The following is a 144,179-nucleotide window of genomic DNA, read 5'->3' as shown; positions in this document are numbered from 1 at the left end:
AGGAGTGGCAGAGACAATGTGTGTGATGCACTGGTGGCAGTACAGTGCAAATATTAACCAACGTTCCACAAAACAGGATCGGAACAATTTCCTGCTTCTGATCACAACTTGCGTAACTGCTGCATTTGTATGTGCTAACGCAGGTGTCGGGCTAGAAACTCTTACTGCAGATATAAGTTGTTATTTAAAGTGCTGTCTTCAGTGTGCTGATACCAGACAAACATGCACAAATCACTGTAACCAGACTTAAGCAACTTGCATACCATTATTATTTCAACGGCTGCCTTAAATCAGAGCATGCTGTTTACAGCTGTTCTTGAAGCCCACAACTGCACAGAGACAAAAAAATACTAAAAAACCACATATTTTATTTTAGCATTAAAGATGCATCTCTAAACCATCAATACAAAACCAAGTAAAAAAGTAAACACCTGCATTTTGTGAAATCACATTGAACTAATACGAGACTTAATATTAAGTTTTCATATACCACTCAAATGCAGTTTAAAAACAAACAAAACCAAACAAGTAGCCTGGTCTCCAAGACACCTTCTACCAGAAATAAACTGTTGAGTATCCACAGATTTTACCTACAAACCAAGGATACCTTCCTCTTCTTCCATGTATGAAGTCAAGTCACACACTTCAATCACCTGCAAGTGACATCTGCATAGTCTCATTTACAGAACTGAAGAGAACGCATACAATGTCATGATTGAAGAAGTCCTTCCACTTTCAGTATAGGCTCTTGTATCAAGTCAATGCTTGTCACATATCCTTAGACTGATCATCTTCTTCAAGTTTTCTGATCTCACTCTTTAAACAGTTGATGGTTTCACGACTTGCTTTTAGTCTCTCTTTAAGGTCAGCAATTTCAAAACTAGTTTTCTTTTTGGCAGCTTCCAGCTTTTCCCTGGTTTTCACTTCAAGATCTGCAACTGTGGTGGCAACAAAGAAAAATGAACACTGTGAGTACCATGAAAAGTTGTGATCATGTTTTTTTAAATTTGCAACAGATACAATTTGGATGGGGTGTCCTGGAAAAAATGTATTTTAATGTATTTTATAAATAAATTATATTGCTGGGCCTCATTCAGCCAATCAGTTGTGTGGATGGAGTTATATAATTCACTATATCATAAATAATTTTCCAGAGCTTTTTAAAGATTAAGTGGGAAAAATACCAAAAATCCTGACATGGTAACAGCAAATAAATAGGAGATTACAGAGAGTTACAAATAATTTGTATGTGGTGCCCAGTGCCAGGACACGAGGCCATGGACACAAACTGAAACACAGGAGGCTCCATCTGAACACCAGGAAACTCTTTTTTGACCAAGCATTGATGTAGGCTGCTTTAGGTAGGTTGTGGAGTCTCCATCCATGGAGATATTTAAGAGCCATGTGGACACAGTCCTGGGCAACCTGCTGTAGGTGGCCCTGCTTGGGCAGGGTGGAGGGAGCAGATGACCTCCAGAGGTCCCTTCTCCAGCCATCCTGTGACTCCTTTTCCATGTACTGTAACCACTTTCTCTCTCTGCCTTACTGGAGTTTATGTATCTAAAAGACTTAGTTGTGCTGCCACTGCTGTTATGAATATCTGACATTAGAACGTCTCAATCTGCTTTGCTGAGATATTTTTAATTTGCTCATGCACAAGTTTTTGGACAAAGCTGGCAAAGCCAATATACCAGGGAGGCCATGGATATCCCTTCCTATTCCAGACATTACATAATCCTGGATCACGGCAAAAAAACCCAAACAACTTAATTTTTACCTGCTTCAGTAGCACATTTTAAGGGAATATATACCACCAAAAACCAGTAAAATTTCTATCTGCTCTCAGGAGAAACATCCAGAAATTTTAGTGAGAAAAGTTTAAATTTGGACAATACTTTCTTATTAAAGATCTTCTACACATAAACCGTAACAACATGCAACATAAGGAAAATCCACCTCAAGACAGGCTAAACAGATGCAGAAAATACAAGTAGCTCACAAGTCCACACACCCAAACAGACATAAGGCAGATGGGAACCCAAACTTTGTAGAGCTCCAAAATGATGGCTGTTCTTGGCTCCAGACACTGACTGCCCAAAACCACCCAGTAACATGTGCTGTCAGGGGCACATGCAGATGAGCCAAAGGCCTGGTGAGCTGGCCTATGTTGGCATTAGAATTTGTAATAACAAGGTAGGGTTTGGGCTCAATAAGTATTACATTTGCTTTCTGAGTACTAAAGAGATGAAATCCAAATATTGAGAACAGAAACCTTCACTAAGTACATCCTAGTTTATGAATTACTGTATTTTAATTTCCTTTCTTCAATTCCCTTAGTATTCTGATTTAGTTTTAAAGACAGATTAAAGGACTCAAAGAACATTAAGCTATACTTAAGAAGCATGTTATGAAATTACCTACACTTAAAGAATTAGAAGGGAAAAAGGTAGAGCTTTCAAGACACTACTCTATCCCCAAAGGGTTGCTGCTTTGACTCAAACAGTACCAAATGTTCTGTATTTCAGTGCTTAAAGTGTGATCTTTGCATGCAGTTAATATCTAGATGAGCTAAACACAACTGTACCATGCACGGTGACCTTGATTTATTATCTGGTTTTACTAATTTCAAAGATGTTAAACTGGATGTAGATCATGTCAACATCTTCATAGTGAGTAATCCTTAAGTTGTGTTCTTCCAGCAGGTACACAGACCAGGAAATCTTAGAAGTTTTTAAATAAGCATTAATATCTTTGCAAAAGTCAAAGATAATTTAATGCAAAACCACCATTTTTTAGCAGCATCCAAGACCACTGTACTGTTACAGCCCAGAAAAAAAAAACACTAAAAGCAAAACCAACCATTGTTCGTTTCTAAGATTAAAGTATTTTCATTTTCAACTTACACTCTGTTTCATGCTTATAAGCACCTAACGTTAGTTGACGAGACGTTGTTAACAGCTGCTGCATCATTGCAGTAGGATCTTGAAATATCTAATGAAGGAGAGAAATACATGGTATCACTAACGCTCTTCAAAACAAAGTGAGGATTATGTTGAAAACTTCCATACCATTTCATCATAGAATTCAGAAACTACAGTTTTCTTTCCCAGAATGGCATTGGTATCGGACTGAAAAAGCTTCAGCAAGTGATACAAGGTTACCTGTACAAAGACAGCAGCTTATTAGATTGACAACTGTAGAGAAATACAAGTCATCTTCTGGATATCAACAAACAGTATTTGTTCTTACTGAACAATTGTATAGGATTTAAAAATCTTTCAGGAACACAACAATAAATGTCATTTAACTTTAGAATAATTACTAAAGTTTAATATGAATCTTTAAAACACACCAACTACCCAGAGTTACTTTAAAGTACTTTAATATGATAATTTTAAAATATTTTAATGATACTTTAAAAATGCCTGGGCAAGTATTTTAGGATCAGTGTAGAAAAACTACCAAGAACACCTTCTCTTAAACATTTCCGAACAAATGGTTTCCTTCAAACCAACTCTCCCAATTAGAGAGTGCTTTCTGTGACTGTGTCAACCCTTCTTGTGAAAGAAAAACACCAGGAGGGGACTGTGAAGAGCTTCTCACTGAAGTTTCGCTTTGCAGCATTACTCTTCCATTACACCACTGCAAATGGCAGAAGCCAGTGAGGAATGGAAACCCTCTGCCCATCCCTGAGGAACCACTGACCACTTGAACCACGACCTGGGAAGGGGACACAGAGTTCTCCCCTTCCATGAACACACTTGTGAATGGCTGGGGAAGAGAGTGACACCTGACTGGTACCTCCTGGAAAGGAAGAACCTGACAGGCACTGAAACAGCCTTCCACCAACAGCAGCAAATTAAAAACACACCCAACCAACTTTAGGACAGCTTGGTGAAGCTGTGAAGGGAATTAATACCACAAGTCAGGATGCTGCCGAGCACAATGGCACAAGAAACCCTTTCTAGTCTACTACCAATTATCACGTATTTAAGAAAAACTTAACAGTTTGCCCCTCATCTGGCAAAAAATGGCTAAAGCAAAAGGATCACAGCAGAATGAACTTAGTCCTTCCAGAAATAAACAACCCCTTCCCCTAAAATATGGCAACTGAGTTTCCTACCTAAGCCTAAAACAAACAAACCTGCAAGATACACCGAAAACGCGGAATGGGAAGAATGGGAAGAAAGAAATTCATTCCAATGATTTATGCAACTAGAGATGTGCCTTATCCTGGTTTTGTTAGGAAAGAGACTACTGCTAGCATAGTAGCTTGGCTGTCTTCTGACTGGTTTTGACCCAGTGTGATAAGACCAAGAACAAAAAAAAGAAGACAAAATAATTCAAGTACCCTAGAACTAGGAACCTACATGGAAGAAAAATCCTTAGTATGTGCTCAACCCAGGTAAGGTGCAACACGTGGTCACGTATTAGCAAATGTCAAGAGAAGCCAAGCACAGGCAGAGCAGATACCACAAACGCAACAGTAAATAAAGCACAGAAACAGGAAAGCATGGCCAGTTTTTCAATACATCTCCTACGGGCACAGGCTCTATTCATTCCGTGGCTGATGGGGCTTATTTTGACCAGCAATATCCATCCCACAGCTCAGCTTCACACCACCGCAGCAAATTAAGCACTGATAGAAGTTCATTGTACTTACAGGCCTTTCATTTGGATCAATGAAAAATATCTTAATGATGATCTCAAATTCACCCCAGCCTGTTTCGGTGATTTCATACGGTGGTTTGGTAACAACTGCAGAAGGAATCACAGAAGTGTTAATATGGGTGAAAGCTCCCCAGTGGAACTAGTCAAAATCCCAATTGTAGGAGCAAGCCAGGTGCAAGACCCACCTCTCAAGGGGTTCCCATAGCTCTCATGCAACTTGAACTGGATTTTTTTCACATAGGCTGACATATCCTAAAACAGAAACGCTGTTATTCCTGGTGGTTTACACAGCACACCAAACTACTGGTCATCATCCACAGAATCAGCCAGGCTGGACAAGACCCTTCAGGTTATTAAGTCCAACCTTTATCCCAGCACTGTCAAAGACCACCACTGAATCAAGGCACTGGGGGCCTCACCTCTATTTCCAGGGATGGTGATTCCACACTGCCCTGGGCAGCCTGTTCCAATGCCTGAGCACCCTCACTGTGAATAATTTTTTCCTAATATCCACTCTAAATCTCCCCTGGTGCGGCTTGAGGACATTACCTCTTAGCACTTAGGAGAAAAGACCAACCTCGCATCACTCCATCCTCCTTTCAGATACTTTGCAGAGAGTGATAAGGTACCCCTGAGCCCTCTCCAGACTGAACCCCCCCAGGTTCCTCAGCCGTTCCTCATCAGACTTGCGCTCCAGGCCCTACACCATCTCTACTGCCCCTTTCTGGACCTGCTCCAGCACCTCGCTCACTCCCTCCACCCATCCATCCTCCAGGCCCGTAGCTTCTTCTGACAAGCACAGAACTTCTTCTGACTTCAAGCACGAAAGTCAGGCAGTAAATCCACATGCTACTGCCTGCTGGCGGGTCTGTCACCCCTTTGTCCCGTCCTCACAGCCCTGCTTTTTAAACCCCCAATTCCCAACGCGGGGCTCGGCTTAGGCGGCGGGGTAGGAGCTGCCCCCCGGTCGCGCCTCACCTCGTTTCGGTAAGGCTTCACGTACACGGTCCACTGGTGAGTGTGCCCATCCTCTTCCCTCTTCTTCCCGAAGTACCGCGCCACGTTTCCGTACACGATCGGCTTCACGATGGTGACGCCCTTAAGCAGAGCAAAACCAGGAATAACCCACAAGTGACACGTTCCGACACGCGCCCGCAGCCCGACTCAGGCCGCATCCGCACGGAGCCGCTCCCGTCCCGTCCCGTCCCGCCCCGCCCCTCGGCTCCTCCCGCCCGCGGAGCTCCCCGCAGGCTCGGGGTCCGGGCCGGGTCCGCACCTTCACGCGTCCCCCGGAGTCAGGCCCGAACTCGGCCATTCTCTTGAACATATTGCCCCGGGGGGGCGCCGCCCGCAGCCGCCGCCCGCGCGCCGCTCCCGCCAGGCCCCGCCAGCTCCGCCCGGCACCGCCGCCCCCGCCGCTTCCGGCGGCGCGCTGCCGTCATGGCGCCGCGGCGGGCGGGGCGCGGCGCGGCGCTGAGGGAAACATGGCGGTGGCCGAGGGGCCGCTCTCGGATGCGGCCTTGGTGCCGTGGCTGTCGTGGCGTTACCTCACAAGTGCTCACGCAGCCTTGGCCATGGGTGTATCGCGGCGCGGTCCCAAGGGCCGGCACGGCGCCGGGTGGAAGGAGCGCTGCAGGGCGGGTGCAGCGGGAGGGAAAGGCCCGCCTAACACACAGGAAAGGGGTAAAAGGAAGGTGGCATCCGCACCGAGCTCCGGGACAGCGGGCTGAGTGCTCCAGAAATCTGTGTACATCTCTGGAATATACAGAATATCTCCTTCGGCAAGACACGAACCTGTTGTCTTCCAGACAACCGAAAGCTGTGTACTTCTCTTTCCATTGTCCGAGGGAAAGCGAAGAACTGCCCTTCAGCAACTCTGTTACCTGAATGAGCAGAGTAAGTCCAGTGAAGGAAGTCCACACATGATGGAAAGCAAACTGGGCTGCAAGAGGATGCTGCATCTCATGCATTTATCTTCACAAGATAAAATACAAAATGAGGTCAATGGTGGGACAACAAACTGGTTTCTGCCACTCTTTATGGCAACATATCTGCAACATATCTGCAACAGAGCTCCTTTGCTCATGGGTAAAGAACTGTGTCATCGCTGGTCTTCTCGGTAGACACGAGTTTTGCAGCAAGAGGGTTATCCCACCACAAGTTAGCAAGTTACGCTTCTGGTTCAGAATTGGACCAGGTTCAAAGTTGAAGGTTCTTTGGCTGAACAAGGTATTAAAAATTAACTGATGCTTAGGTGGGAGCGGCTTGTGCTGGTGGTCCTTGTCTTTGTCAAGACAAATCGGTTTATCAGGAGTGAATGCCTTTAAATCACAGCCTGCGGGAGGACTGGGGAAAACACCTTTCCCATTACAAAGGTGAGTAAGCACAGCCCTGTTTGAAGCAATGAACAGATTCCAATGAAGTCTGTTGAAACAGCAATGTGTCGCGGGACTTTTTGCAAGGTGCACAAGGGGTTCTTGAGGAATAGCAATAAAGGATTACACTTGTAGAGTTGCTTTAGAGTTGGCACATCTGTATAGATTAGAACAGCCCTCTTACTGCAAAAATGAACTCGGTATTAAGTAATTTCTACTTTTATAACCATTTTTAATTCAGTTAGCTGTGCTACTGGAATTTTCTAGGTCTTCTGTATGTTGTTTCCCTTCACCATTTGAACTGGGAAACAACCTAAGCACATCCCAAAGGAAGTAAAACTTGAAAGTTATTTTCAGTTCCAGATGATTCTATAAACGTGAAACGTGTAACTCAGAACATGCTGCAGTCACAGCTAAGTGGCTCTATTCACTACCCACATGTGCTCCAAGGCCCACCTCTGGCTGGAGCCAAAGAGTATTTTCCAACCTTAGTCTTCATGATGGATAGAAGGTGCCACTCTCTCCATTTTTGTGGGGTGCAGGGAGGAAAGCAGAAGTGAAGAAACTGCCTCCATTCATTGTCACTCACGCAGTCAGTCTAACACTCTCCTGCTGTAATACTAACTAGTAATAGCTCAGCCAGAAGCACTTTTTCAAAAGCTGTATTTAAAGATGCCAAATAAACAGCTTCTGACCATCTTTCAGATCCCAAAGCTATATGACACTTTGGGACTTCATCCTTTACTTTGTAGGTGTGACAACTCCCCTTGTGCTGAAAAGCGCCCCTCTTTTTCTTGGGTATTGAAAACATTCCCTTATTCCACATTGACACACAGCTAAAAGCTCACAAGCATCATCATTAAAAAGGAAGATCTTGCCTTGGAGCTAGCAAATTCCTGACTACATGTTCCCATCTAATCTGGCAGTTCTGACTAAACTGCAGAGAAGCAAAGATGTAATGAACTGCACGTAAGCATCTACCTGGGAGGCATCAGTCAGAGCAGTAGTAAAGGCCTGAAAAAGGCTGTACAGAAGTAAGCAGCTTGGCTTCAGCTTGGCCATGTTCTTTGGATGGGCTGATTTAAGAGTTTTATTTCTAAATTAATTCTGAGTAAAAGCCATAAAATTATAACTAAATGGAACAGGCAGGGGATAACTTAAAATTAGGAGGGCACAGTAGGGATCCCACCTGACACACACCCCAGCCCATTATTTTTCTGAAGTATCATACTGTTACCACTGTGAAGGAAACACCAAGGAAATGTTCCCGGGCCCCAGCTGAGATGGAGGCCAGCCAACAGATTGCTTTCATCATGATGGAGCATTTACACTAACGCAGAGAAACTCAAAATACAGCTTTTTATAGCTGCCAATAAAACACTGGCCTTCCCTGACCCTTTTCATTCAAAATAATTTATGTGTTAAAAAAGAAGCCATTGCACAGTTTCAATATTATTTCCTGCAGTTCCTCCTGCAGGGCTCTGTTGGCCATTCTGCACTATTCACAGTTTCCGTTACCTTTACACTATGGGTCTTTAAGAAAAGAGGAGGTGCGGACCTACATCTTGCAAAGATTCCAGGCTAAATGGCCGAGGAAAGCGAATGTAGTTTTAATTATGCACAGGCTCCAAATGACTTTCTGAGGTGGGAGCCCAAGTCCCTTACAGCTTGAGCCATGAATAGGATTCTGTTTGGGATGAATGGCCTCTGTTTTCATCCCTTCCCACCAGTGTGGAGCTGTAACACATCCTGGCAGAGACACATTTTTAAGTGAAGCACAGTCTGAGGATTGTAAGTGATGGTGAGGGCGGCTGCCCGTCAGTCAAAAAGTAGATGGCTAAACAGGGAAAGGGGATACCAGCACGCTTCAGAAATTACTTTTAAGCATCAGTTTAACCATTCTGAAGTACAATAGCTTTGTAGAGCTTGCTGCTCCTTCAGAGGTGAATGCTGCGTGTTCCACACAGGAACCCACTCATGGTCTTGTTCAGCCTGGAGAAGGCTCCGGGGAGACCTTAGAGCAGCCTTCCAGTGCCTAAAGGGGGCCCACAAGAAATCTGGGGAGGGACATTTTACAAGGGTTTGTAGTGACAGGGCAAGGGAGAATGATTTTAAACTGACAGAGGGAAGGTAAGATTAGATACTGGGAATAAGTTCATGCCTGTGAGGGTGGTGAGACACTGGCACAGCTTGCCCAGAGAAGCTGTGGCTGCCCCATCCCTGGCAGTGTTCAAGGCCAGGCTGGACACAGGGGCTTGGAGCAACCTGCTCTAGTGGAAGGTGTCCCTGCCCGTGGCAGGGGGGGTGGAACTGGAGGAGCTTTAAGGTCTCTTCCAACCCAAACTGTTCTATGATCTGCCAGGTTTGGAGGTGTCTTCAACTACAGCCAACATGTTCTCTGCCTGTGTGAATAGTATCTTCCAGTGTCAAGGAAAAGCTTCTTAGCATATTATACAAAAAAACACAGCAATTTAAGAGCAGCACACTTGAAAGGCATTCAAAATAATAAGTAGAAAGTAAGGCAAGAAACAAGGACTTTTTCATAAGGTGTCACAGCAAGGACAAAAAAAAATACTTATGCCTCTTTACTTTGTGGGAAAAAAAGGGAAGAAGCAACTGCCATCTTAAATTTAGGGCAGGTGGGGATTATCATATCTGGTTCTGCTGATAAAGCTCAGAATGGATCTGGTTATGTGGGATAAATGGCCAAGGTGTGGATAGCACAGTAATTAGATAAAAGAGGATCGCAGACAATTAATGAGATTGTGAATTAAGCAAAAAGGAGTGGCTTTATGCCACTAGATGGCAGGAGAATACCCTTTCACATCAATTCTGCACATTGCACCATACCCTTCCTTGTGTGACAGAACGCGGGGGGGGGGGGGCGCTGGCTTCAGCATTAGCAATATACGGGCTAAAATCTACTCAGTGAGTGCCAGTGTAAAGTATATCCATGTGCTCTGGAACAAGTGTTCAGACATATATATATTTTAAAACACCCCCATATTGGGTTATCAAATTGGGAAATCCGGTTTGAGAAGAAATTAATTTCCTCTATTTCTCACACAAAGGGCACAAAGTTTACAAGACTTGCAGTTACTGCGATCTGATGGGCAGCAGAGCACAAACAATTTTCTCCTCATCATTCAGAAGAGATGCTAAACAGGTTCAGATAATTAAAAAGGATGGCAACCTTCTACCTGCAGCAAAAAGACCTGCTTCTACAAATAAAAGTGGTCTGCAATTGTTTTTCACACCATCTCTCTGGAAGTAGAAAACAGCAGAGTAAGAAAGGTAGAAAAACTTAATGATCAGTTCCTTGACTACCATATACTTTGTGTCTCAGCATTAAAAGCATGGGCTGAACAGCATCTCGCTGTTTTCTATGTTATTACACGTATAAAAGATTTTCTCTCTGACTGCCAGCTCACACTTAACCAGCAAAATCTGTTCAGCAAAGCAAGAAACCCCAACATGTTCCATTTAGCTCCAGTCCTTCTCCCTGCCTCAGCCACAGGACAGCACTGAACCTCACAGTCTGTGACATCCTTGAAAATAAACCTGCTCTCTTCCCTGGCTGCCACTTCCATCAAAGAGCTTCTGTACCTTCCACAAACCCCTTCCATCATCTCCTGTTCAGTAAAGGGAATCCATTCTCACCCAATTTTCACTTCAGCCTCTTTGTTGCCTCTTCTATGCATCTCCCAACGAGTTACTTTTCCTGCATATGGAGCAGGCTTGTCGCCTCCCCACTTCCAGCCATTTACTTATATTTTTCAGAAGTCATCACTTGCTTTTGTATCTTCTAAGAGGCAAAACAGATAAACATTCAATGTGACTGATACATTTTCTTCCTCATGCAGCCCTGGTTAATCTGTCCACCTCTTACGAGACACTCTCCAGAGCAGCAGCTGCCTTACCTGCTTTCATAAAGCATGAATGAGCATCAAGTAGTCAAATTATTAACTATGTTTGGAATAATCTGTTGTTAGCCAAGATCCATTCAGAATGTTAAGTAGTGTCATGCTTCAAGTGCTTTAGGGCATGCCAACAAACTGTGAGAGGTGCTGAGTGTGCAGACTACATTCTTTTAATAAATACGCTATGCTACTGGGTGGTTATCTTTGGAAAATGCAGAGGTTAACCTGGAAAACATCCTTTCTCAGTTGACTACTTGATTTCTGAGAGTGTGATGCTACTGGCCTTCCAGAGGACACAGCTAGTTCCCAATGCAAAACAGAGGTTCTGGCCCAAAAATGATAAAACCAGCATTTCCTTGCCTGGCACATTATGATATAGTCTAGCATTTCAGGTTAAGTTGGTTATAAAGACACTCAGCTGCCTGCATCTGATTTCCTTGTAATGTCTGTAAAATCTCTGTGATCATGAGCTACAGATGCACCTACGGTTTACTTTACTCAGTCTCCACTGGACAAACTTACCTTTCACAGCTTCATACAGACTTCGCTGATTTTCGCTATTTGCTTTCTGTTGCTCCTCTTTTGCAACTTACCATCTCCCCTGGACCAGCTGCAATAGCATGAAGGACAGAGAACAGCACGAATACTGTGAACCTGAGAGTCTCTTCCCCACCCTGAACATAACAAGGGTCAAAAGGGACATTTCTGAGCGCTTACTCAATGTATGCTTTCCAGCAAGTGCTTAGGTGTCTTTCATTTCCATAAAGACAGATTTAAAACACTAAAGCCTCTCCCCAACCAGGAACACTCCTCTGTTGACAGGAAATGAAAAAAGATGCCAGGAAGTTCAGCAGTACCTTCAGTGAGGCTTCGGGTGCAACAGCAGCAGAAGAGAAGACTTCTCTTTCCAGAAGGATATCCTGGTGACTCTGCTGTGCCACTGCCTGGAATGCAAACCCTACAGCAGAACATCTGCACAAGAACTCCAGAGCTACCTCACAGAAACAGTTCCTACAGTCCAGAAATCTCCTATCAATTGCAGCTGGTGTAAGAACACATGGCTCATACAGGTGACTGTTTTAGGCTCCCCTGCTATACCTCACACATGCCTTCTACCACTCTCTCCTCCCAGGAAGCTGCCAGTCAGTATTGAGGGTCACACAGGTACTCAGCCAAGTACAGGCTGTGCTCAGGAACAGGTTTATCCTAGTGTGGGTCATTCTGGTTTTGCCATTTTTCCTTGCAGTCCTCAGAGGTCAGGGTAGATGGGAAGGGTTAGCACTGTCTTCTGAAGGCCAGTCAGCCTGCAGCCAAGAGGTGGCACAGAGGCTTTGGCACCAGTGAGACACTGTAGGAACACATAAGAACAATCTTCTGCAGAAGCCTGGATTCCAGCAGGATCTCCAGCTCATCTCAGCCTCTGGGCCTTTTAATCTGCAGCAGCTATTGAGAAGACACTGAAAAGGGTTGGACGCAAGGTTCTTGCACGTAAAATTGAGCATGGAATAGTTCTCATAAGCATTATAAAGGATGGTATTTTTCCCCAGAGAGCTTACACGGAAGAACACTCCTGCCCTGCCCCCCCCCCAATCCTCCCAGTAGTGCTTACCTTCCTCATTCTTCTGATACCATTTCAAATCACACCTTGATGATCTGGCATCCTGGTTAGGCTGACCTGTGCTGACACAATGAATTCATCCATGTCCTACTGAATCCTCACTGTGTTTACCTTAAGAGTGTACATTCTATGTTTTCGGGGCAGGATGCTTTACAATTCCCTCCCATTCACCAATGGGAACTGCTGAACAACCTAACCTGGAGGAAAATTCCAACAAGATACTTAAAGTCAAGAGTTAGCAATCATTTCCCTCTGTTCTCCACCTAGAAAGAAGCCTAAAGGGCCCTGACCCCCAGACACAGCTGATTACTCCTTCTCTCAGTCAGTGAAGCCATGTCATTAAACACTCATCAACCATGAAATTCAGACACAGTGCAGTAAACAATCGGTGGCCAAGTCAGTTTTGCTATCCTGTTGCTTGCTTACCATGCTAAGCCCTTTAGAGCAAGTGAATTTTACTTTCTTTAGTACAAGTTTAGAGCACTAGCCAATGAAATTCAAGTTAATTTTCTAATAAGCATTTTGTTTATTCTAAACACATCTGCACAATCAGCCACCTTAATTCACTCACAAATCAGGTTTAAATAAACTCATTAATGTTGTGGGTTTCCAAGCCAATCAGACTGCATTTCACACTTCTGAAGCTATAATGATTAGAGATTTTTTTTCCCCTCAACCAACAAACCAACCAGTGCCCTCACATGATCTCACACTGCCAAATGCTGGTGGCTCATCACAGAGAAAAGTTTGAGCCAGTAACACTGTAAAATGGTACCAATAATATAAGATGGTACAATGGATATAGCTTATTCTGTGCTACAGTAAATCAATTTCAACAAGTATTATAGAGTTTGCCAGTAGTAGGGCACAATATGACAATGCTAATGACCTTCTGTATATAAAATACAGATATATTTTTTTGTATTTGCCCAGAGAAGCTGTGGATGCTCCATCCCTGGCAGTGTTCAAGCCCAGGTGGATGGGGCTTGGAGCAACCTGGTCTGGTGGAAGGTGTCCCTGTCTGTGGCAAGGGGGTTGGAACTGGATGAGCTTTAATGTCCCTCCCAGTCTAAACCATTCTGAGATTCTGCTCTATACAATACAATGATCTGATTTAGCAGCAGACTAAAACACTTGCCCATGAAACCCCAGTGCCCAAAGCAGTTTCAAAATCAGTGTAACGTGGATACTGTCATTGGTCCCAGACCAACTGTCGTGTGAGATGAGCTGACAACAGTTCAATCTGCTATAGAGCTGCTTTAACACTGCTGTGTTTAACACACATACTTTGTAATGATGAATGTTTGGCAGGTTTAGTCAACTCAGGAAGCCAGATTAAAACAGGAAGTTTTACCATCACTAGCGAGCAAACAATCAAGAACATCTGCAGTTATCAATAATTTTAAACTCTGCAAAAAGTCTTTAGAGACCAGATGAGGACAAGAGCTAATATGAATAAAACTATTTCTAGATTCAGAAACAATCAAAGCACAGAATCTAGCTATAACTACATTAGAATGTCCCTGCTGTAAGTTTAAACGTCTGAAAATCTGAAAAGACTGACAATCATGAACGCTGCGAAGATATTAAACAAGCTGAAATGAAGACAGACAAAGTATTTTTAATAAAAAAAGGTCTTTATTTCTTCAATACAAGGTAAACTATTGCAGCTTAAGACCAACACAAAAGTTGGACAGCAAATTGCTTAACAGTCTCCTAAAGGCTGAAAAAAAAGAAACCCATGAAAGCTAAAAGTTGTGCAATATTTCAAGTATAACATCTAAAAAAGATGAAATGATCCCTAAACTTATTAACTAAGTACCTCTGCTGAAAACGTATTAAACCCCACATTTTCCAGGATACCATCTTACCTTGTTGAGAAATACAGGTCTCCAGAAACTCAAGCATTCAACAGACTCTTTGGCCTGCCAGTATCAGGAAACTCTTTCATATATATGTGTGTGTATATATATATACACACATATAAAAAAATCCTTTGGAGTCAGGCATTCTGACAGGCATCCATTTCCTTACATTCTGCATTCCAACTCAGACAAGTCCCCCTCCTGTATTTCAAAACCATTTCTTGAATAGCTTACTCAAGACATCCTTGTGCAAAATGGGAACTGGGAAATGGAATGAATGGTACAAATTCATTCAGGAAGACAATACAGCCTTTTGTTTAGAAATTCAGCAGTGCTGGCAACAGTCATAAAAACATTTAGGTTTACCAAACAGGAATGTATTTCACCTTTAAAACACTTGGAGCTTTTTTTTTTTGCCTTTTTTTTATATATATATTTGATTTTATTTTTAAAAAAGGATGCCTGCAGTAGTAAGGAAACTGAATTTGCAATCACTTGTATTTATAAAAGCACACACATTACTCCTTTTCTTACACTTGAAGATCAAGGTAATGTCTGTTTCATAATGTAATAGTAATATGCACAGTTTAAAATATTTTCTATTACAAAATACAGTATACAAGAGGGTGAGGCCAAAGTCTTATTAGCTGGATATATTCCAAAGTGTTAGCACTAAGTCATGTAAAAAAATCACATTACATGGAATGAATAGATGGGAATTTTTACAACTTAAATGCTCCATTTTATTGGGATCAAAGGTATAATGTTTAATATTTTCAAGAGACTTCACTAAAACTAATGTATCTCCAAAGAAGGTTTAAAGTACTTAAGCACAGGCATAGGTCATACCAGAACCTAGAACCCACTGCAATAACTGGGGCTCCAGAAAGGATTCAAGAACTAACAAGTGCATAACGTGCAAATAGAATGAGATGATTTATCGTATTTTGTCCAACATGGAAAAAAAAAAAAATCTTACGAGAACATCAAATTGAGGAACTTCCATGCTCCAAAATACTCCTTAGTAATTTGTCCTCTAAAGCCAAAGTGAATCTAAAACTACATGTCAGATCTCAATTTGGGGGGGGGGGCTATGGTAAGGCAGGTGAGTGAGGGAAGTAAAAGCAACCAAAGAAAACCCCCGAAACACCAGACCACCTCCGCCCATCCCAAGCCTGCCTGCAACATTAACTGCAAGGCATCATAGTTGTAACAGACACTATTTCTGCATAACCATCACGACTAATGAGCACGCTGCAACCATTATGTTTAAGACCTGTACAATTACCAAAATTAAATATAAATTCTGAGCAAATCAATGTTGCTTCTTTCCTACATCAAAAATATTTATTTTGCAAAGAATTTACTTTTCTTTAAGTATATGCACACTGACCTGCGCCTTCCTTACATAAGATTTTGAAAGGTTACCATTTCAAAGCAGAAGCAATTTAGTGTCGTGGATCTCTGAAGAGTACCAGTCTTAAACATGCATGTTTTATATTTGAATCTACATGACTAACAGCATCTTAATGAGCATTATGTTAGAAATTTTAAGGCTGTATCTCAGTTTACACAAGAACCAATGATAATGTTAAGAGTCTATGTATAAAATTCTGTAAATAAAAATAGGAGTAAAGTCTGATTAATCTGTATATAGAGAGTAAGTGGATAAGAAAAGGAAATCAGGAATTAGGTATTTCTATAAAGAATGCCATGTATTTTTACTAAAAATATAGATGACAAGTATGTACAACATGTAAATCTCCAATTATCCACACAGAACTACGAAAACATTTACAAGGGTTTGAATAGGCAACTAAACAATCAGGTAAAAAAATTGGTTAGAAAAACTAAGCTTCACCAATTTCAAAAGGAACAAAACCAGAAAGCACTCACTCCTTGTAAAGAAATAAAACAAGAATTTCAAGCTAATGCCTAAATTTAATAAGGTATCTTGCTTGTAACAAAACCAACAGCTATCCAAGCATATAAGCCACGCTGTAAATAAAATGTCAAAGTTCTGACAAATGTTTTTCAAAATGCAAATCGGAACTAAAATTATTGGCACAGAAAGCAAAAAGGGAATGAGGGGAAAAAAGCCAGTTTCAAAAATGGTATGTTGTCCTTCTGAAGAAGTATTTTTGACCTGTCAAAATACGTAGTCCAGTAGAAATCTTACTTAAAAAAAAAAAAAACAAACCCAACCCTCTACTTCAAAAAAAAAAAAAAAAAAAAGAAGAACCTCCAGAAAAACAGTTTCTGTTGCTAAAGCACCCCTAAGTCACTACTCGTTGGTTTTGTCTTTCAAGGTAAAGGACACAGCCTTAAGATAGTATTTTCAACATTACTTATAAAAATCAGTATTTGAAAGAAATACAGTATTTCCTCACAGACAACTTTGTCCTTTCATCAGCAAAAAAAGAGGTGAAACACCACTGAACAAATATCAAAGAGCACAGCAGTAGCCATCATGGCATCATCACCAGCCCGTAAGTTACCAAACTGCTATTTCCTGAGCGTGCACAGGAAATTGCTAGCAACATTTAGTAAATCAAAACCCAGTAAAAATTCTACTACAGATCCAGTTATACACGATGTGCATTAGGCATATTCCTTTTTGGTGTCTATCAGGGTCTTTGGATTTTTTTCTGTACATTTTTTGATTCATTAAAAAAATTCTAACAAATGAAACTCAGAATAACAAGAGAGTATTATCTAAATTGCAACACAGTAAATTTATCGGTTAAACCTAAGTATTCAGAACAGGCAGAAATAAGGGGCTAAATATGGGGATCTCATCCTTCAAGTCACAACGAACACTCAGTTTAACTTATGTTATTTCCCCCCTGCTACTCCCTCCCTGCTATTTCCACTGCCAGCAATGGAAATCTGTATGCAAGTGAGAAATTACACTGCATAAAACGAGTAACAGTCTCCTTAAATCTATTTCAATGTGGAGTAAAATATTAGTTCCTGCATAAAATGCTTATGCATTTATTTTTTTATTTTAAGATTTAATGTATCTATGCAATGGAACATTACTTACCTGCTGCCTCTCCAGTATTAGCTACTCCTCACGTATCAGCTACAGGCAGGTTATTTCTTCCTTAAACTTATTACACATAGCAGTAAACAATGTTTTTAAGTAAAGAAAAAAAAAGTTACAACAGTACTGTTTGTAACCAAGACCAATTCACAAAACGCAGGAAATGAGTCATGACTTGTTTGATACAACTTTCAGTTTTACAAAATTTTAAAAGGCAGTTTTCATTTCCAAACAGGATTAAACATGTCAAATATCTTCTCAGTAGCAAATAGTTCAATAAACACCAGTGATCCCATGCATGAGGAACTGAGGTACACAATTTAGGGGAGAAAAAAAGTGGGGGAAAAGAGTCTGAAGCTGTAGCCAAGTCCAACAGCATCAACCTGGCTGCAGGAAACCTGGCTGAGTGATAGGTGACAAAAATATTAGAGCACTTTAGACTTACGCAAAATTTCCGCAGTTGCACAGGCTACTGGTCCCAACTCAGTAAAGCATAAAAATCACTGATGTATGCAAAGAAGGTACTTAAAGCGTATGTTTACATTCCTTGAAATCTATGGAATGTACGCACACACTTTAAATGCTCTGGAAAACCAAACTGATTTAAGTGCTTTCCCGAACAGGGTTAACATTTTAGGTCAGCTATAAAAATCTTCAAAATTGGTAAAAAAAGAGCTCAAGAGTTGTCTAAGAGTTGCCTCTTAAAGCCATCTGAGGTCTTGAAACTTAACTTAAAACATCCAAGTGCAGCTATTTGAATAAGAGAAAACTGCAAGAATATATCTGCCACATAACGATTTAGAACAGACTAGAAGTAAGCCTTTGTGCAAGGCTGCCAGATACTAAGTTTTTGAAACTTAAAGGAACTTTCTGTTTGCTTGCATGTCACAATTTAATTTCAAACCAATTCTTAAATTTGAAGTCAACTTTCACTGCGAGCTCCAGTAATTTGTTTTTAGGTAAATTTACAAAACCTCATCTGACAGATGCCATTAGCACCACTTTTTGCTAAGACATTTAAATATTGCCCGTCACTTCACTTAACAAGGACATACAAGTGTACCTTTTCTTGTATATGCATGTGTGAATAAACCCCGAAGTATTAAGAAAATACCAAACCCATAAAGTCTGAAAAATGGAAGCATCCTGTTTCTTCTGTCACATTTCTAATATACAACTATGTACAGACTGCTACAGCCTTGGGGGTGGACAGGGAACAAACGCAAGCACTACTACTATAAAACTGTAAACAACTGCAGGGTTTGGTTTTGTTTTTTAAACCTAACCTTTCCACCCCTTATTATGGACAGTTTAAGTTCATGTGAACAGTTTAAGTTTATATTAACTTTAGTGTCAATCAGGATCAAGGCTGTATGACAGAAATTCGCAATCCTGGGACCACCTCTCCTCAAAACAGGCCACAAAGAGCTGCAGTTTTTACAGTTTTATATCTCACTCAGCAAACTCACAAGCCACCTAGGTAAACACTGCTAGAAAGCAAAAATAGGTTTGAAGATTTTATGTAACCACCTATTTTCATATCAAAACTGAATGTGTGAGAGCAACATTAGTATGTTTAACTCACTGAATGCAAGATTAGGTGGAGGCATATGCAAGAACTATTGCAATGTTTTTAAAAACAGCATCAACGTTTTCATTGTAACATTATCTTTAAATATTGCTGAACACAAGACTTTCCCTGAGGTGTAAACATCAAATAACTTGAACAGCTTTACACATCAGCCCCATTAAACAGTTTATTACAACACTACATCTACTGTAATCAGTGGTGCTGTGTACAGACATCATATGAACAATTTAACATGAACAAACTACTATAAAAACAAGCATTTACTTGACTTTTTCCAATTGCTTGCACATTATAATTGCCAAATGTATATAACCAGTAATAAAGTTGCAAAAGCTATAAGGTTTAAATCACACAGGTTTCCCTCAAATAAAACAGTTAAGCAACATAAGAAAGTAAAAGAGCTACTGGTTACCATGTATGCAGATTTGCTTTATTCAGATCTATTCCTGTTCATTTTATCCATGAATCCTTACAGGCTCAGTTCAATCACATGAAGCAAACTGCTGGACAAGCATCTTTCCTTGAAGAATGTATCTTGTCTTGCACGCTGTTCCTCTTCCTTCAGCTGTAATGTGTCAAAATTTGTGATGTAGATTTTGCTAGTCCTCATAATACACAGAAAATTGTTGGCTTATCTATACATACACAAGTCGTGCATCTACTTCACCAGAACGTAAACTAACAGAAAATACCCAGAAGCAGTAGCTACTCGTTTGTGCACGAAACTGTTTTCTAATACAATAGTTAAAAAGAAAAATCAATATTGTTGTACAAAGTTGAAAGAAGATATATTTCACAGCTGAAGAATCGAATGATAAAGGGAGAAACAGCTACCATTCCTGTGACTGACAGAAACATTCATATAGAACATTTCCTAAAGTATGCATTCTGTGAGAGTAAACAAGCAAGCATGTAAGGTAGTTTTACCACAACTAGAGCTTTACATTTTTACCTGCCCACTTACAGAAGTTTTAAGCTGATCTCACATTTAAATAATGCACTGGTTGTATAATGAAGTGGATGGCTCACAGCTCAGTAACATTTAAAAGTGCACAGATGCTGATACCAGTACTTGAAAATGTTCAGACTAATGGCAAGCAGGATGGGCTTCACATCTAAAAATACACGCTCGCAGTTTAATCACAAGAACCCACTTTGCAAATAATACAATATAGATTTGCAGGTTTCCTCACTTACTTGCCCTAGGGAAAAAAACTCAAGCCCTACTTCCTAATCTCATCTCTTTTGGCAAATTAAGGAACCGCACTATTCAGAGTAAATGACTAAGAGTTCACAAGATACTTGGGATGGTATAATTCCATACACTGGATTTCAGTTGAATTCCATTACAAAACAATTACCTATCTTCATTTCATTAATAATCCACAATCTCAACATTCAATATTTTCAAAATAATTTAAATCAAACTGTTCAAAAACCCAACACATTCAACTGTTCATTTGAGAACCAAGACATTTAGAGGAGCAATTTCATGAACGTGCACCAGTCACAGCTGTCAAATAGTCTTCTACTAGTAATTTTAAAGCAGTCGGGAAAACAAAGTACTCAATTTTTGCATGAACAATTGACACATTTCTTCTTCCTCGCCTCAAAGTGACCGATAACCATAACTTTGAAAACCAATGTATAACCAGGTAGGCTCTATATGCTACAAGTACGCATGCAAATTAATCCAAATCCAAAGCAGCGACTCAAATTTCCTTTCTTATTCACAGACTTTATTCTCAAATCCCAAATGTATCAACCAGTAACTACTTTTAGGGAAGATCCTTCCCCAAAAGACCAAAATTTCCATGGCTGTTATATACTTTTAAAAATAATTAGTAGCAAAGTGACAAAGTGCTGCCTCCACAAGATGTGTTCAGAGTCACAAGATAAGTTAGCACAGAGGGGAGAATCTGTTTTTTTTTAGTGGAGAAAGTACGTATATGACAGCTGTGAGACTGCATATCAGAATTTGCTGCTCTCATCATACAATTCCTGTGGCAAGAATTACGGATCTTTATCATTTCTGTGGCGACAGTTAGCAGATCCAAAGCATCATATATATGATTTATAATGCTAGCATAGGAAAGATTCAGTTCCTGGGAAGAATTTGCTAGATTTGTAAGGGTAGTTACGGAACTACAGGAACTTTAAAGAATGAACGGTAAACTGGATTTAGGATTAATACTTATAATTATAGGGCTCCTAAAATGATCAGTACCATACTGAACCTTAATTTAAACAACATGACCAACTAAAATCCAAGGTGGTGTACGTTTTGGTTCCAAAGCATTCTGCCAGTATATCTTGGCAAAACTGGAAACCTTTGTGGTTCCAAAAGGAAGAAATAGATCTGTATGGATTATACCTTTACGATCAATCCTTTTCAGTATTCTACAGGCAAGTAGAATACTGAAGTAAGAAACAACTTTAATAAAATGTTAAATCTCTAGTCAGTACTTCTTGGCAATGCTGTTTTCCAACTGCCTTTCCATCTGACTAGGCTCACATAAGCTATTGGTCCCAAGCATGAGTTAGGTTTGTACAATTTAACACCATACAGCAATCAGTTTCTCAGCATTTCTATGAATAAAGCCCAAATTTCAGACTTATCTGTTTAATAGTTATTTTCTCATTTAAAAGTTAGTTTATGCCAGAACATTATACAAATTATAGCCTCGAACTTAAGTGATCAAACATTTTTGTATTTATGCAAGATGCAACTTGAGCAACTTCCCCCCCAAGACAGACTCTTACAAAATCCAATAGATTTCTTATATATGTGAAGCATCTTGCAGTAGCAACTCTATTTTTCCCCTTTAATCCCAATTATCCAAATAAGCATAAAAAAGCTTTAAACAGCTTTCAGAGGTGTAAAAATACACAGTACTTTAAAGCTGTATGTGCATACACCTGTTGAGTTTTGTTATAGTGTAATTTCTGATATTTTCAGAGATTGAATTTCAATCTCCCAACATATTCACATTTCAGTAGAATGAATGATACACATTTGTGACTACATCCTAACACGTCCTAAGAATTACTTCATGTAATTCTTCATTTTATTCTATACACAAAAATACACAAAGCAAAAATCCCACAGAAAATAGTATCAGCTTGAAAGCCAAAACTTGTTTTAGCTTAACCTACATTCCAGAACATCACAAACCTCCAAATACTGTGATGCTTTAGCTATAACACAGTGAGAAAGAAGTAATTTCCATCTTGACTCTACATTTGTTTTTCTGCATGTAAGCCAAGACACAGATGCGATTCTGTTCGCCATACATGTACAGACTATTTTGCCACCACTAGTACCTTGTTCCATTAGTTGCATATTTTTCCCCTATTATTAGTGTACTTACCTGGTATCTTTGTTCAATCTTAGTGTATAAGATTGACACCAGAATAACTTCCTGATTTTATAAACAATTTACATTGGAAGAAAAAGAATGCTCCCCAACTAGTTTCATTCATAGTATGTCTTTTTCCTACTATCTCAGCCCATCTATTCACCAAAAATAACTCATGAAGAGAGGTAGGTTCAGAAAACTCAATTTTTGGTTTACAAGTTAAAAAGATGTGAATTATTAGCAATATCTTTCACATTAATATATGAGGAAGACACAGAAAGGTAGATCAGGCTGCCACAGGAAAACATAAAAATGAAGATATATCATGTATCTTTCCCTTTTTTTTTTCTTGGATAAAACCAAGTCTTAGTTCTCAAACCACAGTGAGCAAAAGGAAGAAATTTTTTTTTTTTCTAATCTCTAGAGAACACTGCATCAAACTAATGTTTTCACTTGCAAATAATTTCCATTTCAAATGCTGTAAAGCCTTAAAGTTTCTTGGGGAACTTTCACACGGCTCAAATTTGTCAAAACCACTGATTTCACAAAAAAAAAAAAGCACAGGACATAGGGAACACAAATATATGTGTGTGTCTAAAAACACCTCAGAAGATACCAAATAACAGCAACATGGTAATGGAAAAAATTAATAAAAGTTACAGTTATGCATTTGAAAACAGCATATTCTCAGGTTTTTGAGTCATCTTATCTCACCCTCAAGAAAATGAGAGAAGTCACTGATACTTAAGCAACGAACTCTATATTTCTGTAAAGCACCAGAACAGTCTTAAAACAGTTTTTAAGCAGCACATGAAACAGTGGCACTGCTTGCCTCATTCACTCTGTGGTGCACTTCAGGTACTGAATCAGCTGCACAAAGAACTATTTCCCTGAGGAATTCTATATACAATAGAATAGTGCCAGCCCCACATATGTGCTTCCTGAAAAATATGCATTTTACAAAAGAGATGAAGAAAATAACATTCATAACAGCTTAATACTAAGAAGATCTGAAATAATCCTGGACAGGTAAGTATACCCAGGTCTTGAAAAATGCTAGCACGATTCACTGAAAATTCTGTTATTAACCAGAAGTTTATTATTAAACTAACTTACAAAAGTAGGCCTTTTCCTGTTAATTTACAAGTTTCTTAAAAAGGCTAATTTCATACTTGATGTTTAAGTGGTCATTAACACACTGTTACAGGACAATTCCTACTTATACAAGCAAAAATACAATGAGTATTACTTAAACAAGCAGTACCTTTTCAACTTCTACAGACAGCAAACAAAAAAACAAAACCAAACAACCATGTTACTTCTTAGACCTCTCCAAAGCTTGAACTATTTCAGAGAGAGATGACAGAAGCTTTTGAAAAAGCATATGAGCCTCAGTCTTTAGATTATTTTGCTTACAGTGGTTTGAGAGCAGAAAAATCAGAGGAAAACCATGAAATATGGAGTACACACTCTACATACATATCAACTGTTACAATGTCGTGGTTTTGTCTTTGCAATTCAGTCCAAATCCAGTTTAAATAGGAAATAATCAATCAACCCAGTAACAAAAACATAAAATGAAAAATTTAACATTCAGCAGTTATAGAAATTCAGACAGAGTAAGATTGGGACAATGCATCAGCTAGAAATACATCATTGAGTATCAGTTAAACTAAAAAAAAAAAAAAGAAAAAATCTGTCTAAAAAAAGGAGTCAGGACTCATGCTGATGAAGTTACATTACTATTCTGTTTGTACACATTAATTTTGCTGTTAATCTTTCTAAATATCATCCTATCAGGTTCTTAGTATTCTTGACTAATACAGGTTAGACATGTGAGTTATATCCAGTTCTCTTTTATACCTACAGGCTTTCTAAAAGCAAAGGCAAGATGTTTCAAGGAAACATGAAGCATATAGTAATTCTATGGAATGGATTATCAGCGTACACAAAGCCTTACTCAAGTGAAGGCACAAAAATCTTGCAAGAATACGATTTTAAATAATGAAGTGTACAAACAGAAGTGTAAATACCTGCTATGGTACATCTAGACGTTTTAATTTTTAATAGAGTTTATTATTATAAACACATTTAGTAAGTTATTCCAATTTAACCCATCTCTATAAATGTAATACAGTACAAACTGAATTTCACTGTATACAAAAATGTTCACAATGGACCTTTAAAATCCTTCTAAACTTTAAAAAAATGCCAGTACAGTATCACAGTTATGACTACAGGTACACAGTAAGGAGTATAGGTGCCATTCATAGGGGCAGGCACAGAGGCAACTTCATGTTATCTGGCAAAACACAGTAATACGGGGAGTAACTCTTTTCAGCTCTGCTGATATTTATTAAATGACTGAGACTGTTAAATCCAATTATGAATATTAATCAAGGTAAAGAACAAAACAAAAAATGTATGGCAACATACACCTTAGTGAAAATGAAACATACAAACCAGGAGATAACTGTATTTCTTTGGGGTATGCGTGTATAAATACATAAAACCAAAAACTACAATAAAGCCCTTCTTCATTAAGACGGCAACAAGACAAAATGTTTACAACTTAACTTTAAAAAGAATATACCAAATGCTTTCATTTATGATCAAAATACTAAATTTGCCCTTTAAATCAACTTCCTAGGACCTATTTTCTTCTTTGCACAAGGTAATCTTACCTATGTTACCCCTCTGAAAGAGAAGTCACAGGACACAACAAAGTTGAAGGATATTGCATATATTAAGTCCCACCTAAACTGAAACCACAGTCTCATTTTAAAATTGTGCTTTGTAAATCATAAAATGCAATCTAATGCTATTTGATACCTTTTTTCTTGGGGTAACAGGGTAGGGAATCTGTAACTTGGCAAACAAATGCCACATCTACATGCACAACGCTAAACACACAGAAATGAAAGCTAGATTAATAAAGTATGCCATCCATGGGTAAAAAAAATTAATCTTAAATTCCAGGTTATTAACAATTTTTTGTATGGCTTGCTCATCTCCACCAGAAGGAAACAGTCTGGAAGTACATCCAGCACCCAGCTCAATGGTTAACAACAACTGTTTGCAAATAACACAAATACTCGCTTATTGTAAGAGGTAAAAATCCAGGTCAACAAAAGAAACTATAATTACTTTTTGTTAAATCTCTATTTTTATGTTCTGATATTTCACAGTTAAGAACCACAGTTTCTATTTTATGCAGTTCCAGAAATATTTCTACCAATCCATTTTCTATGACAAAAAGTGGCATTAACAAATATACTGCCAGCTTCATTTCAGCTGCCACATTTCACCTTGCTATTTAAGCCCTTGACTGCCCTCCTTTAGGCTGGTTACTGTTTCATGTATCCCCTATTTGTATATAAACCCAAGACAACAACACACTTAACAGACTGGAGCATTTAGTATCAGAATTTGTTCTTTCCCAGAGGAGTCAGTAACACAAAAGCTTGACTAAAAATCTGATATTTAAATAATACAAAATTATATTTTCATTTCGGAAGATACTACATTTTATGTGATTTCTAGAAAACTTTCCTCTAACTTCTGTAAATGAGCTTCCCTGAATAAATACCACATGCAAATCTGAAAACTAAATCAGAAGCTAAATGTAAGAAATGGAAGTCTGGCAGACAGGCAAGTCTGCAAGCTTCAATTTTAGTGCAGATGTAGCGTGAAGTTTTAAAAAGAGAAAAGACCACTGCAGAGAAACTAATAGGTAGTTAATAGTAATTAATAGCTTTTTCCAATTGTCAAATATAAGGAATCATGGGTACCTTGAACTCCTAATCTCCAAAATGGTACAATACATGTGATGAACATTTCTATGTATTTTAAAGCCCTCAGCAGTACACTGAAATAAGCCCGCTACTTTGCAGCTATCTAGAGGGTTGATGCATGCAGATATATGAAATAAAAGAACACATTAGTTTGTGAACAAGAAAAGAAACAATCCTTGTGTCATACATTTGTTAACTAGTCCTCAGAAAATTACTATCACAGAGGGTGGTTGGGAACAACTGGGTGTAAATCTTACTAAAGATAACACCTGAATTTAGCTTGAAGACAGAAGATACTGGCTGGTCACATTTCATCGAATAAAGAGCAAAGTCTGTCTGTATTTCCTGAATTTGGGGAAAAACTCACTGGGAAATTAAAAAACCAACCCAAAGCCAAACCAAAACCCAACAAACAAAACCCCCCTAGAGCCCACTGCCATACTTGTGCAAGGACAGCAACTGTATGTACACGTGTTCCCTAAACTGAAATAACACATGACATATGAAGGGCTAAAAGCTGCAGTCCTTACAAAAGGAGATTTTAAAATACAAATTTAGTATTTAAGAATACTAGGAAGAAATAGAACCATAAATTTCATTTATTCTTGTAAGATTACAAAAAGAGCAGACATATTAGTCTGGCTTACTGCTTTCATAAAAAACTGCAAACATTAATACAACCTAAAATTAAAAAGGGAGCATGCAGACTGCACAAGAGAACCACACAAATACTCCCTCCCTCCCAAGACCAGTTACCTGTTGTTACTTACCTACATTCATGTCAGATGCTGCAAGAAGAAAGTGATTCAGTACATACTGCAGGACCACTTAAATGTAGACATTAATGGTCTAAACAATCCCAAACCCAAAGTAGTTACTTTTACTAAGACAGTAAAGTTGAAAAACATGAAACAAATGCTCACCTTCTTTAACGATGACGATATTCTCTCTCTCTGTCTCGTTCTCTGTCACGATCTCTGTCACGATCACGATGCCTCTCTCGTTCACGGCTTCTTTCCCGGTAATAGTCATCATGACGATCTCTACTACGTGATTTGTGGCGCCTACTTTTTTCTCGTGACCTACTGTGGTCCCTCTCTCTGGATCGCTCACGTCTTCTAAAAGAAATTACTTCATTAAATTTTTATTCATAACACAAGCCACCCAAATGCCAATTTTGTATTATGAGTATGGATTTGATCAAAAAAGGATACAAGAGAAGCATCTGTTCACTGTGATGCAGATATGTTTCTGTATATAACATGAAAGACAGCTGATATAAAAAGACGTGACTGAGAACTCAGAGACAGCAAGATGCAGAGCCACTAAAAAAGCACATCGCCAGAACAGAGGATGAGAGGGCTGAAATCAGCTGGGGGAACACACCATACCTCAAATGATCACTACGACATGGCTGCTAATGTGTGCACTGAACTGCCAAAACCAGCTGTCTTTGCATTTTTAATATTCAGAGCCAACTACACTACTGCTACACTATCCTAATGAAACAAAACCTCAGTGTTTGTCTTGACACTGAAAGGGGTGTTATTTATGTTTTTAAAGAAATACCTATGTCTTATTTACGCTAGATAGAAGAGCACATGAATCTGAAATCTGCCTACTCTAGATTTTTAGGCTGACAAAGGACCACAAGCAAAAATCATTCTGCTCAGCTTTCTCCCCCCCCAGCTCAAGTGTATTCCTACTGTGACTAGTATGGAGAAAACTAGTTTTGGGCAAAATGAAAACTGGAATCAAATATCCTCAATCTTAATTTTAAATAGCAAATTATAAAAGAAATTATGGGTCTCTTAATTGATAAAGGACAATTCAATTCTGAAGTTTACAAACTGCAAGAGTACCATGTAGGAAAGGATATCAAATAAAACTAAAAGTTAAGTTTAAGCTAGTCAGATCAGTTTTGAGAAGAGGGTTAATGAAAAGGCAGCTAAGTTCAGGGAAACCCCTATTTGGTTCTTGCACACTTCTTGCGCAACTCAGCAAATCACTAAGCTTTGTACACGACTTAATTTCATTGTGAACTAGTCCTGCACTACACCCACCCTTTTGTAAGTTAGGGCAGATGGAAGAGGAAAGTTTTACCTGGATCCAGAACCATAAGACTTGGACTCAATTCCATGAAGGCAGTCCTGGAGAGAGCTAATAAGTACTTTACAGCGATCATCTGCAGATACTTTGGACTGTTTAATTAAGGAAATTGCAGTTACCAAGGTCTCTATAGCACTACCATAGTCCCCTGAAAATGACAGAAGATCATGATCAGAAAATGATGCAAATTAAACCAATGAATTTTATCTCTAATAGTATTACCATTTTAAGTCTCTTCTTCAACAGCCAGCCAGATAATTTACTGTAGAACCAAGTATTAGGATACTGTCCAGATCAGTACTCAGAAGGCATTCTCAGAAACTACCTGGATCGCAGTACAAAAATCAGTCATAGTTTGTACCTAGATTCAGCCTCCTTTTAGGAAAACATGGCTTCAAGGGCTGCCAGTTTCCCAACAGAGAAACCATAAACTCTTTCCAGTTGGGTAGCAAACACATTAATCAAGTTTTACTAACCAGCGCTGGCATCTGATACAGCTCTTGAAATGGCACTGCTTGAGATTGCCCTATTTCTGTTCATGATTTCCTCAAATTCTGCTTCACTTAGAGGTGTCCTTGCAGCATCCATTTCTCTGCAAGCAATAAAATTAATATTTTAAAGGTTTAACAAAAAAACCACCAAAATCCCCACAACAAGATATCATTGCAGTTTTAACAATCCAAGTTTGCAACTTCAAGCAAAGTGACAAACAGAAAAGAAAGCAGGATCTGGGTTTGGTTTTGATTTCTGTTTTTGTTAAGGAACATGTTACAGTATAACATCCTGAAAGCTAAAAAATTAAAACCAAAGTAAAATAAAAAGGTAAATAATTCAGACATTGCTATATAAGCAGACTTATTCTTGTTCATCCCATCTATTTTAAAGATTCAGCAGCATTCAATATTGTGCTTTACAAATACTTATAATTTTCAGAAAATTCTTGAAGGTATGAAAATAGGTATTATCCCAATTGAATAGATGTGGAAATACATGTACATAGGCAATGCGACTCTGAGCAAAAGTAGAGATCATTTTTATAACAATACTGGAATTAGAACTATATGATCCTGTTTTCCAGATCTTAACTAAGACCAGAATGCTGTAACTTATGAAAAGCAAACGTAGTCTATAGTATCTTTAGAACACTCAATTTTCTGAATGATACTTCAACATTTTACAACTTATTTTAGGGTTTTATTTCTGGTCCAGTTCAAGGTGCTCCAATTTGATCTCCAAACTGGTCACAGTAAGGAGGAAGCAATAAAGCAGAATCCTCGTACCCATTACACTTTTTTTTTTTTTTACTTTAATCATTAGCTACCTGTATAGGGTTTCCACAGTAACAGAAGATAACCTATACAAAAACTTTCCCAAAAGTTTTGCAGTGTCCCATTAGCCAGTCTGGGTATCATATAGAAAAATTTGGAGATGTGTTAGAAACAAATGTTGAGACTGGTAAACTGCCCCACTGCCTGGTATTTCAAGAACAGTGTTAGTCCTTCTGGTAGAGAGAAAATGCAGAATAATAAGCAATGCTATCCTCTTAATTGCAAGAAGTGGAACAAGATCCTATAGCCAGTTTAGCATAAGAGGAAATGTCTAAAAATTCATACCTCCCTGAGTTTTGAGTATTATTTTTCGTGTGCCTCCCATAGAATGGAATATGTAATTTTTCTCTTATGGACATGTTATTTCCAGTGAAACGCCTATGATATATAATTAATGACAATTTAAATAGTTATGGATTATAGTTTTAACATTATTAATGAAAAATACTGGACAGTAAATTATACTGTCCTATTCCCACTCCTTCCCTCCCCAGACATTCTACAAACTGTAGACAACCTTGATTTCTGTCCATCAAAAAACAATCAACACCACATTTTTTAATATTTCAGGCAATTAAGCCAAATGCTCGATTTTCTGTAGTCTGTTTGAACATTGGATGCACAGATTCATGGGGGTTTTAAAACTTTGTCATAAAAGAAGAATCAAAACAAAGTGTCTTTGCAGAAAACATTTTAAGCAAGAGAAGTCTCTCATGCTAGCAGTATAATCACACCTCAAAAACCCAAATGTAACTTTGCAAAAACGTGTCTTTCTTACAATTTATCCCGAAATTTTCCGTGACAAATACAAATATGGTGAAAATCAAGAAACAGCAGCAAGGCAGAGATGTTTAAAAGGACAGATGAAAAAAATGTTTCAACAAGATGTAAAAAACTTGACAAGTCAAGTCAAGACAGACTCAAGAACTCCATCCCAGACAAGATTAACCATAGGAACAGCCACAGCTACAAACACAGCATGATTGCACCAAATAAGCAGAAGCATCCTGACAGGAAAATAAAAGTCTTGCTGTGAATTCACACCTGGATTTTGAGACAAAGTTTAACTTGGAATTGAAGCCTGAAATAAAAAAGGGGCAAGCAGAGCTGATGAAAGATGGGAATGGTATGAGTTTGGTATGGCACTGTACTCAACATACACACATAATCAAAAAGGAGAACTCCAGAGCATTCTAAACAGACAGCCTGCAAAGCATGATGATAAAGATGCAAGTCAGAAATTTAAGACAAGCACAGCCAGAAGCTGCTGCGTAAGAAGCGATATAAGTTTGCATGTAGAACACATGGAATGATTACGCTGCCAAATACAACAGTGAAAACAAACAGTTCAGAGCTGAGAAGTGAAGTGATTACTGATGCTGCATTTCAAAATTTTCTTACTACTACAAATGTGTGAGAGATATTTCAGTGAAAAAGGGCGAATCAGAAGACTGTCTGGATCCTTTCCAGACATATTTTTCATTATTTCTAGTATCTGCATTAAAAGCTAAAGTGCTTCCTACAAGAGGAATAAAATCTGCTATCAAGCGCATTACACTGAAAGCACTCACCTTCCAGGTGGCCCATAGTCACCTCTGTCATATGGTGGAGGTCGACCATATGGATCTGTTGGAGGTGGGCCACGGCTGTCTGAAGTAGGTATGCCACTATTGGCAGGTGGGGGGAAGAAAGCTGGATTCACATGTGGTGCGGGTGGTGGAGCACCTGGAGGTGGCCCAGGGAGATGAGGAGGAGGAGCAAGAGTCAGGGGTGGCCCAAGAGGGCCAGGTGGACGAGGGGGAAATGGACCCGGAGGTGGAGGTGGACCCTGCTGAGGTGGTGGCGGACCTGGTGGTGGCCCATAGCCTGGAACTGGTGGTGGAGGGCCTGGAGGAAGTGGCCCAAGTGGAGGCTGACCAAAAGGCTGTCCTGGAAACAGAACTGGTGGTGGTGGACGGTCACCACGATTAGGAGGTCCAGCTAATGGAGGTGGGAGAACCTGACCAGGAGGTGGGGGGCCTGGGGGGCCTGGTGGGCCAGGAGGACCTAGAGGTGGACGTGGGGGAGTTTGTCCAGCTAAAATAAAAGGAAAAAAAAAAAAGAGAAATAGAGTTAATAAATACAAATAAAGACTTGATGAAATAATTAAAGTTCTGGCCTTTTTTTTAATTCTTAAACAAAAAAAACCACCAGAAACACCCCTCACTAAACAATCTGCAGCTCACACAAGACATGCACAGTCCCACTTTGGGTCCAGCAGCTTAGAAAATTTTTAACAGCTGCTTGACTGTCAGTATCTGAAGAGAACAACATTAACTTGAAAACTGACAACTCACCTCTCCAGTCACATAATCACCTGCTATTGTTAGCAACACCCCCAAAATCTTACAAAAAGGAGAAAGCACTGCCTCCTACTTACACCTGCAGCTAGTCTTTTATACGGGGCATAAGATACAACATATATTAAAAATTTGGGAAAAGCTATTTTGGAGAAGATAAGGTAAATGCAGTACTCAAACCTACTTTCAGGTCTTCATTAGTGGTTTTTCAATTGTTAGTAAGCAATCTACTACTGAATGACACTTATTAAAAATACTTAAGCTGACATAAGAAGTTCACTGCAACACAAGCCTGACTGGTCTGCCATATCAGATACCTGACTAAACATGAACACTTCCTCTCCAAATTTGTTGTATTCAAAGTGCCAACTAACCTGTCACTGGGCACGAATCAAAGCTGAATTTCTGATGGCGTGCAAACTTGTAATGCAGTAAGGAAAATTCACTTTACACTGCAACACAGGCATACTCACCCCAGGTAGCAAATCTGCACTACACTGAGCTAATAGCAAGTCTACTTGCCAACAGGATCGATCTGCTTTTTTCATAGTTTAAAAGTATATATATTGACACATTATAAAGACAGTTTCTAGAAAATGTTATTATATTGCTATCAAATTTAGGAAATAAGACTTGTTTGAATTTCAACAAAGAAATATTGTCAAATCCTACAGTCCAGCTCTGATCACTGATTACAACACACTACTGAACTCTCTTGATCTTTTTAATTTCCCAAGTATGCCACACTAATACAAGAAAACACAAATGAAACAAACTCTACATATGAATTATTTTACCTGGGAAAGGTGGTGGGGGCCCTCCTGGCCCTGCTGGTCCAGGGAATCTGTCTCCACCTGGAATGGCACCCGGAAAACGGCCTCGCCCTCTGTTACTAGGTGGAAATGCTGCACGCGAGCTTCCTCCTGGGGGACCAGCTTTACCTTCCCCAGACATCTGACCAGACTGTGTGGCTGCAATGGAAAGGCAGAAGTGTAACTACGTAAATCAAAATAGGTGAAAGCTTTTCAACATTTGACCTAAAGTTTTATGCAACGATAAAGCGTGACCTTAGGAGCACCAACTTCTTCCTTGGTACCCAAACCCAAAGCATTTGGGGAGGAATAAGTGCTTTGCCAAAATATGGCAGTGATCCACTATGCCCCATACTAATGAAATGGCACCTGGGGATACTGTCATTACTTCCTCTAACATAACCCAAGGCCACAAACAATTAGGGCTGGGAGCCACAAGACAAGGTGCTGGAGGAGAGCACAACACAGAATCCCCTTTCTCCATTCTGTCATAAGCACCGCTTGTCCAGACATCAGAATTTAGTCCAGTTTGTCCACAAATGTTAAATCTCTAAATGCTTCTGTGCTTTTTTGGTTGTTTTTTAAGATTACATCCACAAGAAATTGAGAAAGCTTCTCCAACTCTTAAGACAAGAGTTTGGCAAACCTGCAACCTTCTGTCGGAGAGTGCTATCAGTGTATTATCAGCTCTTCAGTGTAGTGTTTTGTTTTGGCTTTTTGTTTGGTTGGGTGGTTTGGTTTAGGGTTTTTGTTTGGTTTTTTAAATTCACTTTTATTTCAGGGGATCATCTTTAAGCAAAGATGCAACCTCATTCACCTGGACTGTAAACATTTTATAGCTATTTTAAACTGTAGAAATTATCACAAGCCAAATGGAGAAACTGCCATGCTACTTGTGGAATAAACAGCTTTTTCAAGGCAACACATAAGAAAGGCTTACTTTTCCTTGACTGCATTTCAAACTGACTCAGAAATTGTTTATTACATGGAGTTACAACAGGATTCTGCCCATGCAATTCTCTTTTAGGCAACAAATCCATCAACTTTTTGGAGGATGCTTCCGATCCCACACCCACAAGGGCAAACCTGAAAGGGAGAGAAAAAACAAGAAGTTAACACCACAATTTTTCCATTTCCTGGATATCTTGAGGCCTCATAAAAAAGGTTACACACAGTAAACAAAAAAATACTTGAAAACTAGATACAAAATTGTCCCGTAGGCTGTAGTCCAGTTTTCAGAACAAATGAAATAACTCATTCTAGGACATAAGAACTACCAAAAGTACAAGGTGCATCAAAATACATCACAAAGGCAGCTTTTTTGTGGGGTATCACTATATATGAACTCATATGACCATATTATTAAGCATTTAGCATGTTCTCATTACTGCTGAGGAGAGAGAAAGGCATATTTATGCAAAGACTAGGTTGTCAGTGAAAAAATGGGCTCAAGGACTCACTTTCAACAGTTAATGGAAAATAAGGATGTAAAAAAAGATTTAATAATGGCAGCTGGGGGAAGTATCACCTCACCATCACACAAACTGAAATCTAGGAACAGTCTTAATGAAGAGAGCCAAAAAGACACAACTCACAAACTAATGAGACACACAATGCCATCATAAAAATTTATGCCTGACACTTAAGTCATGAGTACAAAATAATATACACATTCATTGTTGCACATCAATAAAGATTATCAGTTCCCTTACTGATGGTTATGAAAACTGAAAACTCTTTTCCCCCTTTCTACCCTCCCAAACTTCAGGCCATTTGCAGAACAAACAAATGAGGAGTTCTTACCCTTTAGACTGGCCATTAGCACGGTTTTCAAAAAATTTTATCTCCAAAATATCATTCACCCCTAGTGAATGAACGGCTTCAGTCAGGTCTTCATCTGTTGTCCACTGAAAAAGATTTTTAATATTCAGTTATAAAAGCTTACCTAAAACACCAGGAAAATGAGAGCTAAGTTCTCCATGGATTCTTCGGGGTGTGTGAAGTTGGTCAAGAGGAATACTTTATTCAAGCTGTCAAAGTTTTCTGACTTTTGGCAAGCAGTCATTTGTATATTACAATTCTCAGAAAATTAATCTAAAAGATATACACACTTGCCCATATGGTATACTGTATGATTCCCTCCACATAGTACACCAATTACAGTATGCCCCAAAAAAATGGATTTGGATTCAAGTGACTTTTCTGAGAATATAAGTCTTAAACTGGACTATTCCAATAACTTAGTTTTTCCACACCCAATCCATTTTTCCTCCCCGATTCTATTATTTCCACACAAATGTCAATTTAAAACACCATATTAACCAGGTGCTCTTTATGAGAGCTTTGACTAACGAGAGTTTAGAGAACTACATATTATGTGCACAAAATCAGCAGGACTTACAGACAAAAGGTGGCAAACTAGACAAAAACTACACTTAGAAACAACTGCTTCCACTTAACCAAACCTAAGAAACAACTGCTTCCACTTAACCAAACCTACTTGCTGTAACTTCCTGTTAATAACTATGTAACATTTAACAATTTCACTCATCCAAAGACACACAATGACACTAACACTTACTGTTTTTTCCTACTTCAGTAACTCCTAACACTTCTTTAAATTTCAAATGGGAAGCGCAAAGTAGGCTTTAAAGATTCTGAGCTACTTATGTGACCTCACCCAAATCAAGGCTTCCTTTAAACACTCAACAAATTAAATCTGTTTAGAGCTAAATGCAAACAAAAAACATGACAGCAACACTAAAGTAGGCAAATGCACTTTGTGGCTAACTTCATTTGTGAAGCCAAATAATGAATAATGGGCACAAACTGCTGAATACTGGCCAACCTGCTTTACAAACCATGACACTTCACTTGGGTGAGTTCAGCTAATTCATGTGCTTTTTACAGATGCCATTCATTTCAGAATAGTACAACTATTAAGTCAATAGCTGCTTTACTTACCTATTAGTTCCTGAAACTAAGATCCTGCAATGATTAATAAAAAAACCCAAACACCTCAGCACCCATAAACTATTCTTTTTCAAGTCTAGCACCAGTAAGAAATTAATCAGAATCTTGAATTAGAATTTTGCAAGTATGGATCTGGAAGAACTGGATATCAACTTCCCTTAATTCAGCTACTGACCAGCTCTTGCCCTTTGTCTGCTTAACTGCAATTGAGTTTAAAATACTTCAGTGCTAGCAAAATTAAGTGTTTCAAGGGCAACTGCTGTTCAGTGAGTTATCCCACATCTGCAACTCCTAGGAGAAAGAAGCCTCAAGGCAAATACCTGAAAACAGTTTTGTTGCAAGAGTCACTGCCTGGAAAAAAGGGAAGTGGAAAGTGGCCCTGGGAAAATATGGAAAGTAATTTCAAGAAAATCCCAGAGAACCTTCCAGCTCCTTTTTAAACTAAAACCTACAGGAAGAGTTTACTGTAATTTGGGTTTGTTCAGTAGCCTTAAAGTATCTGCAGGCGTAAAGTATTTCACAGTTTAAGTTTTATTCCTCTTCCATTCAGTTTTCTGAAAACCTTAAGAAGACAGCAGCACAAATAACCCTTTGTTAACACTTAAAACATAAGCGGAAACTTTAAATTTTGTATTTACTGAAGGTTTCCTTGATTTTGAGACATCAAGACAGCTCCAGTCAGACTCACTGCACTTCAGGGGATTTTCTTGTGTTTTTCCTTTTGCCTACCTGCTTTGCTGTATGCTCAGCATTGCATATAAACCAATTTTAAAGCCAAAAATATTTACAAAGAATTATGTCCATAATTTAAAAATTCCTGGCTACATGTAAGTAGTAGTAAGCTACTTACCCAAGTAAGATTTCCAATGTACAAGGCAATTCTCTTTCCAGTATATGTATAGACAACATTTGGTGCAGCTCCTTTACCTACATCATCCCCAACAGATGGTGGGAGAGAATCCATGTAATCACGATCTTCTGGAGCATCTCCATTATTTGCAGATGGAGAAATTACATCATCATACAGATCAATTTGATCATGGCCACCATATTCAGCTTCCTAAAACACAAAAAGACACTCTAATTATATTTAACATTAAACCTCTTGAAACTTGCATGAAACAAAATGCTGTGATAGCTGCCACGTTCCACAGACAGGGTAAGCCTGATCCAATACCTACGTAACATCCCTGCTGAAAGTCTAATCCCTGGTTTCATTCACATTAAAGTATATAAAATTCTCATGACTACTATCATATTCTAAACTGACAGGAGGAAAAAATCCAAAATCACCAAAACCTTAAAAGTACTTCTGTCCACTGTTTTGCATTACAGTACCTCAGCCCTTGTAATATAAACAGAAATCCATTATTCTTGGAGTAAAACCAAAACACAGCACTGTACCAGCTACTAGGAAGAAAATTAACTCTGTCCCAGCCAAAACCAAGACAGTATCCATCCCTCTCTGTCTCTCTCATTTGTGTCATGCCCAGGCCCCACACTTTCCAATGCATCCCAGTTAACCACCATCACTGTTCATGTCTTTTGATAGGTACACACAGGTATCAGTCCCCTAGTCAATGGGGCATCCCTATAAAATGTCTGTTGCATTCATTTAGTCCATGGCTTTGGGATCCACCAGTGCAGTCTTTCAGGTCATGAAAGATGTTGTGTGGTGGTGTACTGCTGCATGCTGAAGCCAGTTCTGGTTCTACCACCACTGCCCATGTCTGGTATCACAGTTCATTCTTTATTAATCTGGGTGATTTTTATTCTAATACCATTGATATGGCATAGAGTCATCACAGAAGTGATGATATACAGTGCTATTAACATCATTCATACATGATATAGAGCAATTAACATCATGCAATTTAATTAACTGGCTATTCTCAAACAAAATCAAGTCTGCTTGAGGCAGTCCTTGGACTTCCCATCCTCCCGCATTACTCATCAAGTGCGCCCAGGTCCTTGAGCAAAAGCAATGCCACAGGCCGGTTTGCCTCTGCCTAAGTCAGGAACAACCCAGACTGTTTTCCCTAGCGTATTTTATATATGTGCTACAGGAACTTTGTCCCCTTCTATACTATATGAAAGTTTTAACTATGCCAGACCAGGCCAATCGGCAGATCCTCTAGTGTCGACTAATCAGGTAGCTTTTGCTAAATGTGTATTCCAATGTTTAAAGGTCCCACCACCCACTACTCTCACTGTAGTTTTTAACAGTCCTTTGTATCATTCTTTTTCCCAGAGGCTGGTGCATGATACCCACTCAGTGCCATGCTCTTTGGCCCAAGTCAATGAGGTTGTTTCTGATACAAGTCCTGCTGTCTGACTCAGTTCTTTCTGGGGTACCATGTAACCCCTAAGACTCGTTTCTCAAGGCCCAGGATAGTGTTCCAGGCAGTGGCGTGGGGCACAGCATATGTTTCCAGCCGTCTGGTGGTTGCTTCCACCATGGTAAGCACATGGCACTTGCCTTGGTAGGTTGGTGGGATTGTGATACAGTCAATCTGGCAGGCCTTCCCATATCTGTGCTTCAGCCATCGTCGTCCATACCAAAGAGGTTTTAACTGCTTGGCTTGCTTAATTGCTGCAAGTTTCACATTCATGAATAACCTGGGCAATAGTGTCCATTGTTAAGTTCACCCCTCGATCACAAGGCCACCTAATGTGGCATCTGTGGCTTGAAGTTTCATGGGCCCACCAGGCCAAAAATGATTCACCATTATGCTGCCAATCTAAATCAATTTGAGCCACCTCAGTCTTAGCAGCCTGATCCACCTGTTGATTGTTTTAATGTTCCTCAGTGGCCTGACTCTTGGTTACATGAAAATCTACATGGTGTACCTTCACCACCAGGTTCTGCACCCGGGCAGCAATATCTTGCCACAATGCAGCAGCCCAGTAGCTCTGCTTCCATTGCTGCAGCCACACCTGCAGGGCATTTGCCACCACTATTTATACTGTCAGTATAAAGTACTGCCCTCTTTCCTCGTTCAGCAAAGTCCAAGGCCAGCTGGATGTCCTTCACCTCAGCAAACTGACTTGACTTGCCTCCTTCAGTAGCTTCTGTGTCTTGTTGAGAACACACAGCTGCCTTCCATCTCCAATGTTTTCCTACAGTACAGCAGGACCCATCAGTAAACAAGGCATATTGCTTTTCACTTTCTGTTTATTATACAGTAGAACCTCTTCAGCACACATCACCTTCTCCTCTGGTGACATTCAAAAATCTTTGTCCTCTGGCCAGTCTGTGATGACTTCTAGAATGCCTGGACAATTGGGATTTCCTATTTGAGCTCATTGTGTAATTAGTGCAGCCCACTTACTCCATGTAGCATCAGTTGCATGATGTGTAGAGGAGACCCTGCCTTTAAACATCCAGTCCAGCATGGGCAACTGGGGTGCCAGTAAAAGCTGTGCTTCAGTGCCAATCACTTCCAAAGCAGCTCAAACCCTTTCATAGGCCGCCAGTATCTCTTTCTCAGTTGGGGTATAGCTGGCCTCAGATCCTCTGTATCCCCGACTCCAAAAGCTGAGGGGTTGACCTCGAGTCTCCCCTGGAGCTTTCTGCCAAAGGTTCCAGGTAGGACCGTTCTCCCCAGCTGCGGTGTAAAGCACACTTTTCACATCTTGCCTGGCCCAGACTGGCTCAAAGGCTACTGCATGAATTATCTCCCATTTAATTTGTTCAAAGGCTTGTTGGTACTCAGGGCCCCATCTGAAATCCTTCTTTCGGGTCACTTGACAGAAATGGCTTACTGTAAAACTGTACTTTGGAATGCGCATTCTCTATGGGGCTATTAAAGGGTGAGCAGATCCCACTGACCACTCCATGGCTCTCCAGCTGACAAATCAACTTATGGATGGGAATCAGGGAGCCTCTGTTGGTGCGATATTGCCACCAGTGCACTGCTGTGGTATCAATCGTCACATGCTGTTTTTCAACCCTCAGCAACCCCGGAACAGAAGGGTCCTCTGAGAGACCAGGCAAGGTGGACAGCTGCTTATTTAGTTCCATCTCCAAGGCAGGTATAGTGAAAGCCCACCAGTACCCTTTTATGTCCTCAAAATATCCTCTATGCCAAGGATGCACAGAGCCTCTGGGCCACTCACAATGGGGTGCTTTTCTCACTCATTCCCAGTCAGGCTGACTTTGGTCTCCAATACATTCAGCTGTTGGACCCCAACACACTCTCTACAAACTTCCACCACAAAGGCTGCATGCACTGGAGTTCATCTGGAGTGATAGGTGACTGTGTCAGGTCATAATAAATCATATGTAACACAGCTAATTCCCATAGGTACCAGATACCTCTCTCTGTGGTGGCCCACTTGCCTTGGTGACTTATAACATCTTCCTTACAGGGATACCTTTCCTTCACACTTGACAGGAGTCACCTCCAGAGTATGAGGACTTGTGTCTCTTTTCCAATCACCTTATCAATGCTCCTTCCCTAGGAAGTGATTCCCAACGGCTTGGCTCTCCTACCCCCTACTTTCAGTAGGACCATTCTGGTTTCAACACCCCAAGGATATTCAACATTTTCAGAATTCCCAAATGCTGTTGTAATCAGAATGGAGAAGAAGGGAAAGATGTCTCCTCATAGGTTGGCTCTCCAAGGAGAAAAGTTTACAGGTGTCATTATTAATAGTTTCTAACAGATGGCTTCTGAAGTACAGAGGTAATGGCAGTGCTGAGTACAAATACCAGATTAGCTTCACAACCAGTAATTCTATCATATTGTAAGCCAGTGTTCCAAAGTACCACAAAATTATAACCTCAGCCCAGACCCCAGAGGTGATACACAGCAAAATAGGGAATATACAGCAAGTAAAGTGCTACAGAACACAACTCTGAGAACAAGCACAACTACTTTGAGAGCAAATAAATCAACATTGTGACCAGCAACTAATAAACCAATACATTGAATGCTTGTAACGAATTGTTTTAGCAAGCTCTGATCAGATCTGTCATTATCTCAACTCTTCACTGTCCCAAGCTGGGCATCAAGAAGGACTCTCATGGTTATTCCCAGTAAGCAACTAAGTACCACACAGCCACATGCTCACTCTCCGTACCCTGAAGGGATGGGGAGGAGAATCAGGAAAAGATAAAACTTGTGGGTTGAGATAAGAACAGTTTAATAACTGAAATAAAACACAATAATAATGATGATGATAATTATAATAATTGAAAGGAAGATAACAAAAAAAGAGCAATAAAACCCAGTAAACAAAAGTTATGTACAATATAATTGTTCACCAACTGCTGACTGATGTCCAGCCCTTCCCTGAGCAGCGATCAGTCCCTCCTGGGTAACTTTCCCCAGTTTATGTACTGGGCATGATGTGCTGTGGTATGGAATGCCCCTTTGGCTAGTTTGGGTCAGGTGTCCTGGCTCTTCTCCCTCTGGCTTCTTGTGCCCTTCCTCACTGGCAGAGGATGAGACTGAAAAGTCCTTTATCAGAGTAACGTAAGTTGCCACTTAGCAACAACAAAACATTGGTGTTATCAGCACTATTCTCAGATACAGCCAGAACAGAGCACTGTACTAGTTACCGGGAAGAAATTAACTATGGCAGCCCAAACCAGGACAGCGAGCAACATGCAAAATGAGAGGCTAACATCTACTTTCAAGCAAATTTTTTCCATCAAAACATTTGGTAGTGAACAGACCATGCTTCTAGAGGAGCCCTACTGACAAACACAACATTCTACCTTTCAGACTTCTACTGCATTCCTAACTTGATCTTTATCTCCTCATTCACACAGAGGCAGACAAGGGCAGAATTCTGTTTCATTGAATTTAATAAACCCAAGGGTTTGTGTTTATTAATCATTTACTTACTCATGGGCTCCAGGGGGACTATTTTACAGCATTACAGCTGCCTCTGGGATATTTTAGTTCGGAAAAACATCGTGATGTTTCAGAGTAAATCGCTCCCTTCTCCCTCAGGTAGATGGAGGGGCCTGAGCCCCAGCTGCATCAGTTTGCTGATGTGCTACTACCAAGCCGTATTACTTTTATTGCAGACACAGCTGTACTGCCATCACAATTTAGAGGACAAAACATGTTGACTGTAAACAATAATACTCTCCTTCACAAAAACATACAAAAACCTTTTTTAAAAACACAATGTAACCTTAATCAGTGGGGTCAATTTCAAATATAAATGAAGCTGGGTGTTGTATATTTGCATTAAGAAACTATTTTAAAATAACTTTGATATTTGCCATTTTTCATCTTATGTATGGCTTCTCATCATATTCAATGGTGTTCAATTCCACAATGGGATGCTGCTATCCTTTTTTACTATGCTAGCAACCACTTGTTCTACCAAACAACTCAATCTGTGAGAGGGAGTAGCACCATCTAAACGCCTGCGACAGGAAGGCAATAACGCCTTGGTGAACAAGAACGGTCCGACAAAGCTTAGGAGAGTCTTACAGTGTTTAAAGTTAACCTTCAGCTTTTATATTTACTTTTACAGGTTGCTTTGCAACATGCAAAATCTGGATTTCAAAAGCCTGCAGAGGGTTCCTGGATTCTTCCACCCTGATCCAGAACAGCAACCACCTCAACAGGTCCTGATACCAGAGATATGGCAGCACCTGCTACCTTGTGAATCTGTATCTAGACATCCACACAAGCATCCTAAATATTTCAAGGTACCAAATACGGTGACTAGAGTAAATCAAGTTTGATTCCATGAAAAACAGGCTGCAAAGCTAGCAATCCTGGTTAAAAACCTCAAATAGCCACAACCATCATCAGATGATCAGCTTTCTTAAACATGAAAACATTACCACTGCTACTCATACAGGCAGAGTATCACTAAAATAAACAAACAAAAAAAACAGATTAGCTAAATTTTGGGATTGTCAATCAAGCAGATTTGATTTACAGTAAACTGTACTGTCCCAATACACTCTAAACCTCAACAGAAAGTATCTCTCTCAAGTTTATCATCATTAAATTAAATAAGGGCTTCTTGTTTTCACCTAGTCTGCCCAGTTCTCTATCTCAGTTTGATTCCTCCTATCATCACATCTAATGAGAGTAGGCTCAAAATACTGCCTGGGACAGGCCTAAACATGACATCTTACAGCAAGATTAAGGATGAGATCACAAAACAATTAAGGAAACCCTCTGCTAAAAGTGCAGCAATTCTAGTCATCTGTGTGTATGGGTGATGACTTCAGGGAAGTAGGATTTATAGTCTTGGTAGACAGCTCCAAACAGGCAGTCACTAGTCTTTCAGCAGATGCACACTAACCTATCTCCCTGAGAAGGCTGAGGTCAGCATTGCCAAAATACCGGAGCAGGCAGCAGTCCACTGCTCTGCAGCACTTCCCTAGGGCAAGAAACTCCTCTGAATCATACCAACTTTCTATCACATCAGCTTTCTGGTCACCATCAAAGGACGGAAAGAATTATTAGGGCAGCACAGTCTGCGTACAATTTTTGGTGGGCATGAAGTGCCTGATAGCATCAATGACTTAATTTAAAATAAAAAATGACAACAGAAAACCCAACGTTGTTCCCCATAATCTCTTCTTAAATTGTGCTGCTTTGGTAACTGACTGAACTCCATTTTGGCTACAAGTCTATCAACAAGGTGTGTGGTTAGATGATTAAGAATGATGAGTCAGCAAGTGTAGAGGGAAGAGGTGGTGCCTCAATGGCTGTTACAGAAGAGTCAACAATCCTTTCTCTTTCATACCCGTACCATGGAAATTTACCTACGCACACCCTTCTTTCCTAGTTTTAGAAGAACAAGAGAAAGAATACAGGAAGTGTTACTTCTCTGGTCTCAGCTATTTTGACAAATGCTTTGCCTGTACCATAAATTGGTTTTGACCTCTTCCAACTTCCTCAGTTAAGAGAAAATCATCAAGCATGAGGAGACATTATTTCTGCTCAATTATAGTCATTCACAATCTTGCAGATAAACATGCTAAAAAACTAAGTTAGCATCATTATTCTGGCCCCCAGCAATGCATTTCCAGAGCCCACGTTTCAACTAGACCACCGCCTAAAATACTCGATCATTTGCTCTAGGAAAATCAAGACTGAAATTCCACATTCTGTGCTACCACGTATGACTGTCTGAATGAAAAGGGTACTTAAAAGATACGCTCTCAAAGATTTATGTCAAACTAGCTGTTACACTTGCAGTTACGCAGCCCTTCCTCAGTATTGGCTTAATTACTGTTTACAGTGGTTTGCAACATTCAAATATAAAAGCAATATAAACACATAACACCACAGTCATGTCCAGAAGGGACAAACTGAAAGTATTACTTATTTTTGGAACTTAGCAGCCAGACGCCTCTCCTGCAGAGAGCTGGTCACTCCCTTCACAAAGGCTGTTTTGAAAACAGCTTTATCCCAGCAATAAAATTTCTTTTAACTGCATATACATCTGAGACCTGCTTTTTCTGTATAGCTCTGTTCAATGTAAGAGTTAAACTCTAAATTACACCTTCAGAAAGACAAAATCCAGTGATGTATTTTTTTAAATTTAAAAATGTAATTTTTCTTTACTATTTTTTCGGGGGGGGGAACACTCAAAAAAGCTAATTATCCAGCTTCTCCCTTAGCACTTTTTTCATTCAAGTTACAATGTTTGTGCTCAAAAACTCTAAATACATGTTAACATCCTCACTTTAAAAAAGTAAGTGCAGGTCCTGAAAAATAAGTTAAAAGAGATAGGCAAAATTCTTCCTGGTCTTGATCAGCTGTCTGAGCACACAAACTGGAACCTTAACAGAACAGCAGTTGTTTGATGTTTCTAAAATAGCACACTGCCTGTGGCAGAAACATCCACCACGGTGGACAAGTCTGTTAGACCACAATATTCACATTTACTCTACAGACCCACATGCTCTCAGCTCTACAACTGGCACACACTCCCTTGTCAAACAGAGTAACTGAAAATTCACAAGCAGTCAAAAGTATAAATTAAATGTAGGTAATAGTGCTGTTTGCATCAGAACAAAGCTAAGAGATGGTTTCAAGTTTCCTTTGTAGTTTGGTATTTGTAAACATGAAAAGGTTATCTCTTCCCCTTGCCCCTCTGAGTAGGTCAACAGAAATGACCATATACATACGTAGTAAGGTATTGCACATACGTTTTATAACACATAGGTCTGCCAGCTTATGGTTTTTACAATCAGGACAGCTCTGCCTTTCTGAGTAGAAATGCATTATACTACGATGTGTCCACTCCCTTCCATAAGGCACCCTTCTTGCTGATACAAAGGCGTGTTTTACTAGCCTGATTTATGTGGCTACTAAATGCTAGCTTGTTATTTATTACACAAAAATAAAAATACTTTCCTCTCTGTTACAGACAAGAAGTCAAGAGAGTAACTAACATGTTCCTACGGTTCTGTCGCCACAAAGGTTTCCCAGTAATTAGCCTCTTAGCTGCTTGTTCTATCTAAATTGCTTTTATTATCCAGTCACAAAATATAAAGTTAGAACTCTTAATTTCTAATTTGTTAGCATTTAAATATCAACAGAACACTACAGGCATGTTTAGACACATCTACAACACAACTGCAAGTATAGTATAAACAAAGCAAACGCTTTCCCCACAGCATTATAATAAGAGATCCTTAAATTGTTTTATTTCCTCAGCTTGGTCAGAAGGATTTTCTATACTTATATGCAATATGTACAATAAGTCCAGGGTTGGTGTTCTAAAAAAAAAAAAACAAAACCAAAAAACCCAAAAACCAAACCACCTAACAACTCTGACTGGCACAGCAGGGAACTTGACAATGCACAATCACACCTTCATGACTGCCAGAAAGTAAGCCAGTTTGCTGGACAAAGTTGCAGGCAACCTTGCGTCAGAATCAAGGTGGCCTCATGCACTCATCATCTCAGTACCATGCACTGATAGTCTAGGATTTTGTGTACAAAACCACCCCCTAATATTTGCTAAAGTGCCCCTTACTGCTGCCTTCTGCCATGAAAAGAATGCCAGCCTCAGCCATTTCTATGCAGATAATACAGGTCTCACGTGCAGCATAGATCTCCTTCCTGAAGCGCAAGATGTATAACATGTAGGGAGATGCTCAAGGTGAAATATGCCACGTAATACCTATTTCTTACAGGTAACAAGCAACGTATGCAGAAAGTATTAGACCGATGGGACTCTTGTCTCAAAACAAGGCTTCAAATACATATTATAGACCACTGGATGTGGAAGACAGCTTAGAACAACAAAACGGAAAATTACTCAACCAAGTACTTGGGAGGGAGCAGGGAGAGGAAAGCACAATTTAAAAAAAAAATAAGTACAACTGGTAAGAGCCAAGTTGAGCAAAGCTGTAAGCCTAAGGACAAAAAATATGATTATGACAAACAATAAGTTCATGAAAGAGTGAGAGGCAACACTGACAGACACAGTTTTGATGAGCTCTAGACAGAATAAGAAAAAATGCATTTTCCGTAAAAGGATTCGACTTCAAGTCAGTCAGGTCACTCCAACCAACACTAAATAAAACCCAAGACAGTTCTCAATTTTCATGCATCTTAGCCAGCTTGTAAAATCATGGCTCTGTGGTCTTTATTTCACCCTTATAACCTGTGGTTCATTTAGCACTAATCAAGCAGAACATCCTTCCCTTCCTTCTCATGGAAAAAGGCATTAGCACAATCCCAGAAGGGCCTCAAGGATGAGTACCTTGAGGCCCCGAACAAAACAACCAAAAAAACCTCAGTCACAAGTCCTAAATGACTCATTTACTACAGATGCAAACAAAAGTTTCATCCCTCCTTGGATATAAATACAGTTATATTGTACCCAGAAGAGCTACAAAAATACCTAGTGTATTTTTTAGTCAGTGCTACTTGCAAAACTAGTGGAAAAGGTTCCTATAGTTCAACTTCAACAAATATTGTTAAGTCAAATTAACTTGCGTGGTACCATAACACAATCAAAAAACAATACCTTATTGCTTTACATAAGGCAAATTTTCCTTACAAATACGGTGTTTCATAAAATGTCCATTACATAAACAAATTAATAATGCAAATCACTTTTTCCCTACAGCATTTCCTCAACTGTCACCTTCACTCATCCACAGATACGCAGAACCATTCCGTCTTATCAGTTGAAGCTGCCAGCTTCAAATTCAGAAACAGTAATTCACAAATAGAAGCTTCTAGAGGACCCATCACAATGATGTTAGAGGTAGTAATACTGTAGACAGTAACAACTAGTCTTCATTCATACTTGACAGAAGGGAATGGGAAAACACAGTGCTGTCAATGGTTTCCAGTAAAACTTTCTATTTTAAAGGAATAATACTTCAACTGTGCAGTTCCCGAGATAACATCAAAGTTAAAAAAAAAAAAAAGGGAAAAAAAAAAGCAAGAGAGAGACAAAAAACCCCACTAACTTGGAAAAGAACAAAAAGCAAATGGTTTTTGCAAAAGAAAAAGGCAAACAAAATACAAAGCCAAGCTGAGGGGTATGGGCACCAGCCTCTTTTTGCTTTGTTGCCCTGCATTTTACAAGGTTCACAAACTGAGAAAGCAGACTGCAGAAATGCAGCACCAGCAGGACAGCAACTAGGGTGAATAAAGCGAGAAAGAGATAACTGATCTCCTGTCTGCTGGAATATGCTAAGCCAAATCACCACAAGACTGTCTTCATCCGGACCATCATCCCTCCTTGCAGCATGGCTATAGGGACTATCAATTTTAACCACAACCTGAGTAGACCAGGACCATGCAAGTAAAATGCATCATCCCATCACTTTTGTTCTGGTAGTGTCTGCACTATACTTACAGCATAGAACAATCCTATTCCGAGGGCTTCTACGCACATGAATTTGCACAAACACTACAAAAACTACCAAAAATTCAAATTAGTTTTGTTTTGGGTTTTATTTTTTCCCTGAAAAACTTTGTTATCAGTGTTTTTACTTGCAACTGATTAAAACAAAACCAAGTTATTAAAGAATCTGAAGAGATGTACTTTTATGATAAACGGTATTTGTCCTAAGGTTCACTCCTATTTAAATTTAGTCTTCAACTGTAAGGGAGACACCTTCACCTGCAGACAAACTAAGTGAGTCCTCTCCATCACCTGCTCTCTGGTATGGCATTCTTTTATAGTATACCTTTACGAGATTACTGAATCTTCTCAATTATTTCGTCAATAAATATCTAAAGGATTAAAATTTCCCGAAATAGCTATAAGTTTCTATCCAAGTTAACTGTAACTTCCATAACCTATTCCCTGTTTTCCAGTTCTCTGAGGGGTAGACAGGCATACAGCATCACACAGTAAAACCAGTAAATGCATGAAAGTGCAGTTGTTCTGGGTTATTTCTGTTCTAGGACAGGAATAATGCAATCTGGGGCAACACAACCTGGAGAAGTACAGGAGTCACAAACACGGCAGATAGCACACAAAACCGATACGAACATTAGGGCTCGGTAGGAAAGCTGGCACACGGCTTTTGGGAAAGGATGAGGCGTAAAAAGAGAACTAGGAAAACGGACTGCCTGTAAACCAGAGAAGTTGTGTTTATTTCACCCATACTTCCTCATAAAAACACCAAGCTCGTCCTCTAAAGAAGGGCTGCATGGCTTTTTTAACGGCCAGGAGAGAATAAAAGGGGAAAAAAAAAAAAAAAAGGAAAGCAAAACCAGGAAAAAGAGAGTTTCCCTGTGCCGCGGAATTAAGCTGCACTAGTTCTGCCTCCCCCGCAAAAAGCGGCCGAGAAACTGCTCCCGCTCGGCGGCTTTTATATTCATCTGCGAACAATGGCAGTGCTTCCCCTCCGCTGCCGGGAAGGAGCTGCTCTCCCCACCGCACCCGGGAGGGTCCCGTTCTTCCGCGGCCTCCTCCGACCCGGGCCGGGAAAGGGATGTGGAGCCGCTCCTGCGAGGGCACTTGAGAGGGCGGGGAGGAAGAAAAGGAGGAAGGTGGGAAAGGCGCCCGCTCTCGGCGCACCGCGTCCTCCCTTGCCCTGCCCGCCAGCAGCCTCCTCTCAGCGGCGGCCTCCGCCAAGCAGGGCCCCGATAGCGCCCACAGGCCGGGCCTGAGGCGCGGCCTGCCCCTACCCCGCCCAGTCTCTGCGCAGATCCGCGCACCCGGCGGCGGCGGGAAAGCCCGGCGGCGGAGCCAGCCGAACAATGGCGGCGGCAGCGACCGGGCCCCCGCGCTGAGAGCCCTGCAGGCGGCGAAGGCGGGCGAGGAAAGGGAAAAGGAAGGCAGGGAGGAGCCGAGCCGAGCCGAGCCGGACCGGACCGAGTCGGGCCGCACCGCGCCCGCCCGTACCTGGTTGAATTCCTCGCCCACATCGGCGTAGATATCGATGTGGTCCACGCCGTCCGCCATGATCCCGCCCGGCCGCGCCTCGGGCCGCCGCCAGCCGCGCCCGGCTGCCGAGCCGCCACCGGGAGGGAGGGAGGGGGAAGGGAAGGAGCGAGGGGCCGGACCCGCGTCGTCACTTCCGCACGGGGAGGGGCTGCTTCCGGCGCCGCAGAGGTGGCGGCGGCCCGGGGTGGGAGCGGTTGGGTTAGCAGTGCTCTCCCGCCCCGCCCCGCCCCTGGCCGCCTGCCGCCCCGCGCTTGCACGTCTGTGCGTGGCTGTGGGCTCGCGGCGCCTCAGAGCGGGTGATCGGCCGGGCGGTGTTCGGGGCTCTGCTGTCCCGTCCTACCCCCGAGACCGGGCTCACGCGTGCTCTGCTGGGAGCTTCCTCCGGCGTCCCGCTGCCTCAGCGCCGGGCAAGATAACTCCCGCCGAGCAAAAGCGCGTCGGTTGCTTTAAATAGCTTCTGTAAAGTGAAGCAGAGGGACACATCTTCAGACTGGGGCTGCGTGCACTGCGCTCAGGAGTGCACTATAGTGCGCAGGAAGAGCCTGTAAGAATCAATCATAAGACTGTTTTGGGTTGGAAGAGACCTTAAAGCTCCTCCAGTTCCAACCCCTGCCACCGGCAGGGACACCTTCCACTAGAGCAGGTTGCTCCAAGCCCCTGTGTCCAACCTGGCCTTGAACACTGCCAGGGATGGGGCAGCCACGGCTTCTTTGGGCAACCTGTGCAAGGTCCTCACCGCTCAGTAAGGCACACAGTGTTCTGTGTTTAGCCAGACTCCGAAATACTTTGCTTTTACAGAGCTCAGTTTTAACATCACAAAGTGAACATAATCAGTGTCAAACCAAGAGATACAAGTTTTTTTTTTTCATAGAATCATAGAATACCAGGTTGGACGGGACCTTAAGGATCATCTGGTCCAATCTTTATAGGTGAAGCATGACCTAGACTAAATGTCCCAGCACCCCATCTGGCCAAATGTTAACAGTGTCCAGTGTTGGGGAATCCACCACTTCCCTGGGGAGATTATTTCAGTGGACGATTGCTCTTACTGTGAAAAAAATTCCTCCTGTCTACAGTCGGAATCTCCCCAGGAGCATCTTTATCCTGTGACTCCTTGAAAAAAGGAGTCTCCATCTTCTTTGTGGCCACCCTTTAAATACTGGAAGATGGTGATAAGGTCTCCCCTGAGCCTTCTCTTCTCAAGGCTGGACAAACCCAGTTCCCTCAGCCTTCCTCATACAGCAAGCTTCCCAGTTCTGTGATCACCTTTGTGGCCCTTCTCTGCACCCTCTCCAGCCTGCCCACATCTTTTTTTGTATAGCAGGGATCACAACTGACCACAGTATTCCAGATGTAGTCTGGCAAGTGCTGAGTGGGACAGTGAATTTATCTCTGCTGGTGATGCCCTTGTTGGTGTAACCCGGCATCCTGCTGGCTTTCTTTGCTGCAGCTGCAGGTTTTTAATGCATTCAGAACTGTTAAGAGTTGCAAAGATAGCTTCAAGTTATTTTTGAATGAATGTGCCTATTATCTGGATCCGTGTTTAAGCTCCAGGTGATTTGGAAAAAAAAACAGCATCTCCTGGAACATACTGCACAACGTACGTAATGTTCTACATCAGAGATTATGTTCAGCATTGTACATTATGTTGCACATCCAAAAATAAAGCTGCTTTCTTCACTTTACTATGAGCTGACAATGAGGAGCTTGTATTTCTCAGACTCTATTAAAATAATGTAAAGACATCACTGCAAGGAATAAAAATGCTAAGTGTTATTTTTAGCTTGACTCAAAATTTCTTTTTCCATGTCGGGGAGTACTTCTCAGTTCCTAGATCAGCATCCACATCCCAAACTGTCCTGAGTGCATGTTCAGTCCCAGGCTTGGGTACAGGCCACCCTGTCTATCTTGCTGCCTCTGCATTGCAGTGTCTGTTGGAAGGAAAGATGAATGGACTAGAAAAGAAGTGAAAAAACAGAGAACCCAAACAAGGGATATGCTGGGGAGCATACCTGCTGACAGTCCAGATATACCTCAAGCATGGAGATGTTTAGGCATTATTCCTGGAGTTCTTATCCAGCCTGTGGCACATTAAAATTATCAGTTGTGGATCTCTTGTGTTATTCTTGGTGTTAATAATTCTGGAAGACAGAAACCCTGTAACTGAATTTGTTTTCAACTCTGTAACAGAGCGTCCTGATTAGAGGAACTAGAACATCCCTTAGCCTTTGGAAAAGTTCAGAGTATCACCTGAAGAAAAAATAAAAATACCAAATTTATAGGAACAAGCAAACAAAAATTCTTAATTGAACTTTTATTGTTGGCTACAGTTGTGACTGATAATAGTATATCTTATCACAGATTAAAAGTACAAGTTCACATCTATGTATGTGCAAATGATCCATCGGTTTTGCAAGGAAGATTCTCTTTTCCTCTGGGTTTCCCACAGTCCATACAGGTACTGTTGAAGCACTGAGAGCTCATTGGATTCATATATTTGCTTAATGATGAACTGATTTAGTGATCTAACCATTACTATTCTAATGATCAGACAAAAATTTACAGGAGATAGTAGGCTGTGGACAGCTGAATGTTTTATATGCATCTGAATGTCTTAAGGAAATTACGCATAGATTGTAATGACGTTTATAAGAGCAACTGAATCAAATGTGAATGAGAAAGTCATTGTCATCACCTCAGAAACCACCTCAGGGATTGTCACTTACATTTGAAGGGCTCTGCCAGGGGTCTTTGAAGAGGCAGGAAAAGACATCAGTCTCTGCATTTTAAGGTAATAAAGGGTGATCAGTGAAGCTTTTGGATCCCCCCTGTGCTGTATTTCATGTCTAGGGGGTTTTCCACTTCAGAGCCTTTTTAAGTAGTTCAGCTTACTAGATTTATTGTCCACGGATATTTACCAAATAGTCTACAATCATTTTTATTCTTGTATACATATATAAAAACCTCTCTCCAAACTTTCATTTTTACCATCAAGATAGGCAGTAATCTATTTCTGGAATACTTTTCTGCAGTTAATCTTTTCAAAATTGGCTGAAGCCTCCTACACGTGGTAAGTGCATTAAACATATCTTTCTTTCTCTAAATGGGTTATACACATATACAAACAAAGAAACGGCACTATCAAGATCACTTTGAGATCGTTTTTATTTTTCAGAGAATTTAAGCTCTGAGATAACTTAGTTGCATACATTTCTGTTCATTTTCTCTTTTCTTCTAATTTCTGTTTACTTCTGATGTCAAGCATCATTCTGAATTTGGAAAAAATCTTCACTGCTCACTCATGTATTGCACCTGCCTTAGCCGTTCGAACACAGGCTGGTGCAACACTGTTCTCCAGGCTTCTGCTGCTTCAAGCTGAGGTGTTCAGAGATAGATAGTTTCAGAAAAGAGAGACCTCATCCATAACATTCAGGTTTGTTTTTTTTCTGAAACTTGAACACTTCCAGTTTTCAGGGGTGGCAATATCTATCTTTACTGAATTATAAATAAGCAGAATTAGTCTGGAACTGGAAAGCAATATATCTTCTTCAAATAGTATGCCAATCTGTCTCACACTGCTTCTAATCCATGTCTACACGTCTCTGCTGAGCAATGTTCATGTGGGCAGTTAGCAGTGGTCTGAGGGAATGTGCCCATGCCTGTGCCCTTTGGGAGTTCAGCATTCCTGCTGCTGGGATGTCATTCTGTGTGGCATGGCAAGTCCCAGGCCCTATCCCACTACTGGGATTGCAGCAGAAGGGCTTGGGGGTCCCATTTGTACTGCTGAGATTTTAAGGAGTGGCTGTGCTAGGGTTTGGAAGGCAGGTGCAGCGGGACAGGCTGCACCAGGCACCTTGCAGAAGTGCAGTGGGGAACAGGAATTGTTCTCATCTGCAGCTCTCCCAGGGGCTGTCCTGGCTGCAGACAGCAGAGAGGCACAGTGGGTTAGATGTTTTCCTTCCAGCATCCCCTGAAAATGCCTGGGGTATGAGCTGCACATAGAGCCAGAGGGTTTGGTCTTGAGGATACTGCAGAATAAATCAGCACTCTAAGTACCATGGCAGCTTCTTGCTGCCCTACAATTCAGGATGGAGGAGACTTGCCCCAGAGGAAGAGTCATCAACTGTGGCTGGTACCATAAATCACAATTATGTGTGCACTGATTACAGTTGTTAAGAGACAAGGGTTTAGATTTAAAGACAGCAAAGGGAAGCAAGTAAGCAGAATGTGAATTGATGAAGGCTGTGTGCTCCAGAGAGCTGACACCACCAGACTTACTATCAGAATGCTTGTAATACAGCAAAGTTGTGGTTTTCAAGGCCACTCTCAAGGAGTGTTGAGAGCACTGTTTTCATGTGTCGATATAGAACATGCTTTTGTTAACAGCTTAGTGGCAGAAAAGTATTCCTCATTCTCAACAAGGTTATTTCTTTAGGAATTTTAAGAGGTTTTTAGGGATAAATAGTTTTCGTATGTAATAATTAACTTCTGCTGTGTGAGGTCTCATTCTGGATTAGTTTTAGCCTGACTTCATTTTCTGTTACAAAAAATGCATGAAGTACTTGTAATTATTTTGCATTTTTCCCAACACTTTAAATCTGAGTTTATTATCTATTTTACAAATGTTATAATATATTTATTAACTCCCTCTCTCTGAGAGTTAGATAAGTATACAGTATCACAGTATGCCAGAGATTGGAAGGGACCTCAAAAGATCATCTAGTCCAATCCCCCTGCCGGAGCAGGAACACCTAGATAATGTTACACAGGAATGTGTCCAGGCGGGCTTTGAATGTCTCCAGAGAAGGAGACTCCACAACCTCCCTGGGCAGCCTGTTCCAGTGTTCCGTCACCCTCACTGAGAAGAAGTTTCTTCTCAAGTTTAAGTGGAACCTCTTGTGTTCCAGTTTGTACCCATTACCCCTTGTCCTATCATTGTTTGCCACTGAGTAGAGCCTGGCTCCATCCTCGTGACACTCCCCCTTTATATATTTATATACACTAATAAGGTCACCCCTCAGTCTCCTCCAAACTATAGAGACCCAGCTCCCTCAGTCTTTCCTCATAAGGGAGATGCTCCACTCCCTTAATCATCTTAGTTGCCCTGTGCTGGACTCTCTCCAGCAGCTCCCTGTCCTTCTTGAACTGAGGGACCCAGAAATGGACACAATATTCCAGATGGGGTCTCACCAGGGCAGAGTAGAGGGGAAGGAGGACCTCTCTCGACCTACTAACCACCCCCCTTCTAATACATCCCAGGATGCCATTGGCCTTCTTAGCCACAAGGGCACAGTGTTGGCTCATGGTCATCCTGTCATCCACTAGGACCCCCAGGTCCCTCTCCCCTACACTGCTCTCTAACAGGTCGTTTCCCAACCTATACTGGAACCTGGGGTTGTTCCTGCCCAGATGCAGGACTCTACACTTTCCCTTGTTATATTTCATCAAGTTATTCCCTGCCCAACTCTGCAGCCTGTCCAGGTCTCGCTGGATGGCAGCACAGCCTTCTGGCCTGTCAGCCACTCCTCCCATCAGCAAACTTGCTGATAGTACGCTCAATTCCCTCATCTAAATCGTTGATGAATATATTAAATAATACTGGTCCCAGTACTGACCCTTGAGGCACTCCACTAGTTACAGGCCTCCAACTAGACTCAGCCCCATAGACTACAACTCTCTGGCTTCTCTCCTTCAGCCAGTTCGCAGTCCACCTCACTACCTGATCATCCAGTCCACACTTCCTCAATTTAGCAGTGAGGATGCTGTGGGAGACTGTGTCAAATGCTTTGCTGAAGTCAAGGTAGACCACATCCACCGCTCTGCCATCATCCATCCACCGTGTTATTTCCTCATAAAAGGCTATGAGATTGGTCAAGCATGACTTCCCCTTGGTGAAGCCATGTTGACTACCTACAGTTAGTATCATAGAAATACATATGATAATTATTTTAATGAAAAAGAAACATTTGGGCTCAAATTTCCAAAAGCACATATTGAATTGATGAGAATCTAGAGTGCCAGCCACTGTGGTATTAGCAGAAGTTGGTAAACACTAATGGAATTTAGCACCTTTGTGTATTTGAGCTATTCAGAATGAGTGGACATTTTAAAAAACATTGATTTTCTCTTCCAGTAGGTGTGAGGTCATATTTTCTACTTTAGTAGAAAGTAGTACTTTCAGTGAAAACTATTACAAAACCATATAATCTGACTAATTTAAAATGCAAGTAAGTAAATACAAACTCCTGTTTTCTGTTTGTAAGCTGTCTGGGATGACTGAAGATGGGCAAATGAGAACAGATGTGAATTTATATTGGATTCATTAGAAGAGAGGTATCATACTAATATTAATTCAATACTTTATTGCAATGGAAAAGGAAAGGAAAAGTATCTAACTATAATTTTGTGTTATGTTTGTGTCTTTATTCCTTACTCCTTTTGTTTGGTTGGTTTGTTTGTGTTTTTGTAGTTGGCTGGTTGTTTTTTTACTAGAAATATGTATTTTTATTATGACCTGAGCGCGCATATGTGAGGAGCAATGGAGAACTGCATGGACAAAAATAAAATTTCTTATCCATGTTTCCATAGAAGTTATGTTTCTTTCAGACATTTTGCATTGAAATAAAAAGCAGACATGAAAGAAAGAAAGAAAAAAAAAAGGCAAGAGAGATCAGAAAATGTGGGGTTTGTCAGCCAGATATAAAATGGCATTAATGGCTGTTTCTATGGTAACTGAAAATGAATGGCTTTGAAGACAAAATTGGTAATTTTTTCATCAGGGATACTAATGTTGCTTTCTGCTGGCATACACTCCAAATTATATTTTCTGCCTTAAACTTGAGTATGTAAAGATTCAGTATCACCATCATATAATTTCACACAGATGACCTGCAACAACTTTTAATGCTAGGGACTGGTCTTTGGTAGAGCCTCATCTGCCCTGCAGTAAACCACAGCCCTGATACTTTCTTTTTCTGAACTAAATCCCACCAGCACTTACCCATCTTTTACTTCTGCCAAGCCAACTCAGCAGTTTTTAACTCCTTGGAATTACATTCCCTTTCATTAAGATCCATTTATCGCTATGAGATTCATGATGTCCTTCCAAGACCAGTTGAAGTCCTCCAGGCATTTGAAGTAGACACTGCCACCAGAGGAAGGGGAGCTGCCCTTCTGCAAAGCCTCCTTCTCCTGCCTGCACCCCCTCTCTGTGCCTGGGCAGGACTCTGATACAGTTCACTCCAGGATCCACCTGACTGGGCAGGATGGATGAGAATTTGCCAGTTCTGGGTCCCTCTGTCTTCTGCAGTCCCTACTTGTCAACCCATTCCCTGCCCATGTTATCAAAGGGCATGCAACACATAGCCACAGCTTCACGCAATAAAAAAACTCTCCTGATAAGCTGCAACACAGCCATACCATTCTTTCAGACTCTTTGAACTGAAAAAATAGCAGACAAAAGAGTAATTATGTCTTGGGGCCACAATGGCCCTGTGTGTGATCTATAGAAGACCAAGGGCTGGGTGTTTTGTGGAAGGGAAGAAACTGTTCCCAGAGGTGGCCAGCCATAAAGAGAGTAGCTACAAGTCCCTCTGCACCGTTTGGCACTCTTCTAGTTAGCAATAAAGTCATAACTTGTGTAGACCATGGTGAACTGGGTCAAAGCAGTGGTCTGGCTCTAAATTACCACATAAAAAAGAATAAAGCTGACATGAGTCTGTACGTGCCTTTGTGTGAGCAGATAGGAGTAGCGGGGCCATGCACACAAGGGGAAGGGCAGGGTGACCTCTTTGGTGGCAACTCTGGTTTATGCCAGTTCCAAACAACTGTGAAACTATGGCCTTGCTTAGCACCTTAACCTGCCTTTTAGTTTGTTAAAGGTCAGTTTGTTTTTCAGAAGTTCTGGTGCCATACGCAGTGAAAAACAGCCATTTTTTTTCAGTTATGTGTGCTATAAATGCGTTGAACAAAGGACTTTCAGAGAAGGATGACTTCAAGCAGTAGAGTGTTCTCACACCAGGTTACTAGAATACCCAGTGTTAAATTCAACCAACTGATACAGAATCAAATCCTTAGGAAGCCACATCTGGACACAACGAGCTAGCACCAGACTTTATAGGATATGACCTCTCAGTGAACTACAATATCATGTGTTTCTTTAGGATTTGTTTTTCATTGCTCCATAAAAATTCCAGCAGGGGAATCATTCACAATACAAGCAGAAAGGAGAAGGGCATACAATGCAGTTCACTGAAAAGAGGGAATTAACCAGTTGTAAATTTCCATTGCCTTTGCAGTGCAACCGTTAGCTGCAAAATGGTCTGAGAAGTCAGCAAAAAGGGCCGGCTGGTTTGAAGAAGTGGATAGCAAAAAGAACAGAGCCTTGTCAAAGACACAAAGAAGTATAGTCTGTTGTAGAATCTGATGTTCGGTGACACAACCAGATGCATGTTAGATATGAATCCTGACTTTACTTGGAAACTGATGCAAAGGTTTTGAGGAAGATATGAGATGCTGCTTGGTGGCAGGTTCAGTAAATCAGTTGATGTTGTCTGGAATAGGAAAAGAAATCATAGGCTACAAATGCTCACTCAATCTTCAGGGTGATGATTTCTTTCTTTGCATTTAGAAAACTGAAGCCTGGTACAGAACTAACAACAGCACCTTTTTCTTCATAGTGGTATGTGATGTAAATACACATTTGCATCAGTGTAGAGGGTCTGTGGAACGTAATTACTTCTGGTATAAAAAACTTGTAGGAAAAATGAGATGATTGTACATCATTGACTATTCTGCAGGGCTGTCAGGACTACCAACAGCACCATGAACACACAGGCTGCTGAACTGTGGTCTGTGTGTTTATTGTTCCTGTCCTAAGAGCTGCTCATGTCCCAGTCATGATACCAACATGCCAGAAGGCTCTCTGGAGGCCAGACTGTATCTGTGCCCACATTGCTTGAGTAAGGGGAACTATCTCTAACTAGCACCTGTCTCTTCAGTGTTTTGCAGTTGTCTACAAAAAGGCAAGGTTTTCATCACTAGTTCTGTCTTTGAGATCTCAATATCAGTGTCCTGTGATAATTTACATATGCCCATCATACTGGGGATATGTATGGAAATGTACCACTTTGCATCCCTGCTCTAGCAGTTGGGCACAGCATTCAACTCCGTGTCATCTTTTGGAGGAGGGAGGTGGTTAAGGTTAACAAAGAGTGCATTTAATAGAGAGGAGTACAGAAAAATATCCCTCCTGCAGCAGAATGGTTCATCTCTCGGGGTATCCTCTTCAGCAGCTGCACTCTCAGAAGCTTCAAAAGAATCTGTGAAAACTCCAAACCTGGCAGGAGGGTAAAACACGCAGCAGGAAAATTTCCTTCAGATTTCAGTATCTAAAGACTGGCTTTTTTGGCCATCTTGAACTCTGAAGCAAGAGTTACGCACCCTCCAAAAGGCTCTCTTGTGGTTTGTGGGTCTGTCTGGTTTCCTAAAAATGTGTTCTATGTTGCTTTAACTCTGGATGTCCCTTCTTTTTATATTCACATCTGATACAATTTTAGTGCTTCTGAACTCATAGCTGTATTTGATTACAACTACAGTAGAAAGTAATTGAAAAATGAGCTCAGAAGAGGGGAAATTTGTAATACATCTGGATACGGTTGGCTTTCTGGGCTGCAAGCGCACACTGAAGCCGGCTCATGTTCATTTTCTCATCGACCAGCACCCCCAAGTCCTTCTCCGCAAAGCTGCTCTGAATCTCTTCTCTGCCCAACCTGTAGCTGTGCCTGGGATTGCTCCGACCCAGGTGTAGGACCTTGCACTTGCCACAGTTAAACCTCATAAGGTTGGCATCAGCCCACCTCACAACTGTGTCGAGGTCCCTCTGGATGGCATTCCTTTCCTCCAGCGTATCAACTGAACCACACAGCTTGGTTTCATCAGCAAACTTGCTGAGGGTGCACTCAATCCCACTGTCCATGTCACTGACAAAGATGTTGAACAAGACCGGTCCCAACACCGATCCCTGAGGGACACCACTCGTTACTGGTCTCCAGCCGGACATTGAGCCATTGACCACAACTCTGTGTGCGGCCATCCAGCCAGTTCTTTATCCACCAAGTGGTCCATCCATAAAATTGACCTCATAGCAGCCTTCCAGTATCTGAAGGGGGCCTATAGGGATGCTGGGGAGGGACTCTTCATTAGGGACTATAGTGATAGGACAAGGAGTAATGGGTTAAAACTTAAACAGGGGAAGTTTAGATTGGATATAAGGAGGAAATTCTTTCCTGTTAGGGTGGTGAGGCACTGGAACAGGTTGCCCAGGGAGGTTGTGAATGCTCCATCCCTGGTGGTGTTCAAGGCCAGGCTGGACAGAGCCTTGGGTGACATGGTTTAGTGTGAGGTGTCCCTGCTCATGGCAGGGGGGTTGGAACTTGATGATCTTAAGGTCCTTTCCAACCCTAACTATTCTATGATTCTATGATTCTCTGTGGCTATTACTACAGTAGATGGCACTGTAACTTAAGTCAAATGACCAAGTCAGCTGAACAGGGGATCTTACAAACCTCTAAATAATAAGATTCTTTGTGCAGTTGTAAAGAACATTCCAATAAAGTAAGTAAGGATCAGGCCTTTGGCATGCATCTGCACTGTGGCCAAATTCCAGTTTTATATTTTTCAGGTCAAATTATTTCCTTAGGAAAACCATGAATCATGTATTTGCATAATAGTTTTTCCATCTGCTTGCATTTCTCCATTCAGAGGCTTATTTTTATTCGCTTAAATATTTCACCTGAAAACACATACATCTTATTTTCTTTATTAAATTCTGTGAAAATCTTTGGGTTTCTATCATCAACATACAACATTATGATCTAATCTCACTATCGTGTTCTTACTGACTGAAAAAATCATGTCTTGCTGTAAATTTGGAGGATCACATCCTGGAATGATACTGCACATACTTGGTATTTGCACACTGATTTGATTTATCTGAGCTAGAATATGTATGTGACCCTATATGCATAATATAGGTGCACCCCGAAATGATTTATTGCTTCTACTCTTATAATATTCCAGGAGGTAGGATAGCAATGTTCTTATTTCCAGATAAAAAATCAAAGAACAGATAGACCAAATAGCTTAGCCTTATTTACATGGAGACTTGCATTATATATGAAATGTATCTCACACAGAGCACATTTTTGTTCTGTGTATCCTATTTGAAGAAAATCGTTCACATTCCTCTAAACTCGTGTTTAATTTGGTCTGGTGTTTCCAGAACAGAGGCTTGGTCTGAAGCAAGTCTTGCTGTTAAGCCCTGTATGCTTTGGAAAAAGCCTTAAATACTGGATTATCTGAAATAAAGTTGATTGCTGTAGACAAACCTAAGGCATTTGTAGCTGTTACTAAACCTCTTTCCTGTTACTAAGCTTCTTTCTGAAGTACTGAAAAAATCACAGAGCTGTAAATAAATTAATTCTCTGGCTTGATAATGTATTTAAAAGACAAGTTGACTCTCTCCAAGCAGCAGAGAAAGAAGTAAGTCCACAAGAAAGAATGAGAGATGTAAACCTTCCCATGATGTATCGCTTTATTGTTCAGTGTATATTGAAATACAGCTGTGGCAGCTACTGCATTCCATCAGGGTCATCACTTTCTTCAAGATAATTTGGGGTATGTATGGACCTTTGTTTCTTCAGTAATATACAGCCAAGATAAAGCCAGATCTTGAGGTGTAGGATTTTCTTGATAGTGTTCAAGAAGTGCAGAAAGGACTCTGGTATTTTTTTATTATGTTTCATTGGTGTCTATATGACTGTGTTCATCAGACCAATTGTGCTGTTGGTTGTACTTCCTATAATGCAAGGGTATGTTTTTCTAGTTTAAAAAATATAGTTTAAAGACAACAAGGGCTGAATCCAAAAGTCAGGGAGAACAAGATATTGCTGCCTTAGGAATGTTATCAGTTTGGTAAAGAACTCACAAGCATTTCCAAAAGCTAAAACTTCTGTGATTCAAGTTTGCACTAGGCTACACTAGGTTGCTAAATAAAAGGGAGCATGCTTTTATGCAAGCAAGGAAAATCCTCAGAGATGTTATTCATAATGTACAGTTTTCAGAAGATAGCTTTTTATTTCTTACCTTGACACATTAACACTCATGTAAGAAACCTCAAATGAGCAGCTATTCAAGACATAATTTAAAACACTAAACAGCTGGGCCTGGGTAAGACAAATGATTGAAACAGTAAAGGAGTGAATCTAAATAAGTAAGTGCAAACTGCAGACACATTTTTATTCCCAAAAGAGCAGTTACCAAGGTCTATTTTAAAAGAAAAATTTCCAATGCAGATCTTGAAGGAAATTATATCCACCAGAGAGAACTCATCTTTAGTTTCACATCTTTAGCTTTCATCTTTAGTGTCTTCTTTCTATGGAACCTGTCTTAAAAATGAACCTAATGAGGGTTGTCATATACTTTAGGTTTGAGGTCTTCCTATAATGATTGGAAACAAGCTTCTAAGTGATATTCCCTGAGCTAACATGCAGAGAAGCCTTATTCATTCCATTAACAAGGGGCTCTTGAACTAGATGCCTTAATTCAAACAGCGTGAGTGTCCTTCTTGGGCTGCTATAAGTTTTTAAGATATTTCACTGAAACATTACATGTGTAGTATGTAACTTGTTTATTGGATCATTAAACTACAAATATGAAATAAAAGGATCAGAATCCTTGGATCAGGATACTGCTTTAAGAAATGTGTCTCAGAAAAGCTTGTGGTTTAATATAAGCCATTTGTATGTATAAGTGAAAGAATAATCTTAAAAATACGTTCTTATAATAGTGGTTATATTAATTGTATAGGCGGAACAATTATTTTCATCTGCCCATAACAGATTTACAAGTTAAAACAAGCTCATTATGGATATATTCAACCTACTGTATAATTCTACTTTGCCAAGTCTGTGATTACTTCCACAGGTACTATGAGGTTATAAACATACTTGAAAAGATGATTCACTACCAACTCTGTATCAGTTGGCAGTGTAACTGCCCTGCTTTTGACCCCTTGGAAAATCTGGGATGAGTCAGACTAGCAGCTTTACTTATGGAAAGGTTCATTCTAAAATGCTTATATTGCTTTTTAAAACACATTATTTGAATATATCCTTTCTCACACCTCTAAACTTTTGTTGCAGCTTGCTTCCCAAAAAAGAAACTTATGCAGAGAGTGACTATCCCTAATCCTCACTTGCTTCTTTTCCAGTTCCTCAGCTTTCTCATCCTTTGGGGCTGTGAAGATTTAGACCTTCATACTTCTTTTGCAGAATTGTGACACCTACACAAAACTGGTATTAAATTGAAGCCTTATGATATAAAATGTTGGCTAAAAAGCTGAATTTGTGTATTGAGCTGCTATACGCTTAGTTTTAATCTGACAATAGGTGTAATCTGCTACGTGTATGATCAGGGTAACATATGTCACAGATCAAAATGAAAATAGCTATGCTTCCTCTTATGGAGAGCAAACACATTTTCTCATACAGTGAAAGATAATCTTTTATCTAGAACCACCTTTTTTAAAGTAAATGAAATTCTAAATATTTATATTGCATTTAGTGCACTACCAGAAACAGTAAGTTTACAGTAATTCTTTGATTTCACATATTACCTGATATGTGACCATATTTACCACGGCTTATGTGGGAGATACTGGCATTCTTCGTTCATTTTTCTTTAATTTTTAAGGTAAATTCAATATATAAGTCCTCAGTAGATGTTTTCTTGTAGGCATGTTGATATTGCATCCGTTATGATGCATTTAACAACCATAAGCCCAGTGAAGCATATTCACTTAACAGACAACTTATGAAATGAACAGGAACAGAGGGAAGACTTCAGTGTGACACTTGCATTTGCAGACTGCACTAATGGGCAATCATGTCATTTCTTGCATTTGTAATTCTTGGTGCCATGCCAAAGTGATCGGAATTGTAAACTGTTTTTTTTTCCCAACTTCAAAAGCATCTCCCAAATCCTCAGCACACTCTTTAGCCTTAATTGAAAACACCTCATTGCCTGTGTTTCCTGAAAGGAGGAAAAATGTCAAAATATTAATCTTAGAAACAAATTATTGGACAAATGGTGCCCTCTAGATAATGTGTTGGGACAACAGGAAACTTGGTTGGGAAAAGGGGGTGATTATGTAAAAAAAAAGATTTACAACTTACACAGTTCTCTGCACTGGAATCAAATCTCCTAGTAAATGAACTTTTCTTCTGGTTCTGTCTTATGCGTGTCATTTTAATGCCTGTGGTGAGGGAGGTGTGAAGAGCCTTGGGGAGAAATATTCTGAACAAACAGTAGGCATTTCTGACAGCATGCTTTCAGACATGTTAGTTAATGCCTTTTCATCTTACAAGAATAGATGTGAGCTTTTAATTATTAATTTGATCTCAGAATAGGCTAAGCAGTAGGTAAGCCAATAGGAAATGTAAAGAAAAACTAGAAACTAACATAAATGTTGTGGTGATTCAGCAGCACTGTTATCTCATACAGGAAACAAAAGGGGTTTTTGATGAGAGACACAAATGGTTGATTAAATCTAGCAGAGGAATAAAAGGGCTGCTTTTGCAGGAGGCAGGGAATACCTCTCCCAGTTACAGCACAGTGCTGGAGTTTTTAAATGAGTTTTTGTTGTGTTCATGCTCACAAGGGGAACACTTAATGTGAATAATCTCTCTAATCACTGTACAAGCTGAAAGTTTGTTTTTTCTGGAAAGGTCACTGCCAGAGCTCTTGAGAGAGAGGATGAAAAGGGTGTGAACTCTGAGAAGATGTAAACCGAAGGAGGAGAAAAATCCTGTCCTTGTAGGGGTGGGCTGTGGAAAGGAACAAAAGAAGGAAGGAAGATGAACCCTAAAACAGTGGGGAATACAGCAAAAATGCATGAAACGTCTTCTGTAAGGGAATCAGTGGGAGTTGTGTGCTATTGCTGTCTAAAGCTGGCAACAGAGACTCTTCTCAGGACAATAATGAACATTATTTAACTGAGGAAAGATATCTCCAGATGTTGTTTCCTCTCTCTAGCATTCATAATCCTTTTGTTTTTTCTGATTTATCTCTGGTTTATACCCTCCACTTTTATCATTCTGTGTACGAACAGGTGCATTTCTACTCTAAAAGCATCCTTAGTCATACAGTGTGCAGTTACAGTAACTGGAAAGACCTTTATATCTATCTGTCTATCTATCTATCTATCTATCTATCTATCTATCTATCTATCTATCTATCTATCTATCTAATCTATCCATCCCCCCGTTTGTCCACTACATAGTCCTAGAATCCTAGGATGACATGATAACAGAACCTGGAAGGGCTGTCAGGAAGTCTGCAGCCCAGCCTCCTGCTCAAAGCAGCATCACCCATGAGATCAGACCAGATTACTCAGGGCTTTTTCCAGTAGGTCTTTAAAATGGTCCAAAGATGGAGAGAGACTGCACAGCATCTCTGGAAAACCTGTTCCAGTGTTTGACTCTCCTCAGTGTGAAAAATGTGTGTACATTGTGTTGCATGCCAGTGAGCCAACATTGTTCTTCAGGAAGATGTACAGGTCAGAAGCATACAAGGGCTTCATGCTGATACTTCAAAATATTCATACTGGGATTTATGAATTATGTTTTTTAACCGTGCTGTATGTGTCTAGGTATATATACTTGTGGAAGGCTGAAGAGAACACAGAGGACTGCTGATTAAACAGAGACCCTCAAAAACGCCCAGCTGGCTAACACCCAAACCAGTTTAATGTCTAATAAAAACTAGCATTTGTACACTCAGGTGAGTATTTTATGGCACGTAATACAAGAAACATCTGTGGCTCCAGCCAGGTTCTCGTGAAAGGAAGTTCTGATTACAAAGCTGTCCTAGTAGTATATACTAATCTGTATGCTTAATGGAAATCTGAAGGAGAGTACATTGAACAGTACTCACCCTCTGGAGCTGGGAAGTGATGTGAATCACAACCCTTCAAAACCCCAGAGACAGAACCTACTGATTCATGAGAGTGGTTTAAAAATAGAGGGGTTAAAAATAGTAAATGTCCTTGTTGTTGGTATGCTGGTTTTAAATCCATATAGTTCACATTTTCTGGCTACACAGGCCTGAAATTACTGAAAAATGTAACTACTTAAAAAGTAAACAAATAGCCACTGAGACCATTGTATAATCCAATGAAACTGAGCTTGGCTTTATGCTGATGAATGGGACCTTTACACTGCCAAAGAGCTTTGGAAAGTCATGACTTTCTGCTTTTTTGTTAACAGAAATCTCAGCTCAAGATAGAAGAAAGCTGATGCTTCCTTCTGAAATGCTGAACTCCTGATCCTGCTCTATAGATCATCCCTCTATCCTGCTTCATGCAGAGGGGCCAGCATGAGAAAACAGATGGGTCTGACATTGACCGTCTTCAGCGCGCTACCCTGCTCGCCCTAAGAGCTTGCCTGACATCATCGCTGTGTGCTACAACTGTATTTTAGACATACCGTCCCCTACTCTGTCCTCGCAATGCCCTTTGCACTGTGACTCGGTGGGGCTGCTAGAAGACAGACTTACAGCTGTTTTCCTTAGTGCCTGCCCATGCTCGAGAAACCGTCTCAGTTACAGAGTGTTCAGGAGTCTTCTCATTTCTTTCAGGGCATAAAGGTTTTAGGGTGCCAGTGAAAAATCTTGTGACAAACCAAGTCCTTATGTCCTTCCTCAGATATAATTTAAATTTGACTCAGTCAAGACTCCCACTGACTTCAGTAAATCTTTTGAGATTTGGCCCTATCCCATGAGCACATTGCAATCAGCTATAAAAGCAGGAACAGAACTGAATCCCATAGAGTAACATCACAGTAACATACATTATTTCCATCCAAGTGAAAAGATCTTCCGGGATTTTCTTTTCTGGCCAAATTTAAAGCTAAACACATTACTCATCTGTGCACAAGTCTGCTTTCCAAGGCAAAACTCACTAGAAAAACAGGAAATAATAACACTGTGATATATAAAACTAGGTTGCTCTGCTCTGTTGTCAAAGCCACAAAATGTGTTTTCCATTAGCTTTCAAGTATAGGGTGAAATGTTTAGTGCATCTGTCTACCCATCAGTCCATCCATCCATCCATGCATGCATCCATCCATGCGTCTTGTTTTTCCTGAGCAGAGGGAAAGTTCAGCAGTTTTCAGCTATATTTTTAGAGTCTTTTATTTAGAGAAAGTAACTGACATCAGAATTGAGACTATGTTTTTCTCTTACTGATAAGATTACCCCTGTGAAAGGGGAGCAAAACAGACTCAAGAACATCATGCTTAAAAGAGTGTTCTGCTGGATCCAGTCTCAGTGGGTCAGGAGGCACAGTCCTTCCTAAGGGTAGCTAAAAGTGAAGGAAAGCCACCCATTTCCAAGGGCACTTCATTAGGCTTGTCTTCATGTGAGGAAAAAACTACATTTTAATACATTAATTAAGTAGATATTTAAATCATTGTGTCAAATATTTTACTGCAGGTGCCAATAAGCATATGCTACATACACCCTAGCCATGTAATTGCTATTACTATTTCTTATTTTTTGAATAACACTTACAAAAGCGAACCCAAAGTCTGCAGCTGATGTATCTTACTAAATGCCATACACTCCAAAGTGTGTCCAAAAGTCTTAATCAATTCCACAGTTCTTCACTGAAGCAAAGTTGCGAGATAGGACCCAGCAGCAAAGCCAAAATATGTCCAAAATTTTACCTGTTTTTTGTAGCAGGAACATACTCTTTCAATGGTAATTGAGATGGGCTCAAGTGTCCTATTGTACTTTGGCCTGGATTTTTCCAATCTGAAACATCATATATTGATCACATCTGTTCCTAAGGTTGAAGGACCAGAGTGTGTGAAGGACTTTGGTACCCACAGTGGATTGTGAACACCAGCACCCAAAACTGCTAATTTTCAGACCAGGTCTCAGATACACAGTCAGCTAGGAGGCATATAGAATCATTGACTTTTTGAAGGTCCTGACGATTCAGCCTCTGGACATGTGCAGAAGCACTTCAGTTTTGACAGGGCTCAGCAAGTTGTTTTCTCTCATGCATGTACGACATGCATGTATCTCACCAGAATTCAGAAACCAGAGTTTCTCTGCTGGTGTCTTTGATGGTCTGCTCCAGAAGGAATCAAAGCCTCTCTTTCTCAAGCACCAGCACGAAACTCTTGGATGCTACTGATTCCATTTAAATCATGGTGTGGTTGGTGTGGCACCATCACTCCTTTTTCACAGAACTGCCCCAGAGCTGCAGTTCTCTCCTTTGCCTGGAGCATTAAGAACTCCTATTTCACGTCTCTCGTCTCCTTCTGAGAGTGGCCTAACCACTAATCTGTGAGTTACTCCACTTCCCAGTTGAATCTATGCCCCTGTGAAGAAAGAAATCAACAATTTCTGAGTCCTGAGGGAACACCCAGACAGCTCCTGACTTTGTGGGCAGGATGCTACTGGCCTTTTGGCTGTACATGAGCAATACAGGAGCCATAATAAAGCCAGTATGGGAAGGGAACCTGCCCTAGAGGCAGCTCTTGTGATGATACTGGAGAGAAACCAGTTCCCACTAGCTGCTGTTTCTCCAGACAGTGGCTGAGACTTGCCACTGGCAGAAGCGGGACAGCTAGAGGAAGCTGGGAAGAAGGACAGGGCTACAAGCAGCAACTGGAAGCAACTGGAAATGGCTATAAAGAGACAGGTGGCATATCTGAGGGAGGGATGAACGTGCCCACCTTCCTCTCCATCCTTCTGCCTCTTGCAGTCTCTGTGACACAGACAACTGCAGCTGGAGGTGCTGGCTAGGGAGAAAGGGCATCAGAGACCTGCATTTCAAGCCAGCATCAGTGAAAGCCACTTACTGTGGCACTGATTAAACCAAAAGCATCTATTCTGGGAGCAGATACTGTAGCTGAGGTGACTGCCCTGCCATCTGGGCAGTACTCACCTTTCTGCCGGCATTTCTGCTGCCCTTGGACTTAACTGCACTGTTGGGAGCTAAGGGCTTGACTGGTGAGCACACTGCTAACAGATTCAGCCTCAGCAGGTGTGCTCCTTAACAAAGGATGTGTCTGCCTGTGATGCTGGCTCTGTGATTTACCATTTGCCATACTGAATACCCTCATCAACAGCCTTGTGTCTTGGTGAGCTGGGGGAGTGGGAGGGTTCAGCAGAATCCTCTTTCCCCATTCTTCATAAGCAGGCAATCTTTCCCCATGCAAAGCAAACATTCAACTATCAGGGAAAGAATGTAACTGCTAGGACAAATTGTAAAAGTCTGCAGCAAAAAGCACAGACAATTAAGTCCAGTGACTGGTTCTTTATTATGGGCTTTTCAGTCCAGGTTCATGCATAGGAGGTCTGGATTCATGCAGAGCGTGAAGCTGAGCAAAGGAGCATAGAGAAAGAGGGATTAAATCAAAGGGAGGGTGGGGTGATGGAAACCGTGGGAGGGAAGAATGAGTGGGAAGAAATAAGGGAGAAAGGGAGGGGAGATAGGAAGGGTACAGACAGTTGAAGAATGGGAACGGGTTAGTGGGTGATCACGCAGATGGTGTGAATCATCCTGTGGAAGAGATTCACAGAGTGGATCTCTTCCACTCTGTTGACTGCTGGAGCTATTACTTGACATTGTTTCATGATGTCTTGTTGAGAGCTGAAGTAATTCTCATGTTTCCAGTGAGTAGAAGGTGAGTATTAAAGACTAGAAACCAGTAGCTTTTGGAAGAGATGCAGCTCTTCACTAATCTGAAAACAGAGATGAGATAGAAACTTCATTAAAAAGTCCAAGTCCTTGCCACCTGGCAGATTTCCTACTCTTCAAAGGGGTGATTACAGTCCAGGGATGTGTTTTGCTAAATGGTGGGAAATTATTTGGTCTTAATGTGACTTTCCCAAAAGAATTCTTTCAACTGCGTTGTATTTTTTTTCCACCTCATAATCAGTTTAAGATGTGTAAATATCAGTGCATGATATCTGCAACTGGAGTAAGTTGCAGGTCTTTTCCTGAATTAAAGTCACCATCTATGAGACATCTGAGCGTTTTTGTAAGGATGAGGAAGACAAGCTTTAAGAGTTTGCCTTTCCTTGTGGGCTGCAGGATTTGGCTAGTCCAGTTGTAGAGAGAATATGTCTGTTTTGTAGACTTTTCTGGATCTGGGCATGCATCTCTTGTACTTCATCCTCCACCACAAATATCCCCCTTGAGGTTCATTCGCCTGTCCCAGTAGTGTTGCCAAGAAGAATTAATTGCAGTAGCATCTAACAGTATTGTTGGACACTGTGATTTTAATTTCCAAAGTGAGTACAGTAATTTTCTTCAGCTGGGCCTTGGTGCTCTTCCTGGCAGCCACCTTGTTTGAGAGGATGACTTTCCATTCTCCTTGTCTTTCAGCAGAGTCCTCTGTCACCAGCTGCTTTATTGATGGTATTTTTGAAAGTTTTGAGGCACCCACTGTTTTAGTCTAGAGATTTGGATGAAGCCCTGGGAGCGAGTGGGTGTCCAGAGACATCTGGCCCAGCAGAGTACATCCCTTTTGGCCCCATGGCCCACCCAGAGTCCCTCCAGCTGCGCTCCCCAGGGTGGACCACAAATTGTACATAAGGTGGTTTTGTTTTGCTCCTGCTGCCAGAAGCTGGGCAGCTTTTACTACCTGTGTGTATCATTTCCTATATATTATGAATTAGAGGAGGTTGTCTAGGCCACAGTTTAGCTGATGAACCACCAGTGTAACATCAGGCATTACAGAGAAAAACCCCTGTCAACTAGATCACCATGCCCATATCCAAAACACTGCCGTACATTAGGATAAGCTGTATACACTGTAAGGAGGTCATATAGCAGCCAAGATCTTGAAAAAAAAACCACCCATAAAATCTGTAAATGAAGGCAAGATATATTGGTTACCCCTTTTTGAGCACACCCAGAATGTTCATGACAAAGCTCCTGTACAAACAAAACCAAGATAAGCCCACCCAGGTGCTGCTGCTAAGGCACAGCAGAAGGAGCCTTCACATCTTTGTGTGTTTGATTCCCCTCATGACTTTGGAATGAATAGCTCTGGAAACTAGAAAGATGTGTGATCACAGAAGCACAAGTTCATGGCATGTTTCCAAATAAAGCAGAAGAATCATCACGCTAAAGGGTTTAAATTATGTCTTTTTCATCAAGTTGGTTTGTCTGAGGTTGCATTTTATCTGTATCTCATTAAAAAGAGTAAATAACTTTAGTCCTGACTGGATCATGTTGCATGGGCAGATCTTCCTGAAACTCTAACATCAACATGTGGAACTGCTGTAATCCAGAGCTGGAACTCTTCACTAAACAAAAACAGGCCCTCACTTAGTTTTGGCTTTTAAACCTGATTGCAAACACCATACTATTTTTTTTTCTGAGATGCTGCTCAGCATTCCAATAGGACTGGAAATCTTCATTAATTTATCAATTATAATTAATTTATTTCCAATGTGACACAGAGAACAGTTTCATCCATGACTGCTCTCAGAACTTTTCAAACTGGAGATGTATCAACAAAAATTGTATCATGTGTTTCTCATTGCTGTGAATTGTGTGCCTTAAGATAAAAGAGGAAGATTTATCAGGAGAAGACTGCTAGATGCTGTCCAGAGATTAGCGGAGGTTGTCAACTCTGAACTGGGCTGAGTGCTTGTTCCTTACCAAGCCAATAAAGTCCTGGCACTGTTACAAATGCTGTATATGTATTTGAAGGTTTGAGAGGGAGAAATGGATAATAAAATATCCTAATTGAATGGGGATAGAGTTAGCTTTGAAAGCCAAAACTTTTTTTTTTTCAGGTGTCCAAATTAAAGCACATCTCATTACATATAAAAAGAAAATCTTGATAATTCCATTTATGTATTAAAAATGTGAGTCTTTGATAATTTGTGGAGACTGTGAGTTTTAGAAAGCTGTTTCCCATTTATCCTCCTTGTTGCTGCTGCTGCTGGAGTAAACTACAAACTGACTTCCAAAATAACAGCTAAGTAGCAATCGGGTAGTGATTGGTAAAAATGTTTCCTAGGAAAGACTAGGTTTGTTCCCATGCTGACCAGGCTGTGACCAGGTTTCTGTCTTCCACTAAACACACAGACATTCCAAGAGGAGAAAATAAGTTTTCTACTCCCTGTTCCTAAAATAAAAGGCACAAGAGAGAAACCATGGAGAAACCATAAGTAGGAATAAGAAAAGCTGTACTAGCCTGGAGGATGACCAAGTAAGAGAAAACCTCCAGAGAAAGAGATGATTTAGAGTTTATACAAAGGGCCTTCCTGGGGCTTCATAGTAAAATTACAATTTGGCCACTGTGGAAGACTCTCCAATCTGGTGGAATTATGGGGTGAAAAAGGAGTAAGAAGTCCTTGGAGGCTGCTGGATATTGGGATATTGCTTCAATTAACTGCCAGATATTGGCATATCCAGCAGTATAATAAAGAAGCATGAATACATGCAACAGAAAAAAAATGAGGGAGAAATAAAAAAAAAGAGAACTGTTTACTTTTCTTGGGCTTGGGGTTTTTTTCCACGTTTTCAGTTGTTGCTTCAGTTTTACATTTGTGGAATAAAAAAAGAGAGCTATACACAAAAATATTCCCAATTGTTAGCAAATTTAAGACAATTAAAATGAGAGATTCAAGATAAGCAAATCTGAGAGGTAGCAAGACAAAAAATAGTTCAGGTTTAAGGACGGTAGTATTACAAAAATCAGTAATGTGTTTTCAAATAAATATGTGAGCACATGCAGGAACTTGGAGGAATGTGTATATTGGCAGCACAGTAATCAGCGACAAGAGAAAGAAGAGGTTTCATATGAGGACCTGAATAAGCACTGTTGGTACTGAAGTGGTTAAGAGCTCAGAGAATTGTACGTTTAACATGTGTATATGGAGAGTTGAGAGAATTAATTCTATTCTTACTGAAGAGCAATACAGTTGGCTTTGAAAGCCAGAAGTCAGCTCTGTAAGTGTGTGTTTCCAACTGATGTGCTGAAGCCAATTTTTCTGATTATGGAAAGAGGGACTGTTGATTTAAGTTCAGTCATAAAGTTCATCTTTTGTTATAGAGAAGAGGTGGAAGCAATGGGTAACATACACGAAATAAAGACTGATAAGCAGAAATCAGAAACTCACCAGAGGGGAGAGAGGTTGCTTATCTTTGTTTTAACTGTGGGGGGTTTTCTGGTTTTATGTGTAAGTGAAAGGGAAAAGATGTAGTATTATCAGATTCATTGCTTTAGCTGAACTTAAAAACAAAAGAAAAATTAAGGTAGCATGGAGAAATAGATGCCACTTTAACCACATCTCCATCTCCAAACATGTTAAGCTGTTTCTCTCAGTGAGGATAAATGTACTTCAGTTATTAATAGGAGCCATGACAAGAAGATCGTTAGAACATAAATGAACAATGTCTATGTCTGTAACAAAGTATATGCAGGTAGATGGGACTTTGTGTATGAGAAATGTTGAGCATTATGAAAAAGAAAAGGCGAATCAGTTAATTATAGAAACACTTATTATGGTAAAACCTACTTTGAAAGGCTGGTAACATCATCTTTAGTTTTGCAGCATTGAGGTTAGGAAAAAATGTCACTTTGTGAAGACCTATATGGGGGATATTTTTAAATGTTTATGGAAGGAAGCTGATGAAAAGCAAATACATGTTCAAAATCAGAGGTTTGTCATTTGTGGTAATCAAACCTTTCTCTGTGTGTACAATATGCAAGCAATTTAATGAAAAATTAGGTGTGTTTTATTTGCAAAGATCCAACTGGGTAATGTTAGAAATGTACAACTGTGTTAAAAGAAAGACATGTTGCCACTGGAGTCACATAATCTCAAATCCACCTACTTGTTCAGGGTGTGATAACCCAAAATATGTTCTGCTTTAACCTTGCTCTTTGTCAGTCAAAACAGATTAGAGCAAGAGAAAATTTTCTGGATGGTTTGACTGTCCACATATTGTTAGCTTAAATCACAAATCAGCCTGTGGAAAACATCCATGAAGACCTGCACCTGCAGCCATCAGATGATTACTTATGTTTTAACGTAACTACAGTGACAGGTCATGGTTACAATTATGTGATACGCATAGAAATGACCATCGAACTCCATTACGTGAAGGCAGTTGTTTCATAACTTTAAACTAGTGCCCTTAGATACCTGCTAAATTACTGAGGTACATGCTAGAACACCCTGCCTTTACTGGATTTGTCAGCTAGGTAGCGTTCCAGAAATTACACTCTGTTAAAATAAGATTACTCACAATGCAGCCATGGTGGGGATCCTTCCTAATGGTTGCTTTCCACAGCTACAAGCATTTTCAAATGGGGCTTTCCCTTTTACAGCTGGCATTTTAATTGTTATAATGATTTTTGTTAACTGTGCAGATTGTTTTGGATATAAAAATTATATGCTTAGCAAAATGAGTAACGGCAATACACCTAATCTGTGAATTACAGGCTATCCACTGGCCTGTAACCATCATTACAATGCAGGACCAGGTAGGAAGTAGCAGATGACTCCTAGAAGAGCCTTTACTCAGTCCTAATCAGGAGCTTTTAGATAAAAGCGTGTATCCTTTCTTTCTGATATGTCCTTTCTGTAAGTGATAGAGCTTGCAGCTTGCAGACTATCACAAAGGGAAGTTTTGGTTGCCAGTAATAACACTGTGTATGTAACATTAGAAATACCTGCTATAGGATGGGTCATTTCTATGCATGTCATGTAATCACACCCCTTTTAGGAGATTACACTTACACATTTTTTTTTTGTTAGTTTATACATTGAAGAGATTTACATACACAGCTGGCCCATTTCTAAACAATCTATGAGGCCACATATAGAACCAGGTTTCATGGGCTGTCCCTACAGTAGTTTCTTCTGGAGTCAGCTCTTCTTTCAGCTTCTTTGCTTTTCAGAGTAGTAAGTTTGTGATGCAACAGATTTTGTAGAAATTTGCCTTTAACTGAAGAAAGATTCTGGGGGCAAATTCCTGTGCACCAGAATGGAAAGGGCATGCTGGTAGAGAACTGCACCACAAAGCATATAGTCAGAGAAATGGAAACAAAACTGCAGTGTCCCAGACCTCAGGACAGTCCAGATACCATCAGTGAAAGGACAAGATTGGCTCAGTGATGTGCATCCCAGAATGGCAGGACAAAAGCACTACTGTAGCTTAGTTCTGTGAATACAGAGGACTAACACAGTAACAGTCCATACCAGAAGGGAATAGTGATGTGGTAGTGGTTTACGAACAATATTAAATCTTTCAGAGCATAGAAAAATACCCTTGCAAAGCAGGGTGATTTTGAAAAGACTGCTAGTGAAGAGTAAGGGAGCATGACGTGTGAGTCCTCTCAGGAAACTTGTTCAAAAAAGCATCTAGAGAGCCTCGTCATTACAAAGATATGCAATACCTAATACCAGTTGGTGTCAGCCACATAAGCCATGACAGAGATGATCATTTACTGATGCAGGATGACTGTTGTGTGACTCTTCACTCAATTAATTTATTATGCAGAATTATTCACACCATAGTTTGCAAGAGCAGCCTTAGTGTCATGTAACAGCAGATCTAGCAATCTATTTCCCAAGAAAATTGAAGGGTCACCTTAGCCTCCTGTGTCAGGTCCTAGTTGTGTACTATGGTGCTTATAGTCTTCTCTATTGAAACTTTTGCGGAATTGTAACAATATTTTAAAATGATAAATCCTGAATTATATGCTCATATATTTTAAATAATCTGTCTGCATTTTTCTTTATTTACCTTAACTTACCTTAACTTATTGTTTGTGGAGCTACAATAACATCAGCGGAACTACAGCATTTACAATAGGATGAAGTGCAGAACACCTGTAAGATAAGACCAAATTAAATATATGGCAGTTTAGGCAAAATAGAAGCATTTTCAGCACTGCATACAGGGCTATAGTAAACTTACCCTCTTTTTCTGTTTTTTGTTTGCAAGGCGTAACCATAGATTCACTACATACTTCTTGTAGTTTTTAATTTGGTGCCTGGTTTGCCTGATTTTCCCAAAGCATTGTTCAGATCATTTTGAAATGTCCATAAAATAAATTTTAAGCAAATGGAATGCCAAGTTGGATTTCGGTCTTTTCTTGCATGTACAAGTTGAAAGAGCCAAAGGTGAAACAGGGCTGCTGCATATTCTCTTCTGTGCCCTGAGGCAACTTCGCACCAGCAGGATAAGCAGTTTGTTTGATGATTCAATTTTAACAAAAAGTTTTTTCTGATTGTAATGAAGTGATTGACAGTATCTTTCTGCAATGGGAGAGTTTGTTATAGGAAGTTTTAGTGAAAAGCTCTTTTGTTCTGCCTCTACTGTTTTTAAAATCACTTTGTATTAAATGTGTTTATGAGCCTCCTGGCAATTTACTTCATGGACAGCCTAAGCTGTAACTAGGCATGGAACTACGGTTCTGAATTTTGAGTCTTTTCAAAGTATGAAGTGTTGGGTTTGTCCTTTTTACAGAGAAAAGGATGAGTCAAGACAGACAGTTCCAAGACTGGGTTTAGTCTTAAGGTCTGGATTCTGTGACTTTCCAAAAAATGTAGTGTTCTTGCCTTGCATTTTGATACTCTAATATTTGTGTTGCATTCATATTTGACTATTTTGATTTAAATGTCCTGATAATGTCATTTTTCTGTGTATGAGAAGTTTTATATATTTATGTATTCTAGTATTTAATATGAAAACTTTCCTTCTACTTCCAGTATCTTCTTCCTTATGAAACTCATATTTAATCTTTAAATATATATATATATATATATATATATTTAGACTTAATTCAGCCGTTACATAAGTGGATATATCTGCCAGGAGCCTGAAGGGACTTGTATCTATGCAAACCTGAATTTGATCCGCTGTTTTCTTTGTGAATAAGGAATAAGGAACTACAAGAAGCTTAGGTCGTTAGTCATGAACCATGTCGTTATTTATACAGATTTATTGGACCCATTTATTTGCTGCTGTTACATAAATACATCAAAGCCTTCACATGTACGAATTTCTTGGCAACTCATGCTTTTTGTGTTTTCTTGGTAATACTCTCAGGTGCTCAGATTTTTTTGCTGGATGAATAGTGTTGAATCAGAACATGAACAAAAGGGGAGAATTATATGAACAAAGAGGAGAAGATGTCAAATTCATGAGAATTCATACATTGCAGTATATAAAAATATGCAACTTCTTTCAAACTAGATGTTGAAGTTGAGATTAGTAGCTGGCATGACACAGAAAATCAGTGTCATCTGTTAGATCAGCAAGCCAGGGTTCTGAAAAGTCCCAGTATAATTTTTTTTTATCCTGAAGACCTGACATAGAGTGGAAATTTTATTCATGTTTTCCTAATTTCCTTCATATTTTACAAAGAAATAAAACCCACAAAGTATTTATTATGCCTTATTGAACTCTCAGAGTCCTATTAGGGGGGCAATAGCAAGTAAAATAGAAATGACAAGAGTTGAAAGTCACTAAAGGCTTGAAAGATTGTGGCCACTGATGATACAAAGGCACACTGGTGTCTAAGAGAAGCAGCTGATCAGTGAATGGTTAGAATGGCTTGGCTTGTATGACCTAGACTGCTTCCTAATGTTTCTGAGAAGGCCATCAGGTTTTTTTTCCCCTGCGTTAATGGAAAGAAAGGAAAAAAACACTGGTAGCCTGTAAGAACAATCAAAGAGTGCCCTTACAACTTGCTGGGTAACTCGTGATTGCTTGGTAATCAGACTGAAAGGGAAAATAAGGCCGATTGAAGATTCTACAGCAAATGGTTTAGTTCCCTTTATTTTTCAGTCTTCAAAGTGTTGTCTTTGCAGATTATTAGGCTTTTAGCAAATATGACAAGATGATAGTCCATGTAACAAAAAGAATAGCAGCTACCAAATACTTGTGCAATAATTCATTTGAGCTAATATATAAATAAGGTAGGTAGAAGTGATAGGAAACAAGCAAATTAACTGACTAATGTTATGCACCCTGGAAAAAGACAGCATGTAAGCATTTAAGTGTTGCCTAGATTTACCTAGCATGACAATAGTTATATTCATTTGGAGGTAGAGGAGTTCAGTCTATTTGAATTCTTCGAGTATTCAGTTGAATACAATGGTGTGAGTAGAAATGTAAGCACAGGACTTTGATAGGCCTGATGAAAGTGAAAGGATGTTTTTCATGCTGTTGTCTGTACAGAAAAGAAGTCACAGTGATAGCTCTGCGGCAGATAAGCACTTCTAGCATTCACATTTCTGGGTGTCAGCTTCTGTCGGAGGTATGCAGCTTCTCCTCTATATCCAGAACACAGCTAAAAATCAATCAGTAACTACAGTGGGTGGAAAAATACAGAAGTAATGTAATAGCCTATTTAAGGTAAAGGGAAGCAATCTGGGCCTAGGAATGTCTTTGGTATGTATTGTGACTCTTGCTAGGTAAAGAAAATGGAACTGGAAAAAGAGGCCAAGCACCAGGATGCATCAGACCAGAAAAGTAAGAAGCCAGTGCTCAGAGGGTATGAGAAGTCAAAATGGGTGAGAGCTGGGTGAGGTAAGCTTCTGTGCTCTCCTCAGGGCCAAGAAAAGATCCCTAAGGTTCCCAAATCTTGGATGGCACCAAATATCTTTGAAAGGTGCTGGCACTGTCCCAGGTGTACGTGTTGACACAAGAGGTAATAAGTCATTGCTGGTCTCAGTAACTCAACTGGCAGAAAACAAATATAACCTTGTTCATGAACTGTACAGAGGATGACATTTCACAGGACTGAATACCTGGTTTTTCTATCTGTTTTGGATTTTTCAGGTGGAAGATTAGGTAAGAAGTCTCTTCACTAAAAGAGTATCACTGCTAACTAGAGCGTCCATACATCCTTTTCCTGCCTCCTTCATGTGTAGGCCCTGTAACAGACTTACTAAATGACACGTGAATTTAGGCTGCAAGTAAGTCATAGCTAAATCTAGTCACATTTGCTGCTGAAGCTGGAAGGGATTATCTGAGACTATGGAGTGCCAGAAGAAAACATAGTTATATGTTTAAGGGTGCAAATACTGTCCAGCTGAACAGGATTATGTCTCAGCCTGTGCTATGGGATGCCACTTCATAAAAGTACTTACCAGATGTGCCATGTTCCTAATTTTTTTGGACCTGAAAAATATGGAGGAGTTAAATTTGTCAAAGTCTCCAGTATTTACAGCTGCAGCTGAAGACAGTGATAGTTTTCTTTTAAGCACAAAGAAAAGAAAATAATGCTGACTATCCTCAAAAATAAAAAATGCTGGTGTTTCACACTGGCTCCTAAGACTGATGAAAACTTTTGATCCAATCTTTTATGTGCTCCAGTGCCTCATTTGTAAAATTAGGATAAGATCAGTCTTCAGAGAGGCATATGAATATGTGTTAATGCTTGTGAATTATTCTTAGTCCGTTTTTATGAACATTACAAAACTAAACCCCAAGGAAATTAATTATTTGTTCATCCTAACAGGCTTTGGAATGTCTTTTTGTGGTTAAAATAGTGGTCTGTGTAAATGCACCAATATCACATAAATGAAATTGTGTTTAAAGTTCACCTGGAATACAAAATAGAAAGACTACATTTCTTCTGAAAGTAAGTCAGCTGCAAATACAGGTTATATATGAATTTGATCAGAAGATGAGCCCCCTGTCTAGGTGAAGAGTAGTTGGAGGGAACTTGGTACTGTTTGATGAAGATGCCAGTGGAAGCGGGACAGAGACTAACAGCAAACAGAATTAGTGCCAGTGTTTCTTGAAAATGTAAGAAAAGAAAATGCTTCTTGTCTGACTCCTACTGAGTTCGGCAAAATATCACTTCGTGACTGTCCATTCTTTCTAGATGAAAGGGATTGAATTAACAAAATACCCAATTCCACCACTAGTCTCCCATTTTAAAGGGAACACCCAAAATATTTTGAATTTTGACTGATATAACAGATGAAAACAGGCCAGCCACTGAAAAATGAATATAAAACAAAATATTTAATAGTTGCTCATCAAGTGGCAATACTTATTGTGTACTCTGACCAAAATAAAGGTCCTGGGTACAGAAAAGAAATAAGTTCATATAATGAATATCATAATACAGGCACAAAGTATCAGAGTTGTGCGAGAAATCTTTATTCTATGCTAGATTTTACAACTCTACTAATAGTTTTCAGTTCTGTGTACGTATCACATAGAGGACCACTACTTAAACTGCAATCAACATAAATATCAATCCTACTCAGAGAACTTAATCTTATATAGAATAAGAGATTCAACAGGAACATTTATGAACTCATAAATAGAAGATACTTCAAAGGGAAAAACTAATATATTGTGTTAAAAACTATTCCTTTGTACATTTAACCATATTGAAATTAAAACCATGTCTGAGATTTGCAGAATAGGGTGGAGAATATAAACTAAAATCTTCCATTAACATTCAGAGTTCATCAAAGCATATCCCATCTCATGAAAGAAAAAATATTTATTGGAAATATATCTGTTTTCATAACACTTTCCTGTGGACATTTTTTGAGGTCATTTCTGCCCAGAGAGAGTAAGGAAGTGAGAGAGAGATGCTGGCAGACCCACCCTAACTGAAAACCTGAGAGTTCTTTTAATCCCCAGACAGATCCCTCATCTCTGAGGCCTGCCCTTCCCACTGGCCAGGGATGCCAGCCCCTCTGGTTTCAAGTTCATTCAGTTACTGGAACTGTCCTTCAGCATTGTGGCAAGTAGTAAAACCAGTAATAAACTGCTTGTCACAGCATACGTAGATAACAATAGGGTGGTGGTTGACTTTCTAGCAGCTAGAAGCAAAACCCATTTATCATAGCCTCTGTATTCTGTCATGAAATGTCATGAAGTTGCTAGTTCAACATCAGTTCCTCCATGCACATAAACCATTGTTCATACCATGTTTATGATACATGCATTGTTGCCTTGTTTTTAGAGCATTTTTGACTTCCAATAAACCTTTTGACCATGCTATCGCTACCTACAAGTTCAGCTAAAGTCAGCAGAAGTACAAGCACCGTATCTTTCTAATTAACCCTATTGACATAATTCATCAATTAAATAAATACAAAGCTTTCGGAGCAGCTCTGTTTTCATTTTACTTGCCCATGGCCTTTGCAGAATGTCACATGACAGTAGACCTATTCTCCACGGCCCAGTCAACATATCAGTGCCAAATGTATGGAAAATATGTATCACTCTTGCATACTCTTCAATTAACTTGATGTACAAAAATGGCACAGGGCAATGCAAAACTGAGTCTAGAGAGTGTACAATCTTTAGTGAAGCAGAAAGAAAAATCATTCCCATGTCTGTAATTCCTTGAAGAGACTGGAGTAAGATTTTTTCTGCATTAATCAGTTCTGAATAGAAAGTAAACACTGGAGGGAAGGAATGCCATCCAGAGGGATCTTGACATGCTTGTAAGGTGGGCTGATGCCAACCCTATGAAGTTTAACCATGACAAGTGCAAGGTCCTACACCTGGGTCGGAGCAATCCCAGGCAGAGCTACAGGTTGGGCAGAGAAGAGATTCAGAGCAGCCCTGCGGAGAAGGACTGGGGGTGTTGGTTGATGAAAAAACAAACATGAGCCAGCTTCAGTGTGCGCTCGCAGCCCAGAAAGCCAACCGTATCCTGGGCTGCATTAAAAGGAGCGTGACCAGCAGGTCAAAGGAGATGATCCTGCCCCTTTACTCTGCTCTTGTAAGACCTCACCTGGAGTATTGTGTGCAGTTCTGGTGTCCTCAACATAAAAAGGACATGGAACTGTTGGAACAAGTCCACAGAAGGGCCAGGAGGATGATCAGGGGACTGGAGCACCTCCCGTATGAAGACAGGCTGAGAAAGTTGGGGCTGTTCAGCCTGGAGAAGAGAAGACTGTGTGGAGACCTCATAGCAGCCTTCCAGTATCTGAAGGGGGCCTACAAGGATGCTGGAGAGGGACTCTTCATTAGGGACTGTAGTGATAGGACAAGGGGTAATGGGTTAAAACTTAAACAGGGGAAGTTTAGATTGGATATAAGGAAGAAGTTCTTTCCTATAAGGGTGGTGAGGCACTGGAATGGGTTGCCCAGGGAGGCTGTGAATGCTCCATCCCTGGCAGTGTTCAAGACCAGGTTGGACGGGGCCTTGGGGGATATGGTTTAGTGTGAGGTGTCCCTGCCCATGGCAGGGTGGTTGGAACTAGATGATCTCAAGGTCCTTTCCAACCCTAACTATTCTATGATTCTATGATTCTAAACACAAGAAGAGTAAACAACATCATACTTTAACCAGATAAAATGCCCATATAGGACAGGGAAACCTCATGAATCACTACTGGCCTAGCAACTCACTAAAGTTTTGTTTCAAAATAGGATGGGAAGAATGAATGATGACCAGAACTCTGAGCCCAAATCATTAAAAGAAGACACAATAGAAATTACAGATGTGTATGTCCATGCATCAACTCTGGGCTTATTTAAAGCAATGCAAACTCTGGGATGAGTAATGAAGACAGACATTTCCAGAACAGTAGAAGCCCCAACTAGGAAAGTTCCCAAGCCTATTCTGTCTCCTACAAGACAGCACACATCTTAATAATGCACTTAACTTTGATTGAAGTTAAGAAAACTTTGGCATAAGTTTAAAGTTGGAACATATGGTTGTGTGATTTACTGGCTCAGATTCTCTATTTGCAGCTGGGTAAGGCTGGACAACAGATAAACATCTTTTTTGTAATTCTAGATCTAGACAAAAGTACAAAAATTGCTGAGAGGAATTAGGACAACACTGGCTGGAGAGGAAGAAATAAATTTTCGTCCTTTTATAAGGAATGTCCTTGATACAAACTTACGCAAGGAATAATAGCTTTTGTGATTTTCTTTTTTCCTCTCACATGCAATGAAAATAAATTATCCTTTATTTTAAGATAAAGAAATAAATCTGGTAAAATGACCTAGTAGACCGAGTACCCATTTTGGTTACATTTAGACTAAGAGGCCAAATTTAGAGGTGCAGTCTCATGAAATGTGAATCTAAAGAAACCAGGACAAGTAAAAAATCTTAGTTTATGTTAATAGAGCTTACATCTTATGCAAGTTTTGCCAGGTTCTTCTTTAAGTTTAGTCCATTATTTAAAATTATTATAGGTAAAGTAAAACAAAGCACTTTCTTCAGTTCACATAAGAACTGGCTAACATTCCAGTCCTGTAAAATATTTAACTGCTGGCATGAAGCTCAGATCTGTACCATGCCTCTGCAAGCCAGCAATCACATTAGGCTTATATTGTAATACATTTATAATTGTGATAACCACTTTGAAATAATACCAAATTCCAGAGCAAAATAGATCTATGAATATTAGGACAAGATGAAATAATTTATGTTCAAAGAAGGCAGATATTTTTTTGAGTGATCAAATATCTATATCCATGGCAATCTACAGCAATTTTGATAATATATAGTGCAATTTGAAGTATTAGCCTACGGCAAGATAGTTTTAAGGGCCAAGTAATTCTCTGAATAGTCCAATCTTTGATTGAAGACAGAATCTTTCATGTAGCTAGGCTTGCACAGGAACAGTTCTGGTAAAGAAAAGCTCCCAGAAAGTTACTCTGTGTAATGGAAAGGGTAGATTGAGGCTCCATAATCATCATTAAAAACCCTGTGGGATGAACAATAATTAAAACTACATGAAAAACAATTGACTACAGAAAAGCTTTTGGTATGCAATATGTCAATCTTTGCAGTGCATTCAACATCCAGCCTTGTTATCTGTTATGGAGATTTCACTAGATGTCTTGAAATGAAGGCAACCTCCAAGTTATCTTAACATTGTGATCTCCTTACCACAGGCTCTCTGGGGAATTCATGTTTTTCTTGTGTATTTTCAGACTTCCTGCGCAGGAGACTGCCAAAAAGGATTACTAATGCAAATAAGATGAGGCTACACTTGAAATCCTCATTCACAATGGAGAACTTTATATTACATTTACACATTCATATATTAATAAAATACAAATGAAGACATTTGACCCCCAAGATTTGTCTCCTTCTGAAGCTGGCATAGGAAATTCTATCAGTCTGGGGCTTGCTCAGATGTCAGTTTGGTTCCTGATGACCATGCTTAAGGCTGCTATAATGCGTGCTGTTTTGAAACATCCATTCCAACAATGTGCCAAGAATGCAAGAGCATCCCTTATCCTGCATATCTTCTCTAAGCCTGGATTTGACAGGAAAAAATTGCTCTATTAGGGAAGCATTGTGGTAGCAAAATGATTCTTACATGATTTAGTTTAAGTACAAAGCATTCTGAAGCAAGAAATAACTTTAAAGTCTTAATTGAAAAAGAAGCTTCATTGTATAAAAAGTCAATGAGCCAAGACAAAACTAAAGCTTACCTGGTCATTCCTACTCCATATCAAAGCTTGACTACTTCTACAATTTTTTCATCATTCTGTAAAACATGAACTAGGGGGAAAAAAAAGTTTTCCGGTGTCAGCAACAACTTTCATCATCCTGATGTTTGATTTTCTGATGAGGTTATACATGACCTCAAATAAACCACCTTCAAAGCTTGAGGACTGGAAGATTCTTTTCTTTCTGTCCAGGTTTTGTCTTCTTAAGGGCTGCTCTTTAGCCAGTCTCCATTACCACCAGGAGAGCAGCTTTTCTCAGTGGACTTACAAACATTTGTGAATAAAGGTTATTATTTTTGTGACAGCTGCTGTGTTTGTAAATACTGATTGTATCTAGATAACCTTAATAAGCTTTCTGTCATGACAGGTTGTCTTGGAAGGCTCATGGAGGAACTATCCATATTTTGGGAGTGATGGTTGATGAGAAAATGAACATGAGCAGGCAGTGTGCGCTTGCAGCCCAGAAAGCCAACTGTATCCTGGGCTGCTTCAAAAGGAGCATGACCAGCAGGTCGAAGGAGGTGATCCTGCCCATTTACTCTGCTCTTGTGAGACCTCACCTGGAGTATTGTGTGCAGTTCTGGTGTCCTCAACATAAAAAGGACATGGAACTGTTGGAACAAGTCCAGAGAAGGGCCACAAGGATGGTCAGGGGACTGGAGCACCTCCCTTATGAAGACAGGCTGAGGAAGTTGGGGCTGTTCAGCCTGGAGAAGAGAAGACTGCTTGGAGACCTCATAGCAGCCTTCCAGTATCTGAAGGGGGCCTATAGGGATGCTGGGGAGGGACTCTTCATTAGGGACTGTAGTGATAGCACAAGGGGTAACAGGCTCAAACTTAAACAGGGGAAGTTTAGATTGGATATAGGGAGGAAATTCTTTCCTGTAAGGGTGGTGAGGCACTGGAATGGGTTGCCCAGGGAGGCTGTGAATGCTCCATCCCTGGCAGTGTTCAAGACCAGGTTGGACGGGGCCTGGGGTGATATGGTTTAGTGTGAGGTGTCCCTGCCCATGGCAGTGTGGTTGGAACTAGATGATCTTAAGGTCCTTTCCAATCCTAACTGTTCTATGATTCTATGATATTACCACTTTCTATACAGAACAAGCAATGGTATCAGACCAAGTCTTGCAGAGGTTTCCACATTTGAAAGAGCATTCTCTTTCTCTAATTTTTATTTAATTGCCATTACCAAACTGCTTGACAAGCAGGAATTAATCGACTGGTAAATTCAACATTACTATTCCAGTACCATTAGTGGGGTAGGACAGTAATAGGATTTCATGTCCAGCCTATCTCTAAGGCATTAGCCATTGCCAGAACTGAAGCACAGCACAAGTCTCTCTCTTCTGAGTTCAACTCATTCTTCTGAAGAAACTCTCTTCCGACCTGTGGAATCACATACCTGCCTACCACTAGCCAGCAGCTCACTCCCAACTTGTTCTTACTCTCCATGGGCTATGCAGCCCTTCTGCTCCCTCAGGCAACGCCAGTGCTTGTCTGGTCTGAACCAGGGAGCTGAGCCAGGTGAAAATGAAGAGATTTTTTGGACTGTGTGAGTGTGTTTGGGTTAGCTTCCAGATGCAGCAGGTCCCCAATCCAACTGACCACACAGCTGCTTGAGTGCTCAAACTGGCAAAAGGGACGCAGCAGCATTGGGTGCAGGGATGCCTTTTTCAGGGAAAGCACAGTTTTAGGTTGATTTAAGCTGGCCACAAAACCACACCAGTATCTTCAGAGAAATGGAGCCTTGGTAGAGCCATATGGTTTAAGAAATGACAGTCTAACCAGTGCAGAGCCAGTACAGATTAAGCCAAAAAAAGACTTGCCAGCTGCTTTCAGCAAGGTCAAGCAAGTGCTATGTTTATTGCACCACTAAACATTCATTTTTAAACTGCTGATCAGCAAATTTGTAGATATTGTATATCTTGAAAGCTCCCTTTTCATTTTTCTCTCAAAACAAAAAGGTTAGTTCAAAACATCACAATGTGTACTTTTCACTGACAGGAGATTTCTGCACATGCTGTTTACTTGGTTGTCTGTGTAGAGGCCCATTATGCATAAATCAGTGCAGAGAAATAGGGGATTGTTTTATTACACAATGAAGTTTTCCAAAAATGTCTTAATTTCTTGTTCAGGAAATGGCACCATTGTTTACTTGAAACAGATACGTTCAGTGGCCTGGAGGAGTTTTGTTTAAGGAGACAGCCTAGCCATAGCTGTGAGTAAGAGTGTTGCATTGTTCTTGACAATAGCAATTAGGAAGATATTTTGATCTGAAGGTAATTAGCAAAAATGGCAAAATGCTATTCCAAAGCTTGACAAATTTTCCAAATGTTGAAAGATGAAATGAGTCCAGTTCTTGGGACAATTTTCAGATTACTCAAATGTCTTGCTTAATATCAACAAGAAATCATCTATGAAGAATCTCTGTAATTTCCATGGTATTAACTTGCAGTGCATTTCATATACAAATGAGCAGGGCTGACAAGTGCTATGTCAACATCTTAAATCCCTGAAATTTTATTATCTTGGGATCAGATTAGCAAGATGTTAGTGAGCAGAAAGACTGCTCTCAGTCCTTTTCCATATGACCCCTTAAATCCTCTCAATTGTTTTTTCCCAACAATAGTATCTATAATCCTTCTACATTCCAGCGCCTTCTCCCCAGGTCCACTTCTCCCACCTTATCAAGACCTCTGTGATATTCCTCACATTCCTTCTTCCCATTTACTTCCCTGATATACACCAGTCCCTGGCCCACTGTGCTTTCCATCAAGCCTTCCTGGCTTCCTCTATTCTTAGTCATGTGTTCTTACATACCCAGGGACCCATTGTACCACAGGTACAAAATTAAGTTCTCCCATTCCAAGGATAATTTATTTTCAAATCTAACTCTGTGTGAACTGCTGAAAGGGCAAGTGTAAACCAATTTAAGAGGAGAAAGATAAACCTGAAACATTTTACAATTGTATTACAATACCCAACACACACCACTCAAGGCAATTTGTCTTGAACGAGATCACATTCCCATGCTTCAACAGGTTAGCAGAACTGATCTGTTCCACCATAGCACATGACAAAGTGTTGGCATACAGAAGCTCAAAATCTCTGCTGTATGCAGATTGTGCTGTTTGCAGGATGGGATGAGTGAGAGGCTTGCCAGGCAGCCTGTTGCGGTTCCAGATTCTCCAGCTAATTCAGTGCTTGTCTGGACAGCTTTAAACTATACCAGCTGCTGACAGTCCCCCTCGGGATCATTTGCTAATTGCAGATTACCAGAAACAGCAGGGTATCCCTTTCTACTCCAGGGGTAATCCTTGTGCTGGGATGGAGGGGAGGGGAATTTAAGAACCAAAAACACAAGCCTCAGTTGAGAATTGCCTGCATGGTAGAGACAACTAATAAGTTGGTGAATGCTTGAGCGATTTCTGGTGCCTTTGTGCTCTTTCATGCAGGGAATCTATCTTTCGATATACTAATATCAGCCTATTAATTCATCAGTGTGGGTATCACACACCAGAATGGCTTCATTGTAATTTGTTCAAGTGGTTGGTATCTGCGTTTGCGCTAATCCAGGTCTGTGCTGTCCTGTCAAATTGATGTGTCTGTGTTTCCACTTGTACTGAACTCACTTGTCTGGTCCATTTCACTTGAGAAAGCCTTTATCTCATGTTTTTCCCACACCAGAAATTTGATTGTCAGGTCCTTGGTGTTATGTCAGTGCAAAGAACATGAAGCTGTAATCTGTATGCCTAGGACACAATTTCAAATGATACAGTTTTAATAGCAGCAGCGATCCTTAAAATGTTTAATCCTCCTTACTGACTTCGTTGTATTTCTCACCAGCACTATTTTGAAGCTTTAGTTACCATGTGGGCCATCCATTTTTTCTTGCTAATCTTTGGAAAATGCAGAAATCCTGCACGAAAGGTGACAAAACCCTGAGTCAGATTTCAAATTCCAAGGTCGCTCCTGTGAATGGCTCTCCAAATTACAAAAGCTTCCAGAAGAACTTTTTACTGCCGATACCTGTCTTAACTATGTGTCTGTAAAGCGCCTGACGGTGCTACCGATTGCATGGAGAAGAATTTCTTCACCTGTCACTAGAGGGCAATACAGCTGCTCACATCATTACACCGCCCGGCCATACTCCTGGAGGCAACTGCCTAAATCCACCGGTGCGAATTTCACGTCAAAATTCGCATTATTTCCTCTACCCATGCTCAGGTTCTGCCTTTAATAGTCACTTGTTGAACACTTTTGAACAGATGATCCAGAATGTCACTAACAGGAGAATGTCACTGAGGGGAGAACAGTTGATGCTGTTTACAGCAGCAGGATTTCTCAGTTTGTCAGGCTTCCTCGTAGGGGTCATTGTCCACACTGCAGCACTGAGAACAATAACTGCAATTAGACTCAGACACGTAGTCCCTGATTTTGAACTACTGATGCCAAAGGGAGATTTATTGCTGACTTAATTTCATACAGGATTTGTTCCTTGGTACTGACTTTTACCCACAACTGCATACACCAGAATATTATTTATATTGGATTAAACTGACTTTCCGAGAAATTATTTAAGAGCAACACGGATCTCTAGTTTTGTGCAAGCTGGGGTGAGGGGGGAGAGGGCTGGGAGAGAAGGAGGGAGGTTGAACTGTCACATGTAACTCAGATATTGCCAAAGAGGCTAACTTGTCTTAACCTGCAAGCACCTGGCACGGAAACTGTCATTCTGAACATTCCTAAATACAGTAATGCTCTCATTTAACCATGGCTGTGTTGGCTACGTTTAATGGTGGTGTAATTTCCAAAGGAGATAATGCTGTGTGATTACCTGGTATCAAAGGTAATTTCAGTTGTTTCACTGAGATTAAGTTTTTACAGCCCCCTCTGATTTTTTACCATGTTGCCCAACCTTACTCTCGCTTGGAGTCAGAGTTCTCTGATTTCGTATGATTATCTTGGGACAGTTTCCAAGTATGTATATGTTGGATTACCACCTGAGTGTATTTTCTTCCCTGCTTACTCAAGTGGTGCCTCCAGATAATCTTTCAAGGAGCCTATAAATATATATATATTCAAGCCTTGCAAATTCAAATGTGAAGCTCACATACTTGACTCCTTCCTCTTGTTTCTCTGCAGCCATGTTTGCAGTATAACCCCAGTTTTTCTCCCATTCCATGCAGAAAGTAGAAGTAGCTCTAACTAACTATTAACTTTTTTTTCCATATATAAAGAAGGTAAAAGACATTCATATTTAGGTTTTGCAGGAGTTTTCTTTTGCACAGAAGGTCTTGTCAAATCAGAAGAGTTAAAATATGGTGGAGTCTGAGTAAGGGAGGAAAGGGTCTGAGGAGGAAAGGCTCTGGGGCTATCTCCTCCCCCCAGATGCAACACATGAAGGAACACTATTCAACAGAAGGCTAATAATATATATATCTTTCAACCAAGTAGCCTTCTACATGGCATACATCCCTTGTCATATGTGATATGGAAGTCCCTCCCATGAACTAAAAATACTTGAGGGATCTGAACATAGATATATTAGCACCAGTTTTAGATGTACATGCTTCTGGTACATTGGGATATTACAGACACTTGCATTAAAATACATTTTTGTTCTTTTTTTCCTAAAGCTTTGGTTTGGTTTTTTTTTAAAGTGCCTTTTAATTTAGTTGTAACTTTTTATTTAACAAGTCCCTTTTATTAAATACAGCATCTTCTCTTTGAATGCAGGACTTGTAATTTTGTAATTTTGGGGTTGGCTCATATGTCCATTTCCTTCAATATCCTCTTTCTGACGCTGCCCAGTATAGCAAACTTCAGAAGAAGGCAGATGAAATCCTGCTGCTGGTTAGAACAAAAACTGCCATTTTTCTTTCTCAGAAAAATTATGCAAAATTTAAACAGCTGTATTCTAACACTCTACTATATCCCCATTCATATTTTAAAGTAAATGTAGATGCTTTCCTAATTTTTGTTGCTGGAGGCCAGCTTTACTTCCCCCCCCCCCCCCCCCTTAGTTCTTTCCAAACTTAAAGACAATACAAGGTGATGAAAAAGTCTTTGTGGTGAATCCCAAGTCTAAGATATCCCCAAGGCATTGTGGTTAGTGCAAACCCAAGAAAAGCATTTAATTCTGTAGATAGAATCCAGCCCTTTCAGTAAGTGAATACACGCCTATTAAAAACTCATATTTTTAAAAAACCCAACAATTCCAGGTAGACATTTTGATAGATTTGGGCAGATAAATTCTCTCGAGTCCCTCTGCACACAGCAGGGTTTGTCTCTGGGCCCCAGGACCACATAGGCACTGAGGAAGAGCAGTGAACAGAGTGGACAAGACAGTTAAAAAAAAGGTTGTGTTTTTTTTTTCCCTAACAACCCTCCTGAATCGAATCAGCCATCAAAACTCAGAATGGGAACTTTAAAGCCCCTCGCCTCCTTCTTTCTTTCCGTTTCCTTTCAGAACCCCTCACGCCCTCCGGGAAGCAGAACGAGGTGAAGCCATCACCTCCTCAGGACACAGCCCAGCAGCAGGGCCAGCCGGCGGGCCCGAAGCGGCACCGAGCCACCACCAGACGTGTGCTCGGAGCCCTTTCCCTCCCCTCAGCCTACAAGGAGGGACACGAAGAGGAGCAGGAAGAGAAGGAGGGTCCGTTTCACCCCGAGGGGCTGCCGCCTTCAGCGGCGAGGGGACGGGAGCTCCGTGCCGCCCGCCCGCCGCGCTGACAGGAGCCTCGCGGCGCATAGGTGAGAGCCGTTGGCGAGGAGGGAGGGGTGTGTGCCCCCACACCCGACCCCTGGGCGGGCCGGGGGACCTGAGTGGATGGAGTCCGCGTCAGTCAGGGGCAGGGCGAGGCCGGCGACGGGGGATAGCGGCCCCCGCCCGGCGGTGTGGCTCCAGTTGTGGAGGAGCTGCGGCACCATGCAGGCGGCCGCAGGGGTAGGAGGGGAAAGGCACCTGTTCTCTGTGAGGGGAGGCGGGCTGAGGTGGGAGGGCTCCCTCCGCGGGCTTGTCGCTGCTATGGTGCTCCTGCCGGTGTAGCGGCAAGCCCGCCGGTCCCCTCGGCTGTTCGATTCATCTGCTGCTTTCTAGGACGTGGTGGGCATCCTCTTCCTGGTGTCGGTGGCGGCCGCGCTGGATTTCAAGTACCACCACGCCGAGGAGCTGGAGGCGTACCTGAAGAGAGTTCATGCCACCTACCCCTCCCTCACCCACCTGCACAGCATCGGGCGCTCGGTGGAAGGTAGGGGAAGGGGCAGTGTGGGGGAAAAAGCTTTCTGCTCTATTTAAACTGAGACAAACATAGGTAGAAGTGGCTGCGGTGGCGTTTCGTGGGCGCTTGCTGGCGGCAGGGCTGCTTTAATCCCAAGTGCCGGGTGCCTCTCTGCTTACATCTGTGAAGTTTCCTCTTTCTCCCGCTTAAGCGTGAATAACGAACTCGGATGACACATAGGGCGCTTCAGCTAGGGTAGAAGTGCCTCAACAGCTTTTTATTTGAGAATTGGAAACCTCCCGAGTGGCAATTTCAGAAACAGGGCTCTCTTTTAAAGAGTTTAGGATGTTGTGGTACCCTGTTTGCCAAGTGCCATTCTAGGTGGGGCTGTAATAAGAGTGTGTGTTTTCTAACATGTGGCTATGTTAAAAATAACCTCTCTTTTGGCTCTGCCTATTATTCCAGTAAATCAGGACTGGCTAGAAAAAGGATTTCAAATTCCATATTGATATAAGGTCTTATGCATTAAAGGAATAATGGGATTTCAGTCTCAAACCACACAGGCAAATGCACTGAAATCAGTAATTGCCCTTCTGGCCTTATATAGCTATCTGAATTTATTTCTCCATAATACTTTCTTACAATACAGAAAAAAAAAAAAAAAAACAAAACAAAAAAGCTTGTAGTTTAAGATACTAGGAAGTTTAGTGTTTGGTACCATATAAATAGTATGTATCCATCTAGCTTTAAGCAAAAAAAAAAAAAAAGTAGATTTCAATTTGGGAAAGTAAATTCCTTTGATAGGAGGTATAAAACTAGGCAGGGACATTAATTCTTTAGAAACATCATCTGCTCTTCTAATCCCATTTCATACCACTGGAAGGTGACAGTGTAGCCTCTGTTATCAAATCTATGCATGTGTTTAAAAAAATCTGCTGCCTTCTAGGTAGATAACTGTGAAGAATGCTAGTAGCTTCTTTTCGTGCCTCCTTCCTTGTGTTAGTATGTATGTCTTCGCATTTTTCTTACATATACTTGTATTTGTCTGCGGCATAAGTCTTAGTTGATGAGAGGGTTCTATTTCAGTGAGGTATCTAACAGCTGTTGTCACTATGGATATGTGATCTTGTCTGTCTGTGTGCGGCTGCACTTGTGTTAGAAAGTGTCACCGTGGGAATACTCCAAGTAGACAAGGAAGCTGTGTTCTTCCTGGTTTCGCCAAAGGCAGGATCATATTGGACTGTGTTAATCATTCACACAGAGGAGGCTAGTCCCTTTAAGTGCAAGCTACCACTTATCCGCATCTTCATTTTCCTACCTTGAGGGGACTTAGCTAATGTTTTAATGATAGGGCTAGATTCTGACTTTTCTGGCAGGAGCTTTGCTGGCTTATCTCCATGCAGGTAGGAATAAAAAACAACCCTTTCATCCAACCTGAGATTGAAATTTTGGCTTTTACATATCTAGACATCTGAAAGTTGATAACATGAAGTGTTCAACTTGTCTGAGTTCCATCAGCAGAAAACTGGAAATGCATCATCTCTTGATTGTAGCTCAGCAGTGTACTGAAACTTCATTCATATTTTGGTTATATTACCTTCTGCTCTGCCAAGCTATGTGAGAAAAGAGAATTGTGTGGGCTCTGCCTTCTGCCAGCTACATGTCACGATTTGTGAAAAGGGATTATTTATGCCTTTTGCATGTCCTGTGTGCCTACAGTATTCCTCTGAACAGGATAGCGGGCAGTGGGAGCTTTCTTGGTACCATATAAAGCAGAGTGGCAGTGAAAAATGTTCAGTGCTTTTCTTTTTCTGAAATGTTAAGAGATTCCTGCCTCTGTTAAGAAACATGCCTTTAGAGCTCCCTGAAATATGGTAGAGGATTGTACTAAATCAGGCTCTTTGTTTTGTTGCTCATACTAAAAGTGTGTGGAAACAGAAGTGTTATAAATTTGGTGGAAATGAAGATTCAATATTGGTAAATTTGCTGAAGTTCTATTCCTTTTTTTTTCTGTGTTAAGCTGTCACGAACAAGAATATATGTATGCACTTGCACTTACTGGTATGGGTTTACTAGTGTCCCACTACCACTTAGCTAAACTGTGACAGCAAAATGTACCAGTTGATGATAAACTAATTTAAGTATTTTACTAATTTAAATATTTTACAAAGGCACATAGTGACAGGGCAAGGGAGAAATGGCTTTAAACTGTCAGAGAAGAGATTTAGACTAAGCAAAATGACCTGTTCTAGCTTCTCCTCAGATGTAGTTTGATCATCCTGGTGGCCCTCTGCTGGACTTCATCCTGTGTAATGATGTCTCTATTGCCCCAGGAAACCCATAGCTGAACACAGTACTCTAGATGTAGCTTTACCAATGCTAAGTGGAAGGGAATAATAATTTCCCTCAAGATGCTGGCTTTTCTTCTTGCTGATGCTGAAGCATGCAGGTTGCCTTTTGTGATGTGAGAGCACACTCCTGACTCAGAGTAATGGAACAGGCTGGTTAGGCAGGTTGTGGAGTCTCCATCCATGGAGATATTTAAAAGCCATCTGGACACAGTCCTGGGCAACCTGCTGTAGGTGGCCCTGCTTGAACAGGGGAATTGGATCAGGTCACCTCCAGAGGTCCCTTCCAACTGATTCAGGTTCTGTTGAAAGCCTTGCTAAGGTCAAGACTAAAGAAATAGAGTACTTTCTTCTCTCCCACTAAGCTGGTCCTTTCTGCATGAAAGGTAAGCAGTCAAGTATAATTTGTCATGTGTTTATTTGAGGCAAGACTTTCAAAGCATGATCGATATATGTAGACTATAAAAGCAGTGTACACAACAGAGTCACTACCAAGAGTCTCAATGAAAAACAAAAGATGCCCAATCTGTTTTGTAGTGGTTTACATTACCATATACAAATTCACTAGCCCTTTGCCAGGTTACTAGGAAGAATGTGTTCTAGACTGGCAATGGCTGGTTCAGTCTCCAGGTCTGTACATTTGGAAGCCATGATCATAGAATCATAGAATCGTTAGGGTTGGAAAGGACCTTGAGATCATCTAGTTCCAACCACCCTGCCATGGGCAGGGACACCTCACACTAAACCATATCACCCAAGGCCTCGTCCAGCCTGGTCTTGAACACTGCCATGGATGGAGCATTCACAACCTCCCTGGGCAACCCATTCCAGTGCCTCACCACCCTTACAGGAAAGAATTTCCTCCTTATATCCAACCTAAACTTCCCCTGTTTAAGTTTTAACCCGTTACCCCTTGTCCTGTCACTACAGTCTCTAATGAAAGAGTCCCTCTCCAGCGTCCCTATAGGCCCCCTTCAGATACTGGAAGACTGCTATGAGGTCTCCAAGCAGTCTTCTCTTCTCCAGGCTGAACAGCCCCAACTTCCTCAGCCTGTCTTCATAAGGGAGGTGCTCCAGTCCCCTGACCATCCTTGTGGCCCTTCTCTGGACTTGTTCCAACAGTTCCATGTCCTTTTTATGTTGAGGACACCAGAACTGTATGTCATCTTCTAAGCTATTATCCTTAACTAAGGGAAGAAGGTAGCCTAAAAAGACAAAACCTGGCTGACAAAACTGAGTGTTATCTGTTTGGCTTTATTTAGTAGGTAGCCTCAAATACCTCAGGATTTTTATAGGATGATTTGTATGTTTGTGAGAAACCAGATATCATCTTATAAGCAGGTAGGCAGAAATGTGGCCCAGAAATCTTAATTCTTTTATATTGTTTTAGATGGGTTGTTGAATAACCTCATAAAAGATCTTTGGCATGACTCTGTTTTCTAATATACACAGTATCCAACCTCAGTATAGTATGTGCACTTTATAATAATAATAATAGAGGAGGCTGCAGAGCTGTGTCAGTCAGGAGAGAATGGACCTGGTGTAATCATATTGACCTGTCCTGCCTGATGGCACCCTAGTGAAAAACAGACTACTCTTCAGCAAGCAAATCTTAGTGTGTGCTATCAAAAAGGAAATATTTGATGTCTAAGTATGATCTGTGGCTTTTAACCGCTCAAGATACAGTGCTTTTATCTCTCTTTGAAAGGAATATGAGCATGGTGGAAGGCAGACTTAAAGATCTAATAAATAGACATTTAGGCAAGCAACTTTGAAAGAGCTAAGCGGCTTTTGTAGTAGATATGCAGTCTTTAAAAAACTCTTTTCAGGTACACTTATGCATGCAGATAAAGTGACTGTAGCTTGGTTTAGATCTGGATTTATGGTAATCAGGCTGTATTTTTAGAATTCCAGTCAAATTGGAACAGTTGTAAACAACATCCTTAAGCCAGATCCTGCTCACTGAGCAGAAGGTTGTGTATGGCTGAAGTACCTGTCCTTTTCCTAGTGAAGAGCTTCAAAGTTGACTTCATAGATTAACATCTCTGTGGCAGATTCCATCATTGAAGAGACAAAAAACTAAACTGAGCAGCTCTTAATGTGGTTTACATTAGAAATTTTCAGAAATAGCTTCTTGCAAGAGAGCTCTCCTGAAAGCTTTTAGGTGAGAACTTTAATTCTATTCTGCTGCTTTATATTCAATTTCTCTGTTGCCCTTGACCTGGCGCATTCCATCCATTATTCTTAAGCACTTTGCTAATTTTCACTAGTCCACCAAACACCTCCATTTCCCCTTTCCCCCCCTTATAATTATTCAGCTGTCCCTGCTCTGTGAACAGGTTGAAGTATGCAGATGTGTGTGTTCAGTTTGGGTTTTAAAGTTCATGCACAGACTTCCACACATCTGGGTGCATAGAGGATATGATATACTATGTGGAAGGAGTACTTGGCAGGGCTCCCAGTAGGCCGGCTTTCTCGGTGTGTTAAAGCTCATTATGTCTGCTTCCTATCTGCATTCATGGGTTTCTCTTCTCGGTAAACAGAAGTGAATGATGCATGCCCAGGTTTCTGTCTAGTAAATCGCTGTGACTTCAGTAAATGGAGGGTGCAGTAGGGACTGGGACTTGGGCAGCTCAGTAGGAAGTGTGTGTCTGCCTGTTAATAGAGAACTTAGGCAGTTAACCTGTCTTTGACATCATCCTGCACAAATATCAGTGGAACATGTGCCCAGTATATGCCATGGATTAAGTTATTTCCTGACTTTTCTGATACCGTGTGATTGATACGTTTAGGTGTTTACAGGCAACTATTGAACAGGGGAGTGCTACCTTAAGGGTCATTGCACTTCTCTGAAAATATTTAATAGTAAATACTGTACTTTTCTCCTCTGGATATTGATACTCTGTGAATGTAGCTGGAAAATGATGCTTACCTGGAATTTACTTTCAGGAACTGTTTTTCAGACACTTCATGTGATACAGTGTGGAAGGAGCCTGGGTTACTAGCATCAATAGTAAAATGCACTGTAAATTTTATTGACTTTACATTAGAAATGCTTATATTCTGGATTTTTTACTTTGTTTAAAGTACTACAAATCAAGTTTTACTGCTGGAGGAAACAAAACTGAAATACATATCCATAAAATGTTTGTAATCTACTGTCATTCTTCTCATCAGGTTAGTTTCAGTGGTCCTGGCACTCTACAGAAATAGAATGAGAAGGTTATACACAGCCCAGTGTACTCTGAAGTAAGTTTCTCAGTGCTAGTCATTATTAGATGTTTGTACAAACTAAAAATGAGTACCAGTGTATTTAGAAAGAAGGAAGAAAGAATGTTGTAAAGAACTCTCTTTGTCTTGAAATAAACAAATTTTCTAGAAGAAAATCCACAGGGAATGTGATGTCTTTAAAGAAAATATTGCAATTATTTTTTTCTTGGCCGCATGATGCGAGGTATATCTGAGTAGAAGAATATTACCTTCTGTTTGTTCCACTTGCATGACTGCTGCAGATGGCTTTCCTCCTGTCTCCAATCCTTAATAATGTCTCCCATTCCTCCTCATCTCTCATCCCACAAATTTCTTTAGCAGTGTGGATCACAGGCTTATCATGAAAGCATGGCATATGTAGATAATATAAAGCATTGAGATTTTCAGTGTTCATTTTTAGAAGCAAGGATGAAGAAGAGATTTCCCACTGAGGGCTTCATGTAAATCATACTAAAGTCACTTGTCTCGAGTCCAGAGTTTCATTTAAAAATGGGCATTCTAAAACTTACTGCGATAGTTGGCTTTACCCATTCTTGCCTGCCTCTCCTGAAATTTCCTCCCGCCCTTTATGTGCTACTTGCTCTCTTTGGTCCCTTTGTTCATTACTATCTTTGTTTTAGTTGTAGTCAGTTCTTGCAGCATATAAAGTCTTTTTGTCCTTGCTGAAGCTAAAAAGTTGAACATTTAACAACATTTCAACATTTAACATTTAAAATGTTGAAACATACTTTCATATTTCATCTGACTGCATCATCTAGCAATTTAGTTATCAGAATTAGTTCAAGCGGGACTACTGTGTAGTTGAAGAATAAATATAGTCCTACTGCATCAGATCAAAAGTCAATGCCAGTACACAGTTGTATGCAAGCTGGCTTCTGATAGACAAGTACAAAGACTTTTGTTTGATAACATGACTTAACATTGCTTTTTTTTTATCAGCATGTCTATGCAAATAAGTACAAATAACTTATAAAATATGTAGCTTGGTCAGTGTCAGTTGTATAAAAGACTGATATGACGTTACTCTTTGAGGTGCAGTCCACTGAGCATGTTGCTGTTCTCTTGCAGTGAAAATAAAATCATTTGCTTAAATATTCCCTTTATGCTTGCTCTGAATTGGTTGATCATTATTTTGACTTCTATGCTGTCTCCTACCCCTAAAAATAATAATGGAAGTACGTTTGAGTTGTGCAGTTTTTACGTACATGTGCATACACAACTTAAATACAGTTCTTCAGAGAATCTTGTAGCAAGGCTTTTCAAACAACTTTTTGAAAGGAACCTATCCTAGCAACATAGATCAAACACTTCTGTTACAAGAATTGTTTTCTACTGCTGGAATCTTTATGTTGTAACTTTGAAATGGAGAGATCTGAGGTATTTAGAAATCATTCACTGTTCCTATGAGCAGCATTTATTTAAAACCAGCATTGAGGGGAAAATCTCTGCTCTCTTGTTTCCTCTCTGTCCCTCGCTTTGTAGTTGTCTAGTTGTAGCATATATTTGTCAAGCTTTTTTTTTTCAGAGCAGTAGAGGTCTTAAGCCTGAAGCCATCCTGTTTTCCCTCAGCAAGACTTTACAGCTTTCCATGTTTGTTTAGAAGTAGACAGAATTGACAACTGGATATTGTAATTAACACCAGTGAAGTTAGCAATGCTGGGGAGCTTGTGTAACAGAATCAGCAATTGCAGCTGGTGGGCGCAACTTGATTCTTGCCTAGCTGGTGATGAGAAAGTAAATATATAGAAGACTGTTCTGTTACCTAAAACCAAACAAAAAACCTATTCCAAACACCCAGACATGAAGCTCAGGATACTTGGAATACTGCACAATAGAGAAAGATTAATTACTGGGGTCTTCCACCCACCCTTACTTCATATAGGATGCTGCTTCTTGGAGCACTGTACATAAACTTTTAGCCATGTGAGTAAGAGGTGTGATCTTGAAACATGGCTTGTGATCCTTCTTATAGCTCGTAACTGTGCTAACAATTTGGCTCGAACTTATGTACTGCTGATTGCAGGGGGCATATCAAACCTGTATGCTCACTTTGAGTTGCTTTCTGTATGTAAGTCAGTGTTGACTTACACTGGTCCTAAGAATTTACTTCCTCAAACTGCTGTTTTTTCAGATGCTGGGGGTAGCACAGGAAGAGTGCTAAAGAAAAAGAAAACAACCATTAATCAAGAGATGGCCTTCAGTCTTTGGGCCATGCTACAGGGCCTATATTTCTTTAGGTATAGGGGAAATGGGGTGAGTAACAGTGTCAATGATCAGTGGTATGGGTTGAATGGCCCTTTCAGTACAATATTGCTCATGTAAAAACAAATTCTGACTGCAAACTTAGAAATAAAACTCATCCTGTGCCTGTATCACCCAGAAACTCAATCCGTTTTCATTCTTCTCTTACTTGAGGAGAGCACAGTAACACACTCCTCCTAACCCACTTCAGGGGATGAGTCTTTCTAGTAAAGTTCTTCCAGTAGCGTTCTAGTCACTTTCTGCAAAAGAGCAGTGTGCCTTTCGCATCCCTTCTGGATAGCCTTTCTGCCTAGGAACGCTGACTGTAGATCCTTCCAGCTACCTGACTCTCAAGGTAGCCTAATAATAGCTTTACTGTATGTAGCTATGGTATGGGATACTGTGTTCAGCTGGTTCACATAAGTACAAATGGAGACCTCCTTATAATGCACTAATTAGTTGATAGGCAAGATGTCACTTCTTACCCTGAAGCATTTGGTCCTTAGGCAGTTGTTCTGTGCATGATTTTGCATAGAAGAGAAATCTAGTTTGGTTTGGCTTTTTTAAAGGCTTTTTCATTGAATGAAAGCGGGATGTGCACATGACTGCTAGTGTTGCTTTCTGAACTGTTATGAATTAGGTAGCTACTGGAGATGAAAACAAAATGCATAGGGCTGGCTATAGTTCTTCTCCCCTTCCAGCTGAGATATTACTCTCCCTATAAACCAGTCCTCCTCTGGCACAGTGACTCTTGTAATCTATGTAGTGGCTCAAATGTGAGGAAGAGGTCAGAGGATGCTTCGAAGCAGATGATTCTGCACTTTGATATCTAGGGCTTACTTATATTTATGGGAAAGGTCAGACTATGGCAGATGGAGTTATTTAACTAAATTACCATAGCTGCTGTGTAACATGCTGAGCTCACAGGGGATTTAGGATAATTGAGTTACATTTCCTGTTTGCTCCTAGCCAACGTGTTCTACATCCATTGGTCTTGCAGTTATCTGCATTTAAGTATCTTAAGCAGATCTGAAAAAGTAACATTTGTCCTAAATAAAATAAAACCAAACTATGTTCTCAAGAAATACAGTCCTACTGCATCAGTTCAAAAGTCCAGTCTGGTCCAGTATTTTTTTTTTCCTAGAAAAGCTGGAGGAAATTCAAGGAATAGGGTAGGCACAAAATGCTACTTCCCAAGTAATGTGCAATTTAGCTGTTTCTGACAAAGTTTCATAATTGTGGTGGACCTAAAGTAGAGTTTAGTACATCGTTGCATTAGGCTGATCTCAAAATCCAAGAGAAAACAAAGGCCACCAGAGCATGTTCTTTGCAGAGGCAAAGGACTAAGCTACTGTTTGTAGGTAATAACACTGTCTGAATTTTAGTTATTTGTAAACTATGTGTTTGCCTGTTGCTTATCTTAAAAGGCAGTTGCTAATGTTTCAAAGGAGACATTTTGTGACCCATTTTACAAGAGAATCTGGAAGCAACTGGTCAAACTAATGTAGCCTGTCAACTAAACCAGAAAGATGATGTAAGGATTGGATTCTTTTAGAAATGTTAAGAAGCTGCTCACTTTACAACTTGCTTGCTTTGCAAGTAATCATTCTGCTCATGATGATCCAATGGCACTACTGTGAATGAGTAATATTTATTTATTTTATGGATACAGAAGCTTTCCTGAAAATTACTTGATGTGTAGCAGTTTCACACCTTTCTCAGAATATAAAGGACAGATTTCTAGAACTAGGTTTAAAACCCCCATGGTAATAGAAACAAGAGTTAGTGGAAAGGAAAAATAGACTATTCCTTTTCTGGGAGTGAATATGAAACCAGTTAGTATAAATATTGGGAAAAGCCTTTTCAGGATAATTCTTTGTGTCTGGTGCTCTCAGTGAGCAATACTGGCTAAGATTAGTGTGTATTTTAAAAACAGTATTCCCTTCTGAGTTGTTCTTATTTGGATTTGTAAAATTTATTTTTTATTTCTTGATTTGTGTTCAAATAAACCATAAGGTGCTATTGTAGAAAGTGCTTTGGACTGGCAATTTTTAATGTTTTTATGTATAAAGTGTGCTCAGCTTGATTATGAGAACTTGGGAATGGAACAGTTCAAGTCATGTATACATAGGAAAGAAAGGGTTGTTCTCACAAGTCCTGTGAAAGTGTCTAAAGCAGTAATGTATGTCCCAATTGACCAAAGATTTGTAAACCTTTAGAAAGATAAGCAAGCACATGAACCATGAACTGTTTTGACTCACTTCCTTTCTCAAGTACTTTGGTTACAAATAAACACTGTCTAGGCGGGGGTTGAGAGTAATTTGGTTATTTCTTCAGTTCTGCTGGTAAGGTAGTGACTCTAAATTGAATAGGCTGGTATAGTCTTTGGACATAGATAGGTGCTTATTAAATTGTGGGAAATAGTTGGGTTTGTTGTTTGGTTTTGTTGTTTTGTTTTTTTTTTTTTTCTTTAGAGAGAGGTAGCCTTGTGCTTGTGATAAGGGATACATGGGAAGGGACTGGAAGTATTAAGTTAAGCAGTGGCCCCAGCATAGTTACTGTGTCAGTGGTAGTATTGGCTGAGGTGGAGCTGTCTTTGTTAGCAGTCAGGAAGTTGACAAGTGGAAATACAGAGCATAGGATAGACCCAATGCTATGAAATAAAACTAAAAATGCTACACAGGTACTGTACCAATTGGTCTCTCTTGCTGTTTTCCTCAGACAAGCATTTGTTTATGATTTGTGCTTATCAATGATCCTAAAAACAACAGTGTAGTTAGAGTAGCTCTTGCTAAGTATAATCTCTTTTACAGTCTCTTCATTAAGCAGATTCTTGGGGTACAAAACAAGTACTAAAACCTTTGCTCCCCTCCATAAATAGGAAATCTTATCAGTTGAGGAGGGAAGGCATGGTAGGCTTGCAGTCTAATGTTACCATGAGCATCTTTGGTTTGTTTTGCTTAACTATGCAGCATGCTGAATATTGTCAGATATGCCTGGTTAACATGTGATTCATCTGTATCTCTTTAATCTTTTACAATACCTTGAAAACTTTCTTGATGTCCTAGTTTTTCTTGGGGTATCAATTTTGTTCATTAGTAATGCTAGGCCAGGCCAAGTTTCTCTGTCTTGGTGGACCATGAGAACCTGGTATATTGAAAGTGAGGATAAACTCTCACAAAAAGAGCTGATGTACTACAGTTGTTCATACAGATGTATATCTAATCCCAGTTTTCAGGTATGTAGTTTATTCTGAGTATAAACCAGACATCTCAAGTATCTGTTTTCTGAGCAGAAACAGCTGCCTTTTTTTGGCTGACAACATACAGAATTTGTATCCCCAAAGGGTACATATATATTATTTATCATAATCTGGAGGCTGCTTTACTCAACAGTCTGGTTAGATTAAACTTGTGCATTTGCGCATGTTTGTGAGGCCACTTCTGCAATGCTACTATGTCAGTCATTCTGATTAAAGATTTCTGGTTATAAAAAGTGTTGGTAACTCAAATTCTGTTAGAATATGAATCAAGCCATGTGTGCTGTTGGGCAGTCTCCTTGCAGAGGACAAGTTCCAAAATAGCTTTAGATTTTCCAGCTTGAATTGGTGATGGCAAATCAGAGTACCACAGGGCAAGAATGTTGCGGGTGCTTGCTTAGCCAGTGAGGATTGCTCCTGAAGTCCTTCATTAGTTGTGGTAGCGTTTTGCTGAAAGACAGCATTGTCCCGCTGTTATCATGGAGAAAGGAACACCTTGTCTTCGTATTGAAGCTTGGAAGTACCATACTGCCTGAGCTTTGCAGGGCATACAAGAATAAATTATATGAAAAAGTAAAAGCCAAAAAAAGGTTTGTGTTATCACTGAAACAGACTTACCATGGATATGATTTAAAAGTTGGAAGTGATAAAGCAGGATTGATTTCTTCTTTTTTTTTTTTTTTTTTCCTTGCAAGATAAAGACCTTCATGTAGTAACAAGCATAATCTGACTTAGACTTAGAACATAGGTATGTGCAGGGAAGATACCCTGGCATAGTTCTGTAATAAAAAGAAACTGTGAAGATTCCTTAATATCTTGCATGGCAACAATTAACCTAGATTTACACTAGTATTACAAGTAGCCAGCAAGGATGGGCTATCCCAAGTCATAGCAGAATATGTTGCCAAATGAAGTCAGCATAATGTTTCTGACATCAGTATGCATTGTTGCAGTGGATTAAAGAGTGCATGAGAGATTGTGGGAATTGGGGTGTATCTACAAAAGTATTTATCAAGGAGTGGCTCTCATGCCACCCTGTCTCTCCACAATGTTTTGTATAAGTAATGTAGATGTTAGATATTTGCATTGTTTCTTTCTTCTGTCAAACCATAATTACATACTGGCTGCTCTTGCAGTGGAAGCTGTTATAAAAAATCAGCTGGTGTATTTCACTACTGTTACTTGGTGTTCTCATCATAGAATCTAGGCTGAAGATCTGCTTGTAAAGGAATTGAGCTGGATTGACACAAGCTATGCCTATGGCATATCCACTACCTTCTTATGTTCTCATAGAATAAAAACTTGCCTGTCTGGTCCCCCTTCTTATTTTGCACTACTTTGATTACATGCTTTGGGGCTCAGAAATTTATATTTTGTGTGGAGCACACTGGAATGAAGCCCTGATAGGATGAGTTCACAGTACTCAGTAGCCAATACCAACCTGAAGAATAATGATAAAGCTTTTAAGTTGTTTACACTTTCTATTTAATTTCTCTGCTTTTTTTCTTACTACTAAGGGGGCCTTCCCTACAGCTTAGGGCCACATCTTTCTGAGTCATGTACAAACCACCCTGGTAATATGCTACTTGGACTGTAGAGTTTGTTGGCAAACATGGGATAAGTAAGAATAAAAAGTAGTAAGCTTTAAGAAAGAGGATAGGAAATACAAAGAAGTAAATTGTTGTGGCTTGTGTCAAACCTCGTAAGTATACTTTTTTGAGGTCATTACTTTGATTTGGTATAATGTCATGTTGTGGTTTTTTGGGGTTTTTGGTTTTTGTTTTTTTTTCATAACCTAGCTTTGTGTTTCATAGGTAACATAGATGGGATCCCAGTAGATTGATATCTGAGGCTTGCTTGCATTTAGACATCTATCTAAACCCTCAATTTTCTAGCCAGTGTCAGGGGAAGTTTTGTATGAGCATGTTCAGTGCTGCACTGTTCAAATAGGTATTCAGTCAGATCTGGAGATGGAGTAAACTGGTTTTGATGCTGTTTCCCACAGCCTTCTCCTGGACAAACTGGCAAGATATAGGTTGAATACATGGCCTATAAGATAGGTAGGAAGCTAGCTAAACAGCCACACTCATAGGGTGGTGATCAATTGTTTTTATTCAGGCTGTAGCCTGTTGTAAGTGGGGCCCTTCTGGGATTAATACTGGATCCTACACTGAACATCACATAAATGATCTAGACAATGGAAATTTTTTACAGTGGGAGAAATCATTCATTGGAACAACTTCCCAGGCATGTGGTAGTGTCCACATCAATGGAGGTTTTCAAGATGCAGTTGGACAGAGTGCTTGATAATCCATCTAGGCTTCCTTTCCCATCAAAAGTTGGACCAGATCTTTTGAGGTCCCTTCCAACCTGAGCTGTTCTACAATTCTGTGATTGTTTCTATGGTTAAGTTGTTCTGGCACCTTACATTCTAATGAGAGGCAATCTTTCTTCCTTTTCCCTCTGTCCTGTGCCTTCCTATGGAAGGACTGCCTCAACATGGATCAGCATCGCTGCAGTTCCTACCCATGAGCAGCATATTGCTGGCCCAGGGGGACTGTAGTCAGCCTATTGCTTTTTCTGTGTAAAAGTAGGCCTCCATGCAAGTTTTTGAATGAGTAGCCTGTTCTGAGTGGTACTGAGAGTGGGTCTGATGCATTGCCCAGTCATTTGACTGAATTTCCTAGCCATAACTTTCTTTGATAAGTTTTTTTTTTTGTTTGGTTGGTTGTTTTTTTGTTTTGTTTTTGTTTTGTTTTATAACTGTAGCTGTAAATAACAAAGTGAAGAAAAGCAGAAATAAATTTCAGAACAAGACAACAGGAGTGTGATCCAGACTGCAACACCTGCAAATTGATTTGGTTTATTTCCCACTACATCTGAAGATTGATTTCAGTTCTCCATGTTAACTCCCAGTTTTCATGTATCTGTTTAGAACACTGATACTATGCCATGAACTGTGCCACTACTAGAAAACTTTAAAAAAAGACTGCTTATTCCACTAGAAATTGTGTGGTCTAGCTCTGTTGCAGTACCAATCTTGTTACTTGTCCTGAGACATGTGGTTAGAAACACACACTTGTCTTGATTACTTGAACTACACTTTGCTAATTAGTTGAAGCAAGTTCTGGTTTGGCAGTAAGAAATGTCTTTTTGGTATACATTCAGTTGATTCAAAGAACAGGAGGCAGGTTAGCTGTTCATTCCAGGTACAAAAACAAAGTTATCTAGGCTTTACTGATTAAAGGAAACTATCTAAAGGCTGAATCTTTTTATATGCAATAAATCACTGCTGTATGGAAAGAAATTTTATGTCATCTCTTGTAGGTGCACTATCCAGTACTGCAGGCTGAGCAGACCCAGGAATTTATTTTAATTGTTAATGGCAGGTTTTAATATTTCTCGTAAGCTGGAAATGCCAGAAAATAATTGGTGTCTTAGTTCATGGGAGTGTTTATCATGTAGATGGCCCTGGCCCTCACACAAACTATAAACAGTTTAAACACTCATGCTGAAAAGACTGATTTAAATCAGCACTTAATGCTAGTCTATACTTAGCTCTTCCTTCAGTTTCCCATGAGTGCAATTTCAAGTGGTAGCAGCAGGAATGAGCACTGCTGATGGTAAAGCATTGGAAATTTCTTAAAATTTGAAATCAGAATACAATATTACTTGCAGAAAGTCTTAAATGATGGAACTATAGCATTTTAGCTGTACTCAAACTTTTGCTGCTTTAGTGTACATACAGTACAAAATTGGTGCTAGTACTGCTGAAGGTAAGTGGCTGAAGACTATGGCACTGCTCTACGCTGGTTCATGAGATGGTTCAGGAAGTGTGTGTGGAAGGGATGTGTTACTGATAGTAGTTGGATTTGAAATAGCCCTTATGATCTGCTAACTTTTATGTCCCGTTTTTTGGTGAGATAAGGTGCTTCATGTTTTCAGGACTGCTATATTGTTTGGCTGCTGTGATTAGATAATAATTAGGTGTGGAAAGGTAAGACTGTCAGGTCTTCAATATAGGTCCTTTGCTACCTTAATTTTATAATTTCACTGCTGTCTTTTAGACATTGGATGTGCTCTTTGGTCTGCTGAATCCCTAGCTAGGGAAGCTGGACACTGTAGGTTTGCAGTAGCCAGTCTTGAGCTGTTGGTGGAAAGGCTGCAATTGCAATGGTAAGCAGGTATGTTCCTCTTGGTGCAGTACTCCATATGGCAACTGACAAGTTGGGAACTAAGGAGGGATGTCTGAGATTTCCTTCCAGCAGAGAGGGAAGGAGAGCTGGGCATAGTGTCTTAGAGAAGGGCATAAGGATACCAAGAAAAGACGAATGTTCTAAAATGAGGGGATCCTGAGACCACTTCTTGAATCTGTCTGCTCTCAGTGCTCTCTTGCTGCTTCTTGAACCTAAGCCTGAGACTGATTCAACCTCTTAAGTGAAAATTTAGTTTGGCAACCAGCCTCCAGTTTTACCTGTCTTTCACTTGTTTCAGTGCATTTTGTAGTGTGCCTTCCGTCTTCAATGTTTTTCTCCCATTCCTGAAGGTACTGCGGTTGCCAGCGTATATTTGCTTTACTTTCTAGCTATATGACTGGCGCTTTGCAGCTGTACCATGAGCATCATGGCTCCCACCTCCAGGAAATTGTTATGCTCTAGGGTTTTACTGCAGATTTGCAGATTTCCACAAAAGTTTTATAGTACTGCATATAATGCAGCACATACATAACAATGATGACTGGCCTCTTCCGAGATGGCTCCTGGGTCTCAGCAAGGCCTGTGTGAGAGCTGGGGACAGGAAATGTACATGCAAGGCCTGAGTGTTAGCAATCCATAGGCTGTGACTGATATTACCAAGGAACTGGTCCAGTTTCATTACTGCCATCTACTGAAATGAGAGCTTTCCAACTCATTGAGCAGACTAGTGGGAAGCACAGTTTTGCAGATAGGATCTGTAATGCTACAATATCACAAAAAATAATGATCAAAAATGCCTCCACCCCCATTAAATAAGGACTTCCAAACTGTATGTGTGTTGTTACTCAAAGTTCAGCTTCCTGTGCAGCTTTTATTGTCCTAACTAACACTCTTCTGTAGCTATTCTTTCCCTACTGATTTTTTTTTTGTTTGTTTTAATATATCTGATACAGCTGTGACCAATGCCTCCTGTTTTCCAAGCAATAACTCACAAATGTGCTTAGCTTTAGCTTTTTTGGTGTTGTCTTTAATACCAAAAAAAATATTTTTACTCTGATAATAAAAACTTGGAAAACCCTTATGATATTTCTGGGGGGAAGACTGATTTTTAAATGCTTCTTAGTTGCTTGGTGACTTTGCTTTACAAGATCTTGCTTGCTAAACTCGATAATAAGAAAGTTCACTCCAAAAAAAAAAAACCAAACCCAACCTATTTTCTAGGATTGGTTAAATGCTTTTGAAAGGGTTCAGTACACACTTTTGGTCAGAAGGCAAAATGTATTTATTCCTATAATTAATACAGCAAGTACTCATAGAATAAAAACCCACAAAGTCTGCCTTGATGTGCTCTATATAGGACTGCCTGGGTAGCACTGAAATATGCGAATTTGTACAGTGGCCTTAATGACCAACTCTTCTTATTATATGTGTTTTTTTTTCTCTAAGGTTTGTGTATGATTTTTACACTTGTTTAAAAAAACTCTTTTCCCCTTCCCCTCTTAAAGGTAGAGACCTGTGGGTCCTTGTTCTGGGAAGGTTTCCAACCCAACATAAGATTGGCATTCCAGAGTTCAAGTATGTTGCTAATATGCATGGGGATGAGGTACGTTTCAACTTTTGCAATGTTGTTTATACCAAATACACTTACCACAGGTTTACAGTGAATTTCTCTCAGGTGTGTGCTACTTATTATTAAGAGGTGTCATGCCTCAAATGGACCCAATGTATGTATTTCTTGTAGAATTTCAAGAATAAAGTCCCCATATTTTGGTAGAAGGGCTTTAGGAGACAGTACATCATGGTGAAGAATCCTACAATCCTACACCTGAGATCTCTCAAGTAGAGAGCATTGTCTTCTTCATGTGAATTAACCCAGAGGCTTAAATTTTCCTGGTAATAAGTCAGATGCAATAGTTTGCTTGTACATTATTATTGCCTAGGCATAAAGTATGACTGATAAGCTCTTCAAATGCATCCCATGATTGAATAATAATTGTTGTGAAGCACCAAGTGATTTCTTTTAGGAAGAAAATCTCTTTTGGAAGCCTTAAGGTAGGAATACCTAGATTCACCTGAGAACACAGTAAGTACAAACCAAAAAGCAATTTCAGGATTAAGTTGCTGTGGAAAGAATACCTACTGAATAACAATAAAGGAGAAAATGGTGATTATGAGCCTTCCTGATGTAGCATGTGAATCTGGAACAGAAATACATCTTCACTCTTCTCTCTAATCTTTTCTTGCTTTCTGTTTCCCTTATTCTTTAGCTTTACCTGCTTATATTAGTCATATTCAGGATAAGTTTACACTATTTCTGTGCAGTCTTTCATGTGAACTAATTCAAAAGAAATGGCAAAAATTTTATATATGCTGGACTGAATTCCCAAAACTAATGAAAGTAGGTGTACTAGGAAGTGTATCCTGTGTAAAGCGCAGCACATAAGCTACTGCTATTAACAATACTATGTGTGAGCATTTGCACGCCTACAGGCACTTGTGACATTATGTGCCAAGAATTTTCCCCAAGTTAGCCCACTGTCAAACAAGGTGAAACTAGTCTATGTTCAAAGGGCTGCTGGGAGCCTGACTGCTTTGGAATTTAACTGTGTGGGAGGAAGCTGATTCATGGTTTCAAATGGGTATATGTGTTACTGGATGCCCAAGCTACAGTTTGCAACTCCTACAACCTGATGTGTTGCCATCAGGGTGTTTAGGAGCTGAGGCTCCACATGATAGTCCCTGCAGACTGCTAAAGGGAATTGCAAACCTACAGCTGCAGATGACCCAGCTTTGGTAGGAAAGAGATGGAGGGCAGGAAGCAATCTCATCCTGGCTCTCAAATCCAACAGAAGGCCATTCCTCCTGCTGAAACTTCCACAATGAAGCACTTTTACCATTATTGCTACCCAGCTGGATATGCACAAGGAACTTTGACCATGAAGACACGAACTGTTTGCATATCCATAGGGTCAGGAATTGCTGGAGATCAGACAGCCTGGATCACTGCGTAGGATCTAAACTTTCATAATGACTTTGTGAGGAAATGAGGCAAAACTTGTTTTTAAGTATTTGGTACTGTTCGTGTTTGAGCAGCATTGATCCTTGAGCTGCTGAGTTACCATGTAGCAGTTAAGTGCCATGCTGCATTCTAGCTTGTTCATCAGACCAAGCATGCACCCAGGAAAGATTCTGGAAATAGAGCTATTCCTCCCTTTCAGGCTGTCATGATGATCTTTGGTTTATGCTTTTTGTGCCTGGGTCTAATGCACAAGTGGCACTTGGTTTTCCTATCTGCCCATAAAAGTATTTTGGATGGCAGGAAATGAGTTCCTCATTCAGAAAAACGTTGAAGAACTTCAATATTTTTTTCCCCATAATCTGTGATTCTTCTGGTCTAGTCTCTAAGGAAAGGTTCAGCTATTCCTATAATATATTAAGCAGATAAGTTTTGCGCTAACTGTATGACAAGCTTCAACTTGTGTTCCCCAGTCTTTCATAACTTTAAAATTGTGGAATTATGGCTTCATTGATCTAGTTGGGTCTTTTGTGCTTCGCTGATAATTTCCATAAATGATACAGAGTGAGGAAAGTTTTGTTCTAAAGGGTTTGGTGGTAATGCCCTTCTAGCCTGTCATCACACAGATGACCCTTTATGACTCTGACTCAGCTGGCTGCCTGCTCCTTAAACCTAACAGCTGGGCAGAGGAGCCTGAATTGCATGTGTGCAGGCTGTTCACACAGGCTGCTGGAAGAAAATCTAGGTTACTTGGAGAGCTGCCCAGCAGCGAAGTTCCAATAAAATAATGTGAGTACATAATACTAGGAAGAGTAATTTTTTCCCCAGAACTGGAAAGACCTTTTTTTTTAAAGCAAGTTAACTTTTTTTTTTAATACTGTAAGGCATGACCAGCCATGGTTACATGGTTTTATTTTGTGATCATCATTGCCAAATAGAGTGAACTTTTTGCTCCACATCCCTGGAGATGCAGCAAAAGACTTCTCCTATACCTTGTGTGCCTGTATGAAGTTGTACACTGGTTTTAGCAGTACTTTTTGTTTAACACAAGTCAGATTAAAACTGATTAGAGACAGTTGTCACTTGCAGCTATGTGAGACTTGAATTAAAGTGGCACTAATAAGTATATGTATTTTGAGCAGTCTGTGAAATACTAATGGAGTCTGCACTGAGGAAGATGAGGGAGAGTCTGCCTGCTGTTCTGTGGCAGCTCTCACGCTGAACTGGGGCAGCAGCATCTCCTGTCCCAGGCTTGTACTCTTGAAAGACCTTATCTTCCTCAGCGTGTACACTCATACTTTGCTGAGGAAGAACTCATTTCACTTAACATCATCCACAACCAAGCTCCAAATACTCCTAAATCATACATAGAGCAGAATTACCATGTTTTGACCAGCTGTGCCAGTAGCTGAAGTCCAATCTCCACATCTGAACCATGGGATTTAATTAGAAGGCTGTTCCTAACCCATGGATATCGCAGCTGAGAAACCCTTTAAGGAAAGGCATATCTGAACAAAGTGTAAACTACCTGTGTGTTTCTGCTTGCTCCCTTTAATGTATTAAGTATATGGCTTTGTTAAATTTCTGCAGCTCTAGTGTAACTGTACCATCACAAGATAAACTCTGATGGTAATGCTGTGATACCAACCCTTTCCTCCTAAATCACCCATTTCTGATCACTTTTTTAGTGTAATAGTATTTTGCCTCTTTCATGATGTGTAGCTGAGCCTGTGCTGATAGACCTGAGTCAACCTACATGAAAGCATCTATCTTGCTGGCTTATCTTGTGATTTAAGTTAAAACAACTAGACCCTATTTTCCATGTCATCATAGACATAGTCATATGCATAAAAGGGCTTCCTGAGATATGACTTATTAGGACTTGGCTGAGAGAGGACTGGGGTAGGTTTATTTGTGATCAATATAATTGGAGCTTAAAAAAAATCAAACAACAAACTAAGACATCTTATGTAGTATTCTTCAATGATTTCTGAAAAATGGATGGAAGCTGCATTTATGCTGTCAAAATGCCACTATAAATGAAGGGGGCTTTTTTTTTTTTTAAATCACCAGGTTGGGCAGAAGGTGTTGTGTCCACATACTATACAATCTGCTATATGGGATCTTCAGCACAAATTCCTCTATCCTTTGTACTGTGTCATAAAACATGGAAGTGGTGTGGCAGGGAAACAAATATGTGCTCTAGAAAAGAGACTAAAAAAAGAGAAATATTTCTTGTCTAGTGAACTATTTTCTACCTGGCTTCAGTATTAGCTGATGTGATGTAAAGAAGGTCAAAAGCACCAGAGATTTCAAAATTCAAAGCAACCCAGTCTACTTGCTAACAAGACTTACGCTGCTGGCTGCTGCTGAGATCTCTTTCACCAACTGCCTCACCCCAGTTGCATTTTTCCTTATCTTTACTCCCACTCTTCTGAGTGGGAAAAGAAAAAGGGATCCATTTCCAGGTGACGACTGTGCTGAGAAGCCTGTGGAATTTGTGCAGGTGGCAACATCTTATGCCAGTTACTAGTTCAAAAGCAAGAGATAGGTATGTTGCCATTTGCCTCAGTAATAAACCAACAAACTGCAATTCCCTGCCATATATGTGGTAGTTATCATATTTTCATAGTGATTGCTGCTGTAGAAATAAATGGATATGTGCTGAACTGTATTTGCACAGTTGTTTTAACACTGGTGGTTTCCAGTAAAGAAGGACAAACACAGTGGGGCGTGTCACAGTGAAGCAGGTACAAGTGTTAAATGCCATGCTTACAAGATGTTATTTTTTAAGTGGTAAACCAGGATGGCCTACTGGTTTCTTTGCTGTAACTCCACTTCCTTAGGTGGGGTTGTGCCCGGTATGTTGTGCTAGGTCTGTAGAGCAGTCAGGTCTAGAGCAAGGAAACTGGCAAGACCATGTTGTCCTGAAACAGGTCCTACCTGATGGTTTGGATCTTTATTTCAACATATTTAAAAACCAGGCTATGGCTAAGGAAAGCATTTTAATCATAAAAATGGGCAGAGTCTATCCACCCATAGTCCCCTGGTATTAGGCTTCTATCATGTGGTAACAAATGGTTTAAGAACAGGAGTGCTGCAGTGAAGTGTTACAGTGCAGGTGCAATTGGAGCTAACCTTAATCTTTTAACTGGCTGCTGTCAGGGCTTCTTGAGTAAGTCCTCAGTAGTGAGCAAGGTGCTGACCCAGCCGTGCCAGAAGCAATAGTCAGGCAGTTTAAGGGGTAAGGAACAGCAGTCACACCCTTTTCTACAGCATTGATCCATGCCCTGACGCATGCTGCTTTGTTTGGGGCTTCCCTGAGGATCACTGAAAGCCTTTCCTGCTGGCTCCCTTTGGGGCACACAAGGAAACTGTCAGTTGAAAATGCACAGAGAACTTGTTCAACTCTATCCCCAGAGGTGGGAGAAAGTGTTTTCCTTGGCTTTTATGTCACCCCTCATCTGAGCTATAGCAAAACAATACACCTGGGCATCGCCTTTGGGATACTGTAATTAAAACCAAATATTCATCATGTCTTCTCAGAGCCCCAGAGCACATAAAGGCTGTTCCCTGCTCTTTACATTTTTGTATTACAGTACAGGCAAGTTAAGATGTCTGTCCTTGACTTTGTTGTCAGCAACTTATTTACAGTGTGCCTAGATCCTTTATTTGAGGCTCTGAAATAAAGTCTTGTAACTTATCTCCACAGGTGTAGCTGACCTCTCTAGTACCAGGGTAAAGCTTGGCTGAAATCTTGATCAAAACTTGAGCTATGCTTTCCCAGGAGCAAAAGCTTTCCCTTTCTCTCCCCTCAAACACCTCTAGATGTGCACGCTCAAGAAATGCAGGGTACTCTGGCCTGAGGCAAAACCTCCCCTCTGTCACTCCAGCAAAACACAGTGGTAATAAATACACTCTTTCCCCACCAGGGATGATTAACATAACGACTCTCTGTGATAGAGATTAGTTGAATTGTTTGATGATTCTATGTATGAAGTACTTGGATACAACAATAGGTATGCAAGGCATCCTATGAAGTAGGGTTAGTTTTTAAAATGCTATAATGTATGTAAGTCTGGGTTTAACTTTCATGTACAAAGAATGTCACCTGTGAAAAACTGGACAATGTTCATAAAGAATGGAACATGATCTTTTCCACCACCTTCTTTTGTTGCTTTTCTTTATCTTTTTTTTCCTCCCTTCCTATTTCTCTGTTCTTTCATTTCTGAATTTCTTTTTGCCAGGCACTGAAGTGAAGTATAGTAGGAGCAGAGGTACTTTCCCTGTTTCTCCAGAGAGCAGTCCAGTTTTGTCTGTAGCTCAGCAATCTCTGTGGTAGGGCCATTCGTGCTGCTTCTAAGTCTGCTAGCTTTATCTTTCATCTTCCCTCCTTTCTTCCCCCCTGCTCTGCTCCGTTTGCTTTCCAAGATGTCTATCAGAGCTGGAACTGAACTAGCCATGCAAGACAGGTTCTGTAGCATCACTTCCTACATTTCATGGGGTAAATTTATCAAACCTGCAGAGCAGTCCGCTTTAGCGTACTCAGGTGCTGTTTTGAAAGGTACTGGCAATGGAGGAAATTAGGTACTTCCCCCCGCCCTTTTCAAAGCCCACTTGCTGTAATGTCTAGGAAAAGAGCCACTCGGTATATGCACTTGAGTAAGGTAGCTTCCCCTAGCAGAATATTGGATGGTGGCTTGCAGGAGACAGCAGGAGCTGACAAGCAAGGTTAGAAAATTTAGGAACAAATCTCCTGGAGGGCAGGTGGGAAGAAATCCTCCTTTTTTTTTTTTCTGTACAAACAGCATGGTACAATTCCTGAAACACCAACTCGGAGATCACGGCTGCCTTGGAGTATGGCACAGCAGTGTGATCTGCAACTTCATTTTTCCTGCAATAAAGGGTAATTGCCAGCTAAGTGGCAAGACACAGTTTGGTCCCAGCCTGAACAGCAGTTACACCTAGCCCTCATTATACCAACCCAGCTCCTGCAGAACAGTGTCTCTGTTCCTGTTTATCTTAATGCCCAGAGCAGGATTTGCCACTAAAATGCACTGATGGGAAAATTCAACAAGACATTAGTGCAGTGAAGCTATGGAGAAATATTCCTTTTCCCTTGCTTGATTTCATCTACCTTTTACCCTTAGCCTGTTCCAGTCTCAAAACAAGGAGATATTTACCCTTGACATCAGTAATGCTGCTCCATGAACCTCACTTTATAAAAAAAAAAAAGTTGCAGTATTTTCACTTTAGTGATACAAAACTCATTCTCAAAGATAGTGAGATGCTGTAGCTTTGATTTAGAGCCTGCAGTGATTTACCAGGCTTTGTTCTTGTAGATAAAGTAGGGAGAAGTTATCTCCAGAGCACATCTAGTTGCAAGTCTTGATTTGTTCCCATTGCAGCTAGGGCTTAGGAACCCGGCAGCCCCCTTGAGGTATGGGTCACAGTGCTACAGAAAGTGCTCCTGGGAATTATGGTCTAGTAAATGCTGTACTAGTGGTTTTTGGGGTGTAGAATAGGATTGTTCTTAACTCACTGGAGCTGGAATTTCCCACTGTTTTGCTTGAAATGTGCTAGAGTAGACTAAAGGCAGATGTCCTGCCAGTTTTCACAACCTATGCAAGCTTGCATGAACAAAAATAAGTAGCTATTTCACTGTCTTTCCTTGATCTGTCTGCATCCAAATGTCTTTCCATCTCTTTTTCTGAGGATTTACATATGCTTGTTTTCCTCAATGCCTGTGTTCATGGCACTAAAATAAAGTAGTGCAACAGAGGCTGTAACAGAAGTGATTATGAGGCCTCTCTTGATTCTGTATTAAAGTTGGCTTCCCATAAAAGGGGATCAACAAGGAAAAATCCTAGTCTGTAGCACCCTGGAAATCATGGAAAGTGTCTCCTTCCTTTCTTCTGAACCCTCCCTGCCAAGTAGTGATGCAGAGCACAGACGTGCTTATGTTCAGGATTCAGGGTGCCTTGGGCATCAGCACAGAGCTGTGACTCTGGTGTGTTTCTGAGCCCACATTGCCTTCAACAAGCAGCCTATGCAGGTTTAGTTTTTGATAAGGCTGTGCCTTACGCATGCGGGATTAAAGCAGTGCAGCTGACATAGTCAGTTTCCCATAACAGAAGGAGCTCTGGTTGGTACGGGGGTTTAAAACATGTGTAAAAACCCTCCAGTGACTCCTTCATCTATTAAATAAATATACAAAAATATACAAAACAGTGTTAACCAGAACGCTGTTGTATGTCTGTATAACCCAGTAAGAAAAAGCTGTAAGTGCAAAGTAGTAGGTCTTTTTTTTACTTCTTTTTCTTCCATAGCAGACTTAAAATGGAATCTGTGATTCTTTATACAGACTGTTGGGAGAGAAATCCTGCTCCATTTGATAGACTTCCTGGTGACCAGCTATAGGCGGGACCCAGTTATTACCCGGTTACTCAATAATACCCGGATTCATATCATGCCAACAATGAATCCTGATGGATTTGAAGCTACAAAGGTTCCTGACTGTTATTACACGCGAGGAAGGTAAGGGTGGCTTAGGAGGGTGGGAGCAGGTAAAGGAAATGGGTGGGAGTAATAACCAGAGATAGCCAGAGACTGAATCATGATCAGTGGAGTGGATACACCAGGGGATGTGTTAGGGCTAATTTTGGCCTGGGCTGTTCTGAAGATACACTGTTGCAGCATAGAGTTTTTGGAAGACTGAGTCAGACTGGTGTTAATACGTGGTGCAGCTAAAGAAAATTGGTCAGAATGGTGTAATGACCTAACCTTTCAGGCAGGAGACCCAGACAGCAAATAGAAGCACAATTACCTGTTTAGACCTTTAGGGTGCTACAAAAAAAAAAAAAAAAAGGGAAAACTCCACCTACAGCACTCTATTTCAACTGGGTAATTCTGTAACCTTTATTAATGTGAAAAAGATGTGTCTCAGCTTGTCGAATGGACTTACAAAAATATGTTTAAAGATCACATTGAATGCAGATGTAGTAAGAAGGAAGAGTTACACGAGGAGAGGTAGCTCTAATAGGTGCTGTGCTAATAATAGTGCTCTGGAAAAAACATGCAAAACAAAACATAACCTAGCATTGCATCCTGTGCTGCTTCTGCATTCTTTAATGTAACTATTGTAGAGACCAAAGAGGAGAGGAAAAGTTTAACAAGCTAGTAGAGGGAAAAGGGGGAGTGAGTGAGAGAGTGGGAAGAAATGCCAAAGGGACAAAATTGGAATATCCACTAAAAACAAACTCATGAGCCAGAAGTTCTCTTAGGCCATGGCAACACCAGAAGCAGGTGAGAATGTAGCTTAGGTAATTTAGCTTTCCAGGTTACTGGTGCAGGCCCTCCTTTTTATTAGGAAATACATTTATTCCTCAGCAAATAGACAGGACTTTTATGGAGGGTGATATCTTTTTTTTATCCCCTCACTGTCAAATAAACAGAGTTTAACTAACTTGAGTTTAAAAATTAAAAGAGCTGATACTAAATATTCTCTCTACTCTTGTACTGACCTATTTGAGTGAAAAAGGAAGAAAGTATTTGCAAGGCTGGCCCTTCAGGTACGGGGAGAAGAGTACACATCCTGGGTTTGAGTCAGATTTTTTTTCTCTCTGTCTAGAGTGACAGCAGTACAAGGGACACAGCCAGCCAGTAGTTACCTTGGTCTTCTATACAGGTGGGAAGAACACATACAGAAGGACAATATCCCCCTTACTTGGCTTAGGTTTTTCTAATTCATGTATGTGCAGGTGTGTATATGCTATATGCGCTATACAACAGAATTGTTTTATTGTGTCCTATGAAATTCCAGTGCTGCCACAAAACAAACTAAAGTCCATCTTCATGATGCTTGAGGAGATTTACAATGGTCATCTTCCCTGTTTCCTGAAGACACTAGCACACCACAGATGTGAAGTACTGGGAGGCTGGTGACATGAAAGTGTCTATAAGAAAAGCAGTAATGGGCATGTCTTCTCTTTCTAAGGTACAATAAGAACGGAGAAGATCTGAACAGAAATTTTCCTGATGCCTTTGAACGTAACAACGCCAGCATTCAGCCAGAGACTCAAGCAGTCATGAGCTGGATAAAAAATGAGACATTTGTTCTTTCAGCAAACTTGCATGGGGGTGCCCTGGTTGCCAGCTACACCTTTGATAATGGCAACTCAGGTAAGCTAGTACCGAGCTCTCCTCTCCACAGCTGATGTGGGCTAGGAACGTTAGCCATACAAAAGCAAAATTTATAAGGATTTTGGTAAGGTTTTATCAGCTTTTGAGCTGAGGTGGGCAGACTTTGAGAAACACTGCCTGATATGGCTACCTGGAGATGGTTATGCTGTATGTAAGCCAGCACTGTACCAGTAACAAGAGTGACATGGTGGCTCTCTTCATCCTGCAGCTACAGGCTCTTTGGAAGGCTATAGCAGGTCTCCAGATGATGATGTCTTTATCCATTTGGCAAAAACCTATTCTTTCAATCATGCCAGCATGTACAAAGGGACTGGGTGTGACAACAGACAAACCTTTCCAGATGGCATTACCAACGGGTATTCCTGGTACCAGCTGGAAGGTAAGGCCATCTGTGTTTGTTTTTCAGCTGCTTCAGATATGATGTTCTCACTTTCTCCTGCCATCTTTGATGATGAAAGGGCTGTGACTGTGCCAGAATAGAGGGGACGTGGGGAGTAAGACACATTCACACGGACTCTCTGAGCAGGACCTGGCTGTCAACAGACTCTCCCAGTCAGCAGTTGCACAAGTGCATGAGGCATTCTCTGTTGTCTGGCTGCTTCTGTGCTCTTTCTAAGGCATAGCTGCATAGATTACCTTTTGGCACCAAGGTCTTGTTCTTTCAGAGAGAAAACCAATCTTCTGTTCAGGTATCATCCTTATTTTTACTGTTTGATCACTGAAATAAATGTTTTCATTACTGTTTATGCGTAGCCAAATAGACTATCCTGTGTACTGTGGCAGAATGTGTTGCTGTCACAATCTGAATTCAAAGCCTTACTAGGCTCTTAGGATGGCTTTGGCAGTGGCAAAGTCTATGCCAGGCTGTGAATTTATCTCCCCCTATCTGTGAGCGCTGGAAAGACTTTAAGTTAAAAACCCACCCTTCCTCAGACATAATTGTCATCATTCCCAAACGGCTCTGTGCTTTAGAAAATAACACTCAACATGCAACTGGAGCAATGAAGTTGGTTTTCCACAGGAGGCAGTAAATAGAAGCGTAGCATTGAGGAATAAATTTATCTGATTTACTTTTCTTACAGGTGTGATGTAAGTAACAACATCTTAACTCTCCTATTTTTCTTCTAGCCTGAATTTGGTGCTTCTTTTCAGCTGAACACTGTTTTATTTCACTTTTAAGGTGGAATGCAAGATTACAACTACATCTGGGGACAGTGCTTTGAAATCACATTGGAGCTGTCATGCTGTAAATATCCTCCAGCAGACCAGCTGGAAAAGTTCTGGAGAGACAACAAAGCTGCTCTGATCGAATATATAAAGCAAGTACATCTAGGTGAGCGTGCACATGGGGAAGGGAGCTAAAGCTGAGGCCAGGCCAATGGGCAAACTTTGGAGCAATTGCTTCTGAATAGCAAGCGCTACACGGTCAGGGATGGGTAAGGGAGGAGAGCATTCAGGTATATTAGGTGTAGGGCAGTACTACAGCAGTGCAGGTGGCTTAGAATGCACTGGGGCAGGAGCAAGGGACGGGTCCTGGGGATGTCCTTCCATACACACCTCCAGGGAGCCCGCATTTCTGAGCAGCCTAAAGACAGCCATTTCTTTCAGAGGTCTCTAAACGTGTGTGTGTTCACGTTTCATGGGTCTTTGCTGCTTGGATTTTGCATTTTTGTAAGGCTTTTCTAGGTGTGATTTTTGGCTTCACAGTTGGAAGAGAGCTGCTGCTCAGTGAAACAGTAGTGCTTTGCAATGACTTGAAGGGTTTGCACAAGTCTGTTGCTTATCTTGCATTCTGTTGCCTGGAATGTCTGACTGCTGGTTTATCTTTGCTTAGTGCCAGTGCTGCCTTGAAGGAGGTGTGTGAGAATTGAGGGAATCTACTTCACAGGCATTGTTGGTGTTCTGACATTGGGAAGTACCGGGTAAAAGGCTGGTATTTTTTTAATTTGGAGGGAAAGAAAAGGGGGAGAGGTAGCAAAAAAAACCACCCCCAAACCAATACTGAAGATTGAAGCCCTTCAGTAAAAGACACGGACAAGAAGTATGTGATGCTTTCAGCAGCTGAGATTTAGAATCGGTGATTACATTGCTGCCTTCTAACTTAATGTGAGCGTAAGCTATGAACAACACCACCGGATTTTCTATTCTCATTCCCTTCAGTAAGATAGGAGTGACTGGTGATATTATTGGATGTGCTTGAGATCAGTGAGGTAGCCTTTGCATCCAGCAACAGAATAGTCTGATGTTCCTGGAGAAGGAGGCTCACTACAGTTAGAGGTTGTGATCTTTCTCTGCCTTTTTGATAGGTATCAAGGGTCAAGTTACTGATAAGAACGGGAATCCTATTCCCAACGCCATTGTGGAAGCTCAAGGAAGGCCTCATGTCTGCCCCTACAGAACAAATGAACAAGGGGAGTACTTTCTTCTCCTTCTGCCTGGGACGTATGTGATCAATGTAAGTGCAGCCTTACTGAATTATGGTTTCTAATGGTGATGTGTTCCTGAGCACAGCAAAACTGCATCCATGCAGATGAATGAGCTGAACTTGCTCAAGACACTGGTACAGAAGCTGTAAAGACTCTAGCAGATTTGAACGAAAATATCTTAAAATATGAGTCAGCAGAAGGGGTTTTTTGATTCAGTAAGATCTTGAGTCCACGGAATGTCTGGAGATAAGCACTCGTCTGACCTGGATGGTGGGAGCAGGCTGGGATGACTGTCTGGACCACAGTGATGCCAGCTTGAGGTGTCTGAAACAAACTCTAGAGCTTTTGAAGGGTGAGGAGGGGGAGGCTGGGACCCACACAGCCCTGGGCTGGCACCACCCTCCATGGCAGTTACTCCCCAGGGTTGAAATGGCTCTTCTGCAGCAGTTTTCAGATGCTGATGTTCAGAAAACATCAAAGCAAAATGGACTCTGCCTGCCAAGGGCTTATGCTTAAGTGACATTGCCTCTCTTGCACAGCATGCAGTGCCCCCCATTATAAATATGCATTCTGTTTCTATTCAGTTTTGGGGAGTTTGTTCTTTTTGCTGTAAATACTCTTTCCTCATTCTGTGTTCTCTGACTTATGTTTAGAACACTTTTCTCTATGTGTCGAAAGCGTAAACAAACACATCACACAATGGTTTGTTTCCCAGCTGAACTCAACATTTCACACCAATAAGAAACCTTTCACGTTTGCTCCTAGGCTACTCTACCGGGATTTAAATCCATCCTGAAGACAGTGGAAATACATGACAACACTGGTAACTTCAGTGCTCTGAAACAAGACTTCACTTTCCCAGAAGTCTCTATCAGGTCAAGTGCTGCTTCTTGTCCCAAAACTCCCCTCTACCAGGAGCTCCAATGGGCTTCAGCTGCGGTAAAACCAACTTTCCATGTCATCTTGGTTTTAATGACCGTTCTGCTTGTCATCTTCCAATAGCTGGGAATGACATGAGGTGGCAAGGCAACATCTTCCTGCACAAATGCGGTTGAAATTCAGGCATGGAGTTGTATATGCAAAAGAATGTATGTTTTTATGAACCAAACTCTCAGATTTACAGGCATGTTTTTTGCATTTTGTAAAATACTGGCTCAACAATCAAATGTTTTACTTTAATTACAATAGACTATCATATTTTCTACGTATTTTACTCTAAAGACACCCTGTACAGCCTATGGAGATAACTGTAGAATTGTGATGCACAGTCTGAAGAATTTGCCCAAATTTAAAAGAAGTCATGGATTGTCTGCAAATGTTTCACACAAGCTCAGGCTCCTGTGTGAGCCGGCAGCTGCTGTGTCACCCAACTGAACTGAATGCCAGGAGCCCAGCCCTCATTTCTCATAATAAAGCCGCTGTAGTCACTGAAAAACAGCTTTTTTCTGTATGCTCTTTCTTACCTGGACAGAAATAAGGTGAAGCCCAGTAACACAGACACGGTCTAAGACAAGAAAATGAAGTGTAAGTATATGTTGAAGGGCCATGCTGCTGGAAGCTTGATGGTAAGCTGTGCTACCATTCAACAGAGAACAACTTGGGTCCCTGAAAATGGTGTTCCCCCATGCCACAGTATTAAAAACAATGTGGGAACAGCCAGTGACAGCTTTATACTATTGCTGGTCTCCATTTTTTACTGGATTTGGTATGGAAGTGAGGCTTTAAGTGGCTTCAGTGTTCCACAGGCCTGTTACTATGCTGTTTGTACAACCTGCTCTATCAGCTGTGCTGGGAGCTGGAAGTGCACAGAGTGGGGCACAAACCCTGTGCAGAGCCTGGCTCCAGCGCCAGCCGATGCCCTTCAGTGCCCTGCCTGGGCTGGGCTGCAGGCACAATTACTGGGTTCCTTTCACCTGGGCAGCTGCAAGTCATGTTCAGGGCCCTTTGAAGCTGTCCAACAAAAACATGTATCAAGAAAAGCCAGTTGGTACCATCTCCTCCTGTGTTTACTTGAAAACTCTATCTGCCAGCAACTTTCTAAAGCAATTTCAAAAGTGACCAAGAGGGCTTACCTTTGGGAACATCAGTTTTCTCCTGTACATGGTAAATAAAATACCCACAGGAATTCAGTTAATCTCTTAATGCCTTTTCAAATGTATCACCTGCCTGTCACACTAAGCCCTTCTCACTCAGGCACTTGAGCATTAACCACTTAGCTGTGCAGGATCCATGCAGCACAGGAAGCTGTAAATGCACCTCAGAAACAAAAACAGCAGTGCTGGGCTGGAATGAGATACTGGCTTTTGAGTGTTTTTATCATTATCCATTTGAATTCTCTACCTTTTCTCCCACTCTTAACTGCTACGGACTGTTTACTAGTCAGTGGAGTCAGTAATTCTCCACTAATCCCATCAGATACTTGGTTCTGGGTCTGTCACAAGAGGAAGAGAGAGCACTTGAGTTTAAAATCCTACACATTAAATAAATCCGTGAGAAGCCAGTGGCTCAGCAGCTGAATGAGGGCAGAAAGAGCCAGTGCACTGGCTCATGGAATTAATGTGTGTGAAACCAGGTACCAGAACCTCAACAATCAAGTCACTGACACAAGAAAAGCACCAAGGAGAATATAAACAAATCTTTATTTAAAGCTTTCAAATGGAACATAGTATTTAGTTTCCTTAGAAAAGGAAAAAGTGAGAACCAAAAGGCAAAACACAATTACACCTGAATATTCTTTTCATAAATGGATCTATACTCTGTGCAATCTGAGTGGAGTTACTGACCGTGGTAGTAAGGTGCACTGGGTAACTAGAAGTTCCGTGCTGTGGAAAGCTCTTGTATGTTCATCTAGGAGTGGCAGAATGGTGCAGTTAGTTAAATTCACTACAAACCAGTCCATTTAACAGTCATTCCAGCTGTGTGCAGTCAGACAACAAAGCAAGACTCTGCTTTTGGAAAAGCTATTTGGTGTTTTAGGGGTTATGTTGTTGATGGCAAAACCAAGAATCTTCCTTTAAATGCAGGCTGTGAAGCTAAAGCAGCATCTACTCAGGGAGACAGTGTCTTTTTAAGGATCACCAACAAATCTTATGTTTAGAATACACACATATATATATATATACACACACAAGAGGCGATCACGTGGAGCTTGCAGTGCATCTGTGCTAAAGTAATGAAAAAACAGACATTAAAAATTGCTGCCTTTCATGTTTGCTAAGTGTGATCCATCGTTCAAGACACCTTAAGCCCAGGTTTTGGGGTGGGTGGTTTGTTTATTGCCTTACGTCGCTTGTGCAACCTTTAAGTGAAGGAAGGACTTTGCCTTGGGTACAGATAAGCTGGAGCTGCTCAGTCACCCTTAGAGCACAGACACACCAGCACCAGGAGAGGTGATGCTCCAGGGAAGCGCTGGTGCATGGGAACTGGATGTGCAGTGCAAGGCGTGAGCCCTTAGAGTAAACACGCTACATAATGTGCTTTACTACGAACACCCAAAGCCTGCATCCATATGCTGGCACTGCAGATGACCATGAGAGCAGCCTACAGCGCTACAGGTATGACACTGCCTTTCTCCAAGTCCCATGCCTGCGTCCAGTGCTCTTTCTCACAGGGAAATACTGCAACGGCAAATACCCCATTTTAGGCCAAGTGTTGCACAACAAAATGTTAATATGCTGAATAAATTTTAAATTACAAACTCTACTGCTAAAGTTATGCCCTGATGCAGCACCATCTTTAGATTAAGGCGGGCAAGAAAAATTCTTCACCCCTACATTAATCCTATTTCTTCCTTTCAGTTTCATTATGCTTTGATGCTTTTCTAATCTCTCTCTCTTTTGTGAGAACACAATTTTCTGAAAACATTATTCTTGTTGATGCCTTCTGCAAGAATGAGGAATTGTTTTTCCCTCAGATTACTTTTTGAGGGGACAAAAATCTGCCTCAAGTCTCACACATGGCCTCATAGCCATGGACAAACATTTGGGAGAGAGCGAATTTCAACAGATTAGGAGCAAACCGAATCCAGCACTAAAAGCTACCACACCGAGAATAAACCTAATGCCCTGCAGCAATGCCCTTTCTGCAGCACTTTTCCCCCTTACAAATCAACCTGCCACGGGAAGAAGCCCCCTGCATGGCACGGCACAGCACAGCATGGCATACACTTCTTCCGGCATGCTCATCAGCAACACTAAAACTCCATGCAAGGGGGGTGCTGCTGCTACTCAGATTCTTTGCTGCTACAGTTCTTTGCAGCCTCAGTGTCCCGTGTAACTGGCGGTCCAGCCATTTCTGCTTCAGCTGTGCAAGGTTTGTAAGGGCCAAAAGAAGCAGGTATCGTAACTAATACATCTTAAGACTCGGTATTAAGGGTTCTCAAGTATTTTAATGTTCGACACCGCTTCCAGCCTTTTGAAAAAAGCTTTACACTGAAACGAAGCCATTTTACAATCTGCCTCATGTACTTCACCTCCCGCTTCACCTCCTTGGGTCAGGAGTTAAATTTCAATACCAATAAATAGCTAGCTACTGAAACAGTCGTATTTAATCAAAACGTGGGTTTATTATACTTTATAAAAAAGAATAAATGTGAGTTCTTGTAGCATTTATACATAACTACCATTTAAGTGCATGAAGGAACTGACCAAGACAGTTACTGAAAACTGCCCTGTTTGTCAACCTTTGGCCACCCCTTCAGCTTTCTTGGTCATGAGTTTGAAGGCAAAAGCAATTACCATTTGCTGCAAATTAACCTTGAAGCCTCTCACCACCTCTGCTGGTACCAGTCAGCTTCTTGGCTGTACTCTGATATGCAAACACATTCCAGAGGAAAACAAATACCATCAAACTGTTTCCATCACGCTAATGCTACACCAGCCTCCATCTCTAGTCAGTAAATGTTGCTCAGGTTCGGCACAGAAGTTGTTCAAAGGGAAGGAAAAAAAGAAAACAAAGCAATAAATCTTTCTATGCCCCTCTTTATCTGAATGTAATCTCTTTATATTTCTCCTTATCTTGTTGCTAGAATATCTTAAATAATTTTCCTGTGACTGTGATTTACTAAGTATGCATATTTACGTATCTACACATGTACCAGTACACTGATTCAATAAATTAAAGCTCAAAACACTGTGAGCACAGTATTTACAAACGGCAATAAATTAAGGATTTAAATGTGTGACATTAAATAAGGATCTCAAAGACCCCACAAAGTAACAACAACCACCAACTTCCATAGGAAAACTTTGCCAAATCGTCTGCTGTGTGTGCAGGCTGGAGCAACACGAGGAGCACAGGGCTATGTGATGCTCACCCAATGTATTCCAAGCACAGGCCCATGGATTTCAGCCTTTCAGACCAATGACCTGGGGCCACAGAGCTTGGGTGGCAGCACCACAAACCCCAGGCACTGGAATACAGACCGATGTGTGTCACTCCAGATCTGCAAGGCAAGCTGGGGGAGAACACATAACAAAACAGTCAAACCCCAAAGTCTTACTAGAAGTTACTAAGAATAGTACTAAGCCAGAAAATGACTTTCAAAACAAAGACTTGCTCTGATTCAGTGCTTTGTCCATAGATGCAGATATCAAAATTGCCTACTGCCTCAGCATTACATGAAGTGGAGCGTATTTCCAGGGCACTTTAGCACAATTTTAAACTGTGAAAGGGAGAAATTAGTCATGCTGTATGCTCTCGGTTTATCCTTTGCCAAAACAGAAACTCTTACCAAGAGATGAAATTGCTCCTGAAAAAAATTCCCAAAGCTGAGTAAAAAGCAACTTTGACCACACATGCTCTTTTGAGAGCTGCTTTTTTTAAACAGGGAGCTCACTTAAGGGAATTCACTGGAGGAGAATGCCACAGTGGGATGGTACAATTCACAGAATCACACAGAAGTCTGAGTTGGAAGGGACCTTAAAGATCATCTCATTCCAACCCCCCTGCCCTGGGCAGGGACACCTTCCACTAGACCAGGTTGCTCCAAGCCCCATTCAACCTGGCCTTGAACACTGCCAGGGATGGGGCAGCTACAGCTTCTCTGGGCACCCTATGCCAGTGCCTCACAGGGATGAAAAATCTTCCCAGTATCTAATCTAAATCTACCCTCTTTCAGTTTAAAGCCATTCATTCCCCTTCGTCCTATCCCTACATGCCCTTGCAAAAAAACCCTCTCCAGAATCAAGAGGACTGAAGCAGATGAACAGCTACAGATGAATCAAGCTAGCTCAGAAAACTCTTAATTTCAATCATCAGTCTTTTTCTAACCAGTACTAAATCACTGCTTTCCTCCTTTCTTCCATTTTCTCTTCAACCTTCATTAAGAAATTCATCCCAGCAGGAACCAGGGAAAAGCAGCTGCTCCCTAAAGCAGCACAGTGACTAACCACCCTTACAAAGGGCAGACGACAGGAGACAATGTAACAGTTGAAGCTGTTGAACAAAAACAGGATGCAGTGTGAATTAAGGCAGGCAGCCACCTATTAGAAGCATCACTACCTGAAAAATGTAGGTAGGTGCTGCCCAAAGGACTGCACTGTCATCTTGGGCTCATTATCAAACCCCATGAACCCCAGCAAAGGTTTCTGCTGATCAAAGAACTTCACAACCGATTTGGCAATTCAGCCTCTGCCTATGAAGTTATTTCTTTCCAGGCCAGTAACAGTACCAGATTTACTGAGCGAGTGTTTCTGTGCAGCTTTATGGCCTTTTCCTAGCACTCCCCTGACTTGTGGGCATTTGCAGCCCTGGTTTATAGACACTTCCCACCAGAGAGACAGACTATTTCAGCTTTGACATGAAGCTAACTCTAGCAGTAGAAGCCTTTACAACTGGCACACAGACACCCATGGATCTGAACTGGTGAAGGAAGCCATTTAACCTCACCCTGCAGGTCAGTACCACATCACAAGTCCTGCAGTTAAGGCTACATCCCCATTCCTGGCATCCCCTGACTACTCATTTCCCCTTCTCTATTGGGCAGATGATCAGCAACTACCTGTAAAATTAAAAGCTGCTAAACCCATACATTTTCTCTTGCAATCTGTTTTTCCCAAGGAAAAAGTACAACTCACTGGTACAGAAAGTCTCCATCTGAAGAATGGCTCAGATGAGTAACTATTATATAAATACATTCATGCTATCTACTCTGAAGGTACAGAACTGAGCTGGTCAGACTCCTTAATACAGGAACTGAGAACTCTCACAACATTTTTGAGAACATACAGTGAGGAGACTATAGACCTTAAAAGCAGTTCAGGACAGCTCCGATGAGAGTAATTTTGAGTTGGTCAAACACTTCAAAACACACTCCCAAAATCCTCACAAGAGATAAAACCTGTGCAAACTGGCAAGACTACTGAATTTAAACTGCCTGTGAACAAGAAGCACACAGCTTGTTTCTTCAGGGGGACTTTTTTTTCCCTTACTATTTTTATGCACACAAACACAGTCATCACGCTGCAATGCTCTACTCCTAAAGTCAGAAACAGTGCAGAAAAAGAATACAACTGTCCCCCAGTATTGCCTGACTTGACATGCCATAGCATCTCCTTCATTTACCTTCCCTGTCCAAGTCTTTTCTCATACTGCTAAAGTAAGAACCGGGGTAGTGCAGATCTCCAAACCTCCACAGCATTTCAAAAGCCACTTTCTCAGGGCATTTAGGAGGTAACTGTAAGACTGAACTTGGATCAATGACTCCTCAGAATATACACAGCTGTGACATTTACAACAGATGCGACTCGTGTCTATTCCCAAAACCTTGAATCTGTTTCTATCCCATCTTCCTAGTAAGATCTCCCTTGTAACTTGACTATTTGGAAGAATACAAGTTTTGGGAATGAGGGAGACAAAATTCTGTTTATTTTATTGACCGATTTAGAGGGTTGTGACTGAGCCGGGCATCTTCACCAGGCACAGATAATCTAGAGACTTCTATCTTAAGAGGAACTCACACAAACAAACACTTCAACATGCCTCTCCTCTTATAATCACTGAATTGGAGATTTAATGTATTTAACTCAGTAGAACAAATGTCACTAACTAGTATGGAACACAAAACACTTGGAGAAGCAGGTAGTTCACAGGAATTGGTTATTTCTACTGAGGCATTTAAAACCTTAAACTTAGGAATATTAGGCTAACCTCTTACCAACTTCAGTGCATTTATGTCAGCAATCACTTTTCATAGCAAATGTAAAGACAACCTTTAATATTAATTTCCAATATGCATACAAAAATAGTTTCTTACTCTCTTAACCAGTTTATGAAGTTCTTTTGCTGCTTTCCACTCAACATCCTTCTAACTGAAATAAGTCAGCACAATCATCTGGATAGGCTGTCTGCACACTGGACAGGGCTTGTTCCTCTTCTTCAGTTTCCTGGCACACGTAAAACACGACATGAGGTGTCCCGTTTTGCCATGCACTATGCAGCCATTTTTGGGTCTGCTCTGACATATGACACAGGGCTCTATGCTGGTAACAGGCAGGCTGGATTCCATGCTCTCCTCTTTGTCTTGCCTTTCTGTCTTCTCAGGTTCCTTACAGTCCTCCTGGCTGCTACAAAACATGCTGCTCGATGTTGATGGCTGGGAGTAATCTTCACTTTCCTGGGACTCAGAAATTTGCACTGCTTTTTCCTCACTCTCTTCCACAGCTGGCTCTTTATCTTCAGTCATTTTCACTTTCTTGCAGTCAGGAACATCAAAACCTTCTTCAGACTCTCGAGGGGGGGAACTTTCAAATTTGCTCTTTTCTAGCTTATCACTCTTTTCTTCTGGAAGCCAGTCCTCACGAACAGCCCAGCATCTGTGGCAATGGCATGGAAGTGGAGGATTCATTTCGCTGCATTTGGGACACTTCCAGTAATCCTTTAGGGAATTAAAGGTTGGAACAGCTTAAGCTACTTGGAATACAACTGAAGTATGCAGAAGTTATAAACAATTTATTACTGCCAAAATAATAGCTCAAGATATCTAGTGACTTGTTTATACTTTAAGAATTCCACTTACTGTTTGGCCTCATTTTACCTTTCTAGATTAAAATAATCTTGATTTTAAAACAATTCTCAGACTTTCTTTATGCAGTAGACTGTTGAAATAAGAAGAGGTAGAGCAATAATGACTTATCATTCCTTATGCAAAAAATGAAGAAACCAGTCCACGAAAATCTTTTTGGAGAACCTCATGAAAAACTTATTTCTGACTAAATGGTCACCATTTCCATTATTTTCAACAATGGGCTTCTTCTTAAACAGAAACTACAAGATCGAAGAGTCATTTTCTAGCAGGATGCTAAACTGGTGATGTGCAAAACGGCCAGGCGAGGGCACTGTGATACAACAGTAGTAGAGACTACAGACATTTAAAAAGGGAAAAAAAAAAACAAACCATCATTCTCTCAGTTTACTCCATAGCTACACTGAAAACAAGCCACGGCCTCTTTAAAAACACACTTCATTTTTTAAGGAGAAAGACCCTTCTTAAAACAATGTACGTCATAGGGGGAACAAAACCAAAACCAAATCAAACCAGAAGGTATTTAGAAAAGTCAAAAGACTCTTTGTTTTATTCCTGAATAACATCGAAGACATCAAAAGCTTAAAAACCCCAATCCTAATTCCTAAGAATAACACAGAGCTGTATTTTTCCATCCAGAGGCATTGACGGTTTTAGACGGTGGCTTACTCCATGTTGTACACACATAGGAAAGCCGCTCAGTCCCACAGACCATCAAGGGGCTGGAATGCTTCAGACAGCTTTGGATAACAGCTTTATTCATGCTTTGACTGTCAAAAGCAAATACAGACATACACTGCATTTTAAGCCTAGTGTGTGCTTTTTTCACATACATCTACATACTCTGCCTCAAACCTCGGAACTGCTTCCCACATTTCAAGAAGGGTCTCACAGGATTTAGAAAAAGCCTCAAAATCTTTTAAATCTTACAATACTGTTCTGAAAATAGATTTCCCTTCATATCTGTATGTTATAGAGTCATTCATTCAGGTTGGACAATAAAACTAGATCTTATGATTTCTAGGAAGAGGTTTTTAAATACACATCTAAGTTTGGTTTTGGTTTCTTTTTCCCTATTTTGTGCAAAAAGTCATATCTAGGCTCCATCTAATTTCCTCCCATTAAGACAGTGAAACCATAAATTAGTGTGATTCTTTTTTTAATGGATTAGGAAGCTTACTAAGACAAAAAAAAGAAGTGTGTGTGTATATATATACATATATATATATATATATATATATATATATATATATATATATATATATATATATATATATATATATACATATATATATATATATATATATATCAAGGATCCTTAATAATCCCATATTCAGTAATTAAAATACTGTCTTGGAATCTTCAAGCACAGAAGTCAAATTAATTCTAAAACCAGTAACTGGCAGCAACAGAATTCATCTACACTCCCTGATTTACTGTCAGTTCACCAACTTATGACACTTTGCCAGTCAAGGTTTTACTCACAGCTACAGAAATCTCTGGATCTTCATCAAATGAATCAGCATCGCTATCTTCATCCTGGTAAACAGTCAGCTGATATATCTGGTTTAAATAACAACAAAAAAAGTACTTATGTAGCTGGTTTGGGGCATTCAATTTAAAATCTGACAGATCTTTAGTGTGACAGATTTTCTGATAGACTTTCAATCAACTGCAGTAAGTAGCACACATATGTTAATTTATATTAGCAGGTTAACTCCACACAATCTGGTTTGGGGGAAGAAAATTCTCTTTCCACTTGTAACACAGTTTGAAGAAAAACACAGACTGAACAGACAGCACTGCTTTCTAGAGCGGAGGGGATCCTTCCCCTCTGGCTCAACACTGGTGAGGACACACACACCTGGAGTGCTGTGGCAAGCTCTGGGCTCCCCCACACATCAGATACAGAGCTACTGGAGAGATTCCAGTCAAGGGCCACATATTAATGTATGAAAGGAGCTCTTACACGAGTAAAGGCTCAGAGAGCTGTGTCTGCTCAGACTGAAGAAACCCCAGTGCAGCTCCACAGCACCATAACCTGGTGTACATCAGGACAGACAGTCCCATTCAGCCTCTCAAGCATCAGTCATGTACATTCCAGGCAAATTCTGCCTCTGGTATTTACCCAATCTTGCCATGAGCTGATTCACCTCTTTGATGTAACAGAAAACTAACCCAGAATAAAAAAATAATTTCCCGCTTCATTCTTAACACCTAGATCTCTTGAAAATGATGGTAATCACAATTTTACTCTTTTTGCTCCCCAACGAAAACTTCTAGAATAGTACTTCAACATCTCTATATGAAACATTCATGTTTATGGAGGCAAATGATTCAGAAATACCCCTTTGCAAATACTTACTAGGAAATTTCTTATTTGGTATCAAAAGTTTTATCAAAGCTCAACAAACACTTCTGCAATTAAGAACATAGAAACAGACTCTAGTACACACACTGCCATCAACTTCACCAGCCAGTGAATGAAGTTAAACCAACAGACTTCTCCAGGCTGTCGAGAGCCTACTTCAGAGCCCGGGGAAAGTCTCAGCACTGTCCTGGTTACTGCCTGGTGGGTTTAGCCAAATGCGCAGGCATATACTTTAATTTAATAAATTACAGGGTGCAGTTTAAGACATAGCACACAGAGTCCTGAAATACACCTGAAGTTACTGCTTCTTGTTGGGATCTCAACAAGAAGTATTCCTGTACCTTTCCCCCTCTCTCCAACCTCTGCCAGTCAAAAAAAAAAACAAAACCAAAACAAAACCCCCAACAAAACAAATTTATACCTCATCATCTTCATCCGTGAGCTCCTGCCCTTCTTCATTATGGCTATAATCTTCTGAATAAATAGACTCAACTTCAAACTCTACACTGAACTGGTCTGAAACAGAACTGTGGTCAAACCAGTCAGAGTTTTCACTTAAGGAACTGGCATCAAGATCCTGAAAAGAAAGAGAGCGCACACATTCAGCCTTACACTGCATGTCCATAACCAGTATTGTTAACATAGCTCCTATGATAAAACTGAAGTACTCAGTTTAATTAGCTATGGAAGAAAGGAGACCACTGCTGCTAGACAGAACATCTTTTCATACAATCATAAAATCATAGAATAGTTAGGGTTGGAAAGGACCTTAAGATCATCCAGTTCCAACCCCCTGTCATGGGGCAGGGACACCGTGGCTCTGTTCAACCTGGCCTTGAATACCACCAGGGATGAAGCATTTACAGCTTCCCTGGGCAACCCATTCCAGTGCCTCACCACCCTTACAGTAAAGAACTTCTTCCTTATATCCAATCTAAACTTCCCCCGTTTAAGTTTTAACCCGTTACCCCTTGTCCTATCATTACAGTACCTAAGGAAGAGTCCATCCCCAGCATCCCTATAGACCCTCTTCAGATACCGGAAGGCTGCTATGAGGTCTCCACGCAGCCTTCTCTTCTCTGCTTTATGAGCCAAACAAATTGTACATAGGTAAAGATAAAGCCAGATCTGAGAGCCTTTTGTCAGCTCTGTAATAAGAAGCTGTAGTCATCCTAGAGCCAGCTTAAACTCTGCAGCTACTGTTTCACAAAGGCTCTCCTAAAAAGTGAAAGAACAAATGCAAGAAGATGCTGTCTTTTGGCTGTGTGTCATTAAATTCTCTATTCTTGTCAACTTCAAGACAGCAGCTAAACAACTGTAAAAAAGCAAGAGTGAAGACACAGTATTAGTTCTATCAATTCAGAATACAGTGTATGACCAGGAATCCTGTTAGTTCAGCTCTTCATGACTTAATCTAACCACAGATTATTTACCTCAGTGTTTGCTGAAAACAACAATAAAAACCAGTAAAGGCTTGGAAAATGAACACAGCTCATCAAGGCAGTTACTACCACTGTACTGGAACTACCAACTATTCTGAATCACAGAATGTCTGTGAATGCTTTTATTCTCTTAGCATTGTAAGCAATATTTATTTTACAACATAAAATCTATCTGACATGTTTTCAATACTCTGCCAAGCAGGAAGAATCTGATTTTTTAAACTAAAAAGAACACTAACAGTTATCGTTCAACTTTGTCAGCAGATGTATGTAAGACTCCACTCTACCCACACATCAACTTTCAGCCCCTTTACTCTCCCCAGACACTGCTGAAGGCACTACTGCTTTTAATTAGAACCATAATGTTTGAAGATGGATCATCTGCACTTCCAGTATCTGCATAATTTGTACCACAAAGAAGATATTTTGACTTACAGGGATGAAGAGTGAATCTGTGGAACTGCTGCTATTGCTTCTTTCACGGCACAGACCACTGACTACACACCATGAGAGACTTTCATCAAACGTCAATGAAATGCTGTCCGACTTGCGTCGTTTTCTTCTGTTGTTGTGTAGATCATCTGAAGAATCTTCTTCTGGGCATATCCAAGAATTTTTATTAGTCAAAAAGCACCTATGCTATGTGCAGTTTTTACTACTTAAAATATTAAAACTTAAAATACAAATTTACTTAGATAAGAATTTAAGAAAAATAAAGTCATTCAGCATAATTTTATGGGGCGGAAAAATGTAAAGGCACCGAAAGTTTAGTAACAGTAAAGAACGTGAAAATAGCAACATTCCTGAAACCAGTTTTTCAGGGACTGGCTTTTCCCACTTGTCCCATCAGCACAGCCTGTAAATGGCACCTTCCAGATGCTGGAAATAACGATGATGTAATTAAGTTTGGAAGCATTTTTACTCCATTTCACACATGACGCATTAAACCCACCCTAATTTTAATACAGTTAGGATCTTAATTGTCCCAGCAACCTTTACAGTCAGTAGACAGAAAGGTACTTTCAGAGGGCTTAAGTCCATCCCAGAATTTTCAGGGAGACAGAGTGACTAGCTCCCAGGTCACATGCATACAAAGGGCCTCAGGCTGTGCAAGGTAAATTCAGGTTTAAGTTCCAGGCACCTTAACAAATCTATCAGTTAACAGTTGCACTGTAATTTTATCTACTCAGCAGGATTTTTGTAACAAACCATTATGACTTCCACCATGCACTGGCAAGGAAATCTTCAAGGCATACTATGGTAAACAGAACTCTGAGAACACTGCTTTAAGCTGTGCTTATTAAAGATGCTCAATTTGAAGGCCAAAAGACAGTGCTTTTTAAATACATCATGTTTTGAAATGACCACCTACAGCATCAGGAGTAGGGGGACAGAACTTTAGGCACGGGTAAGTCAAACTTCAGCTCCACTGACTTTCAGAGTGTTTGTAAGAAACAATTTTACTAAAAACGGCACTGCAAAGTCAGTATGTAAGTGCAGCTGAGTGAACCCCCCCCCAAAGAGGCCTCATAACTTGTCTCAAGAGATTTGGGTAAGAGCCTGCTGCCCCCTCCAGGGGCCTTCTGCACCCACCCCTTACTGGCCAGCTTCTCCCTTGCTTTGCAAAATACACCCTGACAATCCACGAGTCTTCAAGTGTTGAATCTTTCATTGTAAAAGAAAAGAGAACGAAACACTTGTACATACTTTGAGACTTCTCTTACTTTCCCTTGGTGCTTCTTGGCTCAGCCCCTCTCTTTTCTTTTTCCGCCCTGAGAGCCCCACCAAATTTGGTGCCCCCAGGCCCAAGGGTTGCTCCTGTCCATCGTTGTCCTCATTTAGTTGTCATGGCTCCATGCTGTACTGATATTGTACCACCACAAGGTTTCTATACACTATGTAAGCGGCTCCAAAGGAGCCGCTACCATCCCAATTTAACAAGAATAGTGGTTTAAAAGGAAGATTTCCTATAAATTAGAAAAAAAGTGTATATAAAAACACTATATTAAAAGAACCTTTAAGGTTGCAACAAACCAATAAATGGATGCAAAGACAAGAGTTAATAATCAAACCTACAATAAGTAAGCACAACAGAGGACCTTATGTGCTCTGGGTGATGCTTAAATATTACAGGTTGTGATGCTTAACTGAAGCTTTCCATCCCTTCATCAGCTTTTGTTACAACATTAAAACGTTCTTTTAATGTAGTGCAAACCGCTCAGCAATGCAGCACAGTGTTTGGACTGTAACAGTAGCCTACAATGAACACAAAAAAATACTACACAACAGCTGAGGAACTGAAAAATGTTCCTGAGGAACTGTAACAGGGGAGATTCTATGCAGCAACAGATTATCACTGCCTGGGTAATTATAACCACCAAATTATGAGGTAGCAGAAGTGATGGAACAAACTAACGTAAGCAATTCCACAGAACAGTGCTTAAGTAGAACTGTAGAGAGCACTTCTATTGAGAAACTTGAAGTTATTCAAGTTTATGCTGATCAGCTTTTGTATTTGCTAATTATGGGAAGAAACAGTCCACATTTTTAAACTGTATTTGCCAGTGATTCTTGAATAACCACAGTAAATGGAAAGAAGAGAAAAATACAATGCTTAAGTCACCAGATGGTTTAGAAAGTGCTTCATGGATAGTCAGGTACCTAAACATACCCAAAATCGTCCCACATTACTACCAGACCTTTGATGTCGGCCACCAACTGAAATCCAATGAAAACTGGTTTTAGAGAGCAAACGGAATGTAAAGTTTTGTGGCTGTCTACAGAGGGAACTGAATGAATTTAATGACATCAGTCATTATAAAGAAGTGTTCTCATCACGAAGAGAACGCAACTGGTTAAGTCCTGCTGATGTGGACAAGTTTAACAGATCTGTGGAACAATTTATTCCATCATCTTACTAATGGTTTTAGAGATCCAAAGTGTAATGTGACACTAGAGCAATGCAAGGAATCCTGTATTTTCTTCTAGATGAAACATTTTGGTTTAGATGAATAGAGAAACATGAATAATATTTGTCAGCATCTTTCAAAGCCAGGAAGGCAACAGAATGTACTTCTTTTCCTACGTGGCCATGCTACTGAAAGCTCTGCACCATGAAAGTGCACGTACCAGATTCACTGTGTGTCCTCCTCCGAGAAGATGTAGTTGGTCGGGAAGTCACGTTTGATGAAGTCTGCTTCTCTTCCAACTCTTGCACAGATTCCTGGTTAACAGAAATACTGAGTAAGCCTGAGCATGAATAGGAGGTAAAAGGCTCAAATCAACTAACTGCATCTAAACCATTGACACCACCATGCAAAACTAAACAGATTTTACAATAAGAACATTTATTAATTAAAAAAAAAAGAAATCACCTTAAGAATATTTTCTTCCAGCTGAAGCCTTGCATCATCCTCAGGTGTGTTAGCAAGTGTAGAGTCTGAAATCAAATCAAACCAAAACCCATATTAGAACACAGCAGAAGTCAATTTCAGGCTCAAAAACATTAGAATAAAAGCAAGGGAAAAATAAATGTTAACTGCACACAGCATTTGCAAAGCAGAACGTACAACCCATTTGCCATTTTGCAAAAATGGAAAAAATAACCCTATTCTTTTGCTTTTCAGCTGTGTGCACCACTTGGCCTGTAACATAACTGAAGTGGGAAAGCGTGAACAAAAAAGAAATCTCAGCCATAAAGTAGCTCAGTTTTATTAGAAGCGCCTTCAAATGAAGGCTGTGCATTAGCTGATTCTGATTTTGTATCTGATTCTGCAGGTACAAAAGGATATTAGGCAAGAAATATTTTACACTTCTTTGGAGAAGTATACTAGCTATAGTCTTATGGGAACACTGAATTAAAAAGACACAAAATAAAAGAAAAATTCTTGTTAATTATATATGCTTACTACCAGACAGACCCTGAACGATCTTTCAAGAATTTGAGAAGTAATTTCAGTTTGCAAGCATAACAGTAAGAGATAATAAAGAAAGCACGTTTCCCATCTTCAGCAGCTGAACTGCTTTTAGGCAGTATCAGAAACAAAGGATGTCTTAACATGGATTTAGAAGCCAGTTTACAGAATGGTTTCCACTGTTTAACTTCGAGTTCGCTCCCTGTGTTAGTCAAAAATTACAGCTATATTGAACTTTTTTGCACTGCAGGAAAGATGACTGTATGGAACAATTCTACACTTATAGAGTGTCTAACGACCAAGTAATCACAAACTACTCTTTAAAGCATACAGATCTTTTGAAACAGGACTCTGTAGCTGAGGGTGACCAGTTCTAAATGCACTCCACATACAGTTTTGAAAATTAAACCAGAACACTGTAACAGAAAGAATAAGAAGCATCTGCCCTGACTTCCTAACTGGCACAAGTTCAAGATGATAACTTTTCATATTAAAACCTTTTCTGCTGTTGAGGGCTTTATCTGTAAGAAAAACAAGCAAACAACTAATTTTCCAATTGTGTCCTCTGGGCTCAGCTCTGAATGTGTTTGTTCTGGTTCCAGTCCAACAAAATTACCCAAACACTGTTCCCTTTTTCTTCTCCAGAAGAAAGAGTGTTTGCTTTGATTCACTATTTGTGACTGATCTGGGCAGTACTATGTAAAGCCTTTTAGCTAATTATGGAGAAATTCTCCCAGACTAGCTTACCTTGTTGATTGACTGCTATCAGATTTCTGGAAATCATTGAATATAGTCTCCTTAGATGGGGACAAAAAAAGATGTTGCAAGTTAACTACACGTAATTATAAAAGAAAGCTTACCATCTTTGAAGATGCAAAGAGTTTAGAAAGGCCATATGCATTATGTTCTCCAGACTTTCCAAAAAGAATCCTGTTTTACCTGTGCTCTTTTACTGAAAAGCTTGTTACTCCAAATAAATCCCCCAGGAGATCATTTGCACAGTGTACAATATGTTGCTGTTTTTCATCATATAACTGTTTAGACATAATATATTGTCCAAGATAGAATATTACCTGTAAAATAAACAATATACAAAGACATTAAATACCCAGGTTCTGTTGTTTTAAGAGAAAACACATTAAATTCATTGACATTTGCTTTTCTCACTTTGATTCCCTAAAACTCCCTGAGCTGCGATTTTCATCTGTCCTTTATCCCCAAGAACTCTGCTATTCTGCTCACCACCAGATAGATTTGTTCAGATTTTGAAACTGACTAAACAGCACCTGACAATTTGGCAGAATACAACCAATCCATTGCCTCTGTGTCTTCTAGACAAGCTTTGAACTACACAGTCCTATCCCACCCCCTCACCTGTTCATGCAAAACAAAAGAACAGGCTATTCACTGTGGTCTACCAAAAAGTTCTCACCTCCTTCATAGTAAAAGTGTCCTTTTCTGCACCAGCTAACTTTAACAACTTCAACAACAGTGGCTTTGGCTTAACCTGTGTGCAGAAGAAGAAAAACAGTATGCACCAATTATTCACCAAACAAAATTCTTCATACAGGTTGGCTTCCACCTTCTCTATTAATCTGATATATAAACACACATTAAAATCTATCTATATCCAAGTTATTTTTGCAAAGTTAAACTTAAAAGAAAATAACACAAACCTAAGCATACTAAATTCCCATACACATCTTAATAGCCCCCAATCTTTCACTGGTACACACATACTCTTGATTTTAGCCTCAGGATTCCTTTGGTAGCTCCACAGATCTAGGTGCTGGGGAATTCAGCTCCACTCCTTTAGTCACAACACTGACTCCCAAAGGGGAGGAAGGTAAATGAACCTTTCCGACTGGCAGATCCATAATGCAAGTCATGAAGTAAAACACTGGTCCACCTCTTTCCCTAGTCTCTTCCTTTCTGGGGCTGCTTTACCTCTGAAGACTTTTCTCAGCTGGGGTAAGCACACACCTTGTGCTGTCCATCATAATTCAATTACTCCTACCTCCACAATGGCCTCCCACACACTCACTGTGCCAGCAGAGCTGTATCTGCAGTCAGTTTATGAAAAATTTTGAGGTAGAGGAGGGAAAAGTTAAAAATTTTTCTTTTGCTCCTCCTGGTCAGAGCAATGTCCTAGTCCCAGTCACTGCACTGTTCCACAAATGTCTGTGCCAGTACTAGTTCAGGACACGAGAACAAGCTGCACAGGCTGCCACAACTGCAAAGAAAATGCCTGTGGAGCCACTAGACAGTTCCCAGTGCAGTATATTTAACAATAGCATAATAATTCTCAGAATAAGCTAATATTCGCTATCCTAACATGTTCCCTAAAATAAAACAAATTCTAGGAAGTACACATTTTATAGAAAAGTGTGAATAATCATGAAATTATCATGAGTATCATAAAAATGTCATGAATACCAAAAAGTATCATGAAACAAGGACTGAACGCTTTTGGGGGAGGGGGTGGGGACAACTTCCATACATTCCATTTCAAGTATCTGCTAAAATCAACATTAAGCTTTAGTGCATTAACAAGAGATGAGTTGCAAGTATCACACATAGCTAAAACAATAAAAAACCTTGTGGACCTTAAAAGTCTATTCACTGCTTCCTAAATGCTGAATTATTTAGAGCATGGGGCATATACATTACAGTTCCATAAAGGAAGCAAACAGTAGTTTATGAAACTGATAAAGACATCTAAGCACAGGAAGGCAAAGCAGAGTTCCAGATCTTCGAATCCACAACTAGACCCAAGGGTACAGATCCTTTTACTCCCTAACCCTCTCTCCCTAGCTCCTGCAATTATGAAGCCCTTCTGTGAAGCAGATATGACAGCAGACAGTTAGCATCACTATTATGATGATTTAAAACCAGCAAGAAACAAACGGAAAACCAAACAACCAAAAAAACCCCCAACTTTGAACAGCCTGCTGCTGTTACTTCACTTTTTTGAAGTTCTGCTATCAGCCTACACTTTTAAGCTTCACCCTTCTTGTAAAGTTCCACTTCAACGTCAGTGCACACATGCCGGTTTTAATTCGTGTGTCTGCTCTAACACAGGCTTCTGTCCTGGAAAAACTTACACAGAGCCCAGGGAAGCAGAAACGTCCTGAAAGCCTGGATATGCAGAGCCATAAACACAAGCGAAGACTCTTCTTACAAACTACATTATGAATTCCAGTAGAACAGAAAATGAAAATGCCAAATTCGAAACCCTTCACTTGTAATTACAAGATCATTTAAAAAACATTTTGCATTACAGAGATTTTCCACAATTCTTCAGTTATGAAGTGCTAACATGATCAAATCGGACCGTAAGATTTTTTTTTCATTAAAAGCAAGCAACCTGACCATCACGTGCCTCCAGGAAACGGGGTCTAGACCTGAACCATCACCTCCAACTCTCAGCCACGAATCAGACAGATCTGCTTCACAATTACAGAATCAAAGAGGCCCATCTTCACCGGATTGCCTGGCTTTTCTCTAACCACAGCTCGCCGAGCACCACATCGCTTCTGAATTAGCAGATAAAAACTGCAAAAAGCGGGAAAAACTCGCGTCCAACAGAGCTACTGACCAGCGCCTCTTGCTCCGAAGCGGTGACAGAAGAGGCATCCATAAGGGACGACATCTCGGTATTGCACATTTGCCTGCAATAAAAACAGAACAACGTTAGAAGGGGGACACACAGCCACACAACCCAGGTCCCCCCGCAGTGGGCGCGACGCTCCGACGACCCCGGCGAGGTCCACTCACCTCGGTGGCCTCGTCCAGCCCACACGCCAGACTCCGGCGCCAGGTATCTGGACCTAGTCGGGTCTGGGCAGGCCGGGCTTTATATAGCGCTGCCAGGAGGAGGCAAGTCGGGGCTTAGCTCCTTGGCCGGCTGCGGCCCGACATGCCTGAGCATGACCAGCAGAGGTGGTGCTGCAGAGTCACCGCGGGGGGGCAAGCGGGAGGGGGCCACTGCTGACTCACCATAGCCGCCGCCGCTACACGCCGTGAGGGGGGAAGAGGAGGGGGAGGAATGACGGCGAACAGGCGAAAGGCCCCGTCCCCCCGCTCTTCGCCCGCATCAGCCTCGCTCCCCCACGCGGCGCTCCAGCCGCCCCTCCCCCAGCCCCGAGGCCGCCCCACGCGAAAAGCGAGCCCTGAGCGCCCCCTCCGCCCCTGCCCCCAAGCGAGTCGGCATCCCCACGCACCGCCAGCCGCGCCCGCTCCGCTCCGCTGCCCGGCCCCCGGGGACCGGGGACACTACCACACCGCGACGCGGGCTGCCGCCAACGCCGCCATTTTGGCCGCCGAGCAGCGCGGACCGTTGGTCTCCGCAGCGCCCCCTAACGGGCTGGGGGCAACGGCCGCGGAGCCCCGCGCGCGGGTGTGAGGCGGCGGCCGGGAGGCAGGCGGGTGCGCGCCGCGGTGGCTACACTGCTCCCTGCGGGGTGGAGGGACTGAGGGCGAGCCCGCGGCGTCGGGCGGGACGGAACGGAACGGAACAGAACAGAACAGAACAGTGCCCGGGCCGAGGGACAAAGGGGGATAGGGCCTGGCAGCAGCTGGGACAGCAAGAGCCACGCCCAGGGTCCGTGGGAAGCAGAGGGCTCGGCCTGTGCTTTGCCGGTGGCTTTTTTTTGTTCTCATCTATGTCCCTCCTCATCTTGTCCATCGCCCGTTTTACCCCTTGCCCAGTGTTTATACGGTCAGTCCACGAAAACCGTCGGGTTGTGCTAAACAAAACATGTGGCTTGTGGAAGTGAAGAATTGAGACAGAGCTGGAGGAGCAGAGCCTGTTCCCCGCAACGAGTCTGCAAAGCGACGGATACCCACTGCCACTAAAAATGTAGGTTTTATCTGACTGCAGATGTCAAACAGCTCTGACTTCCCCTCAGACACATGGGGCAGTTCTGAGGAGCAGCCCTGGCTGCTTGGGACGAGGCCGGGCAGCCCCAGCCTGCTGGAGCCCTGCTTCTGAGCTCTGGTTCTGAAACATTAGCCTTGTTTGGGGATAAACAGCTGTGAGACTTGTGGTAGCAACCCTGTACTTCCGTAAATGCAGCTGCAGCATATGTTAGCTGCAGAAAACATTATAGGTGAGTTTATTTCAAGGCAGAAACTTCCTTAGAATACGCACAGATTCAGGGACACAATAATAAAAGTGTTGGTTGCCTGGCTAATATGTAATGACACTTTTGGATACTAGTTTTGATGTGCAATGATCATTTGTGCCTTTTCAGCTGGGGGTTTGTTTTCACTCTTATTTAGGAGGGGAAACTAAGATGAAACTTTACCTCCATAGAGAACTGGATGCTGTCATATGGTCCTGTATTCCTGTCATCTCCCATTCTATAATTCTGAGTATCTGCAGACTATTTGGAAGTATGCTATTTTGATAGGTGCTTATTACTTCAACTAGGACTGGTTAGTTTCTGGTGTGATTCCTGTTTATAATTCTCAGGTTTCTTCTTTGCCCATGGTGTCATTTTAAAATGATATTTGAATAGTGAAAAGATTTGTTAGAGAACATGAGCACTGCAGATAGATACTGTTTAAAGCTAGGCTAGAGCAGAGGGAGCATGATGCTAATTTCCCGTGACAACTAACTTGTCCAAACAAGCAGTGGATAAGTGCCTGGACATGTCTGTTAGCCAAATACAGATTCTCAGCAACCATTGCACCTTGTAAAAATTCCAGCAGTGGTTTGAATCTATATATTTGTGTGATGATGGATTTTCAAGATGAGTTTGTTATCCCAAAGCTCAAGGTCTAGTGAGGAACAGCCAAGAAGCTGCCAGAATTTTGCAGGGTGTGCTCTCTTCCTCTTAGAACTGGAATTTCAAGGCAAACAGAAATCTGGTTTAAGTGGAAAGTCCTGCTATAGGCAAAGTCAGGTTATCTGCTGCTTTCCACCCAGTATTCCAGTTCCTCAGATCCTTAGCTTCATCATTAGGAGGAAATTCCATCTACACAAAAATGCTAGAGGATCTAACCCAATGGCTACGCTCAGTTGATGTGACATTGAACAGCAGTATTATTGATGCTCAGTCTTGTCCTGATGTGGCATGAAGGGCATTTAATTCCTATACAAAATGCTTTTCCTGAACTGAAGCAAAACAAACCCAAAGTGTTTATGTCCTTCTCCCAAGACTGTATCACATTATTGAGCCATGTCTTAAGCATAGTGTCATTTTGCTAAGGGTTGCGTGGAAATTAATGTGCCTTTTAAATTAACAATAAATTTTCTACTGTGCAGGACTTCCAAACTGGCAACTATGACTTTCTTTTTCTAGTTCTCATCCGATAAGTATTTTGTGACCAATGACTTTGAGATTAAATTGGTATTCTTTAAATGATAACTTTCCTTGCTGATTCATTAACTGCAAAAGATTAAAAAAAAAAAAAACACAATCAGAACAAAGCAAAAAACAGTTTCGTCTTGATTTCTTTCAGTCTTCAAGGACAATCTTATCTCTTTTCTCAGACAGACTAATCTTGCGTAAGGGGAGGCTGTGAGTTGGTAAAATACGCTATCTGTGCTTGCTCAGGGAGATAGGGGATATTCTCTGACATGCAGTGCTGCTGCACTTCTGTCCCATTTGCCACTAATTTGTCACAAACACTGCACATGCTGTGGCATCAACATACATAATTATTTTCTTATGCTTGATAATTCAGGATAAGTATAATTAAAAAGTTTTACTTGAAGGGTGAGCAATAAGCTTGTACAGTTATGAGAGCTGACTTCCCCACTGGTTAAAGGTTGTAAAAGAAAAGGAGACATCACTATGGCAAGACTCCACCCGCGTGTATTATTCATAATCCTACAGAAAATACCTGGAGGAGATGTAGCTCAGCTGCCTTGACTGGAGATACTCACTTTACATTGTGGTTAACTAACATGGTACAAGACCCTTTTTAATATAAATTCAGATTCTAACTGCAAACATTTAATTTTTTAATGCTTGCAAACTAAATCATTTTCTGAGATGGATCTGGTCTACCTATAGATGTGTATGCCAGAGGAAAGATGGGTTGCTGTGCTGCAGGGGTGGACCGCTAAAGACTTCCATTTCAGGTTTTTTTGTTCCTCACTGTAATTTTTTCCCCTTTTTTCCCTACTCATCCTTTCCCAGCTGCTGCCAAGTCAGCATCCAGCACAGTCATGAAATACTGAAGTTCCCAGAAGCTGAACACAGGCATAGGAGGCCAGGGTTTGTCATATCTCATCTCTAACCCAGTTGCTGCTTCTTGACTATCAGATAGGTGACCCTCATGTGCTGCCTATCAACTTCTCCTTCACAGATAAAACCCATAATTTTTGAAAGAAAGCCCTTAGGCTTGCCTTACACTGTGCTGCTGTATCCTTTCTAAAGCCTTGACTGCATCTCTGTCAGTATGACACAAAACTCAGATCAGTCATGTGCTGCTGATTGTCAGGCACTGAAAGATAAAAGGATGGAGGAAAAAAGGATGCTGAACTGCAGCTGGGGCACGTGTGGCTCACTGGGGCTTTCTGCCAGGGCTGTCTGCTGCAGCCCTGACCCTGCATGCCAGACCTTGGG

General features: G+C 40.7%; 4 protein-coding genes and 2 long non-coding RNA genes across 17 annotated transcripts; 2 read left to right on the top strand and 4 right to left on the bottom strand.

Moving 5' to 3' along the window:
• Positions 1 to 348: 348 nt before the first annotated feature.
• On the bottom strand, positions 349 to 6,082 carry YEATS4 (YEATS domain containing 4). The gene is made up of 7 exons (XM_062613707.1): positions 5,948 to 6,082; positions 5,650 to 5,769; positions 4,857 to 4,923; positions 4,664 to 4,758; positions 3,069 to 3,161; positions 2,904 to 2,991; positions 349 to 938 (listed from the first exon to the last, which is right to left on the bottom strand). The coding sequence occupies exons 1-7, from the start codon at positions 5,996 to 5,998 to the stop codon at positions 769 to 771; spliced, it is 684 nt and encodes a 227-aa protein (XP_062469691.1). The 5' UTR covers positions 5,999 to 6,082; the 3' UTR covers positions 349 to 768.
• An 8,785-nt stretch (positions 6,083 to 14,867) lies between these two features.
• Positions 14,868 to 49,293, bottom strand: CPSF6 (cleavage and polyadenylation specific factor 6). Of its 5 annotated transcripts, none has more exons than XM_062613700.1 (11): positions 49,118 to 49,290; positions 36,651 to 36,860; positions 34,631 to 34,734; positions 33,768 to 33,913; positions 32,813 to 32,986; positions 31,248 to 31,752; positions 29,962 to 30,054; positions 28,825 to 28,940; positions 28,343 to 28,496; positions 27,163 to 27,357; positions 14,868 to 19,651 (listed from the first exon to the last, which is right to left on the bottom strand). In XM_062613700.1, the coding sequence occupies exons 1-10, from the start codon at positions 49,175 to 49,177 to the stop codon at positions 27,168 to 27,170; spliced, it is 1,752 nt and encodes a 583-aa protein (XP_062469684.1). In that variant the 5' UTR covers positions 49,178 to 49,290; the 3' UTR covers positions 14,868 to 19,651; positions 27,163 to 27,167. The 5 variants fall into 5 exon arrangements, with proteins under 5 accessions (XP_062469684.1, XP_062469686.1, XP_062469687.1 ...); XM_062613702.1 differs by having other exon boundaries at positions 27,163 to 27,354; positions 49,118 to 49,288; XM_062613701.1 differs by lacking the exon at positions 14,868 to 19,651 and adding an exon at positions 26,469 to 27,027 and having other exon boundaries at positions 49,118 to 49,293.
• A 20,417-nt stretch (positions 49,294 to 69,710) lies between these two features.
• Positions 69,711 to 88,286, bottom strand: LOC134161140 (uncharacterized). The gene is made up of 3 exons (XR_009963847.1): positions 87,302 to 88,286; positions 75,019 to 75,094; positions 69,711 to 70,077 (listed from the first exon to the last, which is right to left on the bottom strand). It is a non-coding gene; the product is annotated as an uncharacterized LOC134161140 (long non-coding RNA).
• Positions 88,287 to 90,241: 1,955 nt separating this feature from the next.
• On the top strand, positions 90,242 to 121,524 carry CPM (carboxypeptidase M). 5 transcript variants are annotated; one of them, XM_062613697.1, is made up of 8 exons: positions 90,242 to 90,425; positions 90,772 to 90,922; positions 115,587 to 115,759; positions 117,219 to 117,403; positions 117,633 to 117,803; positions 118,605 to 118,757; positions 119,731 to 119,879; positions 120,616 to 121,524. In XM_062613697.1, exons 2-8 carry the CDS (start codon positions 90,869 to 90,871, stop codon positions 120,850 to 120,852), a joined length of 1,122 nt encoding a protein of 373 aa, XP_062469681.1. In that variant the 5' UTR covers positions 90,242 to 90,425; positions 90,772 to 90,868; the 3' UTR covers positions 120,853 to 121,524. The 5 variants fall into 5 exon arrangements, with proteins under 5 accessions (XP_062469681.1, XP_062469680.1, XP_062469679.1 ...); XM_062613696.1 differs by lacking the exon at positions 90,242 to 90,425 and adding an exon at positions 90,464 to 90,618; XM_062613694.1 differs by lacking the exon at positions 90,242 to 90,425 and adding an exon at positions 107,712 to 107,809.
• A 6,314-nt stretch (positions 121,525 to 127,838) lies between these two features.
• Positions 127,839 to 140,972, bottom strand: MDM2 (MDM2 proto-oncogene). 4 transcript variants are annotated; one of them, XM_062613690.1, is made up of 12 exons: positions 140,823 to 140,972; positions 140,377 to 140,465; positions 140,198 to 140,270; positions 138,032 to 138,106; positions 137,539 to 137,672; positions 137,347 to 137,396; positions 136,060 to 136,124; positions 135,815 to 135,908; positions 133,121 to 133,281; positions 131,665 to 131,820; positions 130,358 to 130,435; positions 127,839 to 128,725 (listed from the first exon to the last, which is right to left on the bottom strand). In XM_062613690.1, exons 3-12 carry the CDS (start codon positions 140,264 to 140,266, stop codon positions 128,156 to 128,158), a joined length of 1,452 nt encoding a protein of 483 aa, XP_062469674.1. In that variant the 5' UTR covers positions 140,267 to 140,270; positions 140,377 to 140,465; positions 140,823 to 140,972; the 3' UTR covers positions 127,839 to 128,155. The 4 variants fall into 4 exon arrangements, with proteins under 4 accessions (XP_062469674.1, XP_062469677.1, XP_062469676.1 ...); XM_062613693.1 differs by having other exon boundaries at positions 133,121 to 133,278; XM_062613692.1 differs by lacking the exon at positions 140,377 to 140,465 and having other exon boundaries at positions 140,823 to 140,968.
• A 135-nt stretch (positions 140,973 to 141,107) lies between these two features.
• On the top strand, positions 141,108 to 142,880 carry LOC134161137 (uncharacterized). The gene is made up of 2 exons (XR_009963846.1): positions 141,108 to 141,460; positions 141,883 to 142,880. It is a non-coding gene; the product is annotated as an uncharacterized LOC134161137 (long non-coding RNA).
• Positions 142,881 to 144,179: the final 1,299 nt, after the last annotated feature.

This window comes from Pezoporus occidentalis, unplaced genomic scaffold (genome assembly GCF_034315485.1).
Source record: "Pezoporus occidentalis ecotype Australia unplaced genomic scaffold, CSIRO_AGI_Poc_V1 ctg17, whole genome shotgun sequence".
Taxonomy (NCBI): Eukaryota; Metazoa; Chordata; class Aves; order Psittaciformes; family Psittacidae; genus Pezoporus; species Pezoporus occidentalis.
The sequence above is the reverse complement of the archived record's forward strand: the minus strand, read 5'-3'. Positions and strand labels throughout refer to the sequence as shown.

Coding starts and splice junctions, on each gene's coding strand:
- YEATS4 (XM_062613707.1), bottom strand. CDS start 5,998: ATGTTCAAGAGAATGGCCGAGTTCGGGCCTGACTCCGGGGGACGCGTG. Junction 4,924..5,649: donor TGAAGCCTTACCGAAACGAG/GTGAGGCGCGAC, acceptor TTTCTGTTTTAG/GATATGTCAGCCTATGTGAA. Junction 2,992..3,068: donor CTGAATTCTATGATGAAATG/GTATGGAAGTTT, acceptor CTCCTTCATTAG/ATATTTCAAGATCCTACTGC.
- CPSF6 (XM_062613701.1), bottom strand. CDS start 49,177: ATGGCGGACGGCGTGGACCACATCGATATCTACGCCGATGTGGGCGAG. Junction 32,987..33,767: donor TGAAATGCAGTCAAGGAAAA/GTAAGCCTTTCT, acceptor TTTCCATTGCAG/CCACACAGTCTGGTCAGATG. Junction 27,358..28,342: donor TCTTATGGTTCTGGATCCAG/GTAAAACTTTCC, acceptor AATTTCTTTTAG/AAGACGTGAGCGATCCAGAG.
- CPM (XM_062613697.1), top strand. CDS start 90,869: ATGCCACCTACCCCTCCCTCACCCACCTGCACAGCATCGGGCGCTCGG. Junction 90,923..115,586: donor CATCGGGCGCTCGGTGGAAG/GTAGGGGAAGGG, acceptor TTCTTTATACAG/ACTGTTGGGAGAGAAATCCT. Junction 115,760..117,218: donor TGTTATTACACGCGAGGAAG/GTAAGGGTGGCT, acceptor TCTCTTTCTAAG/GTACAATAAGAACGGAGAAG.
- MDM2 (XM_062613690.1), bottom strand. CDS start 140,266: ATGTGCAATACCGAGATGTCGTCCCTTATGGATGCCTCTTCTGTCACC. Junction 138,107..140,197: donor CTTCGGAGCAAGAGGCGCTG/GTCAGTAGCTCT, acceptor TTCTGCACACAG/GTTAAGCCAAAGCCACTGTT. Junction 137,673..138,031: donor ACACTTTTACTATGAAGGAG/GTGAGAACTTTT, acceptor TTTATTTTACAG/GTAATATTCTATCTTGGACA.